Below are 139,320 nucleotides of genomic sequence, written 5' to 3' on the forward strand. Positions count from 1 at the left end.
CTGCTGGCCAAGTTCCCTTTCATTTCAGAATATTCAGAGTGACAACAGTTCCCCTTGTAATTTCCTGGGCAGCCTAGCCTGCAAGTGTAGGGCCATTCTGCCTACTTTGGGTGCTTACCCGTCCCCCATGTAGGGGATCTTCTAGGGCGGGAACAGCACAGGCAATAATGTCAGGCTAGCTACTCTCCACCAGTGATCTGAGCTATTTTAATCACTAATGCTTTACTCACAGAAGGTTCAAGGCAGTAGAATGTAGAACAAATTCTTTAATGTCTCCTCTGTTGTATTAGCTCAGCATATTTCTATTTGAGATACAAACCACATTTGCCTCACTTCCTTCAAATGTGGCTTGTAGCAATTGTGCCTCTTTGCTAAATTAGTCCTTCCAAGCGATAGAAAATCATAACATTTTTATCCTGAGAACTTAGTCAAGCTTTTTGCTAAATTCCTTACAGCTTTTCTGGGCCACTGTTAAAGTCCTGTCTACTTGTAACTGACAGCACAAATTCTTATTCCTTTCCTCCTGTCAGTCTTGTATCTATATCCAACAGTACAAAAGTGACAGAGCCATAGATATTTCATTCTTTAAATGCACAATTTTAAGCACTTGCCATGTGTCTGTCCCTGCCCCCAGAGACATTAAACCACTAGTCATATAATTACTATTCAGTTTCGTAATGATAGGTAGGGATGGAGGGGATGTCTCAGGTAAAAAGAAAAGTATGTTCACAATTCCTTTTTTTTTTTTTTAAATATTTACTTAAGAGAGTGAAGGACAGTGCAAGAGCAGGGAGAGGGAGAAGCTGACTCCCTGCTGAGCATGAAGCCTGACCTGGGCATTACGTGGGGCTCAATTCCAGGATGCTGGGATCATGACCTGAGCAGAAGGCAGACATTTAACCAACTGAGCCACCCAGGCGTCCCTATGTTCACAATTCTTGAGGAAGTAAAGAGCTTGGTACATTTGATAAACTGAAAGAAAGTGGAGCTGGAGAGAGAGAATAGAGAATAGCTGGAGTTGACAGGGAAGTAATAGGATGGTCATGCTGAATATTTTGGATGTTATTCTAAGGACAACAGAAAGCTAGTGGAAGATGTCAAGTTGGTGACATGATCAGATGTGTTGGCAGTGAAATGGAGTGATTTAAGTCGACCCCTAGGAGTACTGTTAAGGGTGGTGACAATGGAGACACAGAGAATCAGTGGAGACACAGGCAACCAGTCAGGTCTGAGAGATATATTTGAGGCCGAATGCACAGGACTTGATGATAGAATGGATGAGTAGAGGGAGTGTGCTGGTAGCATGAGCAATTGTGTGTATGTGGCGCCACATACTGGAGGCAAACAGATCAAGGGCTAAAAGCTTGAGTTCTGTGTAGGGCTTCTGTTTTGATGCCTCAGGACATTCCAAGGAAGGGGTCTCATAGACACGTGAATATAGGGATCTGGAATGCAGGAAGAGAAGAAATCTGGGCGAGACACAGGTCTTTGTAGTCATGAAAGTGGTGAAGCTCTTTTGGGGGGACCCTGTACTCTGGTGAGCCCCGGGTACAGTACGGAACAGAAAGAAGCATGTTAGAATCCGGCCGCAAGGCACAGAAAGCCGCAGAGGAGACTGGCGCTGGGTCTAGACAGGAGACACACCACGCAGGGCACGTCGGAAGCACAGCGTGTCCCTTTCAACAAGCCAAAGGCACACAAGCTGGCCGAGCCGGCAGCTTCGCGTTGCCAAAGCGGGGTTCGTACCCGGAAGAGCGCGGTCAGTGCCTGGGGTCCAGGAACGGAGATTCGTCTGCCTCCCCGATGGTCACACAAGGTGCGGAGGACGAGACCTGAGGGACCTGTCGGCAGACACTGTCGGCCCCGCCGCCCAGTTTCTGTGGAGACCGCCCCGCAGCGGGTGGAGGGGTCGACAGACGCCCACTACCAGGCGCCCGCCACTCACCGTACCTTAGCCTACCAGACGGCGCGCAGCCAAGCGGCCTGAAGAGGACGCCGGAAGTGGGTGCGCCATTTCCGGTTCCCAGCCCAGCGAGCGGCTCGCGCGCATCATCTCGCTGGTGTTCCCGCGGGCCTCCGCGGCGGGCTGGGGGGACCCTCCGTGGCCGCGCAGAGCCTCCTGGGAGTGGTATGGCGCGTGAGCTCTCCCCGCAGTGTGCGGCCGCTGGTGTCGGGCTCCCAGTACCGCGGCGGCAGGGCCGCGGCTGCCTCAGTTTCCTCTGTGTTCCGGGGAGCTAACGATTTGCACCTCCATGAGGAAATGGTTCGAAGTCACGCATTCACATTCCAAACCCACAATCCCGCCCGTCTTCACAACTCGCTGCGGTCCAGAACCACTGGCGTGTAGAAGAACAATGTAACGCCATCGACATCCTCAGAGAATAGCATTTATTAAATGCCAAATCACACATCAGATCCTGGTGGAAGCGTGCATTCTAGAGCTAAGAGTGTTCAGAATACACCGAAATTGGTAAAATCAAAATATTAGACAAGTGCACGTGACATTCTTCCGAGTTATCCAAACGAACTAGAGCTTGCCGCATATTCTTAGTTATATAAATGTGCATTTATGTTATATCCCCAGCCTCTTCAGGCTGTTAATGCAAGGAGGGATGTCAAAAAATAAAAGATGAAAACCCTGTAGTAGTTAGATGGGCCGTGAAAAGATGGGTAATGATCATTCTGACATCGGATGGATAGCGTGCTCAATCTACAAAACTAAAACAGATGAATATACATGCTTCAAATGAGAATCACTTAGTTACATTTTTAACAGATGGTCAAAGCAAAAACACTTTATTACTGAAATAGTATAAAGATAACATTCAAAATAGATTAATTAAATATAAGCTATTATCTACCTTGTACAGATTACTTTGAGAAGAATCTGGTATCAGATTGTGTAACATTCTACAGACATCAGAACAATGACCATTATATGGAATCTCAGAAGTCAAAAACTCAAAACACGATTAACTGTGAAGTATCACTTATTTTAATTCCCTCTATACTGGATTAGTCATTTTCTGTGTTAAATGGGGAGATGTGAATAGCCAATTATTTTGAGTCCAACTCCTTTGAGATTAACAACTAAATCCTACATCTTCCTTAGTTATAAACTGTTGACATCCGAACTCTACTGAAATAATGCTGTTTGTTTCAATGATGGCTGTTAATACACTCTGATATTCAGGCGATCACATTAAGGACTTGTTTGATACACCTTTTCATCTATGCATCAACAACAGAAACCACATTTGTTCAAGAGTCAATTTCTTCAGTACAAAGTTCTCACCCTGCGCACTATGTCAACATCCATGCTGCAAAAAGTAGTGAACCAACGTTCGCAACAATAAATTTCAGCATTTCTCATCCCTATATTAACTTTGTTAATACTGACATACTAAGCTAATATCTCTGAGTTCATGACAAACTGTGAAATCGATCTCTATCAGTCAACGCTATCAACAGAAAGGTGAAAAAACCATCATCATAAAAACAGCATGGAAAAAATTTAAAAAAAAAAACAGCATGGATCTCATTGGTGGACTGACCAACATTTTGGGCTCAGAGACGCTTGAATTACACCCAGCAAATGTTTTTTTTTTTTCTTTTCCAGCAAATGTATTTAAGTGCAAGTGCACAATAAGGCAACACCTGAAAATATGCCTCTTTCACAGTAACTGACAAAGTTTTTTTTTTTTTAATTTTTAAATTCTTTTGCATCCCAGTCATTAACAATGAGTATTACACCAAAGGGCATTTTAATTACACTCATGTGTATGTTAATATTTTTATAAAAGTAAAAAAAAATAAAAAATAAAAAAATAAAATAAAAGTACTGTTTTTCTCATCTCTTGTGGAGGTTTGGCATAACCTTACAAAATCTGGAAAATAAAAATGTAAAACATGAGTTTGTGAAGGAAGCCTCATCTGGAAAGGTGACTTCCCATACTGAGGTACAAAACAGCATTTATGGCATAAATTCTCACCTTCCCCCATACTGTTGTAGGAGCAAAGGAAAGCATGGCAGCTTCCGTCTTTTATGTCAGCCCTATTCTGTCCAAGTCCTTCTAAGATAGCCTTCCCTACTTTCTGCAGCAACTGCGCAAGTAGGGGCCTCTTTCCCAATTTCATCTCCTGCCCTGTAACCCTGTTCAGTCAGCTGAAACAAGAGAACTCCTAATAATGTGATGACACAGAAGCAGGAAAGCTGGTGGGTAGTGCTTTCTGGAATTCAGCACAGATTATTATATCCCAAAGTTGCCTAATAAGAAGTTGAACTGGAGGGACGCCTGGGGCTCAGCGGTTGGGCGTCTGCCTTCAGCTCAAGACGTGATCCCGGGATCTGGGATCGAGTCCCACATGGGATTCTCTGCGAAGAGCCTGCTTCTCCCTCTGCCTATGTCTCTGCCAATCTCTGTCTCCCATGAAAAATAAATAAATAAATAAATGAATGAATAAATGAATAAATAAATAAATAAGAAATTAAACTGGAGAGCATCTTTCTATATACAATTCTAAGCTCCCCAGAGACTTGCTGAAGAAGAACCTACAGATGACCTTACTTTTTAAGACCCTAAAGCCCCAACACACTGGTGTCTCATATTGAATGGAGACATCAGAAACAGTTAAGTGTGACCCTGACATTCAGAGCACAGGGTCTCAACTGGAGATCTGCAAACAAGAAACAAGAAAAACAAAAAGGGGAATAGGAGTGGGTGAGCTGGGTTAGGGTCTCCATTTCCCTCACTCACCAGGAGTATTTTCTTACCTCTAAATGATGATAAGAGCTTACAGCAGTAGCCATTATTTTTTTGTATACTCAGTTCCCAATCTGCTGTTCTGTAGAAAGACCACATCTTCCAGGTACTACTCTCCTAAAGAGGTCTATTATTGATCACCAGGTTCCCCAGTGATAACTCCACTTTAGTCAATGGTGTGTACTTCTATACTATTTCAGTAGAATAAGACCATTCTGGCATCCTGATCAAAAGTTCATTAAAAACCAGTTTTGCTGATGGAAACACAATTTTTAAAGAGACACTGTGTGAATGTATATTTGCAAGATTCCCTGGTTTTTTAACATTAGTGACCATTCCATTCAATATTTTGCTCCTATATTTATATGTAAAGCAGTATCTAAAGACCTATGTATTGCCAAATAGTTTGGTTAAACTCTTAGCCATTTCCCATATGTATTTTTCTTTGGAGATGAGAAGGGCATGTTTTTTTAACCAAAATCCAACTAAAACCATAAAGACTGTACTCTGTAGAGTTGCAATCTCTGATCCGATCATAGGGATAGGAGTTTGAACTGGAAGTCCTAGGGAATCTTTCTGTTGCTTTATTACCATACATGTTAAGTCAGGCTCAGGCTTGGAATAAAGCACAAAGGTAGTTAAAAGGTTCTAGGATGCATGTGCACAGGGTAGCCTCCACGATGACCATTCTTAACCACCCATCTCAACCTTCCTGGCTGCTGGCAGTCCTAACACAAATACCAACACATAACAGGGTTAAGAATGTCAATCTTCAGCACCAGAGAGACCCAAGGTTAAATGCCAGCTTCAGCACACAGCCATTTTTATCTAGGCAAGATACTGACTTTACCTCTGTGGGCTTCAGTCTCCTCATTTATGAAACAAGGATAGCCTTTCCTCTGTCAGATTTATCCTGAAGATCAAATTAGGTAATACATCTAAATCATCTAGCATGTTCATTAAATAGTTACTATTATTCACAGAAAGGCAGGTAGTGTACTTTGGTAGAGACTTAGAGGTAAATCCTTTCAGAGAGGAGAAAGTATCTTCCCCTTGATCAAGTCCTGGCAACAGAAGGCTACAGTCAGAGCCAAAATTCCTTGTAAATGAGTCACAAAGGCCAGTAGCATCAGATCTGAGAATGGAAACTCTACAGATACTAATAGCCATCATAGTAGCAACTTGTCCATGTATTTGGGAACTTTTCATCTCAGGTATAAAAGCTTCTAAACCACATCAGAAATTCACACGTGACATGCCATCCCTTACAAATGTTACATTCCAATAATTACAGACCAAAAAGTGTAAGACAGATACCAGCGGATTACTTTCCCAGATAATAAATCTGCAGACCTGGCAAAAAAAAAAAAAAAAAAAAAAAGGAAAGAAAGAAAATTCTCTTTCTTCTAAAACTTACTTAGAAACCATGTAACAAAATTAAAGGAACTTCTAGCAAAACTTTCATTTTAATGAAAACTAATATAAAAAAATTCATTATCATTCTTTAGTTCATACAAATGGAATGTGAACAGTGAGTGAGTTACTGAGTTAGAATCCTGGCTGTGTCATTGATTATGCTTCCTCAGTTATAAAATAGAAATTATATAGTACCTAAAGCAAGGTTGTGCTGGAGACAAAGTGACATGTGACATAGAATGCATGTAAAGTCCCTAGCACATAAAGAGTAACTGGTCCCCAGTTTTCAGTATACATACTGAAAAGTACAGCATTAACAACAACTTAGTTTATTTACATGGTGGTTTTTTTATGTTTTTGCTGATGAACAATGAGATGTATATACAACTTGAAACTTTTCCCACACATGGTACATTTAAAAGGTTCCTCTCCTGTGTGGCTCTTCTGGTGGCAAGCAAGCTCTGAATCCAAAATAAAACTTTTTGCACATGTTTTGCATTTGTGGGGTTTTTCCCCTCTATGAATGCTCTGATGGGAAATTAGCTCAGAGACACGAAGGAAGGTCATCGTACACTCAGGACATTTTAAGGGTTTGAATTTTGAGAACAAAAGCATATTTTCCCCACAGTCGCTGCAGTGTTCAGAGTCATCTTCATGTCCCTGCTCAGGAAGGATAAGATGCGAGGGCTTCCCAAAGCACTTCACACACTGAGCGCAGTCGTACTGGGTGGCTAATGTGTGTGTTTTCTCATGCAGAGCAATATTTGTTTTCTGACCATATTTACTGCAGTCAGTACATTCACAGGCTTTTTTAGTAGTGTGGATTTTCTGATGCTGTGACAATCCTAGGAGCCACAAAAAACCTCTCCCACAAATGCCACATGTGTAGGGTTTCTCCTTTACGTGGACATTCATGTGCCGAGACAAATGTGAGTGCTGGCGGAAGCTGCTGCCACACTCAGCACATTTATAGGGCTTCTCGCCAGTATGGATTCTCCTGTGTGTCCTCAGGTTGGCTCTATGATTGAAAATTTTCCCACAGTCACCACATTTATGTTTTTTCTCCCCTGAATGAGTTTGCTGATGCAAAACAAGGTATGAATTATCACTGAAGCTTTCATCACATTCAGGACACTTGTACAAATTTTTGGCTTCTTCCCCGGGAAATTCAAGAATTTCAGAAAGTGCTTTGGTTCCTAAACATTGAGATAGTTCTAGTAATGGGGTTTGGTTTTCAATGGTAACTAATAGGCTTCTAAACCTCTTCTTGCAAGCAGGAGCTCCACCTGATACTTTTCTTTCTGGGTCTCCAACTCCAGTTTCAGATTTTTCTGGGTAATAGACAAGGGGCACAGCGATGGAGTTTTCTGGGGAAAGTTCTTCAAATCCCGTAGACTCTAGATTTAACTGCTGTGGAATCTCAGTCTTGCCTTCCCCTCCTGTTGATAAAAACAAAACAAAGCAAAACATAGACAACACCCTCAAGAGGTGCTGAGGGAAAGAACATGCTAGTTACACAGGGACCAAGAATCTGTAGATGGCTTATCCTAGAACCCAGGCACCAATTTTATACAAAATCAGGCCAGCAGGCTCTACTGACTTTCCAGAGGTGATCCTGTGAGGGAGGAAATGGAAAAGAGTTGCAACTAAGTCAGGGTCCAGTGGGATAGGAACAAAGGCAATCTTGGTAGCCATTGTTTAGAGGAAGTTTCCAGTTAGTCTCCTGAGTCTCAAAAACCTTTCATCATTTAAGTAATCTGAAGTGACCACTGAGCAACCACAATTGGAATATGAGACTGGAAGTCATATATAAGAGAGAAAGAGAGCAAGTGGCTATTTTCTACCTAGCAGATAAACACTCTGGTTATTAGAAATAGTGTTATTGTCACCCGGAGAGTTCTTCAAAATTTCTTTACCTGTCCTGGAGGAGAGATCAAGGTAGAGCTACCATGCATACAACAGCCAAATGGTAACTGGTCTCACTGCTAGGATGGCTAACAAAACTTGGGCCTGCCAAAAAGCATTCTTCTGTAGTATCTGTCCAAATATTCTTAATTTATAAGGCTACATATCAATATAAAAGGGGTCTCTCCTTACCAAGAAACAGCCCTAGGACTGCCCAGAAAGGATTTCTGGGCTGCAGTGTAGTGTGGATATCCAAATGATAGCCAGTAGTTTTGCTGATTTGAGGAGAGCAAATTCAGGGATTACGAGATGGCTAGAATTTGACAACAAAATACTAGGGATGAGGCAGGTGCCCAGGCACCATCTAGGTAGGGCACCATTAAGACCTGGGCTGAATATTAACCTGTAAGTGCACATGAGGAAACTATCCCAGACTGGGAAAAGAACCATCAATAGGAACAGACAATTTTTAGAGTTCACATCATACATAGTTCAATAGTTATGTTCCTGCCAGCCAAGGTGGAACACACAAGGCATTAGGCAGTATCCTCAGAAAGACAATGGTTCAGCAGCAGGTTAAACTGGCCCTAGACTAAAGGCTGCTCTGTATACATCCTAACAAAGCAAAAAGCAAGCCCTGAAAGGATCTTACTGATCCCAAGTAACTTAAATGCAAGGTCCAAAAATATTTTAAAAACAACAAAAGCCAACTATGCAACAACATAAAATTCACAATGTCCAGCACCCAATCAAAAATGATCAGACATGTGAAGAAGCAGAAAAATATGACCCATAACTAGGAGCATAATCAATGAACAGAAACAGACTCAGAAATGACACAGGTGATAAAACTAGAAACAATGTTAAAATAGCTATACCTACACTTCTTATGTTCAAAAAGGTAGAAGGAAATGCACATGATGAAGAGAGAGGTGGAAAATATAAAACATAAGTTATGATGTCATTCCAAGAGCCAACCCTAGTCAGAGACAAACTCTATGTGGGATCGTTTCTGCATATAGTTTCCCTTATGTGAAAATGGCATGGAACCCCCTTAAGAGTAAATCAATTTTGAATCTTTAGCAAATGATAGTAACCTATCCTTATGAGGTTTTGAAAGCAAAATTGTTAGTCACTATAACAGATACTATAACAAATACTTGGGAAGATTACCAGATACCATCAGGTCTCATGCAAAAACCAGTCACTGTACTCAATAGGATTTTTTTGTCTTAAGAGATCATTTCATTGTTTGAAAAACTCATTGTCAAGCAAGTTCTTGTCATATCCACATAGATCTCCCAGAGACAGGTCCCATGCCCCCATACCAACATGTGAATGAGACATGAAATCCTGTCCTAAAAATGACCAAAGTTCCAAAATGCAGGAAAAACAACTGTCTTACCCATCAAGGCCATGTCCTCGAAACACTCCAGTGTAGTGTCTCTGCTGAGGGACCTCTGGGCAGGGTACAAACTCACACACTCCTCTTGAGAAAAATATACAGCCAGGTCCTCAAACAGCAATGGCCCCTGAAACAACATGAGAGCCCATCTCAGGACAAGAGGCCCCAAGACCACCTCCTTACTCGGTTTGAGAAGACACCAGAGCTAGAAACATTAGAACCCAGGGAGAAAGGGACGTGGCACTAAAAGGTTCCTGAGTGCTGGGGATGGTGTATAAATGGGTTCTAAGGGTGATGGTGGAAATTGGGAAGGAGTAAAAGGACATAATTTTTGAGGCAGTGGTATAAGGGCCAAAACAGTAAACTGTAAAAAGTTCTAGAAGAGACTTCTAGAAAAGATGAGGGACCTCTCAGGAAGGGAAACCATCACATATGACGCTCTAAGGGAAAGAAGACTGAGCAGCCCAGGAAGAAGCATGAAAAGGGACAGGGGTTCCGGTGTTCTCCCAACATCCTTCTGCTTGCTAGTCTCTCCTTCTTGCACATGACACTCACTGCTAAGCTCTCTTTAGAATCACATCCAGGCCTAGTCCTGCTTCCCTATTTTAACAGTCTTACAAACCAATAGAACCTCGACGATTAAGAATCTCCTGGGATGGACAGCTCAGGTGGCTCAGCGGTTTGGCGCCGCCTTCGGCCCAGGGCCTGACACAGAAAACCCAGGATCGAGTCGCGCGTCGGACTCTCTGCATGGAGTCGGCTTCTCCCTGGGCCTCTGTGTGTGTGTGTCTCACGAATGAATAAATAAATAAAAATCTTAAAAAAAAAAAAAAAAAAAGAATCGCCTGGGTTGGGGATCCCTGGGTGACTCAGCGGTTTAGCGCCTGCCTTCCGCCCAGGACGTGATTCTGGAGGTCCCGGATTGCGTCCCACATCCGGCTCCCTGCATGGAGCCTGCTTCTCCGTCTGCCTGTGTCTCTGCCTCTTTGTGTCTCTCGTGAATAAATAAATAAAATATTTTAAAAAAGGAATTGCCTGGGGTTTTTGTTTGTTTCCGTGTTTATTCAAAAGATATGGGATGACCCTAGAATTCTGCACGTTTGAGCAGGATTCCAGAAAATGACTGAGGTCCTCTGATAGCTTTCTCCAATGGGCCCTGCTCCCGGTTGGCGGTTCTGAAAGGAAACGGAGGGATACACCGTTTCTCCCACATGCCTGGTCTAGGAGAAAAGACAGCTTGGTCAAAGGGCTACTGGGACTGGGAGCCCTCCCACCGAGACGGGCATTCCCAACCCTCTTCAAAGGAGGGCAGGCAGAGGCCGGACAGTAGCAGCAGGAACAGGGACCTGGTCTTACCTGGGCCCCGGTTGCTGGGAGCGCGGACGCCATCCCCGTGGGGTGGGAGTGCCTTCCTCAAGTGGCTACACTGACTTCAGGACAGATCTGGGAGGGGAGAGAAGGATCCTCAGAGGGGCCAACGTGGCTGCAAAGCCCCTAATGCACTCCCAAGGCTTCCTCGCTTTCACAACCCCTTTAAGACCTGAGCCGACCGCTCCTCTCCGCAGCCCAGCCTCGGAGGGCATGACTCTCAGACCGGCCAGGTCCCACCTTCCGCTCCGAGACTGGTGATCTTAGAAAGCCTCCCGCCACCCCTGCCAGAAATAGCACATGGCTACGCCCGACCCGCACTCCTGACGGGAAACCGGAACCATTGCGAGGCTCCCACGCTCCTCGACGCTGGAGCTGCTGGGAAAACCGCCGGAAACGGCCCGCCCCCTTGTTTTTACAAAACTCTACCCTGTGATTGGTTAGCGGTACTCCGAAGGGGGCAGTCTTTCTCGTGTGTTGACCAATCAAGTCCGTTAGCGGAGGACCGATGGCTCACGGGGCATGCTGGGAGATGTAGTTTTCCGCCCGTCTCTCGAAGTAAGTATTTCCGGTTCCTGTGCCTGGGTCTCCCGCGTGAGCTCCTGCCGGCTTAACCTGCAGCTAGTAGGGAGGAGGTTAAGAGGTCGGGTGACCTCTAAGCGAGGTAATGTTGCAGGGAAAAAGAAAAGCAAGAAGATAGGGAGACTCCAGAACTCGAAAGACTATTGGCACCGAAATGTGGGTCCAGTCAGGGTGAGGTGAGTGGTCAGGAGTGCAAGTCCTAGCCTTGGCCTGAGCAGTCAAGTCTTCTGTGTCTTGGGCTGACTCTGAGGCTGTGTAGTGAAAAGGAGTGTGTTCTGCGTCGACAAAGTTCAGATCAGTTTCGGCCAGGTTGCTAGTCTCCGACCCAGTGCATTGTGGGGCCATTGTGCCCCGCGACTGCAGCCCCGCCGAGCCAGGTCAGGCTCAGAGCCACAGCCGACGTCAACCCGGAGTAGAGCCGTTGGCTTGCTTCTCAAGACTCCGTATGCCTTCTGATACCTCACATTCGACCTGTACCATGGCCGCATATTTTACACCTTGCTGTGCCGTGATGTAGGGATTTGGAATTTTAAATTGGGCTCCATCCCAAGCTATGCCACTGATTGCTTGGGTCATCTTGGCCAATATACAACTTTGCTTTCCTCAATGCAAAGACTTCCAAATGCTTCTCCTCAGAGAGTAATTTCAAATAAGTTGTCAGTTTACAAAGCTGAAAAAGCAAGGATGATAGGTACCTTAATAGAAAATTCTTGGTAAGTCTCTCTCTCTCTCTTTCTGTCTATCTGTCTATATATATATATATATTTAAAGATTTTTATTTTATTATTTATTCATGAGAGACAAAGAGAGAGAGTCCGAGTCACAGGCAGAGGGAGAGGCAGGCTCCATGCAGGGAGCCTGACGTGGGAGTGGGACTCCATCCGGGATCTCCAGGATCAGGCCCTGGGCCGAAGGCAGGCGCTAAACCGCTGAGCCACCCGGGCTGCCCCTATTTTCTTATTCTAGTGCCAAACATGTGCCAAGATCTAAAAGATTATTCAATAAATGATTGCATGATTATTGAAACAATATTATCAGAAATGACAAAATAAGGAGTGGGAAGAGGTAGACTATCAGGACAGTTTCATCTGCAAATAACAGAAAACCTAACAGAATTACATTCAAAAGTAGGGCAGGTACAGGCTGTTTAATTCAGTGGCTCAATGACACCAGCAAGGTCCCAATATTTCCCTGTTTCTTCTCTGTCTCCATAGCATATTGGCGAAAGTGAAAATGAAATCCACATAATAAATGCAGACATGCATTAGGCCAGGTATCCATCCTAAACTAACTATTATCAAGGGTAAGAAGACTATACCTACCCTAATTGGTTTGGACCAACCATAGTTCATTCCCTGGAACTGGGGGAAGGACCCAGCCTCCCCTGGCCAACTACCTGCACAATATTAGGGCTCTGTTGGAAAAGAAAAAGAAGGAAGCAGAACAGATGTAACAGAGACACTAAGAGTGTCTGCCACAAGTGACATTGACATAAAAGAGCTAGGCCTTCTGGGAATGGGTCACAAAAGAGGTATCTGGGGGTCTCAGGGGGAAGGAAAAAGCTGGTGAAAGGACAGGTGGCAAAATGATAAAGGAAAAACTTCCCTACAGGCATATAATTCAGTCTTACTCTTTCAGTCTTGGTCTCTCTTTACACTTAGCAAGATTAATCTTTCAAGCTCCTTTCTTGATCTACCTGTTTAGTTTTGGTAGTTAGAGGGTCTAGGGAAGATTTTGTTTCCTCTCCCATTTCAAAGATAACCCTCTCTCTCTGGTTATCCAATGAGTTAATACCACAAGCTTCACTTCTGATCATTGGAAACTGTGTTTATTTCTTTGTAATGAGATCAAAGTTCAAAGGTAAGAGCCACGGGGCACCTGCATGGCTCAGTGGTTGAGCCTCTGCTTTTTGCTCAGGTTGTGACCCCAGGGTCCTGGGATGGAGTCCCGCATGGGTTTCCCTGCAGGGAGCCTGCTTCTCCCTCAGTCTGTGTCTCTGTCTCAATCTCTGTGTCTCTCATGAATAAATAAATAAATAAATAAATAATATATATATATATATATATAAAGGTAAGAGCCACAAGAGCCTCTTGTTCTTGGTGAAAGGGCCAAAAATCAAAATCAGGAGAATCTGAGCCCTAGATGAGATATCCCTGACATAAGAATAGCATTAAATACAAGCACAAAGGGAGAGGGGGAAAGATGACTACTTGAACACTACCATGATTCTATGAAGAATATGCCTTCAGGTTAGACCATGTACCAGGCTGTTAGCTCTTCTTTAACGTTTATGCTTTGGATTGGTCTAGCCTTTAGGGAAGTGACCCAGGCAGATGTTCAACCACTGAGCCACCCAGGTGTCCCACAGCCTTTGTATTCTTTGTGAGATGTAAATACTACCTGGGAAATTGGCAGGGCCATATCAGGATGTACCAGAAGAATGTAAATAAGGAACATCAGCATTTTCTCCCAACTTCAGCAAGAGGCTTTTCTCGCAGAAATCCAAAAGGCCTGACTGGCAGTTAGAAACCTGGGCTCACTAGTATCCACTAGTATCCATTTGCTAATGAAGGGAATGATGGATGCTGATCATGCCTGCAGGATTTACCGTCACCAAGAGCTAGAGGCTCGGGGCTCCAGTGTCCTGGGATTGAGCCCACAGCGGGTTCCTTGCTCAGCCAGGGAGTCAGCTTCTTCTGCCCCTCCCCCTACTTGTGCTCTCTTGCTCTCTATTGAATGAATGAATGAATGAATGAATGAATAAAATCTTTTTTTAAAAAAAAGGAAAAGCAAGAGACTTTCATGACTTTGGGGCTAGGATTATTTCTAGCTGGGCAGGAATTCCTTCATTAGAAAGAGGCTCAAAAAAGAAAAAGAAAGGAGCACCTGGGTGGCTCAGTCGGTTCACTGTCTGCCTTAGGCTCAGGTCATGATCTCATGGTCCTGGGACTGAACCTGCATCGGGCTCCCTGCTCAATGGGGAGCCTGCTATTCCCTTTGTCCCTCCCCCTGCTCATGCTCTCTCTCTCTTTCTCATTCTCAAATAAATGAAATCTTTTAAGAAAAAAGAGAGAAGGGAGGAAGGAGGAAAAAAGAGAAAGAAAGAGCAAGGAAGGAGAGAGGGGGAAAAAGGAAGGAAGCAAGCTCTACGCTCTAAGTTGGGCTTCCAAAATACTAATTCTATTACCAGAAAGTGGTTTTACTCTGTGTCGATTCTAACAGAATTCTTTCTGTCACTGAGGCTAGAAATGCTTCCAAAGGAAGATTCTGGACCTACAGATACTGATTGATTCTTGCAAATAGAAGCTGTAAGCAGAGACTCTTGGAAGATAATGAGATCTATAGAGCATCCAGGTTAGGCATGCTCAGTGAGGACGGAGAAGGAACAGTGGATGGGGAATAGATGAGAAGACTCCATGCTTAGACAACTAATTTCCCCCCAAAGGACCCTTCAGATGGAGCGTTCTGAAATCATGGGTTTAATTGTCTGAGACACTTGGCTCAGGAGTGAACAAAGGTGGCATGGCATGGCCAGTAGGGAAGTGATGGGCCTTGCCTCTTTGTCCCCTGGAGCAGACAGAAAGGCTGTACGTGAGGAACAAGACAGAGAGCCAGCCAGAGTGGGAAAAGTTAGAGTGAGCTAAAGCCCACTGTGTCTTGCTGTGGATGGTGCACTCCAAGTCAGAGGAAACCTACTCAAATGAAACTCATTTTATTAGTCAATATTTCTAAAATTATCAATACTGAATGATAGAGGGGGCTAGTAAAACATATACTTTTGCTTTGCTTTTACATGCTCCTTAAAAGGAGCATATTATTTTATAAAGTAATTTGTCCCTAGTATGTGGATTATGAGGTTTAAAACTTTTCATACCAGGGACACCTGGGTGGCTCAGCAGTTGAGCGTTTGTTGAGCATCTGCCTTTGGCTCAGTGCGTGATCCCATCCCAGGGTCCCAGGATTGGGTCCCCGCATCGGGCTTCCTGCATGGAGCCTGCTTCTCCCTCTGCCTATGTCTCTGCCTCTGTGTGTGTGTGTGTGTGTGTGTGTGTGTGTGTGTGTGTGTGTCTCATGAATAAATAAAATCTAAAAAAAAGACAAAATAAAAAACTTCATACCATTCGACCTTGTAAATCTAATTGTAAATTTCTATCTGTATTAGTTGGGCATCTGATTTCATTAACTATACACAGACACCCAGAGTAACGTTGACTTGAACAAATGGAAAAATATTTTCCTCTCTAATTCAAGCCAGTATGACAGCTGTGCCCTGGAAAGCTTCTAGGGGCCCAGACTCCCTCTGCTTTGCGCTTCGCTTCCCGTAGGGTATTTTCTGTCATGACTCTCAGACTCCCAGTCCAGCTTGGCTCACCAGCATGTCTCAGTTGCAGCCAGCAGGAAGAGGAAAAGCAGGGCATGTCCCTTTCTTTACGGGGCAGAACTGGAAGGTTGTACCTGCCACTTTGGTTCACATCCCATTAGCTAGAACTTAGTTACATGGTTAGAGAAACACGCTTCAGTCAACAGAGGCTAGGAAACATAATATTTATGCTGGATAGCCCATGCCCAGCTAAAAAGCACAAGTTAAATCAAGATGAGAAAGAAGCACAAAGTAGACATTAGGGGCAACTGGCAAAAAGTGCCATGTTCTCCTAAGGAAATGTGTTGAAAATGGAAAATCACAAAGGTGTTTACTGCAGAATTATGTAGAGTGGAGAAAAATTGGAAATGATCTAACGTGTAAGTAGTAGTTTTCCTCTTAGGAGGAAATACTGCAGCCAATTAACATGTTACTTATAAGGAATTTTAAGTAATATGGAGAAATTCTAACATTAATTTTTTAAAAAGGAATGCATAACTAGATGTAAAATACTATCATTATTAAAAATGTACTGAAGAACAGCAATAAGGAGACATGCAAATGCTGAATGATCATCTCAGGTTGGTTTCCATAGCTGCAAAATAGGAACATGAGTGTAACTATTTCTTGTGTTTTTGCAGTGATTAAATGAGATACTATATGACACAACACTCTAGCATAAGAGAAGTGCTCAACAGTGTGAGCTTTATTATTGAAAAGATTTTTAGGAGCGCCTGGGTAGCTCAGTTGTTTGGGCATCCAACCCTTGATGTCAGCTCAGCTCTTGATCCAAGGGTCAGTGAATTCAAGCCCTGTGTTGAGCTCCATGCTGGACATGCAGCCTACTTTTTAAAAAAGATTTTAAATAAAGTTGTGATATATTGGTCCTTTAGCAATCAGACACATCAACATAGTCCACATGGAGCTTCCTGTAATGACATGTTTCCCAGGAACTTGGAAGAAGGAGAATAAGGCTGAACTCTGAGAATTAAGCTGAGAAAACCAAGATGAAGTCAACTTTTGTAGAAATAAGAAATAACTTTAAGCAAAGCCTGGGAAGTTAATGAGGTTGTGATGTGTGGGTCTAAAAAGGAATGTGTTTACAGAAGGGCCTTATCTCAATGGGACCCTGGCATCCTCCTGACGCTGCTCAAGGCAACATTGAACGTATGGGACAAGTGTTCCTGACACTAGAGAAGGGTCTGCTGTGTTGGACCATGGCCTGAGTAAAAAATCTCCCTTAAGACTGTTTCCCTGGGGGACCTGGGTGGCTCAGTGTTTGGGTGTCTGCCTTTGGCTCAGGGCATGATCCTGGGATCAAGTCCCGCATTGGGCTCCCTGCGTAGAGCCTGCTTCTCCCTCTGCCTGTGTCTCTGCCTCTCTCTCTGTGTCTCTCATGAATAAATAAAATCTTTAAAAAAAAAAAAAAAAGACTCTCTGTTTCCCTTTCTTGTATACCCTACTCACCAAGAACTTCCTGATTAGCAATCTAGCTTCCCAGGAACCCTAATAGAAGAAGAGGCACCTGGAGCAGGAATAGGGGTATTCCAGTGACCCTTTACCTTAAAAAGGTAACCCAGCATTTGGCTTAAGCCTCAGTCTTTTGTGAGTTTGAGCAGTAAACCCAGTCTCAGGGTGCATTGACAACCGAACTGGAGAACCAGACCCTCCCAATATGCTGGCCTGACCCTTCAAGACCGGGCTAAGTGTCCAGATGGTTGTCCTCTGCTACTTCTGTCTTGGTTCCATTGTAGCAAGCAGGATCATCCTGCAGCAAGGTGATCTACTTGCAGCATTTTACGCCAAAAGGGAATTTCTTTGGAAGCAAGATATTTGGTTCTTGGTTGTAGTGGCTTCGAGTCGGGCTCAACCCCAGGACTTCAGGATCATGACCTGAACCAAAAGCAGATGCTTAACTGACTGAGCCACTCAGCGCCCGGGCGTGCATACTTCTAAAAAAAAAAAAAAAGCTTTTGTCAAGGGAGCCTGGGTGGCTTACTTGGTGAAGCGTCTTACTCTTGATCTTGGCTCAGGTCTTGATCTCTGGGTCGTGAGTTCAAGCCTCACATCGGGCTCCACACTGGTTTATGGGGCCTGATGTGGGAAACAAAGGCGAAAGGAAAACTTAGATTTCCTTGCTGCTTACAGCCCACTGACAAGTCCTTGAAACAGGCAGAGTGACCATCTTCTAGAAACTCAACTGCCTCGATGTTGACACCTTGGTAAAGGCAAAAAACAATCTTAGCCTGGCCTCCCTCCTCCTCCAGGATCCTGTAAGTCTACTTTAGAAATTCCTTTGGAAATGTCTTTTATTTCTACCCTCCAAGATTTGTTAGCAATCATCCCCCAAGCATATGACCCACTGATATACATCTGAGGGGTCTCACGACTCAGGTTTTATTAGATAGTAATAAATGACTTTTACCTAAAAATAGCAAGCCCCCTTAGGATCCTGGAAGCCTTGTTTCCAAAATTCTTTGGAGGCTTGTGCTGTCCTTAACCCCCTCCCAACTTGAAACCAACTTGTGATCCCAGTGTCCCTCTTCCTGCCCACAGGTCCTATGCTCCTGCTTTAATAAAACCACCTTTTTGCCCCAGAGAGGCATCTCAATTCTTGGCCATTGGTTCTGAACCCCACCACTTCAAACCATATCAAAACCTACTTTAAGATTTTATTTATTCATGAGAGAGAGAGAGAGGCAGAGATTCAGGCAGAGGGAGAAGCAGGCTCCATGAAGGGAGCCTGACGTGGAACTCGATCCCGGGACTCCAGGATCATGCCCTGGGCCGAAGGCAGGCACCAAACTGCTGAGCCACCCAGGGATCCCCTAAATAAAATCTTTAAAAGAAAATTTTCAACCCTGAATATTTGAAAGAATAATGCAACAAACACTTTTGTACCTGCCAACTTAGCTTCACCAGTTGGTGACATTTATGAAATTTGCTTTTCAGGACACAACACAGAAGTTGCCTGCATCACATTCACTCTTGTCCATCGGCACTAAGTTTGGCCTTCAGCCTTTCCTTGCTGCAAGGGAGCCTGGGAAATACTCTGACAGCTATTCGCTTGCTGTAGGGGGTGGGGTTCTATTACTACAAGAAAATGTGATAAAGCAGTTATTGGAGGAGAAGAATACAATAGAGATTAGATGACAGCCACCTCTGACACATTGAGTCCTCACATCTTGTAGCCAGTAGTTCTTTCAGAAGTGGGTTCTGGAAAGATCCAGGCTAAATTGCAGCCCATCTCTAGAAAGTATATAGGACTTCAAAATGCATTGTACACACCTGGCTCATTCTTGATGGCTGTCCTGCCCTCATTTTTCTTGATGTACTGCGTGGACCTTTCTAATCAATCTTACAACTTTTTTTATTTTTTTGCAACAAATTTAATTTCTAAATAATTAATGACACACTAAATATAATTGTGTGGAGTGCTCAAAATGTTCTGAACGGGACACAGCATCTTTGTTTCCAATAGCATGTTTGCAGTGCTTAAGCCTGTAACTGTGGAGAGCTGTAGAGTATGATATTCATTTTCATTTTGTCCAACTGTTATTTTAGCTTTCTTTAAAAACCCGGGAACTGACAGAAACTGCTACAAAAAGGAAATATAAGTACAGGTTGTTTTATATAAGTCTAGATTCCATCAGCCACTACACAATAAATTATTCCTTGGGTTTTTTTGTTTGTTTTTTTGATAGTCACAGAGAGGAAGAGAGAGAGAGAGAGAGAGAGACACAGGCAGAGGGAGAAGCAGGCTCCATGCACCCGGAGCCCGACGTGGGATTCAATCCCAGGTCTCCAGGATCGCACCCTGGGCCAAAGGCAGGCGCCAAACCAGTGCGCCACCCAGGGATCCCTCCTTGTTGTTTTATATTGCCTATTACACTGCTCTTGGTCTATTTATACCAGTTACTTTTAAAACTTTTCATCTAATTAGATAGTTTTTCCTTTTCAAAATGTAAAAAAGAATATGTCTTTAGCTTGTCTAAAATAGTGTTAATTAAAAAAAATAAAATAGTGTTTATACTTTTGATGTGTGATAACGTTTATTTTCTTGGATGTGAATTAAATTCTTTTAGGGTGGATCATTGTAGCCTTTGGCTGTAAGCAGGGCTTTTTATTCCATGCTTTGGCTGTGTGGTCCACTTTTATTCGAAGGCAAAGAATAAACTCCTGCTTTAAAGTTACTATCAGATGTTGCTCAACACGAGTTCCTAGTAACAGAGCTGGAGTTTGATCCTGTACCTTGAGCGCAACCGACCCCAGCCCACTGGCACAGCAACAGCCCTCAACAGTCCGTGCGCGGAGACGGCCTGGCCGGGGGCGGCGTCGCCGGGCGCCAGGGAAGGTGCTGCCTGCCAACCGGGTCCAGGCCACCACGCCTCCCCGGCTGGACGCGCCGCCGGGCTCCGGGGATGGAAAAGCCCGAGCCCAAACGAGCAGAGCGTCAGCCCGGGGCTGGACGGCGGGGAGCAATCCCCTCCATAAGGCCCGACCCGGCCGGCTTCCACCGGGGCGGCGACACCCGCGTCCTCGCTCGCCCGCTCGCAGGGTCCGCGCCGCGGTCACCGCCGCCGGCCGCCGGCCCTCGCCGGAGGCCTGCCCGCTCCTAAGATGGCAGCCTCGGCGTCGGCGTCCCACGTGGGGGCCGGCGGCCAATGGGCTTCCGGCCTGCGCCGCCGGCCCGGCGCGGGAGGCGGAAGTGCCGCGGGCCGCCGCCTCCGTCCCGGCTGCGGCCCCTGCCGGTTACATAACTCGTTTAGGGCTCCGCGCGGCCCCGCGTCTCGGCTGCCTGCCACCCCAGGATGCGCTGAGCCCCACGACGGCGTCCGCTGCCGCCGGCTCCCGCCCGAGGTGAGGTTCCCCCGGCTCGGGCCTGCGGTGGGACAGGGGTCGTGAGGGAGGCGAGGAGCCGCCGGGACCCGGGCGGCGGGGGCCCGAGTTGGCCGCGGCGGGGCGCGGGATGGCCTGGGCGAGCGGCCCGCCCCTTGGAGTGCCCAGACGAGTCCGTGGGGGGCCGAGGGGGCGCGAGCTCGCTCCGGTCGCGGCTGAGGAGGCCCGCGCAGGGCGGCCGCGGGGCGAGGACCGACGCGCTTCCGGCGGCCCCTCTCGCCCGGGCGCCCCCGGCCAGGTCCCACGACGAGTGGGGGGCGGACATCTGGGGCCAGAGGTCGGACGGGCCCCCGTTTCCCGCCAGGTCCCCCTCCTGCCGAAGGGCCTGGCCTTCTCACAGGTCAGCAGTTCGCCTGGCCCGACCTTTGCTTTGGTACTTGTTGCGACGATTGTACTTCTTGCCGACTCGTTTGCCCCGCTGTGGACAGCCTGGGGCTCCGTCTTCGTCGCCGCCGACCCTCTCCTCAGCTGTACCTTCTGGTTTTAAGACACGTCGATTCCTTATGTGTCTGGTAGTTTACAGCCGGCGGTGCAGACCCTACGGCAGCCCTGACCTCTCCTCCACCAGATCAGGCACCTGTCAGGGAAGACCAGGAGCCCGGAGCGCCTGTGTGCGTCCCCGTGGGAAAATCGGGAGGGAGGCTGTGGGCCTCCTCGGGACCACCAACAGCACAGGACCCGGACTTGCTCCGCAGTGAACGTGGGCATTGGCAGCTTCGTTGATCTGTTTCACTCTGCCAAGTCCGGAGCGCTAAAATCTTGTTACGCAGTTCTTCTGAGGCGAGATTGCCCCCACACGATGGCTCCCTGAGCTGCCCGGGCAGTGGTTAATCTGAGTGTCAGAACTGGAGAGGACATTGCTAAGTTGCAGAAGTTTCTCCAGAGCACTGAAGGCAGAAAACCTCTGGTTAATGAGTAACCCAGGAAAGGTAGGTGACTCCAGGTCATCTACAGAAAACCACAATTGTGGTGACCTCTTATGATGTAGATATAGGTGTGAAAAGTTATTTGTTTGGCCGGAGAGGGAGAAAGAAGAGGAGTCTTGAGCATCATTGAATTAAAAGGACTGGAGCAAAACAAATTCTCTCTCACAAAAATCTCTGAGTTGACTTAAGTTTGGAGAAGAAGGGATTAAACACGAGGAGAGACTCGGGTGGCTGAAATATAAGTCCCGGCCATCTCTCCAAATGGACAGATCATCAGTCATGGCAGTGCACATAGGTCTGCAGTTAACCCTGTTTCAGGATTTTGTGTAGATCACAACCGTTGTGCACTTAGGCCCTGAGAATGCAGTGTGCCTGAGCTCCTTCTCCCTTGGGCCACCGTTTGCTGCAATTCCATATCACTGAGCTTGCAGACAGGCTGGGATTCTATGAAGACAGTTAAAACCTGTACAAAACAAAGTCAAGGCACGGTGTGGTGTTGACAGGCCAGAATAAAAAGTACAGGCATATTTTTTAAAAGGTCTGTGCCTCTCTGATTGTAACTTACAGCAGCTTTGTCACCTGTTTATTTTAACCACACCCACACACAGACTTCAGATGTGACTTGAAGTTGCTTAGCAACAACATGCCTCAGCCTGAGATGGAAGAAAATTCCTGGATGTTAAAAGATATGAGAGATAAAAGATACTTACACCTGAATTGGGGTGATGCTGTCATTGCTGACTGGGTACTTGGCCCCAGAACAGTCTGAGCCTCAATGTAGTATTAGCAGCATTTTGATTTCTAGCAACCTGAGGTGCATTTAGACCAGATGGACACAGCATCCTCACACTGCAGCAGCCACAGGTAACACAGGGTAGAGAAGAATCCTGAGAGCTCTGAATTTAGGGTGGCATGTGTCTTTGCACTGCTGAAATGGCCCAGAGGTCTCAGCTGTTGGTGACAGCTCTCCCACTTGAATAGAGAGCTGGCTACCTATCAGGCAATGTCTTCTCTTAAATGGTGGCTGCTCAACATCTAAGTTTTATCTCCATTATCTTCCCTCAACATCTTTCTGGAAGAAATCCACAAAAGCCCTCATGATTTTTCCATCTCCATTCGTTGTTTGCAGAAAGCAAGCTTGGGGTTTAGACTCTGTGTCAGAGCTGGTCTTGCTCATGTCCATGTGCACTGCTTTCAAGTGAATGCTGATCTGCAAAATAATGCTGGACCTCATGGGTCTCTTTCTGGCTAAGTTCAAATGCTGATTTTTTTTTTTCCAGCAAATATCTCTAAGTGTCTTTGATAACTTCAAGATCAGGCTTCCTTCCCAAAATATCATTCTTTTTAGCATGGCCTCTGATAGGAGCTAGCTGGTAGGCCAGCTCTGGGTTAGGTGAAGTCTTTACACCACTGACTAAAGAGAGATCCATGCATTAGAAAACCCAATGAGCAAATAGCCGGTTAGTATTCTGGTGTGAGCCTTAAGGCAGTTGCTCAGTGTTCCTAGAACGATAGGAAGGGGGTCAGAACAGGGAGCCAGCGCTTTCTGCCGGAAGTAGCTTGGGGCCCAGGTCAGCAGTTGAACTTCCTGGAGCCTGAGTGCCCCACCGCAGAGAGGCCGGCATGCATGTGACAGTCAGCCAAGGTGGCCAGGTCCCTGAGCCGAGGTAGATGGTCAGGGAGAGAAGGAGTGACGGTGAGTGAGCGCTGGTCCCTTGTTTGTCCTGTCAGCATCTCAAACTGCTCATCTCTTCACCTGAGACTGACTTCCCTCACAGGGAGGGCCCATGTGGCAGGCAGCAGGGGGCGAAATGACCCGTGAATGGGACAATGTAGAGATTTTTAAATGTCTCTTCAAATTGTAAGAATGGTTACCCCTTGTGCCTCAAAATGGACTCTTAGTGCCAACTTTTAACCCCACGGCCTTGGGACAGCATGGCATTTTGTGTCCTGGTGCAGGAAGTAAACTTTCTGAAGACAGAGTGATGGTTGTAACAAGCAGAGAGGAGGTACTTGTGGAAGGGGATGCAGAACGACAGCTGAGAAAGTCTTTGTTCCCTGTGCTTCCACAGGCACGCCAGAGAAAAGTATTGTCTTTTACAGACCACGTTAAAAAAAAAAAAAAATCTTGCAGTTCTATTTCTTGCTAAATACTGTTGTTCAAAATCAAATTGCGTTTCTCTTTTTTGCTTCCTGAATTCCTGAAATAAGACCTGTTTGGGCAGTGAGGTATTGGAAATTTGAGCCCATCTTGAAAATCACTGAGAAGAAAGAAGAAAGCAGTTTCATTATATAATAGAGCCTGTGGGTAATTGTCCCTTAGGTACTGAAAAGAATTCTTACCTGGAAAATGTTGATGGATAATATTTACACCTTTTTTTATAGTATTTATGGGAGTGCTGGTGGGTGCTTACTTCAATTTTGTTTTTTTCCAACCATCCTTCTCTCTTTGAACTCTTCAGAAGGGCTTGTTGGTCAGACTGTTGCTGCTTTCTAGTCTTGGTTTCAGGTTACTTTGTTTCTCCTCTGGCCTCCCTTTTTTAACACCATTTCACTGTGCCTACAGGGCCGCCTGGGTAGCTCCGTGGTTGAGCGTCTGCCTTTGGCTCAGGGCATGATCCCCGGGTCAGGGATGGAGTCCCGCATTGGGCTCCTTGTGGGGAGCCTGCTTCTCCCTGTCTGTGTCTCTGTGCCTCTCTCTCTCTCTCTGTCTCTCATGAATGGATAAATAAAATCTTTAAAAAAAAAAAAAAAGCGTGCCTATAGGAAAGTACACTACAAATGGTCCTGGCATGAGTATACCTGTATACCCACCACCCCAAACAGCCCCTCAGCCCCTTACCAGCCAAGTCCTCTCCTATTTAAAAAAAAAAAAAAAAGGCAAAAAATCATTTTTAAAAGAGTTTATTTATTTATTTATTTATTTGAGAAAGAAAGAGCATAAACCAAGGTGGGGGACAGAGGAAGATAGAAGACTGTGAGGCTCCATCCCAGGACCTTGGGATTGTGATCTGAGCCAAAGGGAAATGCTTAACCAACTGAGCCACCCAGGTGCCCCCAAAAAATCATTTTCTTGTAGGAAACACCAGAAACATTAACAGTCATTTTATTGGTGATGGGGTGAATAGGGAAGTCCTAGTTTTGCTTTATATTGCATATGAATTATTTTACTCTGTGTTCAGAGTAAAATAAAAAGGTTTACAAGAGCATTTACCTCCTTCAAGAAAAGGGAAATGTTATTGTATTATTTTAATTTCACTTTAAGTAATCTCTGTACCCAAGGTGGAGCTCAAACCCACAACCCTGAGATTGGGAGTCACAGGCTCTTTGGACTGAGCTAGCCAGGTGCCCCAGGACTGTTTTTTAAAACCTTTTAAAAAGTGGTCATCTAAAACTTGTAAATATTTTAAATTGGATTTTTTTTTAAGATTTTTTTTTTATTTATATATTCATGATAGGGGGGCGGGGGGAGATGCAGAGACACAGGCAGAGGTAGAAGCAGGCTCCATGCCAGGAGCCTGACCCGGGACTCGATCCCGGGACTCCAGGACCACGCCCAGGCCCGAAGGCAAGCGCTAAACCGCTGAGCCACCCAGGGATCCCCTATATTGGATTTTATAAAACCACGAAAATTGTTTAAGAATTATATAGGAACCCTTTATGTTTACAAGTGCGGTTAGCGTCCTTATCTACAACCACCTCCTTTTAAAAGCTTCATTACAACTTTGAATCTGTATTTAGAACATTTATTTCTGGTATCAGTGCACAAAATGCCACACTATTCCAGGGGTCCAAGATCTAAAAGTTGGCACTAGGAGAGACTATTTCGGGGCAAAATGGGTAATCATTCTACTTAGAATATAAAACTTCCAAGTTGTTGCTAATTAAAAACAGCCCATGAAATAATTTTATAAAAATATATTCATGATTTTCTCATATCACCTGAAAGTCTTTTTTTTCTGAAAACAAAAACAACTCAAGCTGTTGAAGAAGAAAAATAAAAGCTCAAATAATACAGAAATGAGTGATGAAGAACATAGACATCTGCTGTAATTCCAGAGGCAAATGCTGGCAGGAGGTAAAATTACTTTTTAAAAATAATATGTTAACCTCATGATCAAGTGTTAATTTATACCAAATTTGGCCCACTTTCATAATGAACATCTCTTTGATTCTGAAGGATCTTAAACACAAAGGTAGAGAGGCAGAGTAAAAACCTATCCAATGATATAACCCAGCAGAGATGGAAACACGGAGGTGGGCAGCCTGGCCTGCTGGGGGGCGGGGGGCAGGCAGGCAGGGTCTCCGAAACCCGAGTCCCCTATTGCTGTGCTTTCTCCTTTCAAAGGGACTAGCTGACTGCTCCCCCCACACACACACGTACACTCTCTCGCAGTGCTGAGGGCTGCTGGCAGCCGCTGGAGTTCCCTGTGGGAGAACACGTACTCCTGGCTGAATTTGAGCCCTAGACAGGGTCCAGTCGTGGCTGTTGGTCAGGAATGCAGATTATTACATATATTTTTATTCCCAGACCCTAAAACTCCAGTTATTTACCGGTGGCTTGTTGTTACACGGGACCTGAACTGGGAACGCTATTCTGGGGTCCTAGTGCCCTGTCGGGCAGCCCGCTGCCAGGATCTCAGAAAGCAGAGGGGCTGAAGCACTTCTTCACCAGGGGTCCTCCGCCCATCTGGACCACACACCTGCGGTCCCCACACCCTTGTGCTCTCGCTGTTTCCCTGTGAGTGTGTGAGCTGGCAGCAGAGGCTCGTCTGCACCCTCATGTTCTATTCCGGGAACATGAGACACGTCTGGAACTTTCCGACAAGGGGACCATGGGGGCTGCTCATGGCTCCACATCTCTGGCCCCCGGCTCCGGTGTCCTCCTTTGTCCCAGCTCATATTCTTTTTTTTTTTTTTAAAGATTTATTTAGGGATCCCTGGGTGGCGCAGCGGTTTAGCGCCTGCCTTTGGCCCAGGGCGCGATCCTGGAGACCCGGGATCGAGTCCCATGTCAGGCTCCCGGTGCATGGAGCCTGCTTCTCCCTCTGCCTGTGTCTCTGCCTCTCTCTCTCTATCTGTGGGACTGTCATAAATAAATAAAAATTAAAAAAAAAAGATTTATTTATTTATTCGTGATAGACATAGAGAGAGAGACAGAGGCAGAGACACAGAAGGAGGGAGAAGCAGGTTCCATGCCAGGAGCCTGACGTGGGACTCGATCCTAGGACTCCAGGATCGCACCCTGGGCCAAAGGCAGGCGCTAAACCGCTGGGCCACCCAGGGATCCCCTCCAGATCATATTCTTTCTCATCTTCCTTTTCATTCTTGTCTTACCCCAGACCTGGGCTTTCCTTCTCCAGTTTTGACACTGGCCTAGGAAGGCCACAAAAGGCAAAGAGCCCTTCGGCCACCTGCCTACAGTCCAGTCCTCCATCTGGAAATTCGCTGGCACCGAGGCCGTGACGCAGGTCCTTAGAACAAGCAGAGGATTCTGTTCGACTGTCATGACCAGCCTTAATCCCAGTGCCTTTCCGAGGAGAGTCAGGGGCTTGCAGGTGGCAGACATGCGCAGTGCTCTCAACGTATGCCCTCCGCATCTGGTCATTTGGCCTTGGACGGGAGGTAAAACAAAATGGAAAAATAATTTTTTTTTTAAGATTTTATTTATTCATGAGAGACACACACACAGAGAGAGGCAGAGACACAGGCAGAGGGAGAAGCAGGCTGCATGCAGGGAGCCCGACATGGGACTTGATCCTGGGTCACCAGGATCACGCCCTGAGCCAAAGGCAGACGCCCAACCACTGAGCCACCCAGGTGTCCTGGAAAAATAAATTTAAACAAAATAAGACCTATGTCATCTTGAGACACAGTGTGACGGTTAAGAGCAGAGCTCCAAAATCCCAGATGTCCTCCCCTGAACTGCATGGAGGCCTTTGTCTTTGCATTCTCACCCTCGAGAATCTGAAGGAGGACCCAGCCATCGAGTGCAGGCACCCCGAGTTCGCTGGCCCCTGGCAGAGAGCTTGGCCCCTGACTAGTGTTTGCCCTGTGGCCAGCAGCTCAGATCCGAACATCACCATCGTCCCAGCAGGTTGCCTTCTGCCCCTTCTTGGTGTCCACTGCCACTTCTGCTTTCTGATTTCTGTCACCATCGATTTCTTTAGCCAGGAAACCCAGGCAGAAATTCTCATTGAAGCCTAAACCTTTGCAGCTTCGTGTTTTAACTTCCAAGCCCAAAAGAACTTTGGGTTCCCTGTACAACATGCCCCTGCCTTTGTATCGATGCATCTGTGTCTTTGTAGGGAAGTGTATGGAAATGTCCCAAAAGGTGGCCTGCATGTCTGAGGCTTTGGTGCTACGTCCCACCAGCACCTGAAGGCTCAGAACTGAGACCTGACTTGGTGGACCTGTGCTCTGGCTTCACCCACTGGCCCCTGTTGTCTGGTGAATCATTCATCAGGAGCCTTGTCCCATAAGCCCTAAGAGTAGCCCATAGCAATAGGAGACTGCTACATGGCAGACAGTTCTGGATGGGTAAGTGGTGAGTTCCTACAGGTGTCAGAGGTGGATTGCCTGGACTGCTCCCTGTCTAAACCAGCCGCTTGCCACACCAGCATCTCATGTGCTCCGCCACCCTCTCTGTAAACTTGACCTCTGATGCCAGTGCTTCCTGGGACCAGCACACCAGGCTCCCCCTGGGGTCCCCCTTTCCCTGCTTTCCTGAACTTTCTCTGCCTGTTGGAGCTGGGCTGGGACGGCCTGGGCACTATAAATGCTGCATTTTTCCCTTAGTTAAAAGTTTCTTTTTTCTATTTTTAAGTCAAGGCTTTGAAAACATGGAAGTACTTTTTAATAGGGGTGTGAGAGTCCACGAATAGCTGTGCATCTTGGAGCCCAGTTTTTTTTCTTGAAAGTCAAACAGAGAGCAAATCCTTTCCTTTTAGTCAAGAGCCTTGTCCCAAGGATACTAGGGAAAAATTTATAAATCCGAGGACATGAGATGCTCATTTATTATGGATCTCTCCCTTTGCTATCAGACTTCAACATAGAGGTTTTTTTTTTCATAGAGGGTTTTTTAAAAATCTTTTAAAATCAACTTTAGAGAAGTTTAGTATACATAGGGCAAGATGCACCAAGTGAGTTTTAACACGTGCGTATATGTGTGTGTCTGTGTAACCACCACCATCATCTGCGTAAAGAACTTCCAGTCCCCTCAGAAAGCGTCCCAATCCCATCCTCTTGCTCCCCTGTCACAGGCAGCCGTACAGGTCAAGGCCTCACTTCCTGGCACTTATTTTGCTGCAGCAGCTCTTGTTCCTTGGATGCCCCGGGTCTGTCTGACCACCCAGACCCTGACTGCTGGCTGATGTTGCCGGGTGCCTGTACTCATTCCGTCCCCTGTGCTGGAGGGTCTAGTGGGAGCATGCTGTTGGTGTCCTGTCATGCTCTTCCTTTCCATGGGAGCTCAAGAGCACAGTAGGGCACAACCAGTGAGACACCTGGAGTTCTGCCAAGAACAGTGAGGGCAGGCAGTCATGGCACCCCACTTCTCGGGCTGGCTCGAGCCGGGCTCTCCCCAGATGAACAGTCTAAAGAGCTGTTCCTGGAAAGAGGAGGACCTGGAGATTCCTGGCACAGACCAAACATTGGAGCCAAAAGTTGATTTCAGATTCATCTGGTGATTTGTGGTTTGTGTTGCTTTCTCAGCTGGAGCTGGGGGGAATCTGAGCGTGATCTTTTCTTTCTCAAAAGCATTTAAATTGCTACCCTGTGAAAACTCCTAGCACGGACATTCTTGTTTGACACTCGATAACTTCCTCTGATCACTTCTTACACAATGACAGATTTTTTCCTTTGAGTATGAAATAATTAAAATTGGCCCAGATCTGGAGTAAGCTACCAGGTGGACCTTGGTGAGCTGGCGATTCTTCCTCGGCTCTGAATCCATGTCTCCTGCCAGGCTCCCTAGCCCTGTTGGGGCTGGCACAGATATGTGTGCATGCATGCACGTGCGTGTGCACATAACCCCACACCTCAGGTGGCAGGTCCAGGCCAGCCCCCCATGGGCACCCGCACGAGTCCCTGCAGTTTGACTTGCAGGCTAGAAAGCTTCTGATTCTTTCTGGAATCTACTGTGACTGTCTTCAGAAAGAATTTTTGCATCCGTTTGTTCACCAAAGAAACATTCACTCTCAGGATTACTTTTGTTTTTAACAGCTTTGTTGAGATACAATCCACATGCTATACAATTGACCCACATAGGGTGTACCATTCAGCATTTTTAGTGTATTCACAGAGTTGTGCATCCACCACATTTGGTTTCAGGATATTTTTACTGCTCCCAAAAGAAACCCCACAGCCATCGTCATCCCCACCCCCACCCCAATCCTGCTGGCCTCCAGCAACCATTCACCTACTATCTGGATTTGCTTGTTCTAGACATTTCACATGACTAGAATCATAAATGTGGCCTTTAGTGTCTGGTTTCTTTCACTCAACACGTTTTCAGCATTCATCCACGTTGTAGCAGGTGTCGGGTTAAATGTCCACTGCATTTTGTCGATGCAGTCATCCACTAACAGTCCATAGTGGACTCCCACTCCGACTCCCTCCTTGCTTGATTTAGAGGAGAGATTGTGGCCTTGCAGGGGTGTTGAGAAGGATTTTTTTTTTTTTGAGAAGGATTTTTATAGACCATCCTGTTTGGCTACATGGATTGGCAGATGGCAATGTGTTGGAACTTGTCCACCAGGATTTTCTCTGAAGATTGTTGGAATAGGGAGAAGAGGACCCCCTTGTCCCTGGAGCCTTCTCTGGAAAGACTGCACTGAGGGACAGGCCTTGGCCTCGGCCTCAGCCTTGGATGATGTGGGGTTGTTGACTTTGACCCAGAGGCTCCAGGTTTAGGCAGGGACTCCTGTACTTACTTTTCGTGGCCCTGAGGGGAAGGGGAAGGGCATTACCCTAAACTGGCCCTGTGGTTGGGTTGCCTGTGTGGCTCAGTGGTTGAGTGTCTGCCTTTGGCTCAGGGTGTGATCTCAGGGTCCGAGATTGAATCCCACGTGAGGCTCCTTGCAGGAGGTCTGGTTCTCCCTCTGCCTATGTCTCTGACTCTCTCTCTCTGTGTCTCATGAATAAATAAATTAAAAAACTTAACAAGAAATAAACTGGCCCTGTTTGATACTGAGCATCTTGGACAGCTTCAGGCTACTTCCTAAAACTGACCTGTGTGCTGTCGATCCTTAAAACATCAGTGGAGTTTGAGATTTGGTTAACTTGGGTCCTGACCAGTGTTCCCTGAGCCCGTTAACCCTCTGAACTAGGCATGTAACCCAGCTGGGATCCAGAGTGCATGTCAGTGAACGAGCCATGGTTTGCTGAGAACTCCCTCTTCTAGTGATGAGGTGCACAGAGACTGTGGTGGTTGCTGCAGCATGTGGTGCTGCTTTCCTGAGTTTGGGGTGCAGGGTGCCAGAGGCATTTAAATGGGTCACCTGGCAAACCTCCCATCTATATCCAAAACTCAGCCTCTGCGGAAAAGTTTCGTTGGTTGGTTACTTTATTAATTGGGACATTTTCAAACATCCACTTGACATACCTGCCATTCATCCAGGTCAACAGTTATTAACATTTAGCCACCTTTGCTCCAACTAAATTAAATTACAGGACATCCTGTCATTTTGTCTCTATGTATCCATTGTACATGAGCATGAGCATTTTCTACACAACCACAATGCTGTTCTCTTACCTTACAAGATTAATGAAACCTTTGATTGGTGCATTTAGTAATTTTTTGTACATGTGTTCAGCCAGAGAACTGTTTTTTAACATGTCAGAGGTACTGTGTATGGATCCAGAATTCAGCTAAAGGGGTTGGGGGGCAAAGCCTCTTTCCAGTGGTGAGTCTGAACTGAACTCCCAACACTGAACCAGCAGCTAACAACCACCTAAGTTAGGAATCGGAGCAAAACTACTTAGGACATCAGTGTTAAAATTCAAGTCCGTGCGGTCACCAGCTGGCAGGCCCCAGCAGCCCACGTTGACGGGCATTTCTTCTTTGTTTCCCAGCCCTTTGCCATCAGCAGCTCATTGCAGCCTCAGTGCTGTCCTGAGGGACCTAACCCTGGCTATTCTAGAGGGGACTCCGAGAGACTGGCTGGCTAAGGGCAAGACAGAGACAAGGCCAGGCTCAGTGTTTGATTCCACCCCTTTTGTGAAAGAAGGAAGGGTTACCCTCACTTTGGGGGTTGTGCAGAAACCTCCTCGGGAGCAGCACTTTGTACCCGAATGTGAAGTGCCAGAGTCCCTCCTGCTCTTGGTGGGCAGACCCCTCTAACCCGTGCACTCATGTTCTATGGGACAAAACAGCCCTTGGCTTGGGATGACTGGGGAACCACATCCTATCCAGTGACCACTAGGATGTATCTTGGACAGGGGTGATTCATAAAACTCAGGAATTGCCATTTTTGGTTGACCAGTCCCATTTCCCAAGAGGTGGCTGGCCACTGGAGAGGCGTGAGATCCTTGAGGTCACACCAGAATGTTTTGGGCCACAGGCCATGTCCTGGATACCAACAGGGATGTGGGCTGGAGTGAGCCCCTGTAGATGCGGGTGCTGAGCCCTGGAACGGCCCCACTGTTCAGGAACCAAGTTAGTGAAGCTGTTGTTTACCTAGAGATCAGGCTGGTTTGGGTCTTGATTTTGAAGGTGCATCTCAAGAAAGAAGAAACACCAAGTGACACGGAAAGGTTAGATGTGCCTAGTCTGAGGATAGTCTTTGTTGTTTGGTTGGTGTTCCGGTTTTGTTTTGTGTTTAGAACTAAACTCAAATACAGCCCAGCAGCTGGGGCTTGCCGTATCCCAGCAGCCTCTCACTTTAACTTTTGTGAGGGCTTGTGTCCCCCCCCCCTTTTTTTTTAAGATTTTATTTATTTATTCATGAGAGATACAGAGAGAGAGAGAGAGAGAGAGAGAGAGAGAGAGGCAGAGACATAGGCAAGAGGGAGAAGCAGGCTCCATGCAGGGAGCCCGACGTGGGACTCGATCCCAGATCTCCAGGATCACACCCTGGGCTGAAGGCGGTGCTAAACCGCTGGGCCACCAGGGCTGCCCGTGTCCCTTGTTTTGTCAACACTGCAGACTGTCTCTGTCCTGCCCAGAAAGAGGCTTTTGTCTGGGCCAGCTTAGCTTTCAGGGGTTCCATCAAGATCTTAAATCCAAGACCAGCTCTGTCCTCTTCTAAGTGACAGGTCTTCTAGCAGGGCTCCTGCCAGGGATGCCACTTCTTCCTTAGGTGGAGGCAGTACCTCCGCTGCTGCCTGACCCCGGACCTGTTGGGCTCCACCAGGCTTTGAGCAGGAACAGACCCATGTCCCTATGAACATCCCATTCTGTCCCACTCAGAGCCCTGGGTGAGGGCACCTTGTGTTGCCAGGAGGGCCACGGGAGGGGTCCCCCCCCTTGCAGACCCCAAATAGGCAGTGTGCAGGCACTGTCTGAAAACATGGAGGGAGGAGGAGAAAGCAGGTTCCCTCTCATTTCAGCTGTTGAGCCAGTGCTGTGCAGAAGGATGTGTCAAGGTGGCATGGTCCCCACCTCTGGGATTTTGGCATGCGCTGCAAAGACAGAACCCAGTGTGGCCACAGAGCCACAGAGCTCCTGTAGTACTTCCCCTTTCTCCTGCCCTCAGCCAGCCCTCAGTTGACCCTTGGCCTGACTGCTCAGCAGCACATGGTCCTAGGGGGACGCCAGCCCCCGACTTGCCCTCAGAGGAGCCCTTCCTGCTGAGTAGAGCATGCTGGGGTTGTGTCCAGGGCTTAGAGGGTGAGCAGCTGCACCACCATCTCCGTGGTCAAGCCTCGGGGTCACTTTCAGCCCCTGGCAGCTGGCACATTAGGACAGGTCCTCCCTGGAGACCCGGAAATACCTGAAATTTCACGGGAACCAGGCACCAAGAATGTCAGGGCAGCCAGAGCAGGTGACCTTGAAGGATTGTCGCAGGCACTTACTTGGGCTGGCTGAGTGCTGAGGACTGAGGTCCGGGTCCCCGGGACCTTTGGGCATCCCTGGCACTGTCTTGGTGCACACTCACAGAACCAGTTTCTAGAGCAAGCTCAGGTGGTTGGTGATGACTGTCCTCTCAGGGTCCTGCCACTACCACCATTTGTTATGAAAAAGTTTGGGCGTGTAGAGAAATTGAACGTGTGGGCAGTAAGTTCCTGTATTGTCTTATCTAACACCTGGATCCAGTGGTTCATAGTGTTGTGTCGTGTTTGCTTCCTCAGTAGTTAGAATCTCTTGAAACACTAAAAGTTAGTTTCCGATCTCATGGTGCCTCACTCCCAAGACTTCCTGCGTTATCACACCCTTCATTTTCCAAGACTGTCAGTAACAGCTTCAGAGCATCAGCTGCTGTCCCGCCTATGTTTACATTTCCCCAGAGGGTTATTTTCACTTGTTCTTTTTCCCAGTAGGGATTTACACATTATATTTGGTGGTAGGTCTCCTCGCCTCTTTTGGTTTACTTTTTTTTTTTTTAATAACCTTCATCTTTTGAAGATACCAGGCCAGTTGTCTGGAATACCCCTCATTCTGTGTTTCTTGGACATCTTGGCACCCTTGACCTACAGTTAGGCCTGGGGGCTCGATTGGGTCCGGGCCCAGCATTTTAGGTGGAACCCTGAGGTGGTTAGTGTATTTCATATCGAGGTTAGAGGCTGGGGGTCTGTCCTTGGGGACCAGGGGCTGCTGGACCTGGGTTGGCAGGGTTGCCTTTCTCTGCACACTCAGTCAATCCTGGGGGTCCAGGTGCTGTGTCGCAGCCTGGACTGAATATACTCTCCTGACTTAGAAGAGTTGTTAGCAGGGCACACACCTGGCTTGCAAGCTCAGGTCACAAATTCAAGCTGCACGTTTTGTGTGGAGGTTGTTGAAAGACAAGAATGTAGGATCCTTTGTTATGTATTCATAAATTATTAAATATAAGTAAATAGGTAAATAAGTAAAATAATATATATATATATATATATATATATATATATATATATATAATTTTATTTATTTATTTATTTTAAATAAAAGAGTTGTTGGCAACTCTTGACTCCTACTTTGACCTCTGGCATGTCTCCCTGTCTCTATTCCTGCCCAAGAGTCCGTCTGCCTGGTCAGTGAGGAGAAGCGGTCCATCCAGCAGGTGCCACTTCCACCAAAGTGCAGGCCATCCATGGCCTCCAGCAGGCCGGCCGCCCCAGACAGGACCCAGGTGGGGATAAGTCAGGGTGTAGGGCTGGAGGCTCTCTGTGGCAGCAGAAACAGCAACAGAATTTTGACGTGAGACCAGCCAGGGAGGAGCCGGGATGGCCCGGGGCAGCCAGTTTCCTCCTCTACAGTGGGGGCGACTGTGCCACCTGTGCTTGGGGCTGAGAGACAGCACACTCCGTGCAGGTGCTGAAGACACGTCCATCCACGGGGGACAATACTAGCTTCCCTGTCTTGCTTGCTTCACAGGTTAGCATGAGGAGGAGGAGGAAGTAGCATGCGGTGACAGTGCCTGGTTGGTGGGCCGTGGGGGCGTGGCCGCCCTCCTGACGCCACTTCCCTCCCTGCAGGTGTGAATGACAGAGGTGGTGCCGTCCAGCGCCCTCAGTGAGGTCAGCCTGCGCCTCCTCTGCCACGATGACATAGACACCGTGAAGCATCTGTGCGGCGACTGGTTCCCCATCGAGTAAGTTGAATGGCGCCCACTGTCCCCGGCTGCAGCTGGGAGGGGTGGGGGAGGAGAACCAGAGCTGGGAGACTTGCTGTGATGGCCAGCATGACCTGGAGTTGCCGTGGTGGCCCAGGATCACCTTGCCTGTCTTGGACCCCAGGCCTGGCTCCCTGACTGCCCTCAGCCTCTTTCCACCTCACTGTGTCCCTCCTGCAGAGAGTCCCCAGAAGGCCTTTCCTGAGATTCTTTAGTTAAAAAGATGTCAGTGCAGTGCTATTGACAATTCAGAAAAATGAGAATCAGTTTAAATACCATAATGGTGAGGACTGGGTTACACACGTTGGGGTTTGTTCCTGCAAGTGCTTGTTATTCAGCCAGGGGAAGTCTGCTGAAGAGGTATATTTTTTTATTGAGAATTTTTTTAATGAGATAATAAATGAAAAGAGAAACTAGAAAACAGTGTGTATCCCAATCCTGCATTTATTTAAAAACATGTACAAGATAAAAAAGCTTATGAGGCTATAAACCGTGTAGCAGGGTATTTTCAGTAGTTTGTGGTGGGCAGAGTATTGGCAGCTGCAGTTCTGTCTGTTGCTAATGTGCACACACAGCGCTCACAGTGAGAAAACTAGGTGCAGGCTTTTTATTTCACAAACTGGCAGCTAGAAGATCAAGCCCTAGGAGTGTAAGGTGCAGCATGCCAACATGAATGCTGCTGTATATACGTATGTGTAGAAGCTGCGCAGATGATAAGGCTTGAGCTCTCATCACAAGAATTTATTATTTTCAAAAAAAAAAAACAAACCAAAACCACACCCTGTTAAAAGTGAATTAGACACTGCCAAGGATCGTGTTTCCACACGTCCTCGCCGCAGACTGGTGGATTAGCCTGCTGCAGGTGGGGGCGACCAGGAACCTCCTGTCTCTACTGGGATGTGAGTCGCCTCAGCGGCTTGACGGTCCACGGAGGGTGCTCTGCTTCTGCCAGCAGTGCCTCCGCCGCCTTGCAGCCCAGAACTTGCTTGGATTCAAGCCCACTGAGCGTGCTGGGCTGTAGCCTCCGCCTCCAGGGGCGCCCGACCTGCCTGCCTCTTCTCACAGCCTGCACCCAGGCTTCAGGTTCCAAGGACGGTGGGGTGAACTGCAGCGCCATGGGCTGCATGCTGGCAGCTCTGATTCCTGGCTGCTGTGCTGGCCGGACACTCTGGGGACAGAAGGATGAGTGTGAGGAGGATCAGGGAGGGAGTACAAGTGATGCTCAGGCCCCATAGAACCTTCCAGTGGGTGGTCAGTGGCCTCTGTGGAGCAGAGCCGACCTGTCTGCTCTGTCACCTCGAGGGTATGGCGTCCTTCCCCAGCTCTTGGTCTCAAGAAAGGGCATCTCAGGCCAACCTGTTACGTCTACGCCAAGTTAAAAATCAAACCCACACACCCCTAGGCCCTGAGGGAGGGCCCCTGCCTTCCTGACCATGTCTCCTCGCTGTGGCTGAGTCTGCCTTTTCGTTACTGTCCAGGGGCTTTGCACTAAATGTTCCCTTCCCTGCTCCCTTGGGTAGGGGTCTGGGTGAGTAGCCCCTAACAACCCTGGCCACACCCTGCCCGGAGGGCTTGTCCCCATCCCTGCCCAGGGAGGTTCCGGGAACTCAGATGCCGCTCAGCTGGGACTTGGCCTTCCCCACACCCCCAGTCTTCAAAAGGACTCAACAGAATTCGTGGGAATCTCCTAGGTGTCTGTGGGCCAGCAAGGGCCATCAGTCCTAACCCATCCAGCAGCCCCTGCACATCCTGCTCTCATGGAGTGATTGTCATCGGAGGGTTTTTTTTTTTCCCTCTCATCTCTCATGTAATGATAGTAGAATCATTTTTCCCATCAGAAATTCCCAGTCCCGCCTTGGCGCAGTTAAGTGTCTGACTCTTGGTTTTGGCTCAGGTCGTCATCTCAGTCATGAAATCGAGCCCTGTGTTGGGCTCTGGGCTCAGCCTGGTGTCCACTTGAGTTTCTCCCATTCCCTCTGCCCGCTCCCCCCCCCTTTAAAAAATTTTTTTAAAGAAATTCCCAGTTGCGTCTAGACAGATTACTGCTTTAAGAAGACCCTTTGGTATAGGCTGAACGGAGGACACGCTCCTTATCAGCCGTGGAGCAGTGGGCAGAGCAGCCCAGGGTCCCCTGTGGCTCCACTGTGTGAAGCTCCGCATTAGTTGAGCTTGAACTTTGCAAACAACCTGCATTTGTTCTCCTCCTCAGGTACCCAGACTCATGGTATCGTGATATCACCTCCAACAAGAAATTCTTTTCCCTTGCCGCGACCTACAGGGGCGCCATCGTGGGAATGATAGTAGCTGAAATAAAAAGTAGGACCAAGATACATAAGGAAGTGAGTATGTGTGGCGAGGAGTTGGTGGTCTTGTCACTGCGCGGGCTTGTGACCCGAATCACTGCCTGCTCTGTGGCCCTTTCTCCTCGGAGCCCACACCAAGTAGGAGACTCCCGCCTGTTTGGTTCTTCCTGTGCGTATGTGATACACACGTTCGGCGAGAGACCTAGCCGCAGGCCTCATAACCACTGCCGTTTCACAGTAGGGAAGGGTGAAAAAAAATCCCAGAAAACAAAATAGAGAGGAGTGTAAATGATACTCTGAGAACCCCCAAAGTTGTCAGGGGCTCTGGGAAGATCGGTGGTTTGTAGAAACAGCTAATTGTGCTGTGATTGGCTGAAGGACATGCTAGTTCTGGTTAGAGGCTCGTGAGGATAGAGGAATATGTCATTTCTTCTTCGGCTTCACAGAGCTCTCCAAGGTCTCTGTAAGGACTCCTGAGGTCTGCGGGGCCCCCATCAGCAAGCTCTGCCCTGAGTGTAGAGCTCGAGGCCACAGCCACAAACATGTTGCATGTGGTCGTCCTGGGCCAAGATGCTGCCTAATTATTTTGGTCTTCGAGACTGAGCAGCGTCGACCACGTGGGTGTTTACTCCAAGGACAGGGAAAAATGCACGACAGCTGGTTCTGTCTTTTGAGCTTCAGATTATTTCTTTAAAAGTACAAGGATGTCTGCCTTTGAAAGACCCAACCTGCTCACGTATACCCCATTTTGCTCGTGACTGGATTCGGGCAAAGGTAGTTCTTTTAAGTCCCAGCTTCCTCCTGAGCTTTTTTCTTCTCCTTCGTTTCACACGGTGGTCAGATTCGCCGTCAGGCCAGAATTCCATCTCCGGAACCAGGATGCAGTGGTGGGGTAGTGTGCTGGGGTGCTGCTCTGCCCACTGTGGGCAGCACAGGGCATGGAGGGGCCGCTCGAGCCCCCACTCCCTTTACTCAGAGACCATGTAGGGGGGCAGCGTAGGGTCCTGGAGGCAAACCTTTTCAAACTTTGTCTTGTCCTGAGTGCCCAGGACGTGCCCATGTGGCACAGTCACCTCCCCATTACCGCTGTACTCTTGCCCCTTGTCAGGTCCACAACACATCCTCAGGAGGAGGGACGGTCTGTGTGTGTCCTTAGTTTAACCATGTGCTGCAAGGACCTGCACCCTCTCGTTTCTGTGTGTGTGTGTGTGTGGGGGGGGAATGACTCTTATACTCTGCCCCTCCAGTCCCCGCCCCCCCCGCCCCCCTGCAGAGGTCAAGGCCGGGGAATCGGCGTGTGAGATGTGCCTCGGCCATTAACTGGTCTTTATATCTGACTTTTCCCTCAGGACGGGGATATTCTAGCCTCCACCTTCTCTGTTGACACACAGGTTGCATACATTCTAAGTCTGGGAGTAGTGAAGGAGTTCAGGAAGCACGGCATAGGTAAGGGGCGCGAGCTCGCGGTGTGTGGCACGTGTGCTCCAGCCACCATATCCGGTCCTTTCGCACGTGCTGGTGACTTGCCCATAATGTCCTTCATCCCCCTGCCCTGGGCGGACATTCCTTGCCCGCCCCTGCCGGCAGGTCCACCTGCCCCACCTCCGCTCCGCTGGCCTTCAGCCTGTGCTCTTTGCACCTATCACCAGGTCTCTGGGCAATGGCCTCGTTCTCAGATCTGATTCGATCAGATGCGTAATGCGCCCAGATGTCCTCGTCAGGGAACGGGCACCTCTTACCACACCGGCCGCCACACACGTGGCTTATGTCTGGTCACAAGGTGTTCTTGATTAAGAGTAGAAAACATAATTAAAAAGCAGTCCCAGCTGCCATTTATTGGATGCCCTCATGCACAGGGAATGTCCCCCAGGCCCGTCTCCAAATTCCCCCCTCTGCCACACAGGCAGCGGGCAGCAGCCTTCCTGTGTGACCCAGGCCTGTCTGCCCTACCTTCTCCTGGGCTCCTATTTGCACTTTCTGTTGTCTGAAAGGTTAGTGAGTCTCCACCACAGGCCTAGCCCCTGTGAGGGAGCTACCTGGCCCCCATCTATGGTTCCAGACACCCGGTGGTCTGTAGCTGATGACCTCCATCTGGCCGCGGGATTTTAGGGGCTTTGACAGGGTGGTTATAGGAGTTCCATCTTTGATACAATGGCAGGGAGATCTGTGGAGATGTTGGCAAGGTTACCTCCTTGTCTGCTTCACGTACCTTGCCTGCCTGCCTGCCCTGCTGTGTGACTGTCACCCCTTCTCTGCAGGTTCCCTTTTACTTGAGAGTTTAAAGGATCACATATCAACCACCGCCCAGGACCACTGCAAAGCCATCTACCTGCATGTCCTCACCACCAACAACACAGCAATAAACTTCTACGAAAACAGAGACTTTAAGCAACATCACTATCTCCCCTATTACTACTCCATCCGAGGGGTCCTCAAAGATGGCTTCACCTATGTCCTCTACATCAACGGCGGCCACCCTCCCTGGACAATCCTATATCCTTTACTTCTCAAGGGTGAGGGATGTGGCTTCCCAGCCACAAGGGTGGCTCGTGGGGACAGGGCCCATGTGCCAGAGTCACGTTGCCTTCACGTGATTCACAAGGCCAAGCTCACGGGGCCCGTTTTTCCTGAGCAGATGGTGTTGTGGGTAGATCTGGTTGTACTCAGTGTTCCTCAGACTTCACCCGGCACAAGATAGAGGTTTTAACCCTCTTGGCCAATGATCCACCCATCCAACAAATACTGATCGAGAGCCTCCCATTCCTGGTGCCCAGAACAGATAACTGAACTGGTCAGACAGGAGGCCCCTGCCATCCAAGGGCCTCATGCTGGCTGCGCAGAAGACACACAAGCAGGGCGAAAACAGTCGCTGGCTATTGGCAGCGCCTGGGTCCAGACCTCCCTTTCTTAAGGCATGTGACCCAGAGCTGAGTCCCTCCCCTGCTCCCTCATCTTTAACCCTCTCTGGTCCAAGAGCAGAAGGAGGGAGGCCAGGAGACAGGAGACATCCTGATAGAGGCTGTGGCCCCAGATACCCTGAGGGCAACCGAGCAAGGAGTGAACTAAGTGAGGATAGAATTTACCCATGTATCCAAGGTTGGCCCCGTGGATCCTCCTCCTTGTCACAGGGATGAGGCCCTGCTGTCTAATGACTGAGGATTGGAGTGGACTGAGAATGCTTGCTCTTCCACCAGGCCTGTCGCCCGCCACCCAGTCCCTGTCCAGCAGCTTTGGTCTGGGTGTCCATGTGCCTGCAGCCTCTCCCAGCAGGTCCTCTTGTATTCGGATGCCACTCTGTTATTTTACACAGTGGAGGCCCCTCTGGCTGACAAGGCTTTCCAGCACCCCACAGAGGCTTAGCAGGCTCTGGGTCTCCGTCTGCATGCAGTCCTGCAGATCACCACGTGGGCCCCTGCTGACGGCCACCCAGAGTGTGGGGCAGGTGAGGCAGTTGGAATCTTCCTTAACAGAGCCCCACGGACTACATTCAGCACCTGGGCTCCGCACTAGCAAACCTGAGCCCTTGCTCCATCCCGCATAGGATCTACCGCCAGGCCCACAGCCTGCTCTGCAGCTTCCTGCCGTGGTCCAGCATCTCCACCAAGGGTGGCATCGAGTACAGCCGGACCATGTGATGCCCGCTGGGCAGCCTCCATCAGGCCCCACCCTTCGGCACCCTGCAGAACCCACCTTCCTGGCCATCTGGCTTCTGTCCTCTGCAAAGGAGCTGGTAGCCCCTTGCCGGGCCCATCGGCCTGCCCCAGCTGCAGGCCCGGTGCTAGGCGGGCTCGGAGCAGAGCGTCGTGGGGCACACCTGGTATCTGCCAGGTACACTGGAGCAGGTGGTGGGGAAGAGGGGAGCAGAGCCCAGTGGGATGATGGTACCAGGAAATTAAGCCCATGACACACCCAGCAATAAAAACAGAAGGGCGGCCTGCATGGGGGCTTGCTGCACAGGGATGTCAGGAAGTAGTACCAGGAGCTGAGTAGCCTGACTGACGTCCAGAAACTGCCGGAAGGAAAGCAGAGTCTTTGAGCCCTTGGCCAGCACTTCTGTCTTTTCACTTCCTGAACTACATTTTTTTTTTTAATACTGAATTACATTTTTAAAAAGAATGCATCCACATGGTTCAAAAATTGAGAAGGAACCAGAAGATGAAGCCGCTCCTACCGCCACACCCAACCACTCAGCCCCCCTCCTGAGGGGTGTCTGATGCTTCTGTGTCATGGCCATGTTCCCAGGTCCCCTCTTAGAGCAGCGGCTTGCAGCGGGTGCCCGGTAGACCAGAGCTCCGCTCAGATGCAGCCACTTCTGAGGGCCACAAATGCCAGCAGGGAGCTGGCCTCAGACCTTAGGGCCTGAAGGGGTCATGGGGACTGCAAGGCCTTCCCCCTGTGCACGGACACAGCCCAGAGCAGTTTGGTGGTTGGGGCTGACTCATGCAGCGTGCTCCACGACCCCCTGGGCTGGAAGCCCCATCTGCGCCTTGATTTGTGTGGGAACTGGGAGGGACTCAGGCCACGGAGGGCTTGTGCTTCGGGGCAGCCAGGGCCCCTTATGGGCTAGCGCAGGACATCTCCCCGGGGCCTTCACCCCTGCTCCCCTCTTCTTTCCCACAGGCTCTTCCAGCCCTCCTTCCTTTACTGGTAACCTCGGGAAACCACCGCCTCTGCCTGCGCCCTGGTCCCGCCTCCACGAGCGTGCACCAGCCCCACTGGCCAGCTGGGGTGTGGCGGCCTTCACTGTGGTCTGTTTCCTCCTCCATCCCCTTCCCCTCCACTGCCATTCCTTCCAGCTCCTTCCTTCAAAGCCAGAGTGAACTTCTGCTGGAAGGAAGGAACCCAACTGTTATGGACAGACCTGAGCCTAAAGACAGAGGAGCCTTGGAACAACGAGGGAGTGAAATCAAGGGAATGCCAGATCTTTGTCCAAAACCAGCCCACAGAAGCCTCGGATGTGGGGAACAGCCCCTGCCTCTCCATGAGGGGCTGGCTCCTGGCGGGCAGAACCAGAAGGCTTTTCACCCAAGCACAGGGCTCTGGGGCTTAGACTCTGATGCAGGAGGTCAGATCATGGAACAGTTCTCCACCCCGCGGTGGCCTCCTGCCCAGGGCTTCACATGGTCCCGGCGAGCATGGAACTGTCCATCACATGGTGGATGTTGGCTTGGCTGGGCTGTCCCCGGGAGCTGGGCTGAGGATAGGTGCCAGTGAGGTTCCCCCGGGGCCCCTCCCAACCCCCCCAAATCCATGAGCTGAAGCTCTAAGATGCGGACAGGAGAAAGCTGAGAGTGGTGTCGATAGTGGGGCCTGGCCTTCGGGGCTGGGGCTGTTACGTGCCTTGCGGCCCCTCAGTCCCTGGGGGCCGAGACAGAAGAGGCTGTCAGTGCCAGGAAGTGTGCGTGTGAACATCACTTGCTTCTGGCATCACCCTCACCTCCATCCCCCAAAGCTGCTTGCTGCCCGCCCTGCCCTCCAGAGTAGAGGGGGTGGCAGAGTCACGCCCAGTGTTGCTGCAGTGTCCTGGAGCCATGGCCACCAGGCGCCAGCCTGAGAGCAGGAGGAGAAGGGAGAGCAACAGGCAGGGGGCCTGGGTGACTGTCATGCTCCCCTCCCTCAGAACTGCACAGCCTGGGGCCGCCTCCACCCTCAAAGTGGGAGAACAGTGTTCTCGAGATGAGGACGAGGGCGAGCCCTGGTCAAGAGAAGCACTCTTCCTCCTTCGACCTCCTGACTGGCAGTGCCTCTTGGGGAGAGGTCCATGTTGCGGTGACCTGTCCCCACCTCTGCACTGACCTTGGCTTCATGCTGAGACTCAGCTTGGTGTTCTAATCTGAATCAGTGGTGATTGTGTGATTTTTATTTCTGCCCCGAGGGGTAAGGAAGAGTCTTCTGGAAGGTTTTGCCTTGGACATTATTCATAATCAGAGGCCTCACCCTGCCCCTCCATCCCTGCCCCCAATCACTGCAGTGTCCAGCCCATTGTTGAATAGATTGTAGTGTTTTGTCTCATTACAAATAAACAGCCTTTAATTGGTCACATCTTGTCTTTCCAATGCTTGCCCATTGCCCTCTGGGCCCCACCCCTATAGACGCAGCCCCCATGGCTGAGGGCAGCTCAGGAACTGCTTGTCCACTGCCAAGTTCCAAGGATGGCTTCCAGCTGAAAGGGCTGATTGTTTTGTCTTGTTTTGCCAAAGAATGCAGCCGTGGGGAAGAGATTCTAGAGCCGACCAGCACAACCAGGTTCTGAGATCAGCAGGTCCTTAGCAGCCGCCTGATGTTTGGGGGGGCCCTGGCAGCTCTTGGCTTTAGCTAGGGCCTGGTCCAGTCAGGAGGCTCTGTCCTGGCTCAGAGAAGGTTCCACAGGTGACTCAACACAGTTGTCCGATGGGGACTCTGAGCCAGTGGACCCCATCACAGGAGCCTGGGGAGACCCTTGGGCCAAGACACTCCACCTTAGGAGCCTGAGACAGGGCACCATTGTGTTCCAGCTCCTGGGTTCCACCAACCTCTCTTTGGAGCTTCTGGCCACTCTGGGGGAAGGGAGTCAAGTTTGTCACTCCATTGGACAGATGAGGAAAACTGGTTCAGGGACTGAATTACCCCATGGCTGCTCAGCACGTGAACGGTCACCAGAGAGCCCAAACCAGGTCTGAAATGAACTCCAGAGCCCGTGTGTGTTGCTCCCCAAGGGTCAGGCTTCATCCAGACAGGCCTCGGGGACAGGGCCTGAGGTACCTGCAGAGCTGGGTGTGTGGGAGCCCCTGGGGTTGGGATGGGGGTTGATACTCCCACAGTGAGTGTCGAGCAGGGTCCCAGGTGCTGGCAAGTCCCACTTGGGTTATTTACACTGGCTGCTGGGGCAGCTTCAGGAGGAAGTAGGTGACTCCCTGGGGCCCTTGCTCAATTGTGTGGCCAATTATCAGTTTGCCCCCTGGGACGTTGGGGCTTCTGGTTGGGCCTTGCCCTGAACGCCACTCTGCTTTCCTGGGTCGGCCTCCCCTCAGCGGGCTCCAAGGACACAGCATCCCAAGGGCTGAAACAGACTCCTGGAGGCCTGGTGCAGTCCCCTCCAGCTGTTCAGAGGGTAGGTGGGGGTACCCCAGGGGTCAGTGCACACCTCCATGAGTGTCTCCTTCCCATCAGTCCCCAGGACACTAGAACTGTGGCTTTGCTCTCAGCCTCTTCTGAGTGTTTTTCAAGAAAGTCCTGGGAGGTTGAGGGGAGAACTGTTCAGAGGTCAGCCTAGCAGGTGTTCTTTGGGTCTAACTTGTCCGCTGCAGCAAATGTCTCTCCCAGGGAAGAGCTGGGGGTGCGGATCATCTGCCCTCCGTGACATCAAGTGAGGTGGCTCCACGGGGGCTAAGGGATCTGCTCCAAGAGGGCCCAGAGCTTGGCTGCGGCTGTGGCTCCGGTTCCCTCCACATGGCCTCCCCTGGGCTGACTTGGTTTCCCATCATGTGCAGGGCTCCTTTCAATGGATTGGCCCCCCTCAGCACACACACCCTGGAAACTGCCAGGCCTCCTTCAGGCCAGAGGTGACACCGTGTCACTTCTGCCACGTTCTGTAGGTCAAGCAAGGCCCTGAGCCGGTCCCAGTTCAAGGTTGGGGTCCTACACGAGCCAGAATACCAGGCCCCACGCATTGGAGGCCGCCGCAGCCATTGACAGCAGCCTAGGAATCCCGAGACCTGGACTCGAGCAGTCTGTGCTCCCCCGTGAGCCTCACGGCTTCACCCAAAAGTGAGGGGATTGGCCCTCAATCTACAGGGACTGCGTAGTGTGGCTTCTGGCAAGGTCCGTCTTCTGCCCAGTGCCCAGGACAGCCTCCCTAACGTCTGTCCTCATCCCGGCCTTGGCCTTCTGGGCCAGTAGTAGGAGAAGACACCCTTTTTGTCACCCCCCAGTGGCTCATCTGGGGGACTTGCTGGGCGGCTATGTCCCTGCCCAGGTCCCAGCTGGAGCACTCAGCCACCTCTCGTCAGTCCTCCTCGGGCTGCTCTCTGGCTGCTCCAACTCAGGCTCCCACCACCCAAGGCCACACCCACACTTGTAAGGACATGAAAACCACACAGGAACCAAAGTTTCCAGAATCTGCTGTCCCAGGGACCTATAAAGTGTCCAAGGGTGGGACCAGGGTATGAGGGCAGGGAGGGGGCTGGAGGGATTATTCCCCTATATCTGAAAGGACCCCGGGAGTCCAGAGTGCCCTTGACATCATCACATTTGATCTGCCAGGAGCCCTTGGTGGAGCCAGCTCAGCCCCAGCCTGACCTGGGCTGCCGGGACTGGGAGTTGGCCACACCGGTGGGGCGGGGGGCGGGGGGGATCAAGACAAACCCAGGTTGTCCCATTCTGTCCCCACTGGACTGAGATCTAGTGATGTAGAGCAGAGGGTTTCAACCACAGTGATTCTGCACACACACACACACACACACACACAGAGGACATTGGACGCTGTCTGTAGACACTTCGTTGTCTCACTGGAAGGAGAATGCTATGGGAATCCAGTGAGTGGAGGCCAGAGATGCTGGTAGACATCCTAAGATGCACAGAATGGCAGCCACAACAAAGGAATATCCAGGCCCAGATGTCAACAGAGCCGAGGTTGAGACACCATGGGACAGAGGACTCCAAGCTGACTGTGCCTGGAGTCCAGCCCAGCTAGGAGAAGGACTGTGCCCATCCTGCCTGGAGGGACAGGGCAGCCAGGGAGCAGTGAACTCAATCAAGGCCTGAGTGAGCATGGGCATGGGGTTCAAGCCAGCATTTCTGCCCAGGTTGAGAGCCTGCTCTCTTCCCTGGCACTTTCCCTACACCTGGCCTGCTTTGTTTGTCCTCTGCTGCCTTGGCCAGAATGCCATGCCTTGCTTACTAGGTCTGTTGAGACCTTGTCCATCCAGGAAGGCTTCCAGAGTCCTACCAGAGGGAGGATGTTCACTCCTCAACCGACACTGGGAGCACCTTGGATCCTCCCTTGGCATCAACCTGGAACTTTGCTCTCAACGCAGGTGGCAGGTACTCTGAGAGGCCCCTCCTCTGCATTGACCTCATCACAGAGAGACCCAGGGACAAGAAGGTACAGGCCTTGGCTTTTATTGGAATCGGACCTGTGGGCTCCCCGGCCTCTTGGAGCCCAAATCTCCGCTCAGTCTGGCCTCCCAGGTACAAGTGGCTGACCTGAGTTGGAGCAGGCTGCAAGGGCTTCTATTTCTTCTCTTCTACCCATGGGACCTATCCCTTCCTCCCCCCCTTGAGCCTTCCTGAGGCTGGCCCAGTCTCTGGTGCTGGGCAGCTGCTGGGGTGTCTCAGTGTGGGGCGACTGCTGGTAGGGGCTGAGCCCTTCCTGTCTGGACCTGCCTCCTCCTCCTGAGCCATCCTTTTCCCTCCTGTCCCCATGGGGACAGCCAGCCCTTGGCACTCATATCCTTATGGTCTCTCCAGAGCCCCAGAGCGGGTTCTTTTACACAAAGGACATGTAGACTCCTCTGAAGCACCCCAGGACCTCTTGAGCCTGAGCCCCAAGCCTTCAGAGGGACTGGGCTGGAAGGGGGCACCCTTGGTTGGGTCCACACTGGAACTGGAAGCTAAGGAAAGTAGGGAAAGACAATCACTCAGAGGAACCCAAGTGGAGGCTGCCAGCCCATCCTATGACACCCCCCCCCAAACCAGAGCCTGTCATTCTTCAGAATAGGAAGGGAGGGGCAGTTCTCTTGAAAGAGAGCCCATGAGGGAGGAGGAAGAAGGAAACATGGTTCAAGCCAGAAGGACTTTTCTGTGATTTGACCTTCTCATTTTATAAATGGGCACAGTGGAACTAGGGAGGGTAGGGGTGATGGTGGGGAGCTGTCCAAGGTCCCTCACTGAGTGCAGACCTGGGACAGGAACCCAGGAACTTTGGGAAGGAAAAGGACCCCATTCTTGGTCCAGCTGAGTCCCCAGCCAACTCTTCCCTGGGTCTTTCCCTCCTGTCCCCAGCCCTGCCTCACCTGGACAGGACAGGTGCTCACCTGTATTTCCCAGGCTGTCCCTGGGTTTTGGAGCTTCCAGTAGGGCCAAGCGGTGGCTGTTACCTGGGCTCAGAGTCCCCTGTGGCAGGTCTAGGGGCCAGGCCATGACCTCAGGACGTGAGAGGCAGCCCTTAGCCATGAGCCGGCCCAGCCAGTGGCTCTCACACTGGCCGGCAGGTTGCATGTGGCCTGGCAGGTAGAGAGCCAGGCCCCGGAGGTGGCGCAGTCGGAAGTTCTTAGGCTTTCTTCCCTGGGAACTGGGACACTGCTGCTGCTGGGCCCCCAGTCCCCCTTCATAGATGTTGGGTGGTATGTCGGGGTGGCTGGGATGTCCTAGGGCCCAGCTCACTGCATCTGCAGAGGGGAGAGCAGGAGGGTGGTGGCTGGCAGACTGTAGCAGCCAAGAGAAGAGAGGAGAATACAATCATGTGCTCTAGGGGATCCCTAGGTGGCTCAGCGGTTTAGTGCCTGCCTTTGGCCCAGGACATGATCCTGGAGTCTTGGGATCAAGTCCCACATCAGGCTCCCTGCATGGAACCTGCTTCTCCCTCTGTCTGTCTCTCTGCCTCTCTCTCTCTCTCATGAATAAATAAATAAAATCTTAAAAAAAAAAACACTTAAAAAAAAAATCATGTGCTCTAAGACCAGCTCATTTGATGGGCTCCACTGTGGCTTGCTGAGCACCGGCCTATCTTTCCATCAAATGGTCTCAGTCTCCTGCCTCCCACCAAGCCCCACCCAACATATTACTCCTCTTCCCTTTCCCAATCACAGTGGCTTCTCACTTTCCCAATCAACAGGAAGGTGTGAGAAGTCTGAGAGCATGATGCAAAGATCTCTCAGGATTTCAAGCCCTTTCTACCACCCCTTTTTGCCCCCTATCCTAGAAAGAGCATTCCAGTGTCAGTATAGAAATTGCACAGTGGGTCCAGGATCACATAGTCTAGGGTCACACAGCCTAGACCACTAGTGGCCATTCCCCTCTCCCAAGGATGCATGTCCCTGAGGCCACTCTGGTGGCTTTGGGCCCAGGTCAGGACAGGAGGGCAACTCTCCTCCTGCCACTCCTCCCTGCAGCCTGGCACCTTCTCTTATGCGCAGCTCAGAGAACGCACAGACCAAGGCTTCCATGGAGGGCCAGAATGGTGGGGGAGGAGCAGCTGGGCCTCCTGTGCAGCAGGGCTCTGTTCTCCCCAGCCTGGATCTGCAGGGCTCCCATGGCAACCAGCTCTGTGATGTCAAACGGAAGACTCTCAGTCTTCCTGGACCTTCAAGTTTGGGAGAGAATGAAGCCCAGGGATGGGGCAGAGTGGGGCAAGGCCAAAAGAAGGAAATGGAACTCTAGAGGAGGTCCTTGATCCTCTGGGTTAGGACAGGCCACACAAAACAGCTCTTGCAGGCTGCAAAGTCACTCCCTGGGTGACCTCTGGGGGTCTCAGTTTGCTCATCCACGGGTGGGAAATGAGGCCCCAGGGGCACAGACTTGGTCAGGTCTGAGCCAGCGCTTTGAGCCTGCTGAGAAGGTGGTTCTGAGTGGCTGAGCAAGTCACTTAATTTTCCTAATTGTGCATTGTCCTATAAGTAGATGATGGGTATCATGTGGGTCATATGAGTGGAAGAACTGGAGCTCTCATTTACTGCTGGGGAGGAATGTAAAGTGGTACCACTGGTTTTTGTTTTTTTTTTTTAAAGAGACCATGGATCTCTTTTTTTTTTTAATTTTTAATTTATTTATGATAGTCATACACACACACACACACACACACACACAGAGAGAGAGAGAGAGAGAGAGAGAGAGAGAGAGAGAGGCAGAGGGAGAAGCAAGCTCCATGCACCGGGAGCCCGACGTGGGATTCGATCCGGGTCTCCAGGATCACGCCCTGGGCCAAAGGCAGGCGCCAAACCGCTGCGCCACCCAGGGATCCCCTGGTACCACTGTTTTGGGAGACAGTTTCTTCGAAAATTAAACCACCTCTCATTCACAGATGATGTGCTCTCATACAGGCAAAACATTAATTCACATGTAAAAACAAAACATATTTGAGCTGACAAAACCAAAAGAGATAGTAAGGTTCAGCTCATTAGTTACAGGATACAAGATGAACACACAAAAATTTAATTTATGTACTAGCAAAGAACTAAAAGAATAAAACTAGAATAAATTTAACCAAGGAGGTACAAGACAACACTGAAAACTATGAAACTACAAGTTAAAAAAAGAAATTTAAAAATCCACTGCCCTGCAAAATATCCTTGTTCATGGATTGAAGGCTTAATTAACATTGTTTAGACAGCAACACTCCCCAAAATGATCTACAAATTCAATGTAATCCATATCAGAATCCCAATAGCTGTTTAGGCAGAAACAGGAAAGCTGATCTTAAAATTCACATGGAATTACAAGCCAAATAACCAAAAGCAATTTTAAAAAAGAAAAAGTTTGAAGATTCTTTTTCTCTGATTGCAAAACTTACTATAATGTTACAGTAACAAAAACAGTGTGGAACTGGCATAAGGCTAGATATCTCAACTAATGTAGTAGAAAAGAGAGTCCAGAAATAAAGTCATGCATCTATGGTCAATTGATTTTCAACAAGGCTACCAAGACCATTCAATGGGGTAAAAAGAATCTCTTCAGGGCAGCCCGGGTGGCTCAGCGGTTTAGCGCCGCCTGCAGCCCAGGGCGTGATCATCCTGGAGACCTGGGATCTAGTCCCACGTCGGGCTCCCTGCATGGAGCCTGCTTCTCCCTCTGCCTGTGTCTCTGCCTCTCTCTCTGTGTGTCTCTATGAATAAATAAATAAGTAATCTTTAAAAAAAAAAAAGAATCTCTTCAACAAGTAGTGCTGGGACAACTGGATAGCCACATACAAAAGAATGAAGTTGGATGGACCCCTACTTCACACCATATACAAACATTAACTCAAAATACAACAAAGACCTAAATGTAGGAGCTAAAACTATAAAACTACTTAAAAGGAAATGTGGGGGTAAATCATCATGACTTTGGATTTGGCAGTGGTTCCTTAGATATGAAACAGAAGCATAAACAACAAAAGGAAGAATAGATCAATTGGACCTCGTCAAAATGGAAAACTTCTGTGCTATGAAAGATACTATCAAGAAGTGAAAGGACAGCCTACAGAATGGGATAAAATATTTGTAAATTATATATCTGATAAGTACAGTGTCCAGAATATATAAAGGATACCTGTAAACTCAACAAAAAGGTGACCCAATTTAAAAACAAATGAAAAACTTGAATAGACATTTCACAAAAGGAGATATGCAAATAGTTAACAAGCATATGAAAAGATAGGGATCCCTGGGTGGTGCAGCGGTTTGGCGCCTGCCTTTGGCCCAGGGCACGATCCTGGAGACCCGGGATCGAATCCCACGTTGGGCTCCCGGTGCATGGAGCCTGCTTCTCCCTCTGCCTATGTTTCTGCCTCTCTCTCTCTCTCTCTCTCTCTATCATAGATAAATAAAAATTAAAAAAATTTTAAAAAAAGATGTTCAACATCATTAGTCATTAGGAAAATACAAATTTGTTTTATTTAAAGATTTATTTATTTATGTATTCATGAGAGAGAGAGAGAGAGAGAAAGGCAGAGACACAGGCAGAGGGAGAAGCAGGCTCCATGCAGGGAGCCTGATGTGGGACTCAATCCCGGGTCCCCAGGATCAGGCCCTGGGCTGAAGGCAGCGCTAAACCACTGAGCCACCCGGGCTGCCCGGGAAATACAAATTTAAAAACAGTGAGATAATACTTCACACCCACAAGGATGGCTATTTTAAAAAGCAGGGAGGAAATGATAAATATCAATGTGGGAGAAACTGGAACTCTTGGACTTTACTGGTGGGGATGTAAAATGGTGCAGTCACTGTGGAAAACAGTCTGGCTTTTCCTCAACTAGTTAAACACAGAATTACCATAAGACACAGTAATTTCACTATATATACGTATATACCAAAAAAAATGAGAACAGATATTTAAACAAATACTTCTACACAAATATTAATAGTAGTTTTATTCATAGTAGCCAAAAAATAGAAGCAACCTAAATACTCATAAAATAATGACTGGGTAGGGGCACCTACCTGGGTGGCTCAGTGGTTGAGATCTGCCTTTGGCTCAGGGTGTGATCCTGGGGTCCTGGGATTGAGTTCCGCATTGGGCTTCCCTTGGGGAGCCTGCTTCTTTGCCTATGTGTCTACCTCTCTCTGTGTCTCTCATGAATAAATAAATAAAATCTTTAAAAAAATAATGATTGGATAAACAGTTTATGGTATGTCTATGCAAGGAAATATTATTCAGCCATAAAAGTCACTGAGACATGATGCAACATGGATGAATCTCAGAAATATGAAGCTCAGGGATCCCTGGGTGGCGCAGCGGTTTGGCGCCTGCCTTTGGCCCAGGGCGCGATCCTGGAGACCCAGGATCGAATCCCACGTCGGGCTCCCAGTGCATGGAGCCTGCTTCTCCCTCTGCCTGTGTCTCTGCCTCTCTCTCTCTCTCTGTGACTATCATAAATAAATAAAAATTTAAAAAAAAAAAAGAAATATGAAGCTCAGTGAAAGAAGCCAGATGTAAAAGATCCCATATTCTATTATTCCATTTATATGGAATGTCCAAAATATGTAAATCCATAGAAACAGCCAGATTAGTGATTACCAGGGAGTGGGCAGGAAGAAATGGGGAGTGACTGCTTACTTGGTGTGAGCTTTCCCTTTGGGGTGAAGGAAATGTTTTGGAACAAAATAGAAGTGATGAGTGAAGAACATTGTGAATGAACTTAATGCTACTAAATTGTACACTTAAAAGGGTAAATTTTATGTATATTTTACCACAATAAAAATAAGTAACTGACCAGCACTACTCTGAAAACTGTCTAGGTCATAAAAAAGAAAAGGAAAAAAAAAAAAAAAAGGAAAGCTTGAGAAACTGTCACAGTCCAGAGGAATCTAAGGAGACATGACAAGACATTAAATGGAACATGGGGGCAGCCCCGGTGGTCCAGCAGTTTAGCACCACCTTCGGCCCAGGGTGTGATCCTGGAGACCCGGGATCGAGTTCCACATCGGGCTCCCTGCATGGAGCCTGCTTCTCCCTCTGCCTGTGTCTCTGCCCCTCTCTCTCTCTCTGTCTGTTATAAATAAATAAAATCTTTAAAAAAATAAATGGAACATGGTGTCGCGAAAAGTATCATGGAACAGAAAAAGGATGTTAAGTAAACAGTAAATCTGGACTTTAGTTAATAATAATGTATCAATATTAGCTCATTAATGGGCGCCTGGGTGGCTCAGTCACTTAACAAGCTGCCTTTGGGTCAGGTCATGATCCCAGGGTCCTGGGATCGAGTCCTGCATCGGGGCTCTCTCTCCTTTTGCCCCTCCCTCCTGCTCACGTGCTCTCTCTTTCTCAAATAAATAAAAGCTTTTAAAAAATATTGGCTCAGGGCAGCCCGGGTGGCTCATCGGCTTGGCACTGCCTTTGGCCCAGGGCATGATCCTGGAGACCCGGGATCGAGTCCCACATCAGGCTCCCTGCATGGAGCCTGCTTCTCCCTCTGCCTGTGTCTGCCTCTCTCTCTGTATCTCTCATGAATAAATAAATAAAATCTTAAAAAAAATAGATTGGCTTATTGGCTCTGACAAATGTATCATACAAATGTAAGACGTTAACAGAGTTAAAGGGGGGGTGATAAGGAATAGATGGAGTACACAGGAACTCTGTAGTATCTTTGCAGCTACTTTGTAAATCTAAAATTGTAAGTGCATTGAAAAGGGGCACCCAGGTGGCTCAGTGATTGAGCGTCTGCCTTTGACTCAGGGCATGATCCCGGGGTCCTGGGATCGAGTCCTGCATCAGGCTCCCCAGGGGGAAACTGCTTCTGCCTCTGTGTCTCTGTCTCTTTCTCTGTGTCTCTTATGGATAAATAAATAAAATCTTAAAAAAAGAAGTGTATTGAAAAGAAAAGTTAAACATTCACTCGCCTTATGACTCTGACACAAAACATGTTTATATAAGATTTCTACATGAACACTCACCCCAGCTTTATTTGTACTAGCCCCCAGATGGGAAATGTCCATTAACAGGTGGTGAGCAAATAAAGTGTGGTATGCCCACATAATAGATACACTGCTCAACAGTAAAAAGTTGACAAATTACTGATATGTGCTGCAACACAGATGAATCTCAAAATAATTATACTGAGTGAAAGAAGCCAGACAAAAAAGAGCATATATTGCATGATTCCATTTTTATAAAACTCTTAAAATAAGCAAATGTACAATGAGAGAAAGAGCAATGTCCCCTTGGAGTAGGAGGAAGGGTAGGAGGGAGATATTACAAAGGAGTGGGGCACAAAAAAACAGGGGTGACAGATTTGTTTCTGTCTTGATTGCACTTTCTTGCATGTATATACTTATTAAAACACATTAAATTGCACACTTTAAATATGTGCCTTTTTCATATGTCAATAAAGCTGTTAAATAATTACGATCCGGGGTGCCCATCTGGCTCAGTTGGAAGAGCATGCAGCTCTTGATCTCAGGGTCATGAGTTCCAGCACCACGTTGGGTGTAGAGATTACATAAATAAATTAATAAACTTAAAAAAATTAAAAACCAAGGGAGGAGGCTCTGGCTCCTTCTCATTGCTTTGTTTGTGCTCTGCCGACTATAGCAGATGCTGAGTACAGCACAGGGTCAGTAGACTGCTACCCTGTAGGGACAGAGCTGAGACTTTGGCCCAGCTTGGAGCAGAACTGGTGGGCTTTCCAGTGGCCTGTTGTGAACACACAAGTCTGGAGCTAACCAGCACCTGGGCCACAGCCCGAACTGGACATCCTAGCCAGCACAGAGCATGGGGGGAGGCTGGGAGGACAGGGTACAGACTGTATGGCCTTCCCTCAAAGACCTTTCACCAAAGTGAGGTGACTCACTCATTCATTCAGCCAGCCAGTCTGCCAGGTGTTAAACAGATGTGTTCTGAGGACCTAGAGAGTGCCGAATACTGTTCCAGAGCTGCGAGGGCCCAGAGTAGGACAAAATAGGCATCTGGTTTCATGGAGCCTACACGTTCAGACTAGAGACACAGAAGACATACAAACGAGCTGTTCCCAGATCACGCTGTGAGGAATGTAAAGCAGGGTAATGTGACAGGGAAGACATGGAAAGCGCCCGCTTTGGTGTTGGTCGTCCAGAGGTCTTGTCACGAAGATCTGAAGAAGCTGGGAAGAGCACTCCAGGCCATGGGAACTGCGCGTGCAAAGGCCTGAGGCATGAAGATGGTGGGCATGTTTCTGGGAAAGCAGGCCAGAGCAGATGGAGGGAAGGGAGTAAGAGAAACAGAGGAGACACAGCTAAGGGTTTTGAGTTTTACTTGGACTGCAATGGAAAGCCATTAGATAGTTTTGCTTTTTTTTTTTAAGATTTTATTTATTCACGATAGACATAGAGAGAAAGAGAGAGAGGCAAAGACATAGGCAGAGGGAGAAGCAGGCTCCATGCCAGGAGCCCGACGCGGGACTTGATCCCGGGACTCCAGGATCACACCCTGGGCCAAAGGCAGGCGCCAAACCGCTGAGCCACCCAGGGATCCCCAATAGTTTTGCTTTTTAAAAAATTTTAAAAATTCTTTTGTCTTTAATCTTATTATTATTATTTTTTGGTTCTCATTTATAAATCCTGTGTTGGGGTGCCTGGGGGGCTCAATTGGTTAAGCATCTGCCTTCAGCTCAGATCATGATCCCTGGGATAGAGCCCTGCATCGAGCCCCACATCAAGCTCCTGGCTCAGTGGAGTGTCTGCTTCTCCATCTGCCCTTCCCCCCACTCATGCGTGCATGCGCTCTCTCTCTCAAATAAATAACTAAAATCTTAATAAAAAAAAAAAACCCTTGTGTCAGTAGTTTTGTTTTTTTAAGGCTTTTTTGTTGTTGTTGTTTTTAGTCCTGCTTATTGAGATGGTTTCAGATATGGTAAAATGGACTTTTTTTTAGTGCCTAGTTTGATACGTTTTGGCAAACACCTACTGTCATGTAGTCAGCACCATGATCAAGATACAGAACAGCCAAAAATTCTTTTGCACCTAACTCCTCCTGGCACCTACTGATTTGTTTTCTGTCTTTATATTTTCATCTTATCCAGACTGTCATCAACAGAATCATATCGTACATACCCTTTTGAGTCTGGCTTCTTCCACTTAGTGTAACACATTGAACTTTGACTGTTGTTCTCCTACATATCAGCAGTTTCTTTTTTTCCTCCTGAGGGGTAATCCATTATATGGATGTACCGCAATTTGCTTATTCATTCATAATTTTTTAAAAAAGATTTTATTGATTTATTCATGAGAGACACACACACTCAGACACACACAGAGGCAGAGACACAGGCAGAGGGAGAAGCAGGCTCCCTGCAAGGAGCCCAATGTGGGACTCGATCCTGATTTCCAGGATCATGCCCTGAACTGAAGGCAGACACTCAAAGGCTGAGCCACCCAGGCATCCCTGTATCTTTAATTTTATTAAAAAGTTACCAGTTTTCCAAAGTGGCTGCACTGTTTGGCATACCAAAAGTTCAAATTGCTCTACATCCTGTCAAACCCTTGGCACTGTTAGGGTTTTTGCTGGCGTTTTTTTTGTTGTCGTTGCTTTAACAATTCTAATGACTGCCTAGTGATACCTCATCGTCCTTACTTAATATGTATTTCCCTAATGACAAATAATCTTTTATTTGCTTATTACTTGCTACATATCTTCTATCGTGAAGTACCTTTTTATTTTTTTGGCCCACTTTCTAATGGGTTTTGAGAGTTTATGATTTATTCTGGATACAAGTCTTCCTATCACATGTGTTTTGTGATAGGAGTAGATGGTGGGGTACCTTTTCTTGTTTTTCTTTATTAAAGATTTTATTTATTCAGTTTATGAGAGACACAGAGAGAGGCAGAGGGAGAAGCAGGCTCCTGGCCAGGAGCCTGATGTCAGGACCTGGGTCTGCGTGATCCCTACTGTTTCTTTCTTTCTTTTAAGATTTTATTTATTTATTAGAGACAGAGAGAGAGAAAAGCAGAGACACAGGCAGGAGAAGCAGGCTCCATGCGGAGAGCCCGTCGTGGGATTCCATCCCAGGTCTCCAGGATTACGCCAAGCCACCGGGGCTGCCCACTTTTTTTTTTTTTTAATGTCTTTATGAGCAGTTTTACGTTTTGCAGAAAACCAATTAAAAAAAATTTTAAAGCATCATACTTGTGGTGTATTTAGGAAATCTTGGTTAACAAAGTCACAAAACGTTTCTCCGAAGCTTTCTTCTAAAAAGCTACAATTTTTTAACTCGTACATTTAGGAAGGGCCGGGGAGGTTCCTTTCTTTGCATATGGATTTCCAACTGTTCCCAAACCATTTGTTGCAAGACTATTCTTTCTCCGCTGAAGCGCGCTGCCACCTCGTCACACTCACCAGGGGCGTGTGGCTCTATTTCGGGGCTCTCCTTGAGGTCCCAGCCCGCGGGTGGTACCCTTGGCCACGGAAGTCCCAGGGGAGCCCCAGTGGAGCCCCCAGCGGAGCAGGATCCGGGGGCGCGCAGCTCCGCCCCCCGCCCACGCGCGCTCGACCACGCCCCGCCCCAAGAACCTCGGTTGACAAGACAATCACCGGGGAAACGAGGACTGATCTGATTTCCGGCCTGTCGTGAAGCCCCGAGCGAGCTGCTCATGCGCAGTCGCGGCGGGATGGCCTGTTGCCACCTTGCGGTCAATTTGGGTCTTCGCCCCTCCTGTCCCGGGCCTCTGGGCCTCGCCTCTTCATGCCTTTGCCGCTTCTCAGGGGCTTCGGTCATCCGCGAAGCCAAGTTTACCCAGGCCGGAGACAAACGTGCTGGGCAGAGGACCCAGGAGGATACCTGGCTTTGCTTACAGTATCATACATTCTGTTGTGCCCAAGATTACGTATCTGAGAAACCACCAAGGAGCCGACACCGATGCAAACACACGAGTATTTATTTACAAGCTCGAGCTTGGGTCTAAGTATACCCGACATAGCAGAGCGGGGACTTGGACCCCGAGGTGGGTTCCAGCTTAGTTTTATGGACTGGTCTAGGGGACCTCCAGAAGGGGTGGAGGAATTTCTCAAGTTCTGTTCACATTCTGATGTAGGGCTTTCAAGGGTATTGAGCTCAGTTCTTATTCTGATATGGGACTTTTTACCATGGGCGTTGAGCTCTGTTCTCATTCTAATATGGGGCTTTCTAGGGCGTTAAGCTGTGAGCTGTTTTTTCCTGTAACTGAAGCAAGGTAAATTTCAGCTCTTATTCACAGGAGCCTGAGATGGCTGTACTTGTGCTAAGGCTGAACTTAAGGCGGAAAGGCCTTAATTTTCTCGGCCTCCACACATTCTAGGGAATTGAGGAAGAAATGACAAGCAAGACGTAGAGTGCCTAGCAGGTGTCAGGGACATACATAGTTGGTGCTCAGAGTGTGTCCGCAAGTGCCAGACGTGCGTTTGGAAAAGTGTGTGAAGGGGACCCAGACGCCCCGCGGCCCGCAGCCCTTCCCTGCGGTCAGGATCCCTAGGCTTTGCACCGACACCCGCTGCCGGTTGTCCCTGCGCATGCGCACGCGGGGCGCCCGTGCAGCGTCGCCTCGCGTCCTGTTTGGCCCCGGCTGCGCGCCGTCCAGGGCCCCGCGCGTTGCCATAGAGACCCGGGAGCGCGGAGGGGCGAGCTTGCCCTGACGCCGGGCTGCAGGGATCCAGATCGCCATGTCTTTCCGCGACCTCCGCAGTAAGGCTGCCCTGCTCGTGTCTCCTGCGACTCCGCGGCCGAGTCTCCCCCCATCCCCCGCCGCCCCGCGCGTGGTTTCACTTACCCCCCTGAACCAGTGTGTGCTTTCCGCGCAGGGAGTTGGCAGTGGGGTTCTGACTTCACGGCCTGCACACTTCCTAAAGGGGCTGCTGAGGAGAAGCCCAGTGCCTTTGCAGGGAGGGGGGAGGGATGAAGTGAGGATAAGCGAATTAGTGCTACTTTGGGGGCGCCTGTTCAGAATATCACATTTTCGTCCCCACTTGCACAGTGAATTGGGTTGTGTGATCCCTGCATGAACTACTTGGAGGTAGAGAGAGGTCAAGTAGCTTGTTTTAGGTCACCCAGCTAGAACTGGGTGGAAGCTCGCATGGAGCAGTGGGACTCTGTGAGTCAACATCCCTTGCACCCCCGCTTTTTTTTTTTTTTTTTAATATTTTACTTATTAATGAGAGAGAGAAGCAGGCTCCCCGTGGGGAGCCAGAGGCGGGATTCAATCCCAGGACCCTGGGATCAAGACCTGAGCCAAAGGCAGATGCTCTACCACGGAGTCATACAGGCGTCCCACATCTCTTGACTTTTATGCACCATCATTTTCTGAATCTGAAGGTATTAGGCCAGTTGGCTCCACGTGCATAGGTGTAGCAGGTGATCGCCAATTTGGTGTGATCTGGGCACATCTTTTCTGACGAATTGCTGAACCTTTCACCATTAACAATTACTCCTTTCAGTTAGGAATCGCTCTTTTTCTACCATGTGAATATAGGGGAAGAGGCATCACATTTCATTGACATACCTAGTAGCGTCATGGTATCAATTATACGCCCTCTGGGATTTGAAGGTTCTTGGTGACTGTGTGTCACAGAGACAGGTTTCTCCTCCCTTGCAGGCGGAGGCCAGTGTTCTGCTAGGGGACACCAAATGGAGTTGTGCCGGGAGAAGGGTGTAAAGAAGGGATTTCTGAATGTTATGGCCTTAAACAAATGCCATACATTTGTGCAATTTATGATAAGCATAGTCAAATTGCTGCCATTTTGCAGAATTAACAGCACTTGACTATTGCTAACTGGGAAGAAGTATTTAGGCAATTGCCTGGCTCTGTGGTGGGAAGACTGCTGCTTTGTTGACCATCACTCTGTTCACATTTCCCCCCAAACAGTGACAGAGCTCTTTGTGCTGTTGCTCCTGCCTGTTCTTGTACCTTCTGGTCTATTGGCTGGTGAGATCCAGCCTAACCTCCAGTACCTCTTTGTGAATGATGTTGAGATATTTTGAACCTTCAGGAAGAGCAAGGACAGGCATTATGCCTGGCCTGAGCCAGAAGCACACCGAACATAGATCTTGGCATGTTGTGGAAATGCAGAAAATGTTTGCTGTGTTCATTTTTGCATTCTGCTTAAAGCTTAATGACAACAACCTCCGGTTTCCAAGTCTTAGTATTATTGTTTCTTGTTCTGGCTTATAAAAAAAAATCTAAATATTACTGTATTGTTCAACCAAGTCTCTTTAAGATTTCTTTAAATACAATGCAGTTAACCTTTAAAATTTTTATTATTAAGGTCCCATATGCTCACTAAAAAAAAAAAAAAAAAGATAAAAAGACAACTCCAGAATAACTCAGAAAGGTGAATTTTGCCCTACCACCATCACTCCTAAACATAACCATTGTTAACACTTAACATATTTTTCTTTTTTTTTTTTAAGATTTATTTATTTATTCATGAGAGACATAGAGAGAGAGAGAGAGAGAGAGAGAGAGTGTGTCAGAGACACAGGCAGAGGGAGAAGCAGGCTCCATGCAGGGAGCGGATGTGGAACTCAATCTCGGGACTCCAGGATCACACCCTGGGCTGAAGGCAGATGCTCAACCACTGAGTCACCCAGGGATCCCGCATATTTTTCTAAGATTGATTTACTTATTTGAGAGAGAACACGCCCATGCACCAGTGTGCCCGTATGTGAGCAGGGGGTGCTGGGCAGAGAGGGAGAGAAGCAGACTCCCGGCTAAGTGCGGTGCCCTCATGGCTTGATCTCGTGACCCTGAGATAACGACCTGAGCCAAAATCAAGAGTCGAGTACTCAACTGACTGAGCCACCCGGGCACCCCAACATAATTTTTCTCTATGACATTTTATAAAACCAGATATTTCTGATTTTGAGGGTAAAGAGAAAGATATCCGAGAGAGAAATGACATGTCAGAGAAATTCTATTCACAGCCAACCTCTAAACCCTATTATAATGTACAGCTTCCACTTTTTCTTCCCATTGAATGTAAATGTTTTTCAAGAAGCACATTATGTATTTTAACTTTTATCTCCTTTTTACTTTCCTTCTTAGAGACTTTTTTTTTTTTTTTATGATAGTCACACACACAGAGAGAGAGAGGCAGAGACATAGGCAGAGGGAGAAGCAGGCTCCATGCACCGGGAGCCCGACGTGGGATTCGATCCCGGGTCTCCAGGATCGCGCCCTGGGCCAAAGGCAGGCGCTAAACCGCTGCGCCACCCAGGGATCCCCTTCTTCTTTTTTTTTTTTTTGAATTTTTTTTTATTTATTTATGATAGTCACACAGTGAGAGAGAGGCAGAGACATAGGCAGAGGGAGAAGCAGGCTCCACGCACCGGGAGCCTGACATGGGATTCGATCCCGGGTCTCCAGGATCACGCCCTGAGCCAAAGGCAAGCGCCAAACCGCTGCGCCACCCAGGGATCAGGAATCCCCCTTCTTAGAGACTTGATAAATAGTCCCTAAAACTGTCTTATACATTGGGAACTTATACATTGGGAATAAAAAGGGGAAGCAAGGAAAGCATCTGAGTAAATAAGTGGCTGCTTTTTGATGGGGAACTGACCGAATTGTATTTTATCTTTGGACAGATTTTACAGAGATGATGAGAGCCTTGGGATACCCTCGACATATCTCTATGGAAAACTTCCGCACACCGAACTTTGGACTTGTGTCTGAAGTGCTTCTCTGGCTTGTGAGACGGTTAGAATTGTACTTTATTAAGGTCTAAGAATGAATACTATATTTTATTCAGTACCCACCTAGAGTACTGTTTGTAAAATACAGGAGTCAGTAAATTTTGAGTTTGACAGACTCAATTATAACCTGTTAAAAATCAGTTGCATATAAAGAACGATGTGGGAGAAGGGAATGTACTGGGCAGTGGTAAAAGATTTCTCAGTAGGAAGCAGACACTGGGCACTGGTCCACGCTCCTCTTCATGTTTTCACTTTCCTCGGGGTGACAGGGATCTCCACATGCTCTAGTGAGTATATTGGAGTAGAAATCATTTAGATTCAGATTTCATTTTGTGTGAAAAAAAAAAATTAAGCTTTATTTATTCACGAGAGACACAGAGAGGCAGACACAGGTAGAGGGAGAAGCAGGCTCCCCACACCTGATGTGGGACTCGATCCTGGGACTCCAGGCTCACGACCTGAGCCAAAGGGAGACGCTCAACCATTGAGCCACCCATGTGCCCCTTGGGTGAAAAATCTAATTCAGGGTTGGCAAACTTTTTTAAGGAGATCGTAAATATTTTAGGTGTTACAGGCTACATAAAATCTTTCTACCCTATTCTTTACGTCTCATAATCCTTTAGAGATGTAAAAACCCTCTTAGCATGCAGGCTGTACAGAGACACAGGGCGGCAGTCTGCTGACCGCTGGTGGGTCATCAGTAACTCGAAGAATTCCAGTAACTGCAGTTTGTCAAGCTAACTAGTTAGCCCTGGGTCAAGGGCTGTCAGCCAGAGTAATAGTTGTAATTATTTTAATTAAAATTTGAGGTCTGAGATAGATTTAATTTTGGAAGCTGAGCCCCAGATTTGATTTTTGAAGTTACTTAAGTCTGTTTTTAGATGAGTATTCACTCCCTTTGGTGTTTGGTATTTTATGATGCTTTTGAAGTCTTTCTTAATCTTTCTCCCTTAACCCGGGCACTCAGAGAGCCTGCTATTACAGATTGTCTCAGCTGTCCACTTTGTCTTTTGTGAACTTGGTGCTTAATTAACTTGTCTTTCTCTCCATGAAAGGTACGAACCTCAGACTGACATCCCTTCTGATGTTGAGACTGAACAAGACCGAGTTTTCTTCATTAAGGCAATTGCCCAGTTCCTGGTTAGTTGACAGTTACTTGCTGGAGTTGGACTATTAAGTACATTACAGATAAGTTTTTCTTTCCTACAGAAAGCAGCTATGGCTGCTTTCACCTTTCTAAGCCCATCTGATCACCAGGTTCCTGTGGAGGCATTTTGCCAGTACAGGCTTTTCGGTTTTTTGGTTTCGATTCATTTGTTAAGAATTCTATTTAGTTAGTTTTGTGGGTTTTTTTTTTAATGTTTTATTTATTTATTTATTTATTTATTTATTTATTATTTTTAAAGATTTTATTTATTTATGAGAGACACAGAGAGAGAGACAGAGACACAGGCAAAGGGAGAAGCAGACTCCATGCAGGGAGCCTGACGTGGGACTTGATCCCAGGTCTCCAGGATCAGTCCGTGGGCTAAAGGCGGCTCTAAGCTGTTGAGCCACCTGGGCTGCCCCTATTTTTTATTTTTTAAAGATTTTTATATATTTATCCATGAGACACACACACACACACACACACACACACACAGAGGCAGAGACACAAGCAGGCTCCACGCAGGGAGCCCAACGTGGGACTCCATCCCGGGTCTCCAGGATCATGACCTGGGCCAAAGGCGGTGCTAAACTGCTGAGCTACCTGAGCTGCCCATTTAGTTAGTTTTGAATAGGTAAAGTGCATCATAGTTAAAAAAATTTTTTTTTAAAGATTTTATTTAAGAGAGAGCACGCATGAGCAGGAGGAAAGGTAGAGGGAGAAAGAGAGGGAGAAACAGACTCCTTGCTGAGCAGGGAGCCTGACTGAGGGCTCAGTTTCAGGACCCTGGGATCATGACCTGAACTGAAGGTAGATGCCTCACTGACTGAGCCACCCAGGTGCCCCTGAGATTTTTTTTCTTAATTGTGAAACAATATAGAATAAAATTACTTTTTGTCATGTCTGCCATTGACCCAGTTCATCCCCAGTTCCATCCTCCAGTGATTCTTTATGGGTATATAAGCAAACACAGAATACATTCTTTTCCCTTCTTTTTACATGAATGGTAGCATATGGTACACCACTGCTTAGAATCTTGCTTTCTTCACTTAATGGTATGTTTTGGAGAACTTTCCAAATCCATATCTAGTTTCTTCATTCTCTTATACCTGGGTAGCATTGCTTTCATGGATATACCATGATTTATATAATTTATATATAGATCAGCATTTAGATTGTTTAACTTTTGCTTTTTGAAACTGTGCTATAGTGATAACCAATACGTATCATTTTGCTTGTGGCTGTATCCTTAGGATAAGTTCTTAAGATTGGAATTGCTGGGTCAAAGATGCGTGCATCTGTAATTTTATTGTTATTTACCAAATTGCTCTCTATCAAGATTGTATCAGTTTACACACCCACTTGCAGCGCTTGAGTCCCTTGGAAGTTTAACTCAGCACAATCACGTTATTAAAGAGAGGTTTTCAAATTACCTACATGGGATTCAATTTAGATTTTACGTATGAAAGGGCCTTAAACTTTTTTTTTTTTGTCTGAAACTAGGCCACCAAGGCACATATAAAACTCAATACCAAGAAGCTTTATCAGGCAGATGGGTATGCAGTGAAAGAACTTTTGAAGATCACCTCTGTCCTTTATAATGCTATGAAGACCAAAGGGATGGAGGGTTCTCAGATAGGAGAGGAGGACATCAGCAAATTCAAGTTTGATCTTGGCTCAAAGGTAAGGACAATGAGAGGCTCTCAATGACACAGGACAGAATGTGTACTACTTAAACTCTGAAGGGGAACATGTCAGGTACTTTCCATAGTCGTTGACTGAGAGCAGTTTGTCAGTTCTGTGCTCACAGCATTTGGTTACAAAGAGAAGGCACAAGAAATGAATCCAGCTGCATATCAAAAGCCCACTGTATGCCAGGCACAGTTGAGATGCTGGGGATACAGGCGTGAACAACAAGGACAGAAATCCTGTTCCTGTGGCTCCAGGGGAGAGTCAGACTAAGCCACAAAGCAGAAGGAACGGCAGGTCAGAGGTGATCAGTGTGTGGGGAAGTCAAAGCAGGGCAGGGCCTGGGGTAGGCGAGGTGGGTATGCTCAGTAGGGAGATGGGACTGGTGAGTCTTCAGAGCTCTGAAGGAGGGAGGAGCAAGCCATGCAGCAGAGGAAAGGTAGCCTCTGATGAAAGTATGCTTTGTGTGTTTGAGGACACGGAGCCATTCAGGGAGAGACTGGGAGCTGGGAGCGGGGTGGTGACAGACCCCTGCGTGGTGCCTGCACAGCCACGGTAAAGACTTTGACTCTGAGCTGGGAAATCACTGCGCTTAGAGCAGAGAAGTACATGATTCAAAGGATCACTTTGGGTGCTTGGTTGAGATCAGACTGAAGGAGGTGAGGGTCGAAGCAGACCTGTTAGAGAGCAAGAGATGACCGTGACCTTGAACAGGGCAGTGATGTCAGGAGCTTAGCTGAGATGGGAGAGAGCTGAGCTGCCAGGCTTTGGAGGACTTGGTGAAAGCAGCAAGCCAAAAATGAAAGTTAAGTCTTTAACCCCCTACTGTGATGGTTTGGGCCAGCGGCTAAAAGCAGAGGAAGCATCACCCCTCTCTCCTGCCAGGCTGTTCTGTTTTCTCCCAGGAGAAGACACACCCTTCAAGGGGTTGTCTTCTGAGGGAGCTCTCAAAAGAAGTCTCCGGCGGGCGGGGAGGACTAGGATTGGAAGAGTGGTGTGTCTTGAGTCAGTGGGAAGAGTGGCCTCAGGTTTTCTCCCCAGCTCCCCCACAAGGAGGCAGAGGCAGAGGTGCTGAAGAGGACCTCAACCCACCCTGAAGACCTGGGAGTGAAGGCTCCCGGGCTAGGGGTGCAGATGGAAGGTGGGGGTCAGAGGGCCCTGAGTCCTTGACTTCCACTCCTTTCAGAGCCTGCACTGCCTTGCTGTGCCTTGGCTGGTGTGAGCCTGGGCATAAGTCCCCGCTGACTGCATGAGGCCTGCCAGGGGAAGCCTTTGTGATCACCTGTGGTCGGCCGGAGAAATCATACTTAAGTGGTTTTTTTTTTTTTTTTAAGATTTTATTTACTTATTCATGAGAGACACATAGAGAAGGAGAGGCAGAGAACACAGGCAGAGGGAGAAGCAGGCTCCATGCAGGGAGCCTGACATGGGACTCAATCCCAGGACTCCAGGATCATGCCCTGGGCTGAAGGCAATGCTAAACTCCTGAGTCACCCGGGCTGCCCCACATTTAGGTTTGTAACTAGGAGCCAGACTGCTCAGTGGAAAGAAGTGGCCAGAAGTTAGAACCTAATTTAAATGTGGATCTTGTGGGTTTGGATGTGAGTTGAGAGAAAACCGACCATGCAGGGAAGATCCTACAGCCACACTGTCTACTGGAAGTTTCTGTGATGATAAATGTTCTGTATCTATGCCATACTGTAGCAGCCACTAATCCTGTGTAGCTAGCACAACCAAATGACCAGGTTCCAAATTTTATTTAAATTTAAATAATTTAACATTGAAAATTGGCCACATGTGGCAAGTCCACACAGTTTAGCCATCAGAGCTCTGAAGTATTTGGTCTGAGTACCTGCAGGGGTGAAGTTGCATTTACTGTAATGGAGGGGATTGTGGGAGGAGCAGGCCTGGTGGGAAAGGTGGGGAGTTTGGGTGGGAGCACATTGAGTATGGGGGCGTCCAGCCTCCGGTCATAGGAGGTGTTGCCGCCTGAGCTTAGGATGGAGAGCGGGTAGAGAAGAGTTCAGAGACTGAACTCTGATGGCCTCCAGGGCTGGGAAGTGGGAAGCTGGGGAGATGATGAGACAAAGGGAATGGGACATTCGCTGCAATGAGGTTGTGTGTGTGGGGTAGCTGGAGGAAGCAGAACCCTGGGGGACTAAGGAAAGGGGAAGAAAGTCAGTGGCTATGAACGCAGAGGGAGACTTGCTGTCCGTGGCTTGGGAATAAAAGTGAGGTGGGACTTCATTGGGGAGCGAGGAAGAGTGAGCAGAGTAAGGAAATGTTTGGGTTCTCTGGAAAAGTTAGCATGAACAAGGAAGTGTTGAGGGGACCTGCGAACCCTAAGAAAGAAGCTTGTGCTTGGGGCTGGAGGCTGGCATCTTCCCAGCAGTAGCTCCACCCTTGCAGGAGCCGGCTACTGCTATGCACATGTTAACTCACGGGACCCTGGGACCCTTGGCAGCCCTGCACCCTGCTGTGAGGAGGCAGAGAGCTGGAAGCAGCAGGGTTGAGCACAGGACAGCAGGATTCTGCAGCAGGAAATGTGTCTCAGGTTCCCCTCTGGGGAACAGCTCGCGCACAGGATGGAAATATGTGTCTTGTGGAAAACGTGTTTAGCAGTCAGGTATCCTGACTGGTGGCAGAAATTGTTATTAACAAACTGGTTGTTTCTGAATGTCCATTAAAAACCTGTCACCAAGGTTTCTGTTTTTGATATTTTCCCTCCAGATTGCAGATTTGAAAGCAGCCAGGCAGCTTGCTTCTGAAATCACCTCCAAAGGAGCATCTCTGTATGACCTGCTGGGCAAGGAAGTAGAGTTGAGGGTAAGCTGAGTTCAGATACTTAAATACTTAGCTGAGCATTTTTCAAGGTTTTCTTGCCGATTCTGTGGTTTCCCTGTCCTCGTTTCATTACACTGAACCTGATTAAATGAGGAATGTGCAGGGAGGTCATAGTATGAACTGCTAATCCTGATTCTAGTGGCTGCTGCTCTATTCTTAATAGCTTTGACTTTTAGTTCAGGAATGGCAGTTATGTGGCATGCTTCTGGCACTTGCCTCCTTGTGCCCATGGCAGACTGCTGGTCATGGTGTTTTTCCTTGGGAACTCAGCATTTGTGTCTACAAAGTGCTCTTCTGAGCCCATGGTTCCCAGACCTTGCTCCCAAGAGGAATCCCATGGGGACCTATAAAAACTACTGATACTTGGCTTCTGTGCCAGTGTCATTGGCTTGGAGTAGACCTGGACACTGGGGCTTGTTAAGTCTTAGCTAATCTAATGTGCAGCAGATTTGGGCAGCCTGTGACCTAGCCAGTTACTACCCCTCAGCTGAAGTTGATGTTACCATTAAAATTTATTTGCACTCCTTGTTTTAGACAATTCCAACCAAGGACAATGCTTCATCCACTATGTTTACAGAGCTGTTTTTTTTTTTTTTTAATTTTTATTTATTTATGATAGTCACACAGAGAGAGAGAGGCAGAGAGACACAGGCAGAGGGAGAAGTAGGCTCCATGCACCGGGAGCCCGACGTGGGACTCGATCCCGGGTCTCCAGGATCGTGCCCGGGGCCAAAGGCAGGCGCCAAACCGCTGCGCCACCCAGGGATCCCCGTTTACAGAGCTGTTTAATAAGAGTGTGGCTCCTATAGTCCTTTTAAATGTCCAAGTTGTCCTCCATACCAGTGAATTAGAATGTCTGGGGGTGAGAGCCAGCCATCCAGCCCCCCCACCCCACTTTTTTAAGATTTATGTATTTGTGGGGGCGGGGTGAAGGAGAGGTGCCAGTGGGAGGTACAGATGGAGAGGAAGAGAGAATGTCAAGCAGACACTGCACTGAGTGTGGAGCCCAACTTGAGGCTCGATCTCAAAACCCTGAAATCACAACCTGAGCCAAAACCAAGAGTTGATCACTTAACCAACTGTGCCCTCCAGGCACCCCACTCAGGGGCCCCCCCAGACATCCAGCTTTTAAAGAACTCCAAGTGATTCCATTGTGCAGTAAAAGTTTGGGACCTACTGGTTTAAGAAGAAATGGAGTTTTGTTTAATTTTTATCTGTAAGGATTTATGGCATTTGAAGCATGCATGCTCACCTCTAATTTTTTTTTTAATTTTTATTTATTTATGATAGTCACAGAGAGAGAGAGAGAGGCAGAGACATAGGCAGAGGGAGAAGCAGGCAACATGCACCGGGATGCCTGATGTGGGATTTGATCCCAGGTCTCCAGGATCGCGCCCTGGGCCAAAGGCAGGCGCCAAACAGCTGCGCCACCCAGGGGTCCCACCTCTAATGTTTTTAAATTAAGTGCATTTAATTAATTTTGTTCCAGTCGGTAAGTCAGCCATGACCTCCCTCACTGCCTGGCCTTTGTTCTGGAATCACTGCTGTAGTGTAATGGTATTTTTCCTCTCGCTTTTCATTTCTGTCCCTGGAAGCAGGGGACTTGGGTGCCAGCTCATTATCCTGCTCTTGATATATTAACCTAGCAGTTGCCACCTGGTGAAGGGCAGTTGACAGAATAAAACTGCCACTCTTATCTAATAGCTAATTTAGATAACTAACAAGACAGCTCCAGGCCTTCTATGTTTTCTCTTTATAGTGCATGTGGGGGTGTGTCTGCATGCATTTCTAACATACCTAGAGACAAGAGCTCATCACTTGATAATTGCCACAGAGCTGTGGCTTCATTGTATGACTTCAATTAGGATTCTACTAGGGATTCTTAGCACCATCCTATAATGAATTGAAATAATCAGTGGCTGAACTATTGCCATGGGAGCCCAGAATATGGTACTTCTCACATTCTGTATACAGCTGTAATCTGAGGAAGATCCCCTACCCAGTATTTGTTTTTCATACACTCAAACATTCCTTGAGGGCTAGCACCCACCATAGGCAAGGCACCGTGCCTTGTGTCCTTGAGTAGGTCATAATCCCTGCCCTCCATAGTTTCCATCAGTTGGGGATATGAGGAGTACCATGGAATAAAGGAAGCCAAGGCTGAGTTTGCTGCAGGAACCTTATAACTGCATTGGCGTTGAAATCCCATGTGTCAGAAGTTCCTAGCACTGTTGTGATAGGCACGGATGCCTCCCTTGATTGGTTCATGGTTAATGCCAGGGGCAGGGCCATGGTGACTCCTCTCATTATGGTTAGTATCAGTTATCAACAACAAGCAACTTAGAGGGAATCAATCATAGGAAATATCATAGAAGCTGGCAGAGGATTCATACAGCAAGTTGAGCAACACTTGGTTTTGGATTCACCTGAACAAATGTAGGGAAAGGAGCAAATTTGGAAGAAAAGATGATGGGGGTAAGCTCAGTTTTGCCCGTGGTGTCTTGGCGATGTGGGGGCTATAGTTGGGGACGGCCCAGGGCATTAGAGGGAGGATAGGTTGGCAGTAGGATTAGAAAGATGTGGGGCCACCTGGCTGGCTCACTTGGTGGAGCATACGACTCTTGATCTCAGGGTTGAGAGTTCAGGCCTCACGTTGGAAGTAGATAAGACTTAAAAAAAAAAAAAAAGACGTTTGGAAGAGGTGCTGGAAGAAAATTTTACATCAGATATGTACCCTGTAATAGAACTTCGGAAAACTAATCTATAAACCATATACAGATCTGGGGATTAGTTTTGAGAATTCATTTTCTGAAAATCCTTGTAATTTCATTTCATTGTTTCTCATAGGAACTGAGAACAGAAGCAATTGCCAGACCTCTGGAAATAAATGAGACTGAAAAAGTGATGAGAATTGCAATAAAAGATATTTTGGTAAGATTATTTGCTTTTATGTAATGTTGTTGTGCCTAGGACTTGAAAATACTGATTTATTCCCTGACTTCTTAAGACAGAATAACCCTAGGCGTAGTGACAGAGAAAGGGGTATGATGTGGGGAAATGGAAAATGCAGAGGACAGTCTAGGATACCTAGGTTATTTACTTCTATTTTTTTCTCCTTGTTGTAAATATGAACAACTGCTCCCCCCAAATTTGTCAGTTTTAATAACTTAACAATTCCCTTAAATTCTTCAATAATTTTCATAAGTAATGCTCTATTGTATGGACTTTCATTACTTTAACTACTTCCTTACTATTGGGCATTTAAGTCATTTTCAGGTTTACTTTTTTTTTTTTTTTTTTTTTTTTTAATGGTGCTCACACCTGGGCATGGAGATTTTTTCTCTCTCTCCTTAATTTTTATTTTAAAAAATGTTATGTATTTCAGAGAGGAAGCGAGCATGAGTTGGGGGATGGAGGGACAGAGGAGGGAGAAGTAGACCCTCACTGAGCAAGGAGCCCGATGCGGGCTCAATTCCAGGACCCTGAGATTGTGACCTGAGTTGAAGGTAGACACTAGACCCACCAAGCCACCCAGGTGTCCCATCTCTCTCTCTTTTTTAAAATATTTATTTATTTCAGGGCAGCCGGGGTGGCTCAGCGGTTTAGCGCTGCCTTCAGCCCAGGGCCTGGTCCTGGAGACCCGGGATCGAGTCCCACGTCGGGCTCCCTGCATGGAGCCTGCTTCTCCCTCTGCCTGTGTCTCTGCCTCTCTCTCTCTGTGTCTCTCATGAATAAAAAAATAAACTCTTAAAAAAAAAAAAAAGACTTGGGATCCCTGGGTGGCGCAGCGGTTTGGTGCCTGCCTTTGGCCCGGGGCGCGATCCTGGAGACCCGGGGTCGAATCCCGCATCGGGCTCCCTGCATGGAGCCTGCTTCTCCCTCTGCCTGTGTCTCTGCCTCTCTGTCTCTCTCTGTGTGACTATCATGAATAAATAAATAAAATCTTAAAAAAAAAAAAGACTTAAAAAAAGATTTATTTATTTCAGAGAGAGAGTGAACACATGAGCTAGCTGAGTGAGGGAGAAGGAGAGAAGGAGAAGGAGAGAGAATCTCAAGCAAACTTCCTGCTGATTGTGGAGCCTGACACAGGGCTCGATCTCACAATCCTGAGACCACGACTTGAGCCAAAACCAAGAGTCAGACACTTTAACCAGCTGCACCGCCCTGGTGCTTCTGGGCACAGGGTTTCTAACTAGCGCTATAAAGAATAGAATGACCGCCATCCTTTACTGCTTACCTATAGTCAAGTATTTGCTCATCTTACCTGATGCATTCATTTGGAGGGCAGTAGTGAGGGAGACTCTAGACTCAGACTGCTTGGGTTTGAATCCCACTGTCTGATCTTAAGTAAGTTACTTAACCACGCTGTGCCTCACTTTGCTCATCCATAAAGTGAGGAGAATGGTATTGTCTGCCACATAGGGTCATTACGTACATTCATTATGACAGTGCGCGGTATTTGTAGTCTCCAGCACATGTAGGTATTCAGTCATTACTAGGGATTTATTTTATTTTATTTTATTTTATTTTATTTTATTTTATTTTATTTTATTTTATTTTTTTATTTTAATTTTTGGGGGGATTCATTTTACTCAATAGACATAGGAGAGGGGATCCCTGGGTGGCTCAGCAGTTTGGCGCCTGCCTTTGGTCCGGGGCACGATCCTGGAGACCTGGGATCGAGTCCCATGTCTGGTTCCTGGTGTGGAGCCTGCTTCTCCCTCTGCCTGTGTGTCTCTGCCTCTCTCTCTCCCTCTGTGTCTATCATAAATAAATAAATAAATAAATAAATAAATAAATAAATAAATAAATAAATCTTTAAAAAAATAGACATAGGAGAGCCTTATGTAAACTAGGAGTAGCATAAAACAAGAATTTGCTGAGAGTTGTAAATTCTAAGATTTTTTTTTTTTTTTTTTTTTTTTTTTTTTTTTTTTATGATAGAGAGAGAGGCAGAGACGCAGGAGGAGGGAGAAGCAGGCTCCATGCTGGGAGCCCGAAGTGGGACTCGATCCCAGGACTCCAGGATCGCGCCCTGTGCGAAAGGCAGGCACCAAACTGCTGAGCCACCCAGGGATCCCCCTGTAAATTCTAAGATTGATAGGTTTTTATAATATCCTTGTCATAAAACAGTACTACTCCCTGGGCAACCCAGCACCAGGGTTCAACCTTAGCCGTGAGGAAGGGAGGGCAGCTGAGATGGGACATCAGTTACATGCAGGCAGACAGATCCAGGAGGTAAATATGTTAAAGATAACGGAAGTCAAGGTTTTCACGGTTGGAAAACAGTTACGGATATGAAAAACTTAGAATGAACCCTGAAATTGGAGGTGTTGGCTAAGTGCATAGTTTTCATTGGATAGACAGGTAACTGGCTAGCTCTAGGAATGCATTTGGTACGCATGTATGTTTGTACACATGAGTGTATGTCATATTTATGTACATGCCCATGTACGCCCACATACACATTCATACATTTCCTAGCTCTGAGCAAACCTACCATCAGATCTTGGCTTCTCAATGCCATTCTCCACTAAAAGGAACCAGGGCTCTTGGGAAGAAGCATCTGAGTCCAGAGGCTGGAACAGGAAAGTACAAGATCCCGTCGTGCCCAGAGAATGAAAGGGATCTATCAAAATCCTTTGCAAAATAGATAGCAAACCAGGGACAATTTAAGCTTCAAAATCAATAAATTATAGTAATGGATCATAGAGCATTGAATGAAATGGGAGGCCATGAGTTCTCACTGATATAAAAAATAAAGGACTATATTGAAAGCTGATGAAGAGAAAGTATTTATTTCTTATAGTTTCAAAGTAGTTCCTTTCAAGAGTACTTAGTAATTACAAAGGAGAAAACAGTGACTCCACTTGAGAATCCTGGCAGACACCTGCTTAATCAGGTTGCTGGTAGTGGGACAAATAAAAATCCTGCACACCCTATAGGACTCAGTGATAGCTGTGCTGTTTCTGCTAAAAGGTGCATAATCTGAAGCTTATCAGACAAAGGCAGATTGAAGGACATTTTCCAAGCTGCTTGGCCCTTCTCTCCAGCAGTGGAAGGACATGGAAGTCCAGGAAGGGCCAAGAAGTCAAGGAAATGTGATGACCGAATGCCAGGGTGACCTCCGCCTGGTGTTACGGACGCCACGGCACAAGTGGGGATATCTGAGAGAGTCTGAGGACTGCATGGTGGTGGTGCACCTGCGTTCATTTCATGTTTCAGTGATTGTATCATGGTTGTGAAGGAAAGAGAAAGTCCTTGTTCATGGGAAATACAAATATTGAGAGGTGATGGGACCTCAAGCCAGCAACCCACTCTGACCTGGGTCAGGAAAAAATGCTTTGTATTCTACTCTAGCTGTTTGTAAGTTTGTGATTGTTTCTCAATGTAAGTTTTTTAACTGCTAATACTCTTGTGCTTGTCAGTGTTCTGGCTGGATCAGGTTAACATGGCATGAATGTGCCTTTAGCACTAAGTATATATTAGAATAGTGAAAGGAGGGCACTGTTCATTTCTTGGGGGAACCTCCTTATGTATGTATGTATTATTTCCTTTTTTATTTTTTTAAAATATTTTATTTTTTTTATTAATGAGAGACAGAGAGAGAGAGGCAGAGACACAGGCAGAGGGAGAAACAGGCTGGCTCCATGTAGGGAGCCCGACGTGGGACTCGATCCGGGGACTCCAGGATCACGCCCCAGGCCAAAGGTGGCGCTAAACCACTGAGCCACTTGGGCTGCCCTATTTCCTTTTTTAAATTGAAATATAGTTGACACGCAATGTTAACATTTTTTTTTAAGATTTAAAAAAAAAACATTTTTTTTTAAGATTTTATTTATCTATTCATGAGAGACACACACACAGAGAGAGGCAGAGACATGGGCAGAGAGAGAAGCAGGCTCTATGCAGGGAGCCTGATGCAGGACTCGATTCCAGGACTCCAGGATCACGCCCTTGTTCAAAGGCAGACTCTAAACCACTGAGCCACCCAGGGATCCTCTCAAGGTTAACATTAGTTTCAGGTGTACAACATAGTTGGTGAAGGCCTTTTAATGTATCTGTTAGTTGCTACAAAATATCCATGATGTTTGATAATTCTAAAAGCAAAACCAAAACAACAGCATGGATACTGAAAAGGGGTTATAATATATAGTTGTTTCAGAAAGCTAGGGGAAATTGTGTTTATCACACTGATAGTTATTTTTTTAACATCTTTTTTTCTTTATATATATTATATATATATATTTATATATATATATATTTTTTTATAACATCTTTTTTTTATATATTCATTATATAATATTCAATACTCTAATAATAATAATGTTTAAAAATAAACAGAGGCAGAGACATAGGCAGAGGGAGAAGCAGGCTCTGTGGGGAGCCTGATACGGGACTCGTTCCAAGGACCCCAGGGTCATGCCCTGAGCCAAAGGCGGATGTTCAACCACTGAGCCACCCAGGCATCCCTAAAAAGATCTATTTATCTATTTGAGAGAGCGAGCATGTACCTGCATGGTTGGGGAGAGGCAGAGTGAGAGGAAGAATCTAAAGCGGAATCCCCGCTGAGTGCAGAGCCCAACATGGGGCTTGATCCCACGTTCCCGAGATCATGACCTGAGCGAAAACCAAGAGTTAGACGGATGCTTAACTGACTGAGCCACTGGGGCCCCTGGTTTAAAGGTTTTTTAACCTTTAAAAAAATTACTTTTATTTTTGAAATCAGATAAATTCACTAGGCTTAATCTGACTTTGATTCAGAGAAATATAGTTGCTGTCTACATGAGTTCAGAAACTCACCTTGTCTTCTGTTGTGAGAGTGAATTTATATCTCTTGTGGAGTTTTTATTATTTTTATTTGAAAGGTTTTATTTATTTATTCATGAGAGATAGAGAGAGAGGGAGAGAGGGAGAGACACAGGCAGAGGGAGAAAGAAGCAGGCTCCATGCAGGGAGTCCGACGTGGGACTCGATCCCGGGTCTCCAGGATCATGCTCTGGGCTGAAGGCGGCGCTAAACCGCTGAGCCACCTGAGCTGCCCCTTCTTGTGGAGTTTTTAAAGTACTTGCAGCAAATGGATAGTGATATGATTATTTTCATGAGAATATCTTAGAAACGATTAGTGTACTTCTTTGAAAAAACTCAACCATAAATAAACAATAAAAGTGGTTGCTTCCAAATATCCAGTTAGAGTGTCTGGGCTCCTTTGATGATGACTTGTGGACCCCATAGCATCTTAGAGACCTGCAGGTAAACCCCCAGCCTTTGTGGGGCATAACCCATGTGCAGAGTACTGGAGGGGAGAGCCCCATGTCGGGCATCAGGAACTAAAGGCAGAGTTGGAATGTCAGAATTTGGAAGACAGTTGCATAGTCAGCTGGCTGCGTGCAGACATTGTTCCTAATGCAGTGGATTGGATCGCAACTCTGAGCCACAGGCCTGACCTGGCCGGCTTTCCAGACAAGATGAGTGTGAAGACGGTGCGTTCATTCTGACTACTCCATGTCACGTGAACTTGCTCTTGACTGTGTCCCCTGCAGGGAGGTCTGCAGGTTTTGTCTGTGGTCTCTCCTTCCCTCTCTCCTTCCCCTTCTTTCTCTGGCCCTGCTGCCCAGGCTCCCTCCCAAAAGCTGGGTCCACTGAAGGAGCCACTTTCTCACTGACTTCAGTGCCGTAGTTTCTCTGTTTTAGTCTATAGTTGAGGCTTACTTGCCAGTGGGAGGAACTTTCTCAGTCCCAGCAAGCAGTGGGTGAGGGCTGGGACCACTGAATGTTTCTTTTTGTCCCTTCCTAAATAAAGCCATACTTGGTAGTGGATATATTCCATGAGTCAGATATTTGTAATGGGGTGGGGGGTGGCTGAACAATGTGAATAAAGGCAGGCTAACAGTCCAGAGTGTATGTAAGCACTGTGAGCAAGTGAGCTGCACAGGAGGTCTGGGCCTTGCTCCCCTCTGCTCAGGACACTGTTCTTTCTGTTTTCATTTGTTTTCCTGGGGACAAGCATCCTCTTTTCATGGAAAAAGGATCATTTTTTTTGTGGACCTATGTGGCCTCCTGCCAAAATGGTTGGTGAACTGAGCGATGGCTTAGGGGAGGGTTTGCTCTGTATGTTTACTTTTGCTTTTCTGTAGTGTGATGTCACTGTGCCTGAGGAGTTGTGCACATCCTCTCTTCCAGGAGTCAGGTCGGAGTTCCTCACTGGCCCATTCATTTCCTATTCAATGCAGGCGCAGGTCCAGAAGACTAAAGATCTGCTCAATAATGTGGCTTCTGATGAAGCTAATTTAGAAGCCAAAATCGAGAAGAGGAAATTAGAACTGGAAAGAAATCGGAAGCGGCTCCAGACTCTGCAGAGCGTCAGGTAGATATGAACACCTGAAGAGTGGGATGAGAGTTGTCTTTGGCAGTTCAAGCAGAGTGAGGACTTGTGGTCAGTGGCTTTGGCCCCTTGGGCATAAGATCATCTGGACTGGTTCGTGTGCGGGCCACATGCATCCTAACAAGTGCTCTGCCAAACTCATTATCTTTGCTGCTTTCAGTGTGCCTGGGAAATTGCTTAATTCTCGAACCTCCCTTTAGTCCTTTACAGCTTCTTGGAATGCAGGGCAGAGTAAGTGAATCCAGATGGTGAAAGTTACATAAGGCTCCTCTCCTAAGATCTGTGCCTTGCCCTAAACGAGGTAGACACAGAAGCATACTCTCATTTCTTAGTTTGAATAGATTTTAGACTTTTATTTTTCTTGACAGTAATTAATCTTTCTTTTGACTTTCCCTCCCTGAAAATACCTTTTTCCAGGTAATATGAATGGATAGTAGTGGTGCAAAATACCCTCCAGGTCATTAGAGCTTTTCTTTTTCTTTTTCTTTTTTTTTTTTTTTAATTTTTATTTTTATTTATGATAGTCACAGAGAGAGAGAGAGAGGCAGAGACACAGGCAGAGGGAGAAGCAGGCTCCATGCACCGGGAGCCCGATGTGGGATTCGATCCCGGGTCTCCAGGATTGTGCCCTGGGCCAAAGGCAGGCGCCAAACCACTGCGCCACCCAGGGATCCCTCTTTTTTTCTTTTTTTAATTTGTTTATTCATGAGAGACGCAGAGAGAGGGAGAGAGGCAGAGACACAGGCAGAGGGAGAAGCAGGCTCCATGCAGGGAGCCCGACTTGGGACTCGATCCCAGGTCTGCAGGATTACACCCTGGGCTGCAGGCGGCCCTAAACTGCTGCGCCACCAGGGCTGCCCTCATTAGAGCTTTTCAAGTGTGTTCCTCACATTTTCTTGGAGCCTGTGTGTGCACCCACACGCTCTCTCTCACTCTCGTTTTGCATCTTCTTTCTCTTGCTCTATCGTTCTGCTACACTGCTTCTCTTCCTTTTCATTCTCCCTTTATTTTTCTCTCTTCACTCCGTCTGTGTAGCTGCTGCATCTGTCTGGATGTCTTGCTTTTTGGAGGTACTGGTGACTGGGCCACACCCTGGCTACTGTCCTGGCATCTGTGGAGATACGTGTAATCCAGGGAGCACTAGCCACTGGCAAGCCATTTCACTTTTGGATTCTGGGCCACCTGATACATGTATCTCATTAAAAAATTCGGGATCCCTGGGTGGCGCAGCGGTTTGGCGCCTGCCTTTGGCCCAGGGCGCGATTCTGGAGACCCCGGATCGAATCTCACGTCGGGTTCCCGGTGCATGGAGCCTGCTTCTCCCTCTGCCTGTGTCTCTGCCTCTCTTTCTCTCTCTCTCTCGGTGACTATCATAAAATAAATAAAAATTTAAAAAAAAATTAAAAAAAAAATTCTACCTCTCAGGGATAAATTCATTTTTGTTAAGTTTCATGGCCTTTCAATAGAAGAGTTCATATGTTTTCTCTACTCCTAAGGTTATATATTATTATTTAGCTTATCTGTTTATATATATATATATTTAAAGATTTATTTATTTATTCATGAGAGACACGGAGAGAGAGAGAGAGAGAGAGAGAGAGAGAGAGAGAGAGGCAGGCAGAGAGGCAGAGACATGGAGTAGGGGAAGCAGGCTCCATGCAGGGAGCCTGATGTGGGACTCGATCTCCTATCTCCAGGATCACACCCTGGGCTGAAGGTGGCGCTAAACCACTGAGCCACCTGGGCTGCCCCATCTGTTTATGTTTTTAAAAGAAGAGAGTTTTCCCTTTAAGATCAAAAATAAGAGAAAAAAATAGGTATAACAAACCAGTTGAAACAGGTTTTTGTGTTATAGTTTTGGTTTTAGATTTTATATTGTTAAAAACTTAGCTTTAGGGATGTCTGGATGGCTCAGTTAAGTGTTGGGACTCTTGGTTTCAGCTCAAGTCATGATCTCAGAGTCATGAGATTGAGCCCCACATTGGGCTCCCCACTCAGCGGGGAGTCTGCTTGAAGATTTTCTCTCTCTCTCCCCGTCTGCCCCTCTCTTCCCCACTGCTTGCATGTATATGCTCACTTGCTTTCTCAAATAAAAATAAAAATCATTTTTAAAAATTAGCTTTAATTTGTAGCAACCTATATTTCCCTTATTAGGGGACAGACTACATTTTGGAGCATCCAGACTGCAGAATATTATGCTCAAGTAAGATAATGCATACATTTAACTTCTTGATTTTGTGAGGTATTTTTGTTTGTTTTTTTAATTTTTTTTTTAATTTATTTATGATAGTCACAGAGAGAGAGAGAGAGAGGCAGAGACACAGGCAGAGGGAGAAGCAGGCTCCATGCACCGGGAGCCTGACGTGGGATTCGATCCCGGGTCTCCAGGATCGCGCCCTGGGCCAAAGGCAGGCGCCAAACTGCTGCGCCACCCAGAAATCCCTTGTGAGGTATTTTTGATATGTGATTAATTTTTAAGTCTTTATTAAAATCCAAACCATTGGGCAGCCTGGGTGGCTCAGCGGTTTAGCGCCACCTTTGGCCCGGGGCCTGATCTTGGAGACCCAGGATCGAGTCCCATGTCAGGCTCCCTGCTTGGAGCCTGCTTCTCCCTCTGCCTGTGTCTCTGCTTCTCTCTCTGTGTCTCTCATGAATAAATAAAATCTTAAAAAAAAAAAGATCCAAGGCATTTTTAAAAATTAATTTATTTATGATAGACATAGAGAGAGAGGCAGAGACACAGGAGGAGGGAGAAGCAGGCTCCATGCCGGGAGCCCGACGCAGGACTCAATCCCGGGACTCCCAAGATCGCGCCCTGGGCCAAAGGCAGGCGCCAAACCGCCGAGCCACCCAGGGATCCCCCCAAGGCATTTTGAGTAAGAAAAAAGACTGCAAAGCTTCATCGAAGATGGTAATATACTTAATGATATTTAAAAATGCATCCCTAAAAAAAAAAAAAAAAAGCATTCCTTTTTTTTTTTTTTTTTTTTTTTTAAAGAGAGATAAAGACCACTCTGATCATGGTCTAAGAACTTCTCTTTCTTTCTTTTTTTTTTAATTTTTATTTATTTATGATAGTCACAGAGAGAGAGAGAGAGAGAGGCAGAGACACAGGCAGACGGAGAAGCAGGCTCCATGCACCGGGAACCCGACGTGGGATTCGATCCCAGGTCTCCAGGATCGCGCCCTGGGCCAAAGGCAGGCGCCAAACCGCTGCGCCACCCAGGGATCCCAAGAAATGCATTCCTTTTTTTTTTAATTTTTATTTATTTATGATAGTCACATAGAGAGAAAGAGAGGCAGAGACACAGGCAGACGGAGAAGCAGGCTCCATGCACCGGGAGCCCGACGTGGGATTCGATCCCGGGTCTCCAGGATCGGGCCCTGGGCCAAAGGCAGGCGCCAAACCGCTGCGCCACCCAGGGATCCCAAGAAATGCATTCCTATATGGATCCATGCGTAGAAAAGTCTGGAAGGATGCTTACCAAATATTAAGTGCTTATACCTGGTGATAGAATTATGAGTAATTTTTACCCTATTCTTCATACTTTGAGATTATTTCTAATTTTTACAGAGAGCTTTTGATTAGAAAAAATAATAAGTATGTTCATTTTGAAGGGAGGGAGGGAGAAGAAAAGAGAACTGGGCTGTAAGCAGCTACGAGATGAAGAACCCTCTCCAGCTAAGGACTTTTCTACAGCAAACCGTGATGGCACCTGGAACTCAGAGTACTTGTTTCAAACTACTGTTTAGTGATCCATCTTTTACTTTTTATTTCATTTGGTTGTTTCAGGCCAGCTTTTATGGATGAATATGAGAAGATCGAGGAGGAGTTGCAAAAGCAGTATGACGTTTATCTAGAGAAATTTCGAAATCTGGCTTATCTGGAACAGCAACTCGAGGACCATCATAGAATGGAGCAAGAAAGGTTTGAGGTAAGTGCTCAGCCCATATTTCTGTACAGACCATTCCTCCTGGTGTGTTATTTTGTACTTGTTGATGTGTCACTTTGTAAATACTGTAGAAAAAAAAATCTGCGAATGTTTTTTTCTCCCTGATCAAGTGTAAGGATTGCTCATGTGACACTTTTGTTTAACTCCTAGTGTCGCTTGAGCACCGGGTTGTCAGCAGTCTGATGGATTTGGTCAGTAGGACTGCAGACGGGGCCGACACATGACCACGTAGTTGAATAAGACATGGCTTAGGAGGGCCTGTTCTTACTTTAATGCTGTGCTATCACTGGCTTGAAATTCTTTTTTTTTTTTTAAAGATTTTATTCATTTATTCATGAGAGACACACAGAGAGAGGCAGAGACATATCAGAGAGAGAAGCAGGCTCCATGCAGGGAGCCCGATGCAGAACTCGATCCAGAGACTCCAGGATCATGCCCTCTGCTGAAGGCAGATGCTCAACTGCTGAGCCACCCAGGTGTCCCTGGCTTGAAATTCTTAATAGTTTTTAAGTGCATTTTTTTAAAAAGATTTTATTTATTCATGAGAGAGACAGAGAGAGAATGGAGGCAGAGACATTGACAGAGGGAGAAGCAGGCTCCTTGCAGGGAGCCCAATGTGGGTCTTGATCCCCAGACCTGGGGATCACGTCCTGAGCCGAAGGCAGATGCTTAATCACTAAGCCACCCAGGTGTCCCTTTAAGTGCATATTAATTTGCACTGAGTCCCACAGAGTCGGTAACTGGTCTTGGATAAAGATCTCAAGACTTGGCCAGTTCATTGAAAGATTTTCAGGGGCCTTGGTTACTTGAATCATTCAGACCAGTTTATCAGCAACTTCTTTATAAAGAGGATGCAGTGTATTGATTATTGTGGAAAATGCATGTGACCCAGAACCAGCCGTCTTACAGGTTCCTCTCATCTCAGTGCTCACGGCCACTTTGGAAGGAGTGTTTCTGGTCCCAGCGTGAGCTGATAAATATGGAATTCAGAGCAAATGAAATTGGACCAAGTTACTATCACTTTTTGAATTGGCCTTATCCCTTGGAGATATTTCTGCTTAACCTAAGAAGGGTCACTTAGAATCTGCGTTCATGATGATATTGGTCTACAGTCTCCCTTTCTCACACTCTGTGACAGATTTTGGTATAAAGGTTATGCCAGTCTTCCTGCAAACTTGGGTGTTTAAATCAGGTGAAGCTGTTTTGTTGGAGGGGAGGGCTGGCTGGGAGGATTCCTGTGCCTCTGTGGACATGTTTATCTTGACACGGAGCCCGTTGCCACCATTGCTCTGTAGTAGGGGCAGGCTGCAGGGCAGCAGGGGTATAGCACAGGCACGTTTTGAGGGCAGTGCAAAGAGCCTGGAGTTCAGGACATTTTAAACGTTGAATGTCTGGGAAAGAACCAAAAAGGGCCAGTGAAGGTAAAGGGAGTGTTTTGTGCTGTCGTGTGTGGTCACCCCTATGTACAGAGTGTGCCAGAACACATGCCTCAGGATGCAGGTTTTTTCCTCCTCTTGTGTTCACGCAGACTCTCTGTGCTTCTAGCACTTGGGCCTGAAGGCGATCTCATGCATGAAACAGAACTTTCATTATAATGTTTAGAACGACAACAAATATTTAAAGGCCAATCTCCTCTCATAGTCTCTCTTTTGACAGTAATTAGGGCTACATTTGGTAACTGAGCTGAAGCGTTAGCTTTTGTGCCCCTAAAAACTAGACTCGTCTTTCTTTCTTTCTTTCTTTCTTTCTTTCTTTCTTTCTTTCTTCTTTCTTTCTTTCTTTCTTTCTTTCTTCTTTCTTTCTTTCTTTCTTTCTTTTTCTTTCTTTCTTTCTTTTCTTTCTTTCTCTTTCTCTCTTTCTCTTCTCTTCTCTTCTCTTCTTCTCTTCTCTTCTCTTCTCTTCTCTTCTCTTCTCTTCTCTTTTCTTTTCTTTTCTTCTCTTTTCATTGTGATCAGCCCCACCATTTAGCATGTTTTGGGGCTGGAGTGGTGCAGAGCTTTGGTCTTTGGAGCAGGAGCCCTGTACTGTCCCGTAGTTGATGCATCTGCTCCCCTGTTGGCATTGCACAGTGACACACGTGATGGGCATTTCAGTGGGTCCTTTCGTGTTCTTTAGGGCTCGGGGGGGAGGTCAGCTGCCCCACTTCTGGCTGCCTACCTTTCTCTGGGCTGCTGGCAGAGAACAGGGGTGCTGGGACCCAGCCCTGCTTGTTGACTGGGCACTGATCCTTCTCGTGTATTTTAGATCCTGGCTGGTCCTGCAGCACAGACTTAGCCCTACGTACCTAGATGCTAAAGAACAATAAAGCAGTCCGGAACAGGGTCCTTTCTTCTGAGTCTTGTGTTTGTTGTTCCCTAGGAAGCTGAAAATACTCTGCGCCTGATGCAGAACAAGCTGAAGGAGGAGGAGAAGCGCCTGCTCAGGAGTGGAAGTAAGGCCACACTCTCAGACAGGGCTGTTTCCTCTGTGCCAGTGTTAGTAGTCCTGAAAGAAATCTGTATGTATATTTTATTTATTTTCAAAAGGCAGTTTTCTCACATGTTCTGTATCCAGTACTCTTTTCGCTCAAGAGCTCAAGAGGTTGGTTCAAATTACATAGTATTTAAAGCACATCTGGTTTTCTTGTCAACTAAAATACTGTTTTCCCATTTCAATGATACTGTTAGTTTGAATTGCATGTAACATATAACCATGAAAGAAAACTGGGTCTTGGGGGTCTGTAGGGTCCTTATTTTAGGGCAGATTGATAGAAAGCAAGTGCCATAGTGCTATGCCCATGAAGGGGTCACTTCCTTAGGGTCCGTCCCCCTACCATCATAGCCATCATGTGGCCCCCAGTAATCATCCAAGATGGTCCAGTGAGACTGTCAGCTGGTGGGGACTGCTGCTTGTGACTGGTTAGCATGCTTCACCCACAAACTTCACCAAGGTGTCAGGTCAGCCTCGGGAGTGACAGCAGTGCATGGTCTTCATGCTGCATTCACGGCCCTGTCTCAGAGTTCTCCTTCTCTTGAAGGGGACGGTATACTTTTTTTATGACGATATACTTTATTCTCCTGTGCTTGAGGACTTCAGGCATGTATATAGGACTTCGGGCATGTATACCCACAGTGGCTCTCTCTGTCTTTGTACTTTTCTCCTCTGTACTTGTCCTATGCCTCTTCTAATCTCAGGAAGCTCTGGAAGGACAGTAAGGACTTCGGGGAGATCCTTTAGGGGCAAGTTTAGGGAATTCCCAGGGCCTCTCTAGCCGAAGCAGCCCCTTACCTTTATGGTTCCAGGTGAGCCAGGAGAGCCTGAAGCAGCCCTAAGTGATAAGCCTGCATGGAATTTATCCCCTCCTGAGAGGCCTGGCGCAGGTAAGAGCCCTGGTTGGTTGACTGCACCCTGCTCTGTCCCCAGACCAGCATGTAAGACTTTCCTCACTGATACTGTTTTATGCTTCTAAACTCACAGTTTAATTTTGTGATCCATAGATTTGGGATCTCTTGAAGGACAAGCATTCATAGGAGCATCTCTGATTTAGCTTTTTTTGGAAAAGTGATTTCCATTTGAAATAAACTGAATGAAGGATAGCACTTAATTAGCTTGGGGTGGGCAAAGAAGTTAGGAAAACATGAAGACTCATTCTCAGTTCTGTTCATCCCAAAGTTCTTAAGATGTTCTGTTTTTCTTTGCTGTGCTATATATGTGGGAGCATTGTTCAGAGAATTGGGATCAGGGGAAGATATATAAAGGAAGACTTTCTGAAAGACTTCTCTGAACAGAAAAACCTAATAGGACATGGACATGATTAAGAGCAAGAATGAGCAAAATTCAGGAGTGATAAGAGATCGAGTGCAACAAATCATTGTTGAAGATCTATTCTGGATGCAAAGGATTCGCTAGTGGACGAGAGACAGGGATCCCTTGCTTTAACCAGTCTGCTTGCCAGTGAGAGGACACAAACACTGAGCAAGCTGAGTGCAGAAGGTGACCCTGGGGTTGGGGAGAAAGTAGAGCAGAGAAAGGATGGAGAGGGTGGGATGGAATTGGATTTTAAATAGGGAGTCAGTGTAGGCTTCGTTTAGGAAGTACTATTTAGGGCAGTCCTGGTGGCGCAGCGGTTTAGCGCTGCCTGCAGCCCAGGGTGTGATCCTGAGACCCGGGATCGAGTCCCACATCGGGCTCCCTGCATGGGGCCTGCTTCTCCCTCTGCCTGTGACTCTGCCTCTCTCTCTCTCTGTATCTCTCATGAATAAATAAATAAAATCTTTAAAAAGAAAAAAAAGGAAGTACTATTTAAGCAAAGCTAAAATAAGTGGATCTGAGGAGAAAGGAGCTACCAGTTGAGGAGAGAGAGACCTGAGAGTCTGTAAGAGAGTGGGGACCAGAGCTCAGTGAGGCAATGAGTTTGGAGGAAGGGACTTGAGGAAGAGAAAGTCTGAATGCTTAGAGACAGGAGAATGCCCTGGGGTTAAAAAGGTCAAGCATTTTGTTCGAGTACCCTGTAATAGAAGTAAGGGCAGCCTTCGACTTCCCACTATCCTTTTAAACCTCACTGCTGGTGGTAAATCCATAAAATGACCCAGAAGTTTCTAGAAAGCACATTAGTAACCTTGCTGTAGTTTAGTTTTTATGGTATGGTGGAGAGTAGATGTTCCTGCATTTAACACTTAATTTACTGCATGCCTACTACATGTCAGGCATTTTGCTGGCACTTAGAACATAGTGATGAGTGAAGTGCTCACGGAGCTCAGAGTCTAGAACTGTGCCACCCAGTAACTGGCCATAAACCATGTGTGACTCTTGAGTACTTCCAATGTGGCTGGTCCAAATTGAGGTGTGTTGATTGTGGAAAATATACAATAGGTTTCAATGACTTAGCATGAAAGAAAGTAAAATTATTCATTAATTAGTATTTTATGTTGTTTACTTATTGGAATGATATTTTGGATATATTGGGTTAAGTAAAATAGCACTAAAATTAATTTACCTATTTCTTTTTACTTTAATATAGTTACTAGACAATTTTAAATTATATATCTGCCAGCTGGTATTACATTTCTTTTGGACTGTGCTGATCTGAAAGGAGACACAAATAGTTAAAGTGGGCGTGAAGTATATCTCATTGTGATTTTGATGTGAATTCCTCTGATAGCTAATGAAATGGAGCATCTTTTCATTGCTTATTGGCCATTTGTATAAATCTTCTTTGGAGAGGTTTATTCAAGTCTTTGGACATTTTTAAGTTGGGTTTTTTTTTATTATTATTATTGAATTGTATGAGTTCTTCTGTATATTCCGGATACTAGATCTTTATGTGATCTGGGATTTGCAAATACTTTCTCTCATTCTCTGGGCCATCTTTTCAGTTTCTTGCTGATGGCTTTGATGGCTTTGGCTGCATAAAGTTTTAATAAAGTCCACACTATCAGTTTTCCTTTTGTTACTTGTTTTTAGTGTCATACCTAAGAAACCACTGCCTAATTTAAGGTCACTAGGATTTATCCCTGGGTTTTCTTCCAGGACTTTTATAGTATAACTCTTACTTAGGTTTCTGATCCATTTTGAGTTAATTTTTACATATGGTGTAGGTAGGCATCCAACCTCATTGTTGGACATGTGGCTATCCAGTTGTCTCAGCACCATTTCTTGGAAAGATTATTCTTTTCTCTTTGAATTTTATGGGCACTCTTGTCTGCCATACTTAATTTTAATGCATCACTGATAACTTGGTGATTTCAGTTACAGCATGCATTAATTTAGTGTATTGGTTTGAATTTTCAGAAGAAATGTTGAGCTTGAGAAACATGTATTGATATTTTAAAATTCATAATACTTGATTTATATCGCATAGGGTAATGATGCAATGTCACAATATTCCTGGATGAAATAAAAAGTGAACAAAGTTTGAATAGTAATTTCATGTTATAGACATTAATTTGTGTTAATATTTCATCATATTCTTTGTATAGGCTTTTGTAAGATGGTAGTTTTCAGATAGGTAGTGTTGAGGTTTGTGCAGGATGCTATTCCCCACACTTGCCCTGACTCCTGGGTTTCCTCCCCAACCCCCACCAAGGGGAAGGGCACAGCTCTTTCTGCAGTGAAGAAAATGGAGAACTTTCCCCTGCTGCCCTGCTAGATGCAACTGCCATTTCATTACCTGTTTACAGCAGAGGCTAAGCAGAGCCTTTTCATAGACGCACAATTACTGTCCTTCCAAACTTACTTCGACTCAGTGATCAGAACAGCAGCTGCAAACACCTCAACTTCCGTCCTTCTAGAACCAGTGTCTCTCCCTGGTTGCAGGAATCTGGCTGGACAGTGAACAGTGAAAGCTTTTTCTCCCCACTGTGGAAACTCTCATTCTAGAGGTTCCCTTGAGGAAATGTCCAACCTGCACAAGACTCCAGGAGAGTATTTAAGAAATGAATGTATAAGGCTGTTGCACTGAGAGTTTTCTCTATTTGCCTGTAATGGAATTCTCTCCCGGAAGCAACATCCTGAGCACCTGTTCTCATTGCTGCTCACTAGGCTGCCATCTTTCTCAGGCCAGCCGTGCTTGGCCATTCCCAGCCTGGTCTGTGTCTTGGCTGCTGTCTTGTTTTGGTGCACTCACCTTCTCAGGGGGCTCTGCTTCCCCATCTCTGTTATCCACAAAGAGTTGGGGTAACAGCACCTAACACGGCACAGAAAATGGTTTTCCCCCCAGCTAACCAAGAATTACCTTGATGGCTGGCTGTTCAATTTTAGTTTCACCTGCCAGAATGTTTCTTTCTTTCTTTTCTTTTCTTTTCTTTTCTTTTCTTTTCTTTTCTTTTTTTTTTTCTTTTCTTTTCTTTCTTTCTTTCTTTCTTTCTTTCTTTTTTTTAAGACTTATGTATTGGGGGTGGGGGTGACTGGGTGACGGGCACTGAGGTGGGCACTTGATGGGATGAGCACTGGGTATTATTCTATATGTTGGCAAATTGAACACCAATAAAAAATAAATTCATAAAAAATATATTCATTCATTCATTCATTCATTCATTCATTTATTTATTCACGAGAGACACACAGATAGGCAGGGACATAGACAGAGGGAGAAGCAGCCTCCCCACAAGGAGCCCAGTGTGGGACTCAATCCCAGACCCCAGGATCATGCCCTGAGCCGAAGGCAGAAGCTCAACCATTGAGCCACCCAGGGGTCCCCAGAATAATGTTTCTTTTTTCTTTTTTTTTAAAGATTTATTTATTTATTCAGAGAGAGTGAAAGAGAGGCAGAGACACAGGCAGAGAGAGAAGCAGGCTCCATGCAGGGAGCCCAACGTGGGACTCCATCCAGGGTCTCCAGGATCACACCCCGGGCTGCAGGCGGCGCTAAACTGCTGCGCCACCGGGGCTGCCCCAGAATAATGTTTCTAATTGATGTATTCTGACCCGTTTTTGTCTTGCTTTGGAAGATTATTTGAAAAAGACAAATAACAACAACAACAACAACAAAAAAAAAACAGTATCTCATTGTCTGCGTTAACTCCTCACTAAATATTTCCAGGCAAATCCCAAGAGTTTCATAGAATCTAATCACCAAAAGAAAGGCTGAGAAGCATTCATTTGGGGAATATGAATAATAGTGAAAGGGAATATAAGGGAAGGGAGAAGAAATGTGTGGGAAATATCAGAAAGGGAGACAGAACATAAAGACTCCTAACTCTGGGAAACGAACTAGGGGTGGTGGAAGGGGAGGAGGGCGGGGGATGGGGGTGAATGGGTGACGGGCACTGAGGGGGACACTTGACGGGATGAGCACTGGGTGTTATTATTCTGTATGTTGGTAAATTGAACACCAATAAAAATTAATTTATTAAAAAAAAAAAAGGCTGAGAAGTACAGATGTTTTTACACAAGAATCCTGTTGCTAGAAGCTGTTTTAGAGGTAATGATGGAGTCGCCCTTGTGTTTTGTGTACTTGTGTTCCTCCAGGTAATGACAACTCAGACATTGACATCCAGGAAGATGATGAATCTGACAGTGAATTGGAGGAGCGGCAGCTGTCCAAGCCTCGGACAGCCATGGAGGTGCTCATCCAAGGTACGCAGCTGCTGTCACTTGCCCTCCTCCCCGTGCCCTGTCACAGAACAGTTTGGGTGACTTCTGCTCCGGAGGTCATCCTGCCCTCCTGTTCATGAGGTTTTGGCTCTTAAACTGCTCAGCGCTCACCTTTGCTGTAATACTCTTACCTGTGGTCCCAGGAAGAGCTGATGCTTCTTTGTGGCCGGGGGTATCTCACAGAGGCCACGGGAGTACACTGCCTCTGCCACTGAGCTGCATTCCGCCCTTCTTGGTCCAGACAGCTCTCAGTGCAGTGACATCCCCTATAATCAGAGAATTAATGCATGCAGGAAGGACTCCCAACCATCTCTGCCTTTTAAAAAATCTTCTAGTTTGTACTTTCTCACTGCTGAAGACTGAAGCAATAAAATCTGTGGAGTAAATGTGGGTGTCCCCCAGGGTTTTCTTCATGTGTCACTTGCTACCCTCTAGGGGTCCTGGTTGGTAGCTGGGGGGTGTGTCTTTCAGATCGCCTTTCCACATATGGACGTGCACACACATACAGCGAAATACACAAAGATCAGCTGATATATTTTGTAACCTAAGTGGAACCAGACTTTGCGTATGGTTCTGCAGCTTGCTTTTTTTTAAAAAAAGTTATTATTAAATATATCAGAACTTCTCCCATGTCAGTAAAATAAAATCCACTTCATTCTTTTTGACAACTGCATAATTTTCCATAGCATGACTGTACCCATAATTTACTTGAGCATTCTCATATTAAAAGATATTTAAAATATATATATTTAAGTTATTTTTTCCTTTTTTCCTGGTATATACATCTTTCTGCTTATCTGCAGTGTTTGTACTATTAAAAATGGAATTCTTAAAGTTTATGTAGATCTTTGTTTTGAGAGACACTACTACATTGCTCTATACTTGCTTTTTTTTAAAATTTTTTTATTATTTATTTATTTATGATAGTCACAGAGAGAAAGAGAGGCAGAGACACAGGCAGAGGGAGAAGCAGGCTCCATGCACCGGGAGCCCGACGTGGAATTCGATCCTGGGTCTCCAGGATCGCGCCCTGGGCCAAAGGCAGGCGCCAAACTGCTGCGCCACCCAGGGATCCCTATACTTGCTTTTAAAAACATCTATGAAAAAAAAATCTATGTACTGGGACGCCTGGGTGGCTCAGCAGTTGAGCATCTGCCTTTGGCTCAGGGCGTGATCCCGAGATCTGGGATCAAGTCCCGCATTGGGCTCCTTGTGGGGAGCCTGCTTCTCCCTCTGCCTGTGTCCCTGCCTCTCTCTCTCTCAGTGTCTCTCACGAATAAATAAATAAAATCTTAAAAAAATAAATAAATGGAAACGTCTATCTATCATCTGTTAATTTTTGGAGCAGTTTGCATTTTTGTATGCATAGTATATTTCAGAGGTAAATTATCTTTGTTTTATATTAAGTTTTGCTATTAACTGATCTTTTTTTGTTGTTTTTAAAACATTTATTTAATTTATAGAGAGTAAGAGCGCACTCGGATGGGATGGAGGGCAGGGAGAGGGAGAGAGAATCTCAAGCAAACTCCACACAGAGTGCGGAGCCCAGTGTGGGTGGGACTCATTCCCATGACCCTGAGATCATGACCTAAGCTGAAATCAAAAGTTGTACGCTCGGCCAGCTGAGCCACTCAGGCACCCCTGTCCTTTTATTTTTTAACAGCTTCATGATATAAATGGAGGTTAGAGGTTATGACTCCCATTGTACAAATGGGAGCTGAGGCTCTGAAAACGTTTGTGATTGGCTCATGAATGCACTGCTGCTCCTAAATTTTACTGCTGAGCACTCAGCCAGCAAAAATAAAAGCTAAAAAGTATAAGGGCTTTAGAAAACACAAGATTTGCATTTAATCTGATCAAGGAAGGTTTCTGTATTAGCTCCTGGTGGTCACCCAGGCCTGTCGTGAGCAAGTTCCTCTCTCAGCTGCCTCACTGCCTTTGCCTCGAGGCGTGAACCTGGGGTCCCGGGGCTCCTTCCTCAGCCTCCAGGTGGGGGTAGAGCTCTCTGCCTCCAGCAGTGAAGGATGGCTCCTAGGTGTTTGCAGCAGTCACAGCTGGGCATCCATGAGTGAAGAATATTTTTAAAGATGAACTAATTGTGATCCTCAAAAGTTTTTCTCTTTGGAGCTCAGACATAGATTCAAACACAGGTAATGTTGGTCTGTGTAGGGAGACTGCCATTTCTTTTTTCAGCAGATAGCAGAGCTGTTCTACCCCATAGATACTCAGAGTGGGATTCAGTGATTTTTCTCACAACATGTGCAGGATGCGTGTTTAGTTTTCTGATTTCTGCACCATGATCATGTTTTATTGCCCTTTTTCTTTTTTTTCAAAGTGGAAATGCAAAAAATCCATTACTTTTCATTGGCAGTTTTGATTATTTGGGTGCTACTTAAGTAAATTTTTTAGTGTGGTTCTTATGTTTTCCCAGTTTTCTAAAGGAAAACAAATCTTGAATGCCTTTCCTTACCTTTTTTTTTTTTAAAAAAATAAGATTTTCATAATTTCTTCATGCTTTGGTTCTCCTCAGGAAGACCTGGCAAGCGCATCGTGGGCACCATGCAGGGTGGAGACTCTGACGACGATGTGAGTCCCAGGCAGTTCCCTTTAGCAGCTCTGTTATTCCCAGTCCCGGGCTGGCCTTGTAGACTCACTGAGCCGACAAGCTGAGTACGAGCTCCTGCCTTGCAGCCCAGCCTGCTGCCGGGTTTGCGCCAGAGTTCGGCCTCCCGAGGAGCTGGACTCTGCTCTGCTTGTTGATGACTCTTTTCTTTTCAAATGAATGTGCTTGCCCTCCCCCCGCTTTTTTCCTTCTCACTGTTCTTTCCATTCTTGCTTTCCAAAGATGGAAGCAGCACCAGCTCTCTTAGGTAAATGCAAGACTTCCAGCTCCAAGAAGCAGGTTGGTTTTCTTTTTCATCGTGTGTGTGTGTGTGTGTGTGTGTGTGTGTGTGTGTGTGTGTATGAGAGAGAGAGGGAGGGAGGGAGGGAGAGAGAGCCAGCTCAGAGCCACTGGAAAGCCTTCCCCAACAGTGATGCCTGTGTGTCCTGGGCAAGAGCCAGGTGCAGAGGATCCACAGTGAACTGCACAGTTGCCTAGAGATGCCCATGCAGGGGAGGAGGGGTGAGCACTGAACCAAGAGACGAGGAAGGTTGTCAGGCCTTGGAGTGTAGCCTGGAAAAGAAGGGAGTCTGCTGAGGGCCCTCTGTTCAGGTCCTCTCTGGGGAGGGAACAGGAAAAGGAGGCTCTCTTGAGATACGGGCCTCAAGAGAGGTAGGACAGGAGGCTGCGACATCAGGCTGCTGGCAACTTGAGCATCCCTGAGGAAATACTGATTGGGAGACTCACCAGAATGGGGCCCTGCTGCTGGGGCTGCCACGTCGGTCACCCTGGGTCTGTCTTCCTTGTGGCGGTCTCCAGCAAGCCTGTGAGGCCCCGGAGGGAAAGGGTGATGGGGCCCACAGACCATAGAGCTCCTCATCAGGTCAGTTACCGCATATGTCTGGAGTGTGGGACTAGTGCCTGCACAGGGACAGAACAGGAGCCTGACCGTCTTGACAAGATCCCTTTATTTAGTGCCAACAGTATATATTGTAACCAAAATCCACGGAGGGAGAGGTCACTCAGGTTTGTTGGCCAAGATGCACAGAGAAGATTGAGCCTTGAAATCACAGAAGGTAGCCTTAGAGAAGCAGAGAAACCATCTCGAACATTTTTTAACAGGGCTGGATGGTTAAGTAGCTTCTGTCCATCAATCTTACACATTCGAGGCAGGACTAAGAAGTCTGGTGGGGGTGCTGGGCATGCCTGGACAGCACCGTCTGGTGCCTCATCCTACCATCTGTTTGGTCATGTGCATAGCTTTCTCTTAGAGCGAATGCCTGAGCCGCAGCTTCCATCTCCCCATGCCTCGTGTTGCTTGTTTGTTTCTGGGAGCTGCCTCCACGCTCTCCCCAGGCACACGGCTTGTCCATCAGGGGCTCACGCATCTCCTTGAAGATACGTCCGGAGTACCTGTTATGTGAGGTGTGGTCACAGATTATGGATAATGCGTAATTAAGCAGATACATTGGGTCATAGTGGCAAGAAGAAAAAGCTGTTCAGGGAACAGAGTGACATGGTTGAAGGGGGTGATTGGTATATTTTGAACCCTCAGGGAATGTCTCTCAGATCAGGTGACAGGCAGAGGCCTGAATGGGAGGAGGGACGTGGTGCAGGGAGGGGCATCTGAGGCACAGGGAATGGGGTTCCTGCATTGGAGGCCTAGAGATGGTGGCATGACTGGGACGGAGTGGGCTGAGGGTAGGAGCAGCAAAAGGCAGCAGGGGCTGTGCAGAACTTTGCAGGACATGATGACCTGGGATTCTCTGTGAGTACCCTGGGAGGGCCCAGAAATCGTGAGCCCAGCAGTGCCCAGAGCTAACGGGTGTTCGAGAGACCCCAGTCAGGTGTTTGCCATAGTCTGGAGGTGCTGGCGGCTCAGCACCACTGAGGTAGTGGCAGCACAGGTGTTAAGTAGTCAGATTCTGGGTGTTTCCAAGGTCAGAACCATGAAGTTTTGTTAATTGGACTTAGGGTATTGGAGAGAGAAACGAGGGATGCGTCACTTGGGTTGTGGTGGGCTAATAGCGTACAGAGAGTTTTTGCATTTCCCCGAGATGGGGCAGGCCTGAGGAGGGCTTGAAGAGCAGAACAGGACTTTGGTTTTGGACTCTCTACACATGCGTTGCCTGCCGGCCATCCACATGCTAGGGTTAAGTAGCCAGTTGGAGTTCAAGTCTGGAATGCAAGGGTCAGGTCTGCGCTGGAGTTGAATTTGGTCAGGTCTGCACTGGAGTTGAAGCCCACCTAAATACAATGGTATTTAGGTGGTCCTCAGGCCACACTGACACAACGTGTGATTGTGTGAGGGTCAGAGTAGGAAGAAGAGAGGAGGCCCAAGGCTCCGAACTAAGCTGTGTTGCAGGGTCAAGGAGATGGAGCATGTGGGGGCAAGACTTTGAAGATGTTGGGGTGAGGTGGGGCGGGCACCAGGAGAGAAGGGTGCACTAGGGCAGAGTGGCTTTCAAGGAAGGAGCTGCCTGTGCTGGATGCAGCTTGGGGGTCACAAGGCACATGGAACTCACCCATTGGGTTTGAATCCATTGAATGTTTGCATCACTATGAGAGCTGGCCTTCACCCTGCTGAGTGTGTTGAGGAGGCAGTGAGAGGGCAACTGGCAGGAGAGTGGGATCAAAACTCCTTCAGGGAGTTTCACTGTTAGAAGGTAGAGGACCAGGGCAGAGCAGCTGGGGAGGAAGGTGGGATTAACTTTGGGGGTTTTGTTTGTTTGTTTGTTTGTTTGTTTAAAGATTTTATGTATCTATTCATGAGAGACAGAGAGAGGCAGAGACACAGGCAGAGGGAGAAGCAGGCCCCATGCAGGGAGCCCAGTGTGGGACTCAATCCCGGGTCTCTAGGATCATGCTGTGACCGAAGGTGGCGCTGAACCGCTGAGCCAACTGGGCTGCCCTGGTTTTGTATTTTTAAGAAGGAAATTGCAGTATGTATATATGCTGGTAGGAATGATCTAGCTAGAATGGCTAGCCATCTTGGTTTACTTGAGACACAGAACTTGCACTTTAAAACCTAGCCGAGTTGGTCTCCCTAGATCTAGGTGATGGAGAGGCTGTTCCTTTTACTTTGCTCCTTATGCCCATTTCCTGTGTGGCTTTCCATCCCCTATCTGATACAATGCAAAAAAACAAACAAAAACACCCAACCGTCCTCTTTGCTGTCCCCTGGTGGATGTCTGGGCCCCAGGGGCAGAGCAGTGGCAGGTGAGCTTTGGTGCAGATCCAGTGGTTTTGCTGAGACCTCCCTGGGAAAGCCAGCCCCGTAGCACCAAGCATGGCTGCACACTGGTGTCCGAAGGTCACTGGTTAGCTGATCCATTTATGATATTTCCGCTGGCAGTATCAGTCATGGGTCCCCTTCTCATGCCCCCACAGCTTGACTGCTGCTCCGCCCAGCTCTCCCTTCACATGAGGACGTTGCTAGTTACTGCTGGTGAACAAGGGTCTCAGTTCACAAGCTGTGGGTATGAGGCAGGTCCTCAGTTGTCTTTGTGGTCTTCCTACAGGAGGACTCTGAGGACAGTGAGATTGACATGGAGGGTGATGAAGAAGACGATGATTTGGAAGATGAGAGTGTTGCTCTCTCACCAGCTAAGCCCAGTCAAAGGGTCCGGAAGCCTGAGCCCCTGGATGAAAGCGACAATGACTTCTGACCTTCTTGCCCAAGGGACCAGATTGATTAAATCCCTCAGATCTATAGGTAAACGGGAATTGGAAGGTTAGGAAGGAAATCTATCTTGTTCACTAAACCAGCTGGACTTGTTAATGAAGCAACAGCTAATTCTTCTCTAGCCTCCTCTGTGCTATTCCACAGAGCTTCACCAAGAACTAAAGCAAGCCCCAAAGAGGATGTGGGTTTTTTGTTTTTGTTTTTTTGCCTTATTTATCTCCTGAAACTTGGGTAATGTGTATGTTCTTAGAGATGCACATGTGTGGGGCACAGACCTGAGGAGAACTAAGAGCACCATCAGGTTTTGATTGTTGTTGGGACATGTTTTCCTCTAAGAGTCGGGGTGAAGGACATGGGCTGGGCACTAGGGCCCGTTTAGAAATTGTGGGGGAGCATTTGACTCCTCCTCACCTGTAGGATTTCGAACATTTACTGTACACTGGCTTTTAATTCTAGCTTTCATTTCGTTGTCTTATTTTCTTCTATATGTTCACAATACCAAGCTTTAACTGTATTTTACTAAAATGTTCTAAATGAAAGTTAGCTAAGTTAAATGAAAACCCACTTTGATTAAAAATCAGGCAACAGAGAGATGCTCCAGAATATAAATACTCATTTTCTTTCAGAAGGGTGACATTCCTCCTTAGGAAAGCAAATTACTGAAGTGTTGGTACACACTTGTGTTTCTGACTCTAAAAAAATGAACCAGGATTGCATTAGGTTGAAGAGCATTAGAATAATTTCCCTGATGTGAAATGAGAAGTGACAGGTGCAGTTGTTTTGTTTTTCTGATATGGAAAACACGGAGCAGTTTTCATTTATTTTTCAGTTATAGAAGTCAGAAGATTTCTGAAGTTATTTAACTCGTAATAAATGTGTTTTATTCCATGTTTTTATGTTATTAAATAAGTTTTACTTTAAAGTGTAATTATATTGTTTATTTGCACCTATAACATAAATACTTAGGAGAAGTTTACCTGTTACTATGGTAGCATATAAATTGTTAGGAGACAATGTGACAATTATTTCTATCATCTTTGCTTTTTTCTCTGTCTTTTCCTAACTTCTACATAGATTACCCTCTTTTTTAAACATTCAGCATTAAGTTAATTCACCAGCGATTGAGATGTGTCATCATTGAAATGAGCTAAAAAGGGAATGGGAGTGTCGGGAGCCATGCCAACCCCCTCAGATGCTGTGGCTTCTGAGGTGCAAGTCACTGTGTCTTCTTGGATGTTCTAGTTTTGGTTTCCCTGAGTCTGACCTGCCTTATATTTTGAAAAACAAAACCAAATCAAAACAAAAAAATGTATTTTTCTTTTCCTCGTGTGATAATTTTCTTTTTTTTTTTTAAGGTTTTATTTATTTATTCATGATAGTCACGCACACAGAGAGAGAGAGGCAGAGACACAGGCAGAGGGAGAAGCAGGCTCCATGCAGGGAGCCCGACTTGGGATTCGATCCCGGGTCTCCAGGATCGCGCTCCGGGCCAAAGGCAGGCACCAAACTGCTGCGCCACCCAGGGATCCTGTGTGATAATTTTCTACTAATGAGCATTAACATGAGAGTGTGGCCCACGCAGCAGGCCACCCCTACACACATACACAGGTGCCCGTGCGATGGGCCATTTATTGTTTCACCTCTTTCTCCATCATCCTTCATCCCTCGATGCTTTAGTTAACTGACTTGGGGCAGTCACTGTGGAATGGCACCTCCTTCCTAGAGCAGCTTCTTTCAACCAAGGAGCTTCAAGAACCTGATCGTAGTTATGAATGTATGTCTGTCACTGTAACAGACCCAACGGTTGAGTGTGCCAAGTGCCGTATGACCTCTTGCCACTGGCTTTGGCCAAGCATCAGAGCCCCAGATAAGACTGTGTGATTAGGTCAGTGAAAAACCAGTATTTAGATCATTTTCGACGGTTGCTGTTGTTTTTAACTATATAATTAAAGGACCTCTTAAAATGCTTTACAACATATATATTGACAGAAAATGTAGAGGAATTTTTCAAGTCCTTAATTTTTATTGGTGGCAGCTGTGAGAACAAAGTCCAGGGACTTCCAATGGGCAGTGTGAGGAACTGTTTCCCTTTTAGCTGGGACAGAAGAAGACCTGCAAGTGCTCTTTCACTAGCGTTGTAAACTATAATATCAGTGTCCGTCATCTGGGAGGACCCACTGCATCCGTATCCTAGCTGTCAGATGGGCCCAGGAGACTCAGGTGCTAGAATCCATGACTGGCAGAATTGGAAAGGAACTAAACGTGCCCAGAGCAGAAGCCCTTGTGATGAGAATGTGACTGGAACAGGAGGACACCGAAGTCAGGAAGGGAGCTCATAACACAAACATGTACCTGATGGGAAACCTGTGTGTCTGAGACACAGTGTTTGACCGTAGACCTCTACCCCTCTGCTGGGCAGTCTGGGAAGAATTAAGCAATAGTGACATAGAAAACTAAGTTTTTAAAAGATGCACTATTCTAAAAAGAACAGGAGAGTGGCTCAGGAGTGATCAATACTAATAAAGGCATAAGATGGAGACTAATGGTTTGAACAAAAATCATGCTCTCTGTTGAGAGGATGGAGAAACAAAAAGTGGGGATGTTAGCTGATGTACATCCAAGGGTCCTTTCCCACTTAGAAGTCAAGAGATAATCTCTAAGATGACAAAACAAGAAATAGTACACGTCAGACATTTAGTTTGGGGAGTAGGGGTATTTGGGAAGGGGAGGGACAAGACAGGAGACTGCTGTTTTCCAATATACACCAAATAATTTTTGGCTTTTTAAACTATGTGTATTACTATGAATGTTATTTTGATGAAATGAAATTCTCAAAAGATAAATATATAGACAGGAAAAGGGTAAGGGCTGGAGACAGGTTTGAGGATTATTTTCCTGTGAGATTCCTTGGGGGAGAACACATGGGATGGAAAGAGAGCCAAGGTTGGGAGCCTGAGAAATGCCTGTGTCTCATGGGCAAAGGCCACAAGGAGCCAGAAAAAGAGACTGGGAAAGTATTTTCTAAAGTGACTGTATTTTAATGATTAGGAAAAAAAAATTTTTTATTTTCCAAAGAGTATTGAAGAGGGGTAACGAGAAGGACTGGAGGTAACGAGAGGACTGTCCAGTGGAGGACTGGACAGTTATGTTATGGAAGCCAAGGCAGAGGAGAATCTCCAAAGAAGGGAAAGATGAGTAAGTCTAAATCCTTGTAAATAAGCTTGAGACAGAGGGCACTGAAATTGTCAGTTAGGAAATCTCCGATGACCTTAGCCAAGAGCAGTCAGATAGCCAGTGAATGTGAAGAGATGTTAGAATTTGAAGTGAACACAGTGAGTGTTGATGAGTGTTCAGATGACTTTTTAGCTGGAGGGAACTAGCATGTGGAATGAGAGCGGTTGAATCTATAAGAGAGAGAATGTGTGTAATTAATTGATGAAGCAAAGGCGTCATTAGGAGTCATTCTGTTTAAATCCATATTGCCTATTGAAAATATGCACACCAGATAACCAGCTGGGCTGGTAAAAGTAAGATGGCTTTGGTTGATGTCATGATCTTTTACACCTGGATTTCTACAGCATCTGGTGTAGATAAGGACCCAAAAGAGACTTGGGCATCAGGTGGAGTAAGTACCCAGAATACTGAGACGATGCCTCAGAAGTTAGGCCACGGTAGCCCTAAGATAAGGATGGCTGTTCTTGGCTAACAAAACTTAAAACGGCAAGCATTGAAAGTATCCAGCTGTTTCTAAGTAATGTGTCCCAGAATAAAGCTCAAGAATTTTAAGGAACATAAAAATAGTCCATACCCAACAAGATAAAATTGCCAATGTCTGGTGTCCAATTAAAAATTATCATAATGAGGGAATCCCTGGGTGGCGCCTGCCTTTGGCCCAGGGCGCGATCCTGGAGACCCGGGATCGAATCCCACATCGGGCTCCCGGTGCATGGAGCCTGCTTCTCCCTCTGCCTGTGTCTCTGCCTCTCTCTCTCTCTCTCTGTGACTATCATAAATAAATAAAAAAAAATTAAAAAAAAATTATCATAATGAGGGATCCCTGGGTGGCGCAGCGGTTTAGCGCCTGCCTTTGGCCCAGGGCGCGATCCTGGAGACCCGGGATCGAATCCCACGTCGGGCTCCCGGTGCATGGAGCCTGCTTCTCCCTCTGCCTGTGTCTCTGCCTCTCTCTCTCTCACTGTGTGCCTATCATAAATAAATAAAAATTAAAAAAAAATTATCATAATGAGAAAAATAAACAGACCCAGAAGTGACCCAGAAATAACAGATGATAGAATTAGTTTTTTAAAAAAGGACATTCAGATAGTTTTTTACTGAGATGATGGAGGGAGGCATGAACATCTTTAAGAGGTGATAAGACATAAATCTCAAAGCTTATAGAGATGAAAGAAATGAGACAAAGACTGTGTGAGCTAGGATTGAGGCCCACAGAAGAGAAGATACCGGCCCTGCAGACACAGCAATAGAAATGGTTCAGAATGAAAAACAAAGAGTCCCACTGGGCTGGCTACTGGTGTGTCGCCTCAGCTCCAGATCACCTTTAGGCCCTCCCTGCGATGGTAGAGCTATTCCTTGTAAACCTCTCTGCTTTGCCAGTGAGCAAGAGGATGGGCTGGTCAGTGGGCTGTCAGGGAGACTTCGGAGAAGGAAGGGATGAGGCTTGTTATACAGGGCCCTGGGGAGCATGATTTTTCTTCACTGCCTTGGCCCTTGAGGTTTTGCTGATGCTGGATTCCAGCAAGACACGGCTTTCTCTAGCATTTGGCAACTGTGACTCTTGTTCTGTCTTGTTCTCAACTGAATCAGACACTGTGCAAATCAGACGGCAGTATGGCAACATCCTGAAAGTACTAAGGGCCAAATACCAGCCTTTAGGTTCTATACCCCGCAAAAAAAAAAATCTTCCAAAAACACAGCAATCCAAATAAATATGACACAAGACCTGCGTTTGGATGTCCCCCATTTCCAAGTACTTTTCTTTATAGCTGATTATTTTTTTCAGTAGAAGATCTAATCAGAGAGCCTGCAGTAGGTGGTTATGTTTCTTTAATCTCCTACAATTTAAAATAGTCCCCAGCCTTTTGTATTTTTCATAACATTGACATTTTTGAAGAGGTTAGGCTGGTTTTTGTTGTTGTTATTTTCCAGAATGCCTCTCTGTTTGGATTTTGTCTGATTGTTCCTTCCTGATAAGATTCAAATCAGTATTTTTGGCATGATGTGTCTTCAGTGCATCACATCAGGGGCACAGCATGCCCAGTTGTCCCATTATCGGTGATGTTAGGTTTAATAACTTTGTTAAGAAAACATTTGTAAAATTGTCCATCTTTTGTAACTATCGCTCGTGGGGTGATATTTTGAGACTTGGTGGTTATCTTCTTCCTCGATAGGCTTTTATCCATGGCTTTAGCATCCATTGAGGATTTTTGCCTGAATCCTCATTTTTGAAGGCACATTTGGAATAAGTGTGCTTCCTGTTCAAACTTTAAAATGGTAATGACTTTATAATCTTTATAAGCATTTTCCTTGGTTATTTAGTTGATGAGAACTGTGGTGTCCTTTGGGGTCTTTTTCCCTTCATCCCAGACACACACCTGAGGCAACTTGGACCACATGGAAGCTCAGCTTACTGGCCTTCACGGAGAAGCTGCAGGCACAGTCATGGTTTTGGAAGCCCAGTATTGGATAACATTAAGGCATCAGCGTTTAATGTGCCGTTGATAACCAGCATGCCAGATCCCCCATAATGTATGCCAGACATAATCCATGCCATTGAGAGATTTCGTAATGGATAAAGGTGGCAAGAACCTTGGAGAACCTCTTTTTGTCTTTGTCTCCAGAATCCTGTAATTAAAGCCTTTATTTCTCTTCAAAAATTATCAATTTTTCCATGTGTTTCTAATGATCATAGACCTAAAAATGTTCTAGTCTTCTTGAGAAAAGAGCGGTCCCTCTGTCACCGATGCCAAGTTGATAACCTATATAGGCTTGAAGATGGAAGCTCCTTTCAGAGTGGGGAGGAGTGATTTTAACAAGTGGAGAAGGGAAATAATAATAAAAGAGGCACATGAAGACCTCAGGGTATAAATAAGCTTGTACCAGCTTCTTACCTGTTGAGCTTTAAAGCTTGTGTCCTTGGTGGGGACATCCCTTCTCTGCACCAGAGCAGAGAATCCATCTCACCCCTGCTTGGACTGACCTGGGACTGAGAGAGTTGCTCGTGACCTCTTTGGCAGCACCTTTCCTGCCTCCTTGCAGGAGACAGCTATTGTGTGGGTCAACATCATTCCCAGACCACAGGAAGGAACCCTGGAAAATTGTCTTTCCATTCAAAAGCTTCCAGCTGTTGGTCTGCCTGTCGTCCTGCCAGGTCCACCAGGAACTTGTTTTGCTCACATCTCAACAGTGCATGAAGGAGCATTTGTCTTGATAACCTCTGAGATCATCCTGGCACCAGATTCCCCAATGTGATTTCCCTGGAGACTAGAAGAGAAACATTAGGACAGGGCTTGAGAGATGGGCTCGAGGCCCAGGGGCCTGCAGGTTCTCGTTAGTAAAGAGCACGAAATGCAGAGCTCCAGCCAACACCTTCATGCTTCCAGGGTCCCTCCCATGGACAGGGCCAGAATGACTCCTCTTTATACTGAGTTTCGCTGCAGAACTGCTGGAAGACCCAGGAGCCCGCTGAGAATCGGGCAGAAGGCAGAGCCTGACCTGGGCGCCGCTCCAAGGGAGCAAGAATGGCAGGAAAGGGCAGATGCCGCCGAGCCCCACTCACTTGATGTGCTGGAGGCCATGGTTTCCAGACAGTGCAGTGGCGACACATATCGCCCCATCCATCCCCAAGGAATTTTCTTGAAGACTAGGCAGAGAAAAGATGGAGACACCACCTTGAGCCACTCAGGACAGAACACGCCCCAGAAAGCTGTGCCACATTATCTTGGGGGGCAGTGGAAGAAAGACAGTTCTGGGCCTGATTTGTCCATTAGCGTCCTAGCAACAGCACGGGGGCATTTACCCCTGAGGCCAGTGTCTACAAGTAGCCAGATGGTCTCGTCTAAGTGCCATGGAAGACGTAAGACCAAAAATGCAGGCATTAAGTGACTTAGCTATGACATAAGCTAGACAGAATGAATGCATCCATCTGCAAGAGGGACTCTAGTAGTCAAAGCTCTCGCTATTCGGAAGGAAGCAGCTACAGAGGACCCCAAGAGCCGCTCATCTCGAGGGGGAGGTTCCAGCAGAGAAGTCTGCAGCTCTGGGCGCAGGTGGGTCTCTACAGCCACTCACTTGAGTTTTCGGAGACTTGAGTTCACCTTCAGGGCATTTGCCAAGGCTTTGGCTCCAGCCACCCCGATGGCATTTCCTCGTAAGCTGTCAGGAGAGATAGGAACCCTAAGGCACAGTGACCGCTGTGGGATGAAAACCATACCTCTTCAGACGAGCCGGGGCTACTGGGTAGAGGAAGCATGGACTCAGCCACCATGGAGGTGAGGTGGTTCCTTCCTCGCTCCAGGCACAGAACAGAGATCGGCTCTGGGGAGCAGGACACGCGTGGAGGGGTGAAGCTGGCCAACCTGGGTGGTTTATGGGAGCCCTCACCCTCCTCCATCCCCAAGGACGGAGAGCAGGGCTGAGACAAGAGGCAGCATTGCAGCCAGTGGTCCCCGCGTGCTCAGCATCAGGAGCAGAAATGACTGGCACGTGCCAGAGAGCCGCATCCAGGGTAACCCCCACCCCCAGGACCTTGGATCCTCTCATAGAGCGAGCTCCATGGCCAGGGACCCCTATGCGGGAACCTCGGGACGTGCGCCGCCTGGCAAGGCGAGAACGGGTACCTAGGGGGAGGAGGCCCGACAGTAGGGGCTCGTAGGGAGGAGGTATGGTGTGGGAATGGGGAAGCTGCGGCCTGCTTGACCTGAAGGACGGTGTTTGAATGATCTGTGAGTTTCCACGTAAATTGACAGTTCTTTTCTTCCATATCTTCATTCTGAATCAACAGCGTGGTTTCTTGGGGCAACAGACCAGAGCCAGAGACGGGGACACTTACTCAAGAATCTCCAAGGTTCCATTCACGGCCAGGGCGTCCCCTAGCGCCTGGGCGCCCCGGGCCCCGATAGAGGCCACCTGCAAGCTGTGGGAGAGGTGCAGTCAGCGCGGGCAGGCAGGGCCCCTGCAGCCTGCACCTGCCCTGCACCGCCTAGGACGGGAGCTGCCGCTGCGGGTCCAGGAGGGACACGGGGGCTCCTGGAGAGTTTGAGGGAGAACGCTCCCCGAGCCCCTACTTCCTGCTTTCCAGATGCTCGAGGTCCCACTTGCTAACACTCGGAAAACGAAACACACCTTCCTTGGATGGAAAGCAAAACCGACGGGAGGGCGTGAGAGCCGGGCACAGGGCTGGCTCCCAGGCAGCGTGCGCGTTAGCACTTACTAGAGAGCAGTGAGGGTCGCGTTGGTCTTGAGCGCGCTGGCCACTGCAGACGCACCCTCATCCCCGATGGCGTTCTCCTGTAAACTGAACACAGAGCGTGGCCCTGGGCTCACGGGGCACGGGGTTGGCAGTCCAGTAGGACTTGCTGAGCTGGGCCCTTCTAGATTTAATTCAGACGCAAACAGAGGGACAATGGAAAAGGGACTAAGGATGTGCTGGCCAGAGAAGTAAGTCAAAGCCCTCCACCGGGCCGTTCTTGCCGGTCAGTGTTTTACATCTTTTTTTCCCCTCCCTTCCCTTCCACATGAGTAAAGTGCTAGGTACGAGAGCAGTCAGTGGTTAAGAGTTTAGTTAGGGTAGGCACCCGTGTGTTCAGGGGAGCACTTTGCGTTAAAAATTCTGACAGACATTTGAGTGTGTGTTGTGTCCACAGAGCTGTACAGGCTGAGGTCTGTCTCGGGTGAGGAGTTGTGATTGAATGAGCAGACCCCAGAGGCCATGTGCCAACTGCTCACAGAAGCTGCCGGAAGAACTAGGTCTAAACTGAAACCTGAAGGATGAGAGATGGGGGAGGGGGCTTGGCACCTCCGCACGAAACCCAAAGAAACTGAGTCGAGTCGCCACCTCGTGGAATGAGGCTGAGGAGGTACACAGGAAGCAGATTGGGGTGTTCTTTGGAAGCCATGTTAAGGGTTGGCCTTCACTCTGCAGGCACTGGGCAGCATTTAAGCATTTCACCCAGGACAGGGACAGATTTACATTTGGGAAAGCTCTTTGGCCAGCTGTGTGAGAAGATGGACTGGATGTGGAGGTGCCCCTGCAGTGACGCAGGTGAGTGATGCTGCTGGCCTGCTGGTGGCTGTGGGGGCAAAGGGAAATGGTGGAATGTAGGGAGGACAGCCACAGGTGGGAAGCAAGAGCAGAGGTGGTGTTTCTAGCTCACACGACTGGCTGGTCCTGTTCACGAGGTGGCGCCAGAGAAGCAGGCTCATGGGCAGGTGGTTTGGGCAGTTTGAAGTTCCTGTGAGGCGCCCTAGGGGAGATGCTGAGTGGGTAGTGGTGACACAGGTCTGGAGCTCAGGAGAGACATCTGGGGGATAGACGTGGGGGCACCAGAGCTTTTTGAAGGCAAGGAGCCTGGGAGCAGAGAACTTCTGGAAAAGAGGTCATTCAAGAGAAGATGGCCTAGGACAGAACCGTAGGGAGCACCAGGATGTCAAACACAAGAACCAGCCAGAAGTGAGACACCCTGGTCAGAAGCCAGTGAGGCTCAAAGGGTTAAACACAGAGTTAGCCCTCGACCCAGCAGTTCCACTCATGGTGTGTAGCCACGAGAAATGAAGGCTCGTGAAGGCTCACAGCAGTGTCATGAGAGCCAGACAGTGGGAACAACCCAGTGTCCATCAGTGGACAGTGTGGTCTATGCACACACTGGACTAGGATTCAGCCATAGAAAGGAATGAAGCTCTGATTCATGCCACCACCCGGGTGACCCTTAAAGACATGACACTAAATGAAAGATGTTGGTTGCAAAGCCTGCAGACAGTATGAGTCCATGTATGTAAGACATCCAGCGTGGGTGACTCCATAGAGACAGAGCACATGTGTGCTGGCCACAGCTGGGGTTGGGGGCAGTGGGGAGTGACTGCTAATGAGTCTGGGGTGATGGAAATGCTGTCAAGTTGATTGTGGTGATGGTTGCACAGCTCAGTGGATGTACTAGAAACCAGTCAGTTTTGTACTTTATATGGGTAAATTATTGTGGTGCCTGGATTATGCTTCAGTAAAGCTATTAAAGCAGAAAAATGCCTGCTGGCCTTAGGGCAGAGGAGGCCATGTGCCTGGTGGACACCAAGGTTTCAGGAGTCCTTGCTCCCCTGACCCTCCTGCAGCCCCTGCCGAGGCCCCACTTACTCGAGGCTGGTCAAGCTTCTGTTGAGCTGTAGTGCTTGTCCCAGGGCCTTGGCAGCACCAGCCTGGATGAAGTTCCACTGCAGGCTGGACAGAAACAAACACACGTGAGCCCAGGGTGGAGCCCTGCATGTTCTGGAGGGTCCGGAAAGAGGGGACTCTCCCAGGAGAATCTGTAGGCAGGGCAGGGGTCCTTGCGGGATGAGGTCCTCGCCACTGATAGGCTGAACTCCTGGAGCCCACCTCAGGTTTGGTTGAAGAGGGTGAATGAGCACTCTGCTTAAGGGTGGACACAGGAACAGGCTCCAATAGAAACCCCAGATGGCCCCTGTGTGAAGCTTGTGACACTCGGAGGTATGGCATGGGTACCCACCTCCCTATAGGCCTCTGTGCATCTGCCCCAGGAGGCAGAGCAGGACGTAGTGCGCAGCCTACTGGGGGGCCCCAAAGCTGGCCTCGTTCTCCTGGGGAGCTGGTACGATGGCCCTACAGCCCCACAGAGGGGACGGGACGGGATGGGCTGGGGCTGCCGCAGACTCACTGAAGTGACGTGAGGGCCTGGTTTTCTCTCATTGCCACCGCGATGGCCTGGGCGCCCTGGTCGTGGAGGAGGTTGGCTGTCAGGCTGGGAGGAGGGGAACACGGTGAGTAAGCAGGAGCTAGCTGGCCACAGAGGCCCCATGCTTGCTCAGCCGGGAATCCAGGTCCCCTCCTCCCTGAGGACCACCCAGCTCACGTTGGGGGAGCCTGTGTGTGCGAAGCCCGTGCCTGAGGCTGTTGTACTGAACCCTGACAGCCGCACGGAGAGGGGACCTGGATTCAGCTTAGTGAGTTCCCAGGACAGATCACCCCGTGGGAGCCCACTCCTGGTCCCTGTACTGCGCTGCCCCTGACCTGGGCCCTCCCACGTCGCCCTGGGGAGGTGGCTGGGGGAGGGGGCAGCAGGTAACTGAGCACGTGGGGGTGGTGGGGTCGCCACCAGCAGCCAGGCCTCCGGGCAGCGCTCCCCAAGCAGGCCCTTCCCAGCCTGTAGAGCCGCCCTCTGCCCTCCACTCCCCAGGGCACCAGGTAGGCGAGGGAGGTGCAGCCTGCACCCAACTCACGTACTCCAAGTTCTTTAGGGTGCTGTTGCTGCGGAGAGCTCGTGCCAGCTCCCGGGCTCCCTCCGGGCTGATAGAGTTTTCTCGAAGACTGGGGAGAGAGAAGACCCTGACCGGGTGTGTGAGGGCTCGGGGCGGGGGGAGAAGGGGGAGACAGGCCCCGGCACTCCGGCCTTTGGAGACAAAGGAACCTCAGGCAGGACCTGGGCCTCCTGAGCCATCAGGGCTGAGGTAGAAGAGCCTCCAGCAAGCCAGGCTCCCACTGCTAGCTCTCCAGGTGTCTCCCCTGGAGGTCCACCCACAGGGGACCCGGCAGGAGGAAGGGGCTCAGGTGACAGGCCGTCAGAGGTGAGGGGCCTGGGGCCAGGCTCAGCTGCCTCAGGGGCTGGTTTGCTGGAAGGGAGCAGCAGAACTGGCCAGCTGAGGCCCCAGGTGCCCCTGTGCCCCCCCCCAGCCCTCCCTGAGAGAGCAGGAAGTGTGCAGGATGCCAGGCTCCAGAAAAGCCCAACCACAGATCGCTACAGAACAGGCCCGCAGTGGGAGGTGTGGGCTTTCCTTCCGTCCCAAAGTCCCCCTTGGCCAAAGGGACACTGACTGGAGAGGGAAGCCAGGACTTACTTGAGGCTGGTGAGGGCCTGGTTGGCACAGAGGGCCCCTGTCAGGGCTGCCACTCCTGCGTCGCTGATGGAATTGCTCTGCAGGCTGCAAACGGGACAAGATGACGGGACGTGCTTGGCATGGCCATCCCGACCCGCAGGGAGCTGCTGCTCCGGCGTCAGGTGCAGCAGAGCTGGGGGACTCTGGCCGTAGGTGTCACCCCACGCTGCCCTTCTCCTCATCCCTCTTTCCTGTCCCTGCCCCCGTGTTCCAGATGCCCTAGGTCCGCGCAGGTGGGTCTAGTACATCAGCCTCACAGCTTAGCCTCTGCCTTATGTGAGTGGCTCCAAATACCCGGGGTAGGAGTGTGTGTTGTGTCTGCAGCCCCAGAGAGCAGCACCGCTGCGTCTCCCCGGTGTGGGGGCAGCATCGCGCTCCCCCAGCCCCCACCAAGGCCGCCACGGCCGACATCCTTTTCAGTCACCCGTGCCAGCTTTTCAAGGGCACTCGGTGTTTGTCACTCTGAAAACTCTACAGTCAACACCAACCTCCACTGTCTAGGGAAATGGAGCCGGTGGGGCGGGATGGGACGGTGGGGTGGGCGTGGGACAGGTCACAGTATGCCCCAGGCTGCTGCGGTTGGGTTCTGGCGAAGTAGTGGTCCTGACAACCCTCCTCCGGGACCCGCCCACTTCTAGGTGGGGAAACCAGGGGAGTCACCCTCTGCCCACGGCCACTCCTGGAGGGCAGTCAGGCAGACTCACTCCAGACTCTCCAGGCCCTGGTTCACCCTCAGGGCCTTAGCCAGGGCCTCAGCACCTCCGTCACCGATGCTGTTACTGGAAAATCTGCAAGAGATGGGACCAGGGTGAGTCGGTTTTCGGGAGCAGCCTGGCAGGGTGGGGCCCAGGGACCAGGGTGTGGGGCCGTGCTTGCTCTGTGGTGGTAAGGGTGCCCAGTGCACAGCTTGTTTCAGCTTGGGTCTGTGGCTCGCACGTAGCCTCTGCAAGTGACTCCTTATGGCCTGTATACGTCAAGGTAGCAAAGTACTTGACTCCCTAGCAGGGGCAGGGCCAACCCTCTAGTGGGAGGTTTTGTGATACTTTATGTGAAGATGGCCAGGCAGTGCTGGGAAGGCAGTAAGTTTAAGTCTGAGACAGGCCCAATCCTGGGAAGCTGGAGTCCAAAGTCAGCTATCTTGCACCCACACATCTGTCCATCTGTCAATCCATCCATTCATCCTTATGCTCACAAATATTTGTGATGGGCTGGGCATTGTACAGTCAGTGAGGATACATATTCGGCCCTTCTGCATTTCTCACATGAGCTCCTTCAGACTCCTGTTCTGTTTCAGGGTCTCCGCCATCAGCTGGGCTCCCACAGGCCCGACGGTATTCTTCTGTAGGCTATGGGAGAGAAGGGTCTTTCAGCAAAGCCAGCCATAGCCATTCCCACTGCAGGGATGGTCCGGTTCGAGGGGAGTGCTCAGAGTGCTCGAATGCCCCCTCCATCTATCACAGCATCGGCAGACAGGTCTCTAGGAAAGATCTGTGGCTTGGTGATGCCAGCAGACTGACATCATTCCATGGGGGTGTCAGAGGCAAGGACAGCTGGGCCCTCCCTTGTCAGAAGCTGGAAAGCAGTGACCAGAGAACGCACAATATCCAGCAAGCTCTCGAGTGGCGACTCCTGCACGTGAGTCCTGCCGACTCCTCACTCAGGCAACCCTCTCAACACCCAACCATCTACCTCTTGACCAGCCAGCGGCCTGCCTTCCAGCCCTGCAGTCCTCCGAAGGCCAACCCTCCGTTTAGGCCCTCTTGCAACAGCTACTTCCCTTTATACCAAATCTGGAGGACGGAAATGTTCCCACAAGCCCCAGGTTAATCCTAGGAGGACAGACAAGGCCCGACCTGTGTTGTGTGAGGAGAAATAGGATGTAAACAGAAGGGAATTTCGTTAGGTTCCAAAGGGGACCTTTCCCTGACAGCGTTTCCCTTAGAGCGTTTCTTTGAGAAAATTTGCAATGGTAAAGCTGTCCCTTAGAGGAGTAAGTCTTTTTAAAAGCTAAATAAACCTCTTGTCAACCTCAGATTGACAGCCTGTAGGAGTCTTGGAGCCATCTCTCTCAAATGTACACATCAAGAAAGACAGCACGACTCCACTTTGTAAATGCCTGCTTGTCATATAGATAGGAGAAGTTTGGTTTTTCCTTTGGATAAAGGCAGTTAGTAAACAGATGGCTACCCCAGCTACCAGGCAAATTTAGGAAAAGCTATGTGCAACAAATGGTGCTGTCCAGTCCTCTGGAGCACAGATTATCTCAAGAACACACATATCATAGGTTGTGTCTGCTTGGCTGTAGAAAAGGGTGAGATTTCCTTGTCTTTGCCAACTCGTTGGTGGATTGCCAATGACGTGCGTGCACTGCTCTCTAGTTGATTATTCAAATAATTAAACTGTTTCATTCTTTACTACATTTGTGGAGAGGATTTTCTGCATTGGCAGGAAGCTTTAGTTTTGGTCGTTTTCCAGCACCTGTTCTGTGGAAAAGTGGTGGACATCAAGATTTCCAGGGGCCAACCAGAGGGGTCAGAAAGCCTCAGGATATCTCCCCAGTCATCCTTCCTTGCAGAAATCAGAGAGGCTCTTGGAGGAGGAGAGGAGAGGAGAAGAGAGGGTCTCTCTGCTGGTCAGCATGTCCACTTACTGCAGCACAGAGAGGGTCCGGTTGGTAGCCAACGCCTCAGCCATGGACCTGGCACCATTATCCCTGATCTCGTTGCTCTGGAGGCTGTGGAGGAGGCGCGAAGATGTGTGTCACCGATGGTGCACATGAGGGTGCCCTCTGGTGGTGGCCTTCACCCTTGCTGCAGTGTTAGCGAGATCCAAGGGAAGAGGCAGGGGGTGGCGGAGCAGCTGACTGCTCTCTGTCCTTACTGCCCACCACAAAAGGATCTGGGGACAGCCCCGTCTTCCCAGTGCTGCTCTGGCCTTAGGATTCCCTCTGGGTCTCTAAGCATTTGTCTCTTGACTGGAAACAAGGTGCCCATGATATCGGGATAACAACTAGTTTATCAGTGGTCGGAATTACAACCAAAAGCCACAGCATCCATGTGTTGACAAGGATGTAGAAAAATTGGAACCCTCACCCACTGCTGGTGGGAATGTAAAGTGGGGCAGACTTTGTGGAAAGCAGTCCGGCAGTTCTCAAAAGGTCAGAGTTACCGTATGACACAGTAAATTCTACTGGTAGGCGTCTACTCCAAAGAATTAAGTATTCAAATGCTTGTACGTGAATGTGTGCAGAAGCATTATTCACAAGAGCCAAAAGGTGGAAACAACCCAAATGTCCCTCAACTGATGAATGGATGAACTGTGGTCTGTCCAGTGAAGTATGACTCAGTCATAGATCGGGATGAAGCACCAGCTACCATGTGGATGAACCTTGAAAACACAATGCTCAGTGAGAGAAGCCAGATACAGAGGGTTGTGTTGTAGGATTCTGTGTGTGTGTGTGTGTGTGTGTGTGTGTGTGCGCACGCGCGTGTGTGTGAAATCTGCAGAGTAGGTAAACCTAGAGACAGAGAGCCCCGACCCTGCTAGCTGCCAGGGACTGGGAGGGACAGGAGAAAGGGGAGTGATTGCTAATGGATACAGGATCTGCTGTCAGGGTGATGGAAATATTTTGGAACCTGATAGAGGTGATGAATGAACAACTGTGAATGTGCTAAGTGCCATTGCAATGTATACTTTAAAATGGTGAATTTGGGATCCCTGGGTGGCGCACATCGGGCTTCCGGTGCATGGAGCCTGCTTCTCCCTCTGCCTGTGTCTCTGCCTCTCTCTCTCTCTGTGACTATCATAAATAAATAAAAAATTATAAAAAATGGTGAATTTTACCCCAATAAAAATAAATAAATGAAAAAAACAAATGACAGTAACACACTCAACTAAGGACGGATACAACCACAGGCCCCTAAGAGGAAGATAGCAAACCACAGCAAACCATAGGAATATTCTGGAAGATGGGCCCTTCAATGTCCTGGGAAACACCTCAGGGGAATATTCTGACACCATGGTCTTGGGGATTTCCCACTCAATGGAGGACAAGAGGTTTTCCTTATGGATTATTTTACTTTTCCACTTCTGTACCACCCCACCTTCCTTCTTTTCCACCCCCTGATTAGGCTGTAAACACAAGAACAATGACTGTGGAAGAGCTGAAACCTGAAACTTGTGTAGGTTACAAGATCATGTGGTATCCACCCAGGTGGGAGCCAGTGTAGGATGCCTGCCATTTTGAATCATCTCCCATTCCATGGTTGGCACCTGGGAGGGGGTTTTCTGGGTCCTCTACTGGTTACGTCGGGACAGGGAGCAGATGGTACATACCTCAGAAAGGCCAGAGTGCGGTTAATCTTCAGAGCATCTGCCAGAGCCTTGGCCCCTTGAGGTCCAATGGAGTTGCTGCGGAGGCTGGTGGAAGGAAGAGAAATAACTGGTTTTTGTTTTGTTTTTAATCCAATTCCCAGGGACAGAAAAACAAAAACAGAAGTTACTTGACCTTTATTTTTTTTTTTAACTTTATTTATGATAGTCACAGAGAGAGAGAGAGAGAGGCAGAGACACAGGCAGAGGGAGAAGCAGGCTCCATGCACCGGGAGCCCGACGTGGGATTCGATCCCGGGTCTCCAGGATCGCGCCCTGGGCCAAAGGCAGGCGCCAAACCGCTGCGCCACCCAGGGATCCCGTTACTTGACCTTTAAATCTATGTTCCTTGAAAATAACATATTGGGCTTTAGGATTTCATGTTTTGCAGAGAAATCCTAATTTAGGTGAACAAGTAAGGACTTTCCCAGTATGGCCCATTTGGTGGGGAGGAGAAAGCAGGATCTGATGGACTTGGCTTGGACCAGGTGTGGAGGGGGGAGAGAAGAATACTATCTTCAGGGCTGAAATTCTGATGCCTCCCTGAGCTGGTCCTAACAGCTGAGGAGCCAGGATTTTGCTCACTTGACTGTCTTTCCAACCCACCCAGGGGAGAGTGTGGTCTATGGGACTTCACGAGATGGCTCGCAAACTGTCCCTGACCCAAGGGTGGAAGGTTGGCCTTTGGTGTCCTACTTACTCCAGAGCAGTCAGACTTCTGTTGACCAGGAGGGATCTGGCCAGAGCTTTGGCACCTTTATTACTGATCTGGTTCTCAGCCAAGCTGCACAAGGAGGAGAGAGGAGTGGTTATTTTAGGTCCATAAGTCTCATGGCCTCTTCCTCAACACCAGTCTTGTGATCCAAACCTCTCAGTTTCACTAGCATCATGAAAGCCTGGATGCAGGTGGAGATGAGGTGGTCCCTGGAGTGAGAATGACCAGCGCAGGAAAGCCTCTGAGCCAGGTAAGGTAAGGCCAGAGAAAGGGGACAGACCCTCACACTGGCAAAGAGTCCCAGGGCAGAGTTGGGCCAGAATCTGGCACAGCAGCTTCTACACAGACAGTGCAGCAGGGAGCATAGGCAGTTACAGAAGTTGCCCACATAGATCCCATGCAGCGGTGTGCTGCCAAAAACAAAATACAAAAACACTGATGTGTAGCATTGGCCAATTTCCATGGTGTAAATATTCCCACCTCAGCCAATTTTTTTAAACATTTTATTTATTCATGAGACACACATACAGAGGCAGAGACACACGCAGAGGGAGAAGAAGGCACCCTGTGGGGAGCCCGATGTGGGACTCGACCCCAGGATCACAACCTGAGCTGAAGGCAGATGCTCAACCACTGAGCCACCCAGGCGCCCCTACCCAGGACTTTTTTTTTTTTTTAAGATTCTATTTATTTATTCATGAGAAACACAGAGAGAGAGGGAGGCAGAGACACAGGTAGAAGGAGAAGCAGGCTCCATGCAGGGAGCCTGATGTGGGACTCGATCCTGGGTCTCCAGGATCATGCCCTGGGCCGAAGGCAGCGCTGAACCACTGAGCCAACCAGGCTGCCCTACCCAAGACTTTTATAGTGTTTTATGAGTAATACCTCACGAGCCATGTGTGTATCCTGAAGGGTGCCTTGGACATTTCAAATGGGGATGTGGCCCCAAAGACCAACTATAGGGAGGTGAAGAAGGGCATGTGGCCATAGAAGAAATTTTTGACTTCTATTCCAAAAATTTCCTGAGCACTCTTCAGACTCCTTCATGCAAAAACACTGGAAGTTGACTATTTTGCTGAAGACTTCCCATGAAGGAAAAAATAATGAAAAGTTGTCATTACTGTGTTTTCTCCAAAGGGGTTGCATTCATATCTCCGGCTAACGAGACAGAGATAATGCTGCTCATAATGGCTGGCCCTTCCTTGTACAGTCCTTCCTCTGTGTCTGGCCTGTCCTCACACTTCCCTTGCACTGACCTGCTGAAGCTGCTTGACAACCCAAAGAGGTTGTTAGTGTGCAGGAGAGGGTTATTAATCTTGCCCCAGTTCCTGAAAGTTGACCTCTGCTTACCTGGGAGCCTTAGGCGCTCCCCAGTAGCAGCTTGACCTCTGGAAGGGCTTCCCTAGGGGCAGTCAGGTATATCTCCATGCCCAACCTCCGATCACAACTGCACACAAGCCTGGGGAGCCTCTCTGGTGGGAGAGCTTCGTGTGTGCTGTCACACAGGGTCACTGGGAGAGGGAGGCACCGTCTATACGACTGCCCTGGGAAGACAACTGGGAGCTTGCCTGCTCTCCCGGGGACCACCCCACGCATCTTCTCTCTTTGCGGATTTCCATCTGATCCTTTTGATGTAATGAACCACAGCTGCAGTACAATGGCTTTTCTGAGTTCTGTGAGTCCTTCTAGAGAATCATTGAACCTGAGGAAGGGTCGTGGGAAACCCCTGGACCCACAGACCCTGTTTTAACCCCATTTTAACCTTCTTTCGGCACACAGGTAACTGTCCAGGGCCACACAGGGCCCACGGCTCTCACCGCTGTCCTCGATGACTTCTAGTTGTGCCTGACTCATTCCATGTTTGTTTTTGTTTTTTCAGGCAAAGATTATTTCGGAACCCGGAGGGAGGCTTACGTGAGGATGAAGAATTCCTCCCTAGATCCTATGCTCCAACTCATCTCCCTAGTTCTAGCCACCTCCAGGTCACATCATTTCGGCTCCAAACCGGGTATTAGACTCAGAAACGTTATCATAGGAAGAAATTTCCTAAGCACAAAAATCTCTTCTGCCATCAGCATATAGACTTTCGTCTAATTATAACATTAAAGATGCAATGTTTAAATTGTATTTTTGTACTCATTTAAAAGTTTAAATTCATTTTTTTAATTAAAAATGTTAACATTAAAGAAGCAGTCCTGGGATCCCTGGGTGGTGCAGCGGTTTAGCGCCTGCCTTTGGCCCAGGGCGCGATCCTGGAGACCGGGATCGAATCCCACGTCGGGCTCCCGGTGCATGGAGCCTGCTTCTCCCTCTGCCTATGTCTCTGCCTCTCTCTCTCTCTCTCACTGTGTGCCTATCATAAATAAATAAATTAAAAATAAAAAAAAAGAAGCAATCCTATGCCTATGATACTGTTTTGAGGGCAAACTTTGAGAGGTGCGCAGAGAAGACTGGGCCTGGCACCACGTTGGAGCACACAGTATTCAGAGAAATGCCTCCATGTCCGTGATAGCATCTGACCCTCACCCTATCCTTTCCCTCCTCTCACAGTTGAGGTACCTGAGCCTCTGAACTTTCTGGAATGGGCAGAAATAGGCAGCATGCATCCTGAGCCACAGCCTTCAAAGGCACCTCTCCTTGAAAGCACTCCTGGCCAGTTGAGCAGAGAGGAGGATGGGAAAGCAGCCCCAGACCCTGTGTGAGAGCGGGCACCCTGGATGGGGTCTCCTGAGTCAGCGTTACCTGATCTTCTGAATGCGACAGTCCTTCCCACTCAGCACACTGCCCAGCAGCTCCATCACGGGGTCCTGAAACTGGTTGTTGTCCAGCCTGCAGGAGGAAGAGCGATGATGAGCAGGTAATAGGGCCCGTGGGCAGGTGGGGTGAGGTGCTGGTGCAGGGCTGGCGTCAGGACCACAGAGGCACCCAGGCCAACATTTCCATCACGCTGCAGCCTCTGTCATGCAGCTCAGGGGTCCGTGCCAGCACCCCCACCATGCTCAGAGTTTTCCTGTGAGGGTGGACTGGGAGGCTCAGTGTTGTGAGTTCCAGGATTCCTATTCAGGGGGTGTCTTCCCAGCAGCCCCGCACGCCATGCAAGTCTGGGGAACATGGGTTGCTAGTTCTCCTCCTCTTGAGGACATGGCACCTGCTCCCAGGTCTGAAATGGCCCTGGTCTTACAGCCTTCCTAAGGTCCAGAGCCCTGGGTGGATGCTGGGCTGGGGGTGGAGGCCGGTGTGGCCTCTGTCAGGACTGGGATGGTTCACAGGGTGTCAGAGGTTGAATTGTATTCCTCAAAAAAGATATGTTGGTGTTCTGACCCCACCCACACCCCCCACCTGGCCAGTGACTCAAGAATGCGACCTTGACCTTATTTGGAAATAGAGTCATTGCAGATGTCATTAGTTACAATGAGGTCTTTCTGAGCGGGGCGGGCCTATAATCCCATAGGCCTGGTGTTCTTATCAGAGGGAACAAACACTGCCTGAAGACAGGGACATGGAGAAGGAATCCATGTGACCACAAAGATTAGAGTGAGGTGTGGACAAGCTGAGGATGCCAGCAAACAGCACGAGCTAGAGAGGCAGGGAGGATGCTCCCCTACAGGTTTCCGAGGGAGCTTGGCCCTGCTAACACCTTGATTTGGGACTCTGGCCAACAGCTGTGAGTTTATGTTGCCTTAAGCCATCTGTGCTGTGGTCCATCTCCAGGCAGCCGGCCCTAGGATTCTGATACAGGGGGGTGTGGTGGTGGTGAGGAAGCTTCCTGGGCCTGCCCGCTCCTCCACCCCCACACCTTGCACATCCCGACCCCAGTGCCCACCTGAGGCTCCGGCAGTAGAGCAGCTGGGGCAGCAGGCTCTGCAGGACGCCCCTGCTGAGGCACAGGGACAGGTTGGCCTCCTGGGCGCAGGCATCAGACACCTGCAGGAGATACGCCAGGGCCGCGCGGTGCTGGGGGCCAGTCAGCCCTGCCAGGCCCCCGCTCTCCATGGCCTCCTCCACGCTGCGGGCCAACTCTGTGCACTGCAGCTCGTGCAGGCAGTGTAGGATGTTGACTGCCCGGGCACAGACGGCCACGTTAGGGCGTAGGCAGCCTTGCAGGAGCTCCGCCACCTGGGCCCGGTAGCCCTGGTGCTCACCCTGGGCCAGCAGGGAGCCAGCCAGCAGGGCATTGACCCTTGGGGACAGGAGTCCTGAGAGGAACCTCAGGAACACGTCCAGCCGCCCATCCTCGGCCTGCATGGCCCGCTGGGCCGCACTCCTGAAGTGTGTGAGGAAGCCCAGGCGGGGCCAGGACATGCCACCCTCGGTGAAGAGGTCGAAGATGGCCCTCTTGGACGCACTGTAGTAGTACGCGGCTGCCACGTACTCCTGCAGGGACAGGTGGCTGAAGCAGTAGGCTGTGGACGAGGCCAGGGTCTCCTCCCGCTGCAGGAAGCAGCCGCACAGGGCGCTCTGCACCAGAGTGAGATCCACGCCGAACGCCTTCAGGTCCTGCTCATAGAACACGTACTTCTTCCTGACCAGCCCATGGAAGGCCAGCCGCCCCAGGGTCCCCACCATCTTGCGGCTGCTGTGGGCCACCTGCTCGATGCGAGGGCTCGCCCTGCCCTTCTCCTGCCGTCCCCACCGAGGGCCATCCTGAAGTAGCAGGAGTAGAGCTCGCAAAGTGTCCTTGGCGCCCACGGCTCTGCATCCTGGGGCCCCGGCTTGCTGCGGCTCAAGTGAGCCAGTGCCGACGCAGCCAGCCGGCAGAAGGCGGGGACCGTGCACATCAGGTACAGAGCCCTGTCGGCCTGCACCTGCCTCAGGACCCAGCCTGAGAGGGTGTGGTCCTCGGGGAACATTTCCTCCAGACACGCCTTGATCTCGTCCTCGTTAAAGCCCCGGATCTCTGTCATCCGGTCCACCAGGCCACCTGGGATCTGGCCAGCCACGTTGGGGCGAGAAGTGACCCAGACAGACACTTCTGGGAAGAGGTTGCCCCGGATGATGTTGGTGATCAGATGGTCCACCTGGATCTCCTTCTTGGGATCTGTGCAGGCCACGGTGTTGGAGAAGTCCAGAGGCATCTTACACTCATCCAGGCCGTCCAGGATAAGGAGGATTTTGGATGGGGCTGCTGCCGCCAGGCCAGACTCCCTGGTGTGTGGGAAGACGGAGTGGACGAGTCTGTCTGCAGACAGCTTCTCGTGGGTGTTGAGATCTCGGAAAGTCAAAGGTAGCACCAGGGAGAAGTCCTTGCCAACCTGTCCCCGGGCCCAGAGGTAGACAAAGTTCCTCACCAGGGTGGTCTTGCCCACGCCAGCGACCCCGATGGTGATGGAGATTCGGGGAGGGATAGACACCCGCGACAGTGGCAGGAAGAGTCTGTCGAGGGCGATGGTCCTGGCCGGGTGCCAGCCCCCACGCGTGGTCTCCACCTGTGTGAAGTCGTGTTCCTTCAGCTGCAGGTCCGTCAGCCCCTCCACCAGCAGGAGGCTGGTCAGCCTGGACGGGGGGCCGCCCAGCTCCAGGCTGCCTTTCACCCAGTTCAGCAGAGCCTCCTGGCACTTCTGTGTCCTCGAGTCTGTGGGACAGAGGCTGAAGGGTAGGGCTGGGAGGGATGGGGACACGGGAGGGGCCGGGGGGGGGGCCGGGACGCGCTCCCTCTGCCTACCATCGCCAAGTGGAGGCCTGTCCGGGGCCTGCGGGGTCTGGGAGCCCTGGCTGCTCCTCCCGGCCAGCAGGTCCACGAGGGCTTTCACTTGCCCGGCTGGGGAGCCCGAGCCGTGCCCCTGGCCTGCCTCTGTGCCCGGCCGCACCTCCTGCTTCCTCATGGGGTCTGGGATTGCCACCGGGAGCTGGGGAGAGAGCCGTGTTACCCGCCTGGCCTGGGCCAGGAAGGGACCCTCGCTGTGCCCTCCCCAGCCTGCTGGTGGTTCTCAGCCCAGCCCGGGAGGGCCCAGACGGGCGAGGGGGGCCTGCCTCTGATGCGGGGGCCGGTGGATCAGAGCCCAGCCTGGGCTCGAACCCGAGCTCTGCCGCTTACCCGCCGTGGGACGCTGGGCAGGCCGCCTGAGCTGCTTGCGCTGTGGTGTCCTCATTTGTGACCTGGAGATAGAGACGAGGTTCAGGGCAGGTCCGCTCGCAAGAAGGGGTGAAGGAAGGAAGCCAGTCTGGGAAGTGTTCTGTGATTACAGCTCTGCGACCTTCTGGAAAAGGCAGAACTCTGGAGATCGTCGCTGGTTGCGAGGGGCGGATGGGGGTCGGGGGAGCCAGGCAGCCCCGAGGGCGGTGAAGCCACAGTGAGGTCCTACCGTGGGCCCGTGTCATGGTGCTTTGCCCAAGCTCCTACACGTACAGTGTCGCGGTCTTCCTCACTGTTTTCCTGGGGTCTCCTGATGCGCAGGCGCAGTGTTTTCTACTGAGCACTTTGACGGGGAGCCGCTATGAGGCAGAGCTGTGCCCAGGCACCACCTGCCCACCTCCCTTTTCCTCTCTGAGGATTTGAGTGGATCCCGTAGCCAAAGCCGGCCGACCACGTGTCCCTCCCTCAGCTAAGGTGGACACTGGGGGATCCCAAGCCCACCTGCACCCCCTTCCTGTCCTCACCTGTAGCAGGCGGGATGTCCAGCCCACGGCAGCCCTTCTGGCAGGGCCTCAGGAACTCAGGGGGTGCAGGTCGGCAGCCCTCATCCACAGGTCTAGGACAGAAAACAGGACACAGCGCTGGGCAGAGGTCACACCTACTGCCCTGGGTGGCAGGAGCTCACTGAAACGGGTCTGACCCATGCCTCCCAGCCCTGCAGCTCTCTGGGTCTCAGGGATAATCACTTAAGAGGAGTCACTGGCTCCAGCCCCAAGGGGGCCACATACTCCCTGACCTTGTATTTGCATTGGGCCTTCCTGGCATTTTAACTCAGGATGAACCATTTACCTGGAAAATGCTAAAAAGAAGCTTAGCGACAAGTAAAATAGCGTTTTCCAGCCGTTCTGTTCCTAGCGCTATTGAAGCACTAAGTAGTGCAATGAATTCAGGGTAGCTGGTTGGCGTCCAGCCCAGTCGAGGAATCTGGGAGCATTCATAAAAGGCCAGGAGCATATTCTTCGGATCCTCTCACTGTGCTCAATCCTCGGTTCTTGTAAGTGTGAAAACCAAGGTGAGAAGAAACCAGAGGGGATTTGGACTGAAATCTCGTTAATGTGTATAGACTAGAGTAGGGGTCATTGGTCTTCCTTTAGATCCTGTAGTGACGCTGTGTTTTCCCTCACGTGGATCTTGCCAGTTCCCTATTTGCAACTAGATACTTTTTTTTTTTAGATTTTTATTTATTCATGAGAATACACAGAGAGGAGAGAGAGAGAGGCAGAGACATAGGCAGAGGGGGAGGGAGAAGCAGGCTCCATGGCTCCATGAACAGAGCCTGACGTGGGACTCGATCCCTGGTCTCCAGGATCACACCCTGGGCTGTAGGCGGTGCTAAACTGCTGAGCCACCAGGATTGCCTGCGTCTAGATACTTTTAAATGGTTTTTGTTGTTCTTGTGAATTCTGTCGTTATAAAGGAGACAATTTTTGTGTATTTTATCTCCTATCCTATCAACATGTTAGGTATTCACCTTAGTTCTCGTCATTTCATGGTGAATTCTTATCCCAGTATGAATAAGTTCTATTTTCTAAAAACCGCCAGACTTATCTTGAAAAATTTCCCCACATCAGTCAGACCCCCTGCTTCCCCCATGCGGTGGTGAAGGATGGCAGTCGTGCAAGGGCATCTGCATTTTACTCCCAACCGCCAGGTATGATTCCAGCCCAAGCTGGCAGGCCTGACGTTTGCGACAATGTCTAATTAGTTCTCATCTTGAAAAAGATTCCTTGAGTTCCTTGTCTCCTCTTACCATTCAAATAACATTATGTGATACTCCCTGAAGGCTTACTGTGTTCCAGACGTTCTGTTAAGCACTCTTTATTCTACTTCTTGGAGCAACTCTCGATTGCATTATCTTTCCCATTTTATGGATGAGGACATCAAGGCTCAGAGAGGTTAAGTGATTTGCCCAAGGACAACATACAGCTGGGGAGCAGTTGAGTTGGAGAAACCAAGGCTTCACCAACAGAAGCCTTTGTGCTGGATAATCTACTGCCTCTTAGAGTACATTCCCACATTTTTAATAAATGGGGGGGAGGTGCCTGTTAAATGGGGAAAGGCCTTTTGAGCAATATTGATATAGCTGCATGATTTATTTTCATTCACTCATCCAATCATCAGGTACGTATTGAGGGCCTGTCATGTGTCCCGGACACCAGGGGAGGTCAAGGGAAACAAGCTAGACCAAGTCCTGACCCTGTGAGTGTGGTCGGGGTGGAAGCATCGTGACAGTAGGGAAGAAAAGAGGGAAATGAGGGAGGCGCCTCTGCAAGTGATAAGTGCTGTGAAGGAAACACACATTACGCGTGGCAGAGCCCGTTGATGGTCACGGTGGTCAGGGAAGGCCTCTGTGAGAAGGCTACTTAGGAGCAGTGATCTGAAGGGGGAGAAAGTTAATCATGGCAGGACAGAAAAAAACATAATTGCTGGAGCATGGTGAATGGGCAAGAGGGCTCACAAGGAGGGTCAGGAGACAAGGTCAGGGGACTGCTGAGACCTGTTCACTGTTAAAAGAGTTTGGGTCTGTTCTAGATGTGGTGGGAAGCCACCGGAGGGACTGACATGATTGATTCATATCCAGCCTCCTTCAGGCTGCGAGCTACACTAACAGATTTTCTAATATTGAACCAACCTTAGATTCTTGAATACCATCTTCAAGATGGTGTATTAGAACATAATATAGAGCCCAGGGACAAATACATAAAGTATTTACATATGAAGGAGTTTGGTAATGTGGAAAGACAATAGCATTCCAAATTAGTGGGAATGTTGTTGGGGCAAACTGGCCGGCCTATGAAAAATATTCTTTGAGTTTTAATTCATAATGAGCACAAAATTTGATTTCGGTTTGAATGAAAGTGTTAATATTAAAAACACAAAACCATGAAAACACAGTAAGAAAATATGAGAGTATATTTAAAAATATTCTTTGTGTGAGGAAGGCTATTTTATTTTTATTTTATTTTTTTTTTAAAACAAGATGTAAAATCTTGGACTCACAAGGGAAAGACTAACAGACTTATTTAAAATTTCCAAATAACAGTAAAAGCCATAAGCAAAACTGAAAGAAAACCTCAAGCCAGGAGTCAACCTCTGCAATACACATGAAAGAGCACTGATATCCTTAATATAGAGAGAGCTCTTATAATCAATTAATTTCTTAATTAATTCTTATAAGAAATTAATGAGAAACCTAATTAATTAATTAATTAATTTCTTATAAGAAATTAATGAGAAACCAAATAGAATTCTAGACACAGATAATTATGGATGTAGATAGAAATAGAAAAAAGGATACAGATAACTCATGGAAGTATAAATGACCCAGGCATTAAAAAGATGCTCATTCTCACTAATGATCAAGAAAAAAACAAAACAATGAACTACTGTCTTTCATCTGACAAAGATTATAATGACATAACAGGTTGCATTGGCAAGAAAGTGGGAGTGGTAGGAATTTAACACACAGCTAGTGGAAGGGTAAATTAGTGTGATTCTGGATCATATTTTGCTATTATCTGTTGCTATTAAATATCTTTTGCCCCAGAAATTCCACTTCTGAGATTTTATCGCAAAGAAATAACTGGACAAGTGCACAAAGATGGCGCTACAACTGTGATCCCGAAGCATTCTTTGTAACAAGTTGAAGGAGAAAAAAACCTAAATTTCTGTTCAAAGAGGGTTGTTAAATTATTAAGGCCCTGTTATATAGTGGAAAACTCTATGGCTATAAGAAATAAGGTCAAACTGGAAAAATGTCCATAGTGTATTTTTTAGCTGTTAATGTCATAAAGGTTTTTTTATTTTATTTTATTTATGATAGTCACACAGAGAGAGAGAGAGAGATCCCTGTTGTAAAGGTTTTAATCACCTTTTTGAGGTATAATTTATATACAAAAAATGCATCTGTTTCGAGCATAGAAACGGTTTTGAGATTAGTTCTGGACAAATGTATACACCACTGTAACAACTATCACAGTCAAGACCTTGAACATTTCTTCCTCCAAAAAAATCCCCTCACGCACCTTTGCGGTCTGTCCCACCTATGGCCCTCTGGCCCTGAGCCATTGATCTGCTCTTTTTGTCTAAGATTAGTTTTGCCTTTTCTAGGGTTTCACATAAATAGAATCATACAGATCTCCATGGTTTTTCTTTCTTCATTTAAAAATTGTGGTAAAAATAAATAAATAAATAAAAATAAAAATTGTGGTAAAATAGGGGTGCCTGAATGGCTTAGTCGGTTAAGAGTCCATCTCTTGATTTAGGCTCAGGTCATGATCTCAGGAGCCCTACTTCTGGCTCCGTGCTCCCTCCCCCATGCACACACAATGAGGGAGAGAATCTTCAAGCAGCCTCCCCACTGAGTGCAGAGCCCCATGTGGGGCTCTGTCTCATGACCCTGAGATCATGACCTGAGCCAAAACCAAGAATTCCCCAGGTCGACCAGCTGAACCACCAAGGCGCCTCCTTGCTTTCAGTTCTTGAGCATATGCCCATAAGTGGTAATTCTGTTTTTAATTTTTTGAGGAACTGCCACACTACTTTCCACAGATTTACCATTTTACATTCCCAGCAAAAGTGCATAAGGGTTCCAATTTTTCAACTTTCTCACCAATGCTTGTTGTTTCCTGTGTTTTTGGTAGTAGCTACCCTAACAGATGTGAGGTGGGATCTCGTTGTAGTGTCAATTTGTGTTTCACTAATGATGAATGATGTTGAACATCTTTTCATGTGTTCAGTGCCTAGTTGCATGTCTTCTTGGGGAAATATCTATTGAAATCCTTTCCCCATTTTTATGTCTGGTTATTTTTTGTTGTTGTTGAATTGTAAGAGTTCTCTATATATTCTGGTTATTAATCCCTTATCAGATATATAATTTGCAAATATTTTCTCCCATCCTATAGGCTCCCTTTTTCTCTGTAGCTGGTGTCTTCGATGCAACAAAATGTTCAATTCTCATGAAGCCCAATTCTGTATTTTTCTCTTCTGTTACCTATACCTTTGGTGTCACATCCAAGAAATCACTGCCAGATCCCATGTCATGGGATTTGTGCTGTTTTCTTCTAAGAACTATATTGTTTTAGGTCTTATATTTAGATCCTTGATCCTTTTGGAGTTTATTTTTGTATATGGTATTAGGTAGGGATCCAGCTTCATGCTTTTGCATGTGCATCTCCAATTTTGACGGCACCATCTGTTGAAAAGACCGTCCTTTGCTCATTGAACAGGCATGGCGCCCTTGTCAAAACTCTTTTTTACCATATAAGTGAGGGCTTGTTTCTGGGCTCTCTGTTCAGTTCTGTTGGTCTGTATGTCTGTCTCTATGCCAATACCACAATGTCTTGATGACAGTAGCTTTGTAGTGATTTTAAAATTAAGAAGGGTGAGTCCTCTAATTTTGTTCTTCAAGACTGTTTTGGCTGTTTGGAATCCTTTAAGATTCTATATGAATTTTAGGATGGATTTTTCTATTTATGCAAAAAATGTCGTTGAGATTTTAATAGAATTGCATTGGATCTGTAGGTAGCTTTAGGTAACATGGACATTTCAATAATATTAAGGCTTCCAACCGAACATGGGATGTGTCTTTATTTATTTATTTATTTATTTCAACAATTTTTATTGTTTTCTTTGTGCAAGCCTTTCACCTTTTTGTTTAAGTTAATTCCTAAGTATTTTATTATTTTTGATGCTATTGTGAATGGAATTGTTTTTGTAATTTCCTTTTCCAATTGTTCATTGTTCACGTGTAAAATACAATTTCTATTTGTATGTTGACTTTGTATTCTGCTACTTCACTGAATTAATTTATTAGTTCTAATAATTGTTTTGTAAAAGATCATATCTGCAAGCAGAGATCATTTTAATTCTTCCTTTCCAATTTGGATACCTTTTATTTCTTTTCTTGCCTCATTGCTCTAGCTAGGATTTCCACCACTATGTTGGATAGAAGTGACAAAAATGGGTACCTATAGGTTATTCCTGGTCTTAGAAGTACTTTTAGACTTTCACTATTGAATGATGTTTGCTGTGTTTTTTTTCACGTACAGCTTTTATTAGGTGAAAGTAGATTCCTCCTATTACTAGTTTGTTGACTGTTTTGTTTTTTTAAAGATTTATTTATTTATTTATTTATTTATTTATTTATTTATTTGAGAGAGAGAGAGAGCAAGCACGCGCACCAGTGGGTGGAGGGACAGAAGGAGAGGGAGACAAGCCGACCTCCTGCTAAGCAGGGAGCCTGATGCAGGACCCAAGATCATGACTGAGTCGAATTCAAGAGCCAGACACTTAACCAACTGAGCCACTCAGGCACCCTAGAATGTTTTGGGGTTTTTTGTTTGTTTGTTTATTTATTTATTTAGATAATCTCTATACCTGATGTGGGGCTCAAACTCATGACCCTGAGATCGAGTTGCATGCTTCTCTGACTGAGTCAGCCAGGCACCCCTTGTTGAATGTTTTTATCATCAAAGGATATTCAGGGTCATCTGGGTGGCTCAGTTGGCTGAGTGTCTGCCTTCGGCTCAGGTCATGATCCCTGCGTCCTGGGATCGAGTCTGACATCAGGCTTCCTGCTCAGTGAGAAGTCTGCTCTTCCCTCTCTCCTGCTGTGCTTTCTATCTCTCTCAAATATATAAATAAAATCTTTAAGGAAAAGAAATAAAAAGGATATTCAATTTTGTCAAATGCTTTTTCTGCATCAGTTGAGATAACCATGTGGTTTCTTTCCTTTATTCTGTTGATGTACATTGCATTGATCAGTTTTTCTCTGTTGAATCATTGTAATCTAGGAATAAATTCCTGAATTTATTAAATGATTAAATTTACTAAATTTCTCAAAGCTATTTTTTGTTGAGGATTTTTGCATTAATGTTCATAGGGAACATTGGTCCATAGTTTTCTTTTCTTGTAATGTCTTTGGCTTTGTTAGACCGCCCTGACTTCATAAAATGAGTTAGGAAATGTTCCCTCTTCTTCATTTTTTTGGAAAAATTTGAGAAGGATTGGTATTACTTCTTTTTTAAATGTTTGGTAGAATCCACCAGTGACACCATCAGGCCCAGGGCTTTACTTTGTAAGGAGATTTTTTTTTTTTTAAATACCGACTACTGCTTATGGGTCTCCTTACTTTATAGATCTATTCAAATTTTCTATTTCTTTGTGATTTAGTTTTGGTAGGTTTGTGGTTCTATGCATTTGTCTATTTGTCTATGCAATTGTCTAAAATTGTTATCCAATTTTTTGGTGTATAGTTGTTCCTAGACTCTTAAAATCCTTTTTTTTAAAAAAAATAAAATTGGTAGTAGTATCCCCAATTTTATTTCTGATTTTAGTCATTTGAGTCTTCTTTTTTTCTGAGTCCAAGGTTTGTCAATCTTGTCTATCTTTTTGAAGAACCAGCTTTTGCTGTCATTAATCTTTCTTTGTTGTTTAATTCCTTTTCTTGTTTATCTCCACTTTTTATTATTTCCCTCCTCTGCCAGCTTTGGGTTTACTTTGTTCTTTTCTAGTTCCTTAAGTTGTAAAGTTAGGTTGTTGATTTGAGATCTTTCTTGCTTTTTAATGTTAAGTGTTTGTAGCTATTAATTTCACCCCTTCACAAAAAAATTTCACCCCTTCACTATGCCAATTAGTTTGGTATGTTTTCATTTTCATTTATCTCTTTTTTTTTCTAATTTCCCATGTGATTTCTTCTTTAATACATTAGTTACTTAAAAACATGTTGTTTAGGGACGCCTGGGTGGCTCAGTGGTTGAGTGTCTGCCTTTGGCTCAGGTCATGATCCGGGGGTCCTGAGATTGAGTCCTTTCCCTCTGCCTATGTCTCTGCCTCTCTCTCTGTGTGTCTCTCATGAATGAATAAATAAAATCTTTTTTAAAAAATGTGTTGTTTAGGAGTGCCTGAGTGGCTCACTCAGTTAAGCAATTGACTCTTGGTTTCAGCTCCGGTCATGATCTCAGGATTGTGGGATCCAGCCCTGTGTCAGGCTCTATGCTTAGTGCAGAGTTGACTTGAGATTATTTCCTCCTTCCTCTCCCTCCTCCCTCTGCTCTATCCTTTTCTCCTCCTCCTGCTCTGTCTCTCAAATAAATAAAATATTTTAAAAATATATACAATGTTCTTCTTTGATCTTTCTTTTTTATTAAAAGATATATTTATTAGAGAGAGAAAGAGAATGTGTGAGTGAAGGAAGAGGCAGAGGGAGAGAACCTCAGATTCCATGCTGAGTGTGGAGCTCATTGCCGGGCTGGGTCCCAAGAACCTGAGATCATGACCTGAGCTAAAATCAAGAGTCAGCTGGTTAACCATTGAGCCACCCAGGTGCCCTGTGACCTTTCTTGACTTAAAATCTATTTTGTCTTATATCTGTAATGACTGTCCTGCTCTCTTGTGATTACTCTTTTCATGGACTATTTTTTCCAACCTTTTTCTTTCAACCCATTTGTGTCTTTGCATCTCAGGTGAATCTCTTATAGACAGGATATAATTGGATCATGGGTTTTATCTTACTGAAAATCTCTTTTTATTGGATAGTTTAATCCATTTACATTTAAAATAATTACTAGTAGGGGATCCCTGGGTGGCGCAGCGGTTTGGCGCCTGCCTTTGGCCCAGGGCACGATCCTGGAGACCCGGGATCGAGTCCCACGTCGGGCTCCCGGTTCATGGAGCCTGCTTGTGTCTCTGCCTCTCTCTCTCTCTCTGTCTCTCTCTCTCTGTGACTATCATAAAAAAAATAATAATAATTACTAGTAGGGTTTGAGTAACTGGGTGATGGGCATTAAGGAGGGCACATAATGAGATGAGCACTGGGTGTTATACTATGTTGGCAAATTGAATTTAAATAAAGTGTATTTTTAAATTACTGGTAAAGTTATTTTGCTGTTTGTTTTCTTTATGCGTTATAGCTTCTCCCCTTCATTTATTGCATTACTGTCTTTGTGTATAGTTTATTTTTTTGGATTTGTTTTCTGTGTTTTTTCCTTCAAATTTTCATTTAAATTCTGGTTAGTTAACATACATTGCAATATTGGTTTCAGAAGTAGAATTCAGTGGTTCATCAATTACATATAGCACCCAGTGCTCATCATAACAAGTGCCCTTCTGGGGCACCTTGGTGGCTAAGTAAGTTAAGCATCTGCCTTTGGCTCAGATCATGATCCCAGAGTCCTGGGATAAAGCCCTGCATTGGGCTCACTGCTCCATGGGGAGCCTGCTTCTCCCTCTCCCTCTGCCTGACACTCCCCAATAAATAATATCTTTGAAAAAAAAAACAATTAAGGAGAGTACTTTTTCCGCATTGCCCGTCTAGCCCATGCCCCATGTCTCTCCCTTCCTCCATCAACTCTGTTCTCTATCATTAAGAGTCCCTTATAGTTTGTTTCCCTCTCTCTCTTTTCCCTCCTTCTCCTATGTTCATCTGTTTTGTTTCTTAAATTCCACAAATAAGTGAAATCATATGTTGTCTTTTTCTAACTGACGTATTTTACTTAGCGTAATACACTCTAGCTCCATCCATCTTGCAAATGGCAAGATTTCATTCTTTTTGATGGCTGAGTAACAGTTCAGTGTATGTATATACCACATCTTCTTTATCTATTCATCAGTCAATGGACATTTGGGCTTTTCCCATAGTTTGACTGTTGTTGAGAATGCTGCTATAAACATTGGTGTGCATGTACCCCTTTGAATCTGTATTTTTTTATCCTTTGGGTATATACCTAGTTGTGTAATTGCTGAATATAAGATAGTTCTATTTTTAACTTTTTGAGGAACCTCCATATTGTGTTCCAGAGTGGCTGCACCCAGTTTCCTATCAATGCAATGTAAGAGGGTTCCTCACATCCTTGCCAACATATTTTATTTCCTTGTTGTTAATTTTAGTCATTCTGACAGGTGTGAAATGATATCTCACTGTGGTTTTGATTTGTATTTCCCTGATGATGAGTGATGTGGTTTTTTTCTAAACATTTTATTTTCGCTTTCTTTCTTTTTTTTTAGATTTTATTTATTTATTTGACAGAGAAAGAGAGAAAGAGAACAAGCAGGAGGAGTGGAAAGCAGAGGGAGAGGGAGAAGCAGGCTCCCCACTGATCAGGGAACCTTATATGGGGCTTGACCCCAGGACCCTGGGATCATGATCTGAGCTGAAGGCAGATGCTTAACTTACTGAGCCACCCAGGCGCCCATGATGAGTGATGTTGAGCATCTTCTCATGTCTCTGTGAGCCATCTGGATGTCTTCTTTGGAAAAGTGTCTATTCGTGTCTTCTGCCTATTTCTTGACTGAATTATTTGTTTTTTGGGCGTTGAGTTTAATAAGTTCTTTATAGATTTTGGATACTATCCTTTATCAGTTATGTCATTTGAAAATATCTTCTTCCATTCCATAGGTTGCCTTTTAGTTTTGTTGATTTCCTCTGCTGTGCAGAAGCTTTTAATCATTTTTTAAAGAAGATTTTTATCTTGATGAAGTCCCAATAGTTCACTTTTGGTTTTGTTTCCCTTGCAACGTGTCTAGTAAGAGGTTGCTATGACCAAAATCAGTGAGGTTTCTGCCTGTGTTCTTCTCTAAATTTTGATAGTTTCCTATCTCACATTTAGGTGTTTCATCCATTTTGAATTTATTTCTGTGTATGGTGTACAAAAGTGGTCGAGTTTCATTCTTCTCTGCATGTTGCTGTCTAGTTTTCCCAGCACCATTTGTTGAAGAGACTGTCTTTTTCCCATTGGATAGTCTTTCTTGCTTTGTTGAAGATTAGCTGACCATAGAGTTGTGGGTCCTATCGTTGATTTTTTTGTAATGAAATCTTTAAATTCCTTTCTCATTGCCTTTTGTGTATATATTATAGCTATTTTCTTTGTGGTTACCATGGGATTACATTTAACATCCTGAAATTCCAACACTAATTTGAATTTATACCAGCCTAATGCACAACATACAAAAACTTTGCTTGATCCTTTACAACTGCATCTGACTCCTTTTGATTGTTGATATAAGAATGTTACATCTTTATATGTTGCGTGCCCCCAAACATAAACTAGTGATTTTTAAAAATTGTTTAATTTCTTTAATTTTTTTTAAAAAATTTAAGTAATCTGTACACTCAATGTGGGGCTCACACTCACAACCCCAAGATCAAGAGCCACATGCTCTACCAACAGAGCCAAATTGGCACCCCTTCTTTATTCTCAAATTATGTGGAAACAAAATTTGGAGTTGTAAACCAAAGTTACAGTAGTACTAGCTTGTGCACTAATTTTTTTTTTTCTGTAAAGTCTGCTAATCTTTACTGATGATCCCTTTACATGATAGTAGATTCTGTCTTGCTGGTTTTAACATTTTCTTTTTGTCTTTGTCTTTTTGAAAGTTTGGTTATAAATGTGTCTTAATATGGGTCTCTGAGTTAATCTTACCTGGAGTTTGTTGAGATTCTTGGATATTTTATAGTGTATTTTTATGTGGAAAAAATCAAGGTGTGGAGAATTAGGATACTTTTTTCCCGTAGTGATGGATAATCACATACCATTTTTATCTGGCCATATATAGAAAAGCTGGAAATATAGGACAATGTGACTAAGAAATTGTTTTTTATTTTGTAAATTTGTTTTGTCTTATCTTTTTTTTTTAAGTAGGCTCCATGCCCAATGTGAGGTTTGAGCTCATGACCTTGAGATCAAGAGTTGCATGCTCTACTGAGACAGCCAGCCCCTATTTTGCAAATTTCAATTGCTTAGGTTTTGCTAACAAACATGTATTGCTTCCCTACCTCATTGAAATATACAAGTAATACATGCTTATTAAAAACACTTAAATAAAAAAAATAAAAACAAATAATATAAAGGCAAGTAAAGTATATACTTCACTTTCATTGTCTAGGAGTAATCTTTTCTGGTTGATGTTTTGTTTCATTCAATCTACAGTTGATTAGAACTTAGCAAGATTTCTGAACACAAAATCAATACCAAAAAAAGACCATATATATTTCTACTTACTAGCAACAATGAAATTGAAAGTAAAATTTTAAAATATTTAAAAAGCAAGTATTTAAGAATAAATTTGCAAAAAATTTGCAAGACCTCTACACTGAAAATTACAAAACAATACTAAGAGAAATTAAAGACCTAGAGGAGCAATTTACCATATTCATGGACTGGAAAACAATATTGTTAAAATGTCGGTTCTTCTCAAATTGATCTATAAATTGAATGACTTCCTAATCAAAATTCCAGCAAGCTTTTTTTTGGTGAGGAAGGGATGATGGAAATTGGCAAGCTAATTCTAAAAATATATCCATAAAGCAAAAGACTCTGAACTAGCCAAAATTATTTTGAAAAAAAAAAAAAAAGAGCAAAGCTAGACTTACACTGCAGAATTTCAAGGCTTAATAGAGAGCTGTAGGTATTGCCACAAGAGCAGACAAATAGACCAATGCAGTACAATAGAGTGTCCAGACACCGCCCCACACATATATGGTCACCAGATTTACATCAAAGGCTCCACTGCAGTTCAATGGAGAAAAGACGGTCTTTGTATTAAATTGTGCTACTCCAATTGTGATATTCTTACAGGAAAATGGACCTTGACCCCCTCCCTCCCACCATACACAAAAGTTATTCCAAGATGGATCATAGCTCTAAATGTGAATGCTAACACAGCCAGGCCTTTAGAAAAAATACAGAATACTTTCAGAAACCTGAGCTAGGTAAAGACTAGAGGGAGCACAAAAAAAGCAGTAACCATGAAAGACAAGAGTGATATATTGGAATTCATCAAAATTAGGGATATCTGTTCAAGAGAAGAGGGTGAGAAAGCAAAATGTTGACTAGGAGATGTCTCCAATACATTTAAAAATCAGTAAGAGACAGCCAGCTTAAAGTGAGCCAAAAAATTGAAGATATGTCACAAAAGATAATTTCCTTAGCCCTCAGAGGGGTGCCTGGATGACTCGGTTAAGCATCAGACTCTTGATTTCGGTTCAGGTCATGATCTCAGGGTTGTGAGATGGAACCCTGCGTCAGGCTGTGTGCTACATGTGGACCTGCCTAAGATAAAGAGATCTATCCCTCTTCCTCTGCACCTACCCCTTAAAAAGGAAATTTAAAAAAATAGTTTAAAAATATATATATCCTTAGTCATCAGAGGAATGCAAATTAAAATCACTTTGGAAAAATGTTTGGTAGTGATAAGACTAAATATTTTGATAAGACATATTTGTGTGATCCACCAATTCCCTGCCTGGGTATATACCCAACAGAAACAACTGTTTATATCAATCAAAGCACTATATCAGAATGTTCTAACAGCTTTGGTCATAGTGTCCAAAAAAGTAGAAACAACCAATAGCCATCAACAATAGAATGGGATTCCTTTTTCTTTTCTTTTCTTTTTTTTTTTTTTGATACATTCATACAATCAAGTCCTGCATAGTAAAGACAAAAACTAAGCCACTGCCGCACTCTGCAGTGTGACTGACCCTCACAGACACGCGGAGTGAAAGAAATGTGACACCAAAGAGAAGATACTCTATGATTCCACTAATGGGGAGATTTATGTCAAATCAAACCAATCTGCAATGATCGAAGTCAAAATAGTGGCTGCCCTTGGGGGCAGTTTTGACTGGGCGGGCACTGGAAACTTCTACACATTGATCTGAGTGATCAGTATGATCATTGATTGGTACAGATGCACAAGTATTCGTATGTAAGAACCCTTCCTATCTGGAAGTTATACCTCAATTGAAAAAAAAAGTTGCACTAGCAGCTGTCTACAGATCCAAATGTGTCTAAACCCAAATGAAGCAATGTTATTACAGCTTTTTAGCATATGAGGCCAGGATGCCAGGGCCTCTGTCCTGCCGTTGGATTGGGTGATGTCAGGGCACATCCCAGGATGGACATAGTCTCCTGTCCTTGGGTGTCCAGGTACGCCCACGGTGACACTGCGCTGATGCTGGTGGTGGGCTAGTGGCTGGGAGCATGAGGGGACCATGTTGAAGAAAGACCAGGTTCAGCACTTCTCAGCTCTGGCCAGACAGGGTCTAGAGCACTATTTTAAAATTTGATTTTTGATTAAAATATGCACAGCGTAAAAATTACCATTGTAACAATTTTTTATGTGTATAATTCAGTGGTGCTAAGTACATTTACAGAGCTGTGAGACCATCACCACCTCTAGGATTCTTCATCCCCCCAATGGGAAGTCTGCTCCTATTAAGCACCACCTTCCCATTTCCCTCCTCCCAGGCCCTGGCACCCACCGTCTACTTTTTATCGCTATGAACTGGACTACTCTGGGGGCCTTATATAAGGGAAATCATAGAGTATCTGTGATATTTTTGTGTTCGACTTGCTTCACTGAGCGTAATGTTTTCCAAGTTCATCTTTGTTTTAACATGTATAAAAATTCCCTTCTTTTTAAAAACTAAATAGTGTTCCATTTTGTGGGCACACCATATTTAGTTTATTCATTCATCCATCCATGGACATTTGGGTTGTTTCCACCTTTTTTCTTTTGTGGATAAATGCTGCTGTGAACATGGGTGTGTACAAATCACCGGTTCCAGTCCCTGCTTTCAGTTTTTGGGGTATATATACTCAGAAGTGGAATTGTGCTTCTGTGGAGCACTAATTTTAGAAAGCCACGGCGCAGCCCAACCACCTAGAGATGTGTTTGGTGTGAGGTAGGGCCTCACCATGTGTGTAGTTGAAAGCTACCCAGGCGATCGTCATGAGCAGTCAGAACTGAGAAGCGCTAGACCAGTGAGCCGGACAAGTGACAGAGGAGGGACAGCAGCAGCAGCAAGAGTGAGGGGAGTGAGGCCCCAGTGTGTCTGGGAAGCTGGGGGGGTGAGACTCTCCTGCTCACACCCTGAAGTCCCAGCAGCCTGTGTTGGGAACCACTGCTTCCTCTGAATCAGACACCCATTTTTCTGCCCTTCTGACCTCAGGGCTAGAGTTGCCAGATTTAGCAAATTAAGATACAGAATACCCAGTAAAATTTGAATTTCCGATGAACGATGATTCTTTCAGTGTAAGTGTATCCCAAGTGTTACGTGAGATATACTTACACTTTAAAACAAGGGCCAGCATGAGAGGCTGATGACAGAGCTCCCCGCAAGGGACGGCTAGCTGGCCGCCTGTGTGGACAGGCCCTGCAGGGTGGAACTTGCACAGGCCTCTGAGTGGAGTGCGACCTGGGGCCTGCAGGCCGCCAGGGACATCAGGTAGGTCCTGCCCAGTGCAGGCAGCCTCCAGAGAGCGGCAGGAGGCCCTGCCAGCCTAGGGCACAGGAGATGAGGGTGAGTGGGCCTCGGGCTGCCTCGGAGGACCTGGAGGCCAGAAGTTGGTCAGTGGGTAGAAAGTGGAGCTGTCGTGGGCGGGGTGAGGCCAGGCAGACAGGGGGACCCGCTGCCCCTCCCTGGAGCGGGCTTCCCCATGCCCAGCATCCTCCAGAGCGGCATCTGTAGGGGCGGACGCAGCTAAGGCCCTGTGCTCCCTGGTGCTGGTGTCATCAGACCCTGTCTCATCCCTGAGAAGACACAGGTCCGATTTACTCATGGTCTCTGCCAACAAGCACTGTCCTGTCCTCTGCTGCCCTCCCAGGGCCCTCCTCCCAGCCATCGCTTGGTCTGTGCAGGGGGCCAGTCTCTCTCCCCTGCCGCACTTCTTGGCTGTGGGGGCCCTGCAGTGCTGACCTCCGGCCTGGCCTCTGGGATGCTCCTCTCTCCCGACTCCCTGCCCTCATCCCACCTCCCAGCACCATGGGTATGGACCACTTGAAACCCAGTCGCCTTTTCCAGAGGTGGGAGGAAGTGGTACCTTTGCTGCAGGACACGGCCCTCCTGCCATTGCCCTGGGACAGAGGAGGGGCACCCAGCCTGCACCCCCATCTATGATGGCCAAGGGTGAGCCCCCACCTCGGGGAAAGCATGAGCCCATTGAGGAGACCCAGAGGAGCCCTGGGAACCCAGGAGCCTGGCCATAGGGGAGGACCCCACGGCCAGCAGCCACCCCCAGCCCAGCTCAGTGGCACCTCTTCTGGGAAGGCCTCTGGTTACTGTCTCTCTCAGAATGATGAGCCTCATTTCCACCCAAAGATGTGGCTGGAAGAGATCTCTCGGGGCTGCTCACCCAACATGGGGGTGGTGTTCATGGAGCTGACACTGGTGCTGGGCCCCAGCCTGATTGTACCATCTCCCTTGGCCCTCAGGACCCTGGGGCAGGTCTGGTGGTGTCACTCCCATCCTACAGGTGGAAAGGGGTACCAGGAGTGGAGCTCAGGTCTGCCGATCTCAAGTCTCACCCCTGGGCTGCCCTGTTCGGCCTCATGTCTGCCTGCCTGCAGCACTTTCTGTTTACTTCCTGCTCTTCCCTGCCCATCAATGGTACCTGAGGAGCTGGGCTTTGTTCCCTCGGCCCGTCGTGGGCTGTCCATGGGCACATGTTTCTTCCACGTGGTGAACTAATCCTGCTCAGCAGCTCCAGCACCACAGGGACACCTGCTCAGCACCACCCAGCCACTGCCCCCTAGAGCAGCTCGGCCTTGAAAGTCACTGACGCAGTCTCTTCTTCCTCCCCCATCTGTGCTGAGGCAGCCTGGACTCACCTTAACTCCCGGACCTCGTCGCCTTAGGGATGCCGAGACTGGGGGCTGGGGATGCTCCATCCCGGCGCTCCCAGGCTCAGCCCTGCTCCAGTGGACGGAGCCAGTTGCGCGGTGGTGGGGACGTCGTAGGAGTCTCAGTGGTCAGTCAGTTGAGCCCCGAGCCCTCGGGATCTGTGCAAGGCAGGAGCAAGGCCCAGTCGGGAGGATGGGGAGGCGCTGGCTGTGCAGGGCAGCGCGGTTGCGGCCCGCCAGCTCCTGCAGTCCCCCAAGCCCACCGCTGTCACGGCAGCTGGGCTCTTCACCTCTTCCTGTGCTGGGCTCCACCTCAACCCTCCTTCCTGTCTCATTTCAAAAGCCAACAGCTTCTCAGACAAATCAATGATCTGCGGCTGCCCAGATCAGTTCTTTCACTGCTCTGTAAGTCAGAGAGGCAGGGGGTGCCGCCAAGATCTGGATTTGAGGACCCCTGTGGACGTCATGCTCGGGAGAGAGGTCCAGCCAAGGCCATAGAGGAAAACAGTCTCACCACCAGCAGACCTTTGTTGTTCAGGGGTTAGCTGCAGGGATGTTCAGTGACTTGCCCAAGGCTACATAGTAGGAAGCTGGCCCTGCTGTGTCTGGAGCAGAGTCCCCTTGCTTCCAGGCTGGCACTCTATTGTGGCTGTGGCCCTCATCATCCTGCCTACTCCCCCTTGCTTTCCTCCCTCCAGCACCCAGCAGGCACCTGCGACCCAGCTGTACCCCACAGGGGCTCCCCAGAGGCAGGCCAACTGCACCCTGAAACAGCAGGGTGTGGCAGTTCACTCAGGCCCCAGAGGTGGGCCTCAGCACGGGGGTGGCACTGAGCGCAAAGGGGGAAGGCATGCCCAGAGTGGACAGCAGGAGAAACATTACAGTACAGGAAGAGTACAGGACATGGGAGGGACATGTGACAGAGAGGGAGCCTTGGAGAGAAGCAGGGGACGAGGTGGGAGCCGAGTGGTGGGTGCCTCGATTCTCCTAAGCAAGCCACCTGGGAGCCGTGGATGGTTGTAGAGCAGGAGGGTGGTGGGTTCAGATGAGGCAGCAGCTTGTGGATAAAGGGAGGTGGGAGGGGCTGTGTGCTCCTGTCAGTCTAGTCTCAGGAGCGGTGTGCATGTGATGGGGGGCAGGGGAGCGGAGACAGAGGCAGCAGGTTAGAGGTGTGCCAGGCAACGACACCCTTCTGTGCCCCCCCCCCCAGAGATGCATGGGGTCGCCCTCGAGGAGCCCGCCGAAGCTCCTCCCTGGAGCTGGCGCAGTGCTCACCAGGCCTGAGGTGCTGGGAGGGCGTCTGAAACCAAGCCGCCCACAGGATGTTGGAAGCCGCAGGGGCCTGGTATCCGTCACATGAAAGAGGCTGAGAGGCCCGTTCTGCCCCCTGCACAGCTGGGGCGTCCTGAGCATGGGAGGAAACCCTCCTCCGTGGGAGTCTCGGCGCCTGGGCCACAGCTCTGCCCTCTGCCTCACGGGCCACAGCCGGGCAGGGCTGCCCATGGTTCCGAGCTCTGCGCACCTGTGTGTGTGTGTGGGGTCTCTCACGGATGTGCCCCTCGTTGGGGCTTTCTGTCCTCCCAGAGCCGAGGCAGCCCGAGGCTTCCTGCTCGCCAGAGCTCCAGCTGGGCCGGGCCCCCCTTGGCCTGAGTGACCAGGGCCGGGTCGGCCACAGGCAGGGGCAGGCCTGGGAGGTGGCGACACAGCGCTGCAAAACAGGAGTGTCGTGCAGCTCACCAGGCCGGGCAGAACTTCTGGAAGGGAGCATCTGTCCACCCCACGGCCGGGCCCTCCTCCGGCCTGCGGCAGGTGCTGGGACAGGGCAGCGCCGCCACACCGCTTCCTTCTCGGCTGTGAGCTGGGCCTCAGGGTGCAGTTGCCCAGCAGGGAGGCCCGGCTTCTGGGAGAGGCCTGGACGCTGCCAGGTCTTGGGTGGGGCGGTTTCTTCACTGCGGTGCTGGTTTTAGCCCCCCGCCTGCCTCTCGCCTGGGCTGGGGCGCTGGCCAGGCCCCTTTGGACCCCCGCTGGCCCCTGGGGGCATGGCGCAGACCTGGCCCAGCGAGGCCCTTGGCTACCAGGGCTCGCTTCCCCCCACCCTTCCCTGGCCTGTGGCTTTTCACCTGTTTCACTGCCTCCGCCAACATCATACCAACCTGCGGCAGGTAACGCTCTGCCAGCCTGGGCTGCCTGCAAGGGCTGAGGGTGCCCAGCGCGCCCAGAGCTGCTCGTCCAGTGAAGCCAGGTAAGGACTCCAGTGGCCTCCCACCTCCCAAGGGCCTGGGTCACCCCTTGCAGTGAAAGGCAAGCACAAAAGCCTCCTGCAGAGAGGGCTCTGGGGGCAGCGCAGGCGCTGTGGGAGGGGGCTCGCAGCCAGCTGCCCTCCTTGGCACCCAGAAGATGCTTGTAAAGCCTTCCTGTTTTTATTGCACATCATATAAAATGGACTGCACTGTATTTAAAACAGACGGGACATTCACAAGGATGTAGAGACACAAACTTTTTCTCCTCCCTGGCCGTCCCGCGCCCCACGCCGCCCGAGGCTGGAGACAGCCTTACCACAAACCAGCAAAGCCGGTTAACAAACAACATGCGTATTCTGGGCCCTTCAGAGCTGTGCTGGGCCCTCCTGCTCTGCCCAGTTTGGAGACTGCTGGTGACAATGACAGATGTCTGGGCAGGAAGGCTGGGCCAGCAGAGCACCTGAGGCAGTGAGAGGCTGGTGGACACCTGGTGTGCTGGTGGAGGCTGAGATTATGGCCCGAGTGGTGGGAAGGAGGACGGGGCAGGGCCCCGCTGGCCTCAGACAGCCATCTCAGGACGAGGACAACCTGGCCACCTGGTGGCCGCCCACAGCCCTTCTCAAGCACCCAGGGGCTTGGTGGGGGTTAAAGGGAGACAAACGTGGGTGCTGACGGAGGTGCTAAGCTCCGAACACTATTCCAGGAAATGGAGTTGGGGACAGCTGCCCTAGCTTGGTGCTATGGCCCCTTTCACCGCGGGTGGAGGTGGTCCGCAGGTTCAGAGACACCCACAGCAGCCTGGCTTGCTGCCGGGGGGCTGCAGACCCTCACAGGCTGCTCAAGGCCAGGGGTGGGGAGGGGCGGACCGGCCTGTTGGCTCTGCCCCCTTCTTCTTGGCTGCAGACTGCCGCCTCTTCCTCTCGAGCTTCTCCTTCCGGGCCGCAGCGGTGGTGAAGGTGATGCAGTGGGCATCCAGGAAGTCCAGCAGCTTCCCGGTGGCCACACTGATGCCCTGCTGCTTCAGCTCGGCCTGCAGCTCTGACAGCTCGAAGGGCTGGTACAGCAGGACCTTGCGGTAGAGGGTCGGCCTGGAGCGGATGTAGCGCCTCACGGCCTCCTCCGTGGCTGCTGCGTGCACGGCTGTCTGGGATGCACTCTCCTCCTCTTCACCTTCCTCATCCTCTGCAGACTCAAAGGCCGCTCCAAACTCACAGGAAGAACTGAAAAGAACCAGACAAAAACATTCTGTGACACTCCTCTCCAGCACCATGAGACCAGGAGCCCCTTTGGTTTGTGTCCCCTGGGGAGCCTGACACCCGGCATGGACGGCCTCGGGGGCCGAGGTTTGCAGGAAGCTCCAGGCTGCTGTGTCCTTGGTATGCCAGCTGCCAGCCTGAGCAGGATCTGACCCTCAACCACAGTCGACTACCGGCAGTCAGCCCCCCTCCCAAGAGCATCCAGTGGGGTGAGCACATGGTGCTCCAGGTGCTCCAACGGTCTGCTCAGGAGGCTCACAGGGGATTGCCCTGAGCCCCACTGTGTTTTCCTTGGGTTAAATCCAGAAGGCAATGGGCTTTCTCAACGTTGGCATCAGGCCTGGCTTATGCCAACTCATGGATCCCATGGTCAGGGGACCTATGACACCACTGACCCCGTCCTCCCATCTTGTTACCTTTGTGAGCTAAAGGAGCTGTCACTGCTGTCCACGGAGGAGGCCACTGATTCCTGGGACGCAGGGAGCTGGGTATCACCATCAGGATCTGGAGACTCCTTCGCCTGTGACAGGTTCATCGGAGGGATGCTTCCACCAGGCTGCTGCTTTTGATGTCGGGGGCCCTTGGTCTTAGTGGACCCCTTGGACCTTTGGGGAAGAGGCCCAGAAGTGGCCCCCAGCTGGGCACGGCCAGCAGCCCTGGAGGTCCTGCTGGCGTGGGTCTGGCTGCACGGAGCCTCTGGGAGCACTTGTGAGGACTGGCTCTCATTCTCAGAGTCTGACTCCAGAGTCTGGTGAGTATACTGGAATATCTCCTTCAATTTTAGGACCATCTGGCGTTTGGGTAGAGGGCGGACCCCAAACCTGAAATGGGGAAACAGCACACAGCAAACAGTTATTAGCAAATTAAATAATGACTTTGTGGAACTGAAATCTTAAATGCCTGACTTTTGTGAGCTTTCAGGGGTGTCTATTCTGCATACAACTGTGCTTACTCTGAATATTCCAGAAAGGCCGTTCCCAGGTTTAGCGATGGTGGTAGTGAT

At 47.8% G+C, this 139,320-nt stretch overlaps 7 protein-coding genes across 14 annotated transcripts in view; 2 read left to right on the top strand and 5 right to left on the bottom strand.

The window, feature by feature from the left end:
- Positions 1-2,761: 2,761 nt before the first annotated feature.
- ZNF597 (zinc finger protein 597) lies at positions 2,762-11,248 on the bottom strand. 3 transcript variants are annotated; one of them, XM_055341243.1, is made up of 4 exons: positions 11,173-11,248; positions 10,846-10,932; positions 9,490-9,616; positions 2,762-7,618 (listed from the first exon to the last, which is right to left on the bottom strand). In XM_055341243.1, the coding sequence occupies exons 2-4, from the start codon at positions 10,876-10,878 to the stop codon at positions 6,513-6,515; spliced, it is 1,266 nt and encodes a 421-aa protein (XP_055197218.1). In that variant the 5' UTR covers positions 10,879-10,932; positions 11,173-11,248; the 3' UTR covers positions 2,762-6,512. The 3 variants fall into 3 exon arrangements, 2 of the variants coding, with proteins under 2 accessions (XP_055197218.1, XP_055197217.1); XM_055341242.1 differs by having other exon boundaries at positions 11,030-11,220; XR_008666510.1 differs by lacking the exons at positions 2,762-7,618; positions 9,490-9,616 and adding an exon at positions 10,343-10,709 and having other exon boundaries at positions 10,846-11,220.
- Positions 11,249-11,370: 122 nt separating this feature from the next.
- LOC129519838 (translation initiation factor IF-2-like) lies at positions 11,371-20,963 on the bottom strand. Its single transcript, XM_055340673.1, has 3 exons — positions 20,627-20,963; positions 20,051-20,544; positions 11,371-11,478 (listed from the first exon to the last, which is right to left on the bottom strand). The coding sequence occupies exons 1-3, from the start codon at positions 20,961-20,963 to the stop codon at positions 11,371-11,373; spliced, it is 939 nt and encodes a 312-aa protein (XP_055196648.1).
- On the top strand, positions 20,508-43,718 carry NAA60 (N-alpha-acetyltransferase 60, NatF catalytic subunit). Of its 2 annotated transcripts, XM_055340511.1 has the most exons (7): positions 20,511-20,659; positions 35,239-35,354; positions 37,585-37,714; positions 39,028-39,124; positions 39,937-40,171; positions 41,157-41,506; positions 42,299-43,718. In XM_055340511.1, exons 2-6 carry the CDS (start codon positions 35,245-35,247, stop codon positions 41,311-41,313), a joined length of 729 nt encoding a protein of 242 aa, XP_055196486.1. In that variant the 5' UTR covers positions 20,511-20,659; positions 35,239-35,244; the 3' UTR covers positions 41,314-41,506; positions 42,299-43,718. The 2 variants fall into 2 exon arrangements, with proteins under 2 accessions (XP_055196488.1, XP_055196486.1); XM_055340513.1 differs by lacking the exons at positions 41,157-41,506; positions 42,299-43,718 and adding an exon at positions 40,989-41,132 and having other exon boundaries at positions 20,508-20,659; positions 39,937-40,191.
- A 3,392-nt stretch (positions 43,719-47,110) lies between these two features.
- CUNH16orf90 (chromosome unknown C16orf90 homolog) lies at positions 47,111-48,822 on the bottom strand. Of its 2 annotated transcripts, none has more exons than XM_055339395.1 (3): positions 48,807-48,822; positions 47,692-48,045; positions 47,111-47,268 (listed from the first exon to the last, which is right to left on the bottom strand). In XM_055339395.1, the coding sequence occupies exons 1-3, from the start codon at positions 48,820-48,822 to the stop codon at positions 47,111-47,113; spliced, it is 528 nt and encodes a 175-aa protein (XP_055195370.1). The 2 variants fall into 2 exon arrangements, with proteins under 2 accessions (XP_055195370.1, XP_055195369.1); XM_055339394.1 differs by having other exon boundaries at positions 48,777-48,822.
- A 9,523-nt stretch (positions 48,823-58,345) lies between these two features.
- Positions 58,346-95,784, top strand: CLUAP1 (clusterin associated protein 1). Of its 4 annotated transcripts, XM_055341344.1 has the most exons (14): positions 58,346-58,481; positions 61,377-61,488; positions 62,540-62,624; positions 64,135-64,314; positions 67,051-67,146; positions 70,012-70,095; positions 76,398-76,531; positions 80,343-80,484; positions 82,861-82,933; positions 83,784-83,861; positions 88,450-88,557; positions 91,106-91,161; positions 91,421-91,477; positions 94,699-95,784. In XM_055341344.1, exons 1-14 carry the CDS (start codon positions 58,460-58,462, stop codon positions 94,843-94,845), a joined length of 1,374 nt encoding a protein of 457 aa, XP_055197319.1. In that variant the 5' UTR covers positions 58,346-58,459; the 3' UTR covers positions 94,846-95,784. The 4 variants fall into 4 exon arrangements, with proteins under 4 accessions (XP_055197319.1, XP_055197320.1, XP_055197321.1 ...); XM_055341345.1 differs by lacking the exon at positions 91,421-91,477 and having other exon boundaries at positions 58,347-58,481; XM_055341346.1 differs by lacking the exon at positions 83,784-83,861 and having other exon boundaries at positions 58,347-58,481.
- Positions 95,785-98,958: 3,174 nt separating this feature from the next.
- On the bottom strand, positions 98,959-117,887 carry NLRC3 (NLR family CARD domain containing 3). Its single transcript, XM_055340638.1, is given in 18 exon segments — positions 98,959-101,363; positions 101,659-101,742; positions 102,171-102,254; positions 102,931-103,014; positions 103,312-103,395; positions 105,226-105,309; positions 105,764-105,847; positions 106,330-106,413; positions 106,941-107,024; positions 107,684-107,767; positions 108,242-108,325; positions 109,630-109,713; positions 111,315-111,398; positions 112,051-112,134; positions 114,808-114,894; positions 115,889-116,687; positions 116,690-117,664; positions 117,728-117,887. Coding segments are annotated over 18 exon segments (3,204 nt in total). The 3' UTR covers positions 98,959-101,272.
- Positions 117,888-137,256: 19,369 nt separating this feature from the next.
- SLX4 (SLX4 structure-specific endonuclease subunit) overlaps positions 137,257-139,320 on the bottom strand; it is a 20,348-nt gene continuing 18,284 nt past the window's right edge. Inside the window, exons 13-14 of the mRNA XM_055341150.1 lie at positions 138,734-139,138; positions 137,257-138,281 (exon numbers count right to left, since the gene is read on the bottom strand). Of these exons, the coding sequence (XP_055197125.1) occupies positions 137,900-138,281; positions 138,734-139,138 (787 nt within the window). The 3' untranslated portion in view covers positions 137,257-137,899. The remainder of the gene's footprint in view (positions 138,282-138,733; positions 139,139-139,320) is intronic.

The sequence above is a fragment of the Nyctereutes procyonoides genome, unplaced genomic scaffold (genome assembly GCF_905146905.1).
Source record: "Nyctereutes procyonoides isolate TBG_1078 unplaced genomic scaffold, NYPRO_anot_genome, whole genome shotgun sequence".
NCBI classification, from domain to species: Eukaryota; Metazoa; Chordata; class Mammalia; order Carnivora; family Canidae; genus Nyctereutes; species Nyctereutes procyonoides.

Bases quoted from the DNA above. Each gene is read 5' to 3' on its own strand.
- CLUAP1 (XM_055341344.1), top strand. From the start codon at position 58,460: ATGTCTTTCCGCGACCTCCGCA. The intron at 70,096-76,397 runs GTAAGATTATTT...TATTCAATGCAG, and splicing joins TTGCAATAAAAGATATTTTG to GCGCAGGTCCAGAAGACTAA. The intron at 76,532-80,342 runs GTAGATATGAAC...TGGTTGTTTCAG, and splicing joins CAGACTCTGCAGAGCGTCAG to GCCAGCTTTTATGGATGAAT.
- NAA60 (XM_055340511.1), top strand. From the start codon at position 35,245: ATGACAGAGGTGGTGCCGTCCAGCGCCCTCAGTGAGGTCAGCCTGCGC. The intron at 37,715-39,027 runs GTGAGTATGTGT...CTTTTCCCTCAG, and splicing joins GGACCAAGATACATAAGGAA to GACGGGGATATTCTAGCCTC. The intron at 40,172-41,156 runs ATATCCTTTACT...ACAGAGCCCCAC, and splicing joins CACCCTCCCTGGACAATCCT to GGACTACATTCAGCACCTGG.
- LOC129519838 (XM_055340673.1), bottom strand. From the start codon at position 20,963: ATGTCCGCCCCCCACTCGTCGTGGGACCTGGCCGGGGGCGCCCGGGCG. The intron at 20,545-20,626 runs GTGGGGCTCAGC...TGTAACCGGCAG, and splicing joins CGGCGGCAGCGGACGCCGTC to GGGCCGCAGCCGGGACGGAG. The intron at 11,479-20,050 runs GTACAGGATCAA...CCTCCCTACTAG, and splicing joins TGGGGTCGGTTGCGCTCAAG to CTGCAGGTTAAGCCGGCAGG.
- CUNH16orf90 (XM_055339394.1), bottom strand. From the start codon at position 48,822: ATGGAAGCCTTGGTCTGTGCGTTCTCTGAGCTGCGCATAAGAGAAG. The intron at 48,046-48,776 runs GTGCCAGGCTGC...TCCCCTCTGCAG, and splicing joins TGAGCTGCGCATAAGAGAAG to ATGCAGTGAGCTGGGCCCTA. The intron at 47,269-47,691 runs GTGAGCACCTGT...TACTTTCCTTAG, and splicing joins GGACAGCCTGGGAAATACAG to CTTCCAGTTCCAGTGTGGAC.
- ZNF597 (XM_055341243.1), bottom strand. From the start codon at position 10,878: ATGGCGTCCGCGCTCCCAGCAACCGGGGCCCAG. The intron at 9,617-10,845 runs GTAAGACCAGGT...ATGTTGTTTCAG, and splicing joins TCCCAGCAACCGGGGCCCAG to GGGCCATTGCTGTTTGAGGA. The intron at 7,619-9,489 runs GTAAGACAGTTG...TTTTATCAACAG, and splicing joins CGAGGACATGGCCTTGATGG to GAGGGGAAGGCAAGACTGAG.